The sequence below is a fragment of the Myotis yumanensis genome, unplaced genomic scaffold (assembly GCF_028538775.1).
Source record: "Myotis yumanensis isolate MYYU_CA2020_CCGP unplaced genomic scaffold, mMyoYum1.0.hap1 SCAF_10, whole genome shotgun sequence".
NCBI lineage: Eukaryota > Metazoa > Chordata > Mammalia > Chiroptera > Vespertilionidae > Myotis > Myotis yumanensis.
The window spans coordinates 72,128,988-72,250,883 of NW_027223761.1; the positions used below are offsets into that span (position 1 = coordinate 72,128,988).

At 40.8% G+C, this 121,896-nt stretch overlaps 2 protein-coding genes and 1 pseudogene across 4 annotated transcripts; 2 read left to right on the forward strand and 1 right to left on the reverse strand.

Moving 5' to 3' along the window:
- The first annotated feature begins 12,997 nt into the window (after positions 1 to 12,997).
- Positions 12,998 to 17,832, forward strand: SLN (sarcolipin). Its single transcript, XM_070426931.1, has 2 exons — positions 12,998 to 13,103; positions 17,202 to 17,832. Exon 2 carries the CDS (start codon positions 17,277 to 17,279, stop codon positions 17,370 to 17,372), a length of 96 nt encoding a protein of 31 aa, XP_070283032.1. The 5' UTR covers positions 12,998 to 13,103; positions 17,202 to 17,276; the 3' UTR covers positions 17,373 to 17,832.
- A 23,158-nt stretch (positions 17,833 to 40,990) lies between these two features.
- Positions 40,991 to 109,608, reverse strand: ELMOD1 (ELMO domain containing 1). Of its 3 annotated transcripts, XM_070425987.1 has the most exons (12): positions 109,349 to 109,608; positions 85,491 to 85,592; positions 76,138 to 76,273; positions 70,819 to 70,964; positions 70,659 to 70,687; positions 69,084 to 69,181; positions 65,048 to 65,177; positions 58,789 to 58,922; positions 56,379 to 56,447; positions 52,245 to 52,295; positions 51,054 to 51,187; positions 40,991 to 42,369 (listed from the first exon to the last, which is right to left on the reverse strand). In XM_070425987.1, the coding sequence occupies exons 4-12, from the start codon at positions 70,961 to 70,963 to the stop codon at positions 42,197 to 42,199; spliced, it is 963 nt and encodes a 320-aa protein (XP_070282088.1). In that variant the 5' UTR covers position 70,964; positions 76,138 to 76,273; positions 85,491 to 85,592; positions 109,349 to 109,608; the 3' UTR covers positions 40,991 to 42,196. The 3 variants fall into 3 exon arrangements, with proteins under 3 accessions (XP_070282088.1, XP_070282086.1, XP_070282087.1); XM_070425985.1 differs by lacking the exon at positions 76,138 to 76,273 and having other exon boundaries at positions 109,349 to 109,607; XM_070425986.1 differs by lacking the exons at positions 76,138 to 76,273; positions 109,349 to 109,608 and adding an exon at positions 86,185 to 86,329.
- Positions 95,370 to 105,688, forward strand: LOC139018509 (rRNA N(6)-adenosine-methyltransferase METTL5-like; annotated as a pseudogene).
- Positions 109,609 to 121,896: the final 12,288 nt, after the last annotated feature.

The following is a 121,896-nucleotide window of genomic DNA, read 5'->3' on the forward strand; positions in this document are numbered from 1 at the left end:
CCTAACCTAGCTCTTTAAAAGCTCTCATCCAATTCTCCTTATTTTAGCTACTCCACGCTGCATCCCCACTGCCAACAATCTGTACAGTATAAATCACATTAGCTCTTGGCTCTCCCTATTACCAGTTTAGGACAGCTTTCTTAGCTTTGCTAAATCAGTTGCACTCATTATTTTGTTTTACAGCTTCCAAATTTATTTGTTGCTTCCTCCTCTTAATTCTCCTCATCCTTATGGCTTTATGCCTTAAAAACTCTCTCTACTGTCATTTTAGTAGGGTTTGGAGAGGGAACAAAATTAGATGCGTATGTTCAATCTGGTATCTTAACCCAGAAAACTTTATATTGAGGGTAAAGCAATGCTATTCCTATTACTGAATCTTGAACATCAATTGAAGCCAGGATATTAGAAGCCAGATAGCATAAGGGTCTAGAACAGGGGTGGGCAACCTTTTTGTGAGTGGGTGCCAAAACCAGCAAAATCTCTGACTCAAAATTCTTCTGCGTGCCCAATCCTAATTTTTTGAGAACATGTTATGCCTACTTGAAATCTCTTAAGGTGTACGTATGTGAAGAACCTTGAAGAAATAATAAAATTCATGCGAGTGACAAAAACACAGTATATGATGATGAAAAATACATTTATTTTTAATGTATACATGTACACTGATAGTCCCACAGAAAACTTTATGACTCCGTTTGATATTATCAGTGGGACTTTTGCTGCTGCATCATTGATGACAGAGATTTTACATCAGGTTTATATTTCGTGACCTTCAGAGATATGCACAAGCTACTACTTTCATCCGTCAGGCTACTCCTATTACGAGACTTAACAAAATTCATCACTGAGAACAAAGGTTCACAAGCATATGTGGATGAAACCAAAACACTGGTCGGATCTTGGAAGGCAGGGAGAGTTAAGGCAGAGGCATAGAAATTGCTCTTCCCCTCTCTCGTCAATCCATGTCTATGGTCTTTAAGATAACTTGTTATGTAAAATTATTTATTTATCTAAGATGCACCTACACTGAATTTATCTGAAAAATAAAAAAGTCGATATTAAGAAAAAAATTGTAAATGGAAGATTATAAGAGAGGGTTTCGCGTGCCAGCAAAAGTTACTGGCGTGCCATGTTTGGCACGCGTGCCAGGGGTTGCCCACCCCTGGTCTAGAATTTAGACACTGTAATTAAACCTGGGAACAAACTCTACTAGTATGTCTGCCACTTGCTGGGTTTTTGACCTTTTGACATTTAACTAACCTCTCTCAGGCTCAGTCATTTTTATCTGTACAAAAGAGATAATAATATAGCTAACTTATGAGATTAAAGTACATCTACATATATGATATGCTTCTGACATTGTCTAAATTCTAAAACATAGTAAGTGCTCAATAAGTTGAGGTAATTTGAGTACCCATGAAAGTACAGTCAACAAAGAGAAACCACAGAAAACAACTTCATGCCCTTCTGACTGTATGTTATTGGGCACTTGTTATATCCACCAGGCACTGTGCTAGGCACTAGGTATGTAATGGAGAACAGAATATAGTAAGAACACATGAGGAATTGGAGTCTGATGGGGGAGAAAACAATAAATAAGCACAAGTCACTATGTAATTAAAATTTGTGGTTAAGTACTATCAAGGGAAAGAACAGAACATTATGAAAGAGAATAACAAAGAACAATTACTTTGAATTAGTCTGTTTGGAAAAGTTCTTAATGACTGAGAATATTGTTTATGCCAACTCCAGACTAATGTCAAAGTAGATCAATAAAATGCACATGCCTTGTCTCTATTCAAAATGAATTAAAATTAACCTGTAGCATATGGGTCAGGGGTATTAGAGATGTGATTTTGCTGTCAAGTCATTTAAGTTCTCTTGGCTTTAATTTCTTCATCTGTAATATAGAGACTGGACAAAACAATCTCTCAACTTCTGCAATTCTGTGCAAATGTAGGACTAGAAGAATATTATTAACAAGGTCAAGTATAAAGAGAAAAGACTTTTCCTTGTTCATTCCCCATTATATAGTTTTATTACTGAATTTCATTTTTTATTAGTAAGAAATAAATATTGTTCAGAAGTGATTACATCAAGACGTGAAAAATCTTTCCTCCTCTACTCATGTCGTCTCCATGGGGCTGACCACTGTTAGTTCAGGTCTTTTCCGATAGCTTGCCTTTGTCCACTTGTTCTGAATATATGAAATTATGCTCTCAGATATGAAAAACATAAATGTACGGAAGACTAAATGATAAGTGACAAAATGTTAATAGTGGTTGATGTTGCTATTTTCCATTAGTTTTTTCTCCTAATATTTCTCCTTTTTTACATACTTTGCATATATTACTTTCATAACCAGTAAAATTAATTTTATTAATTAAAATAATACTAGTTGTCATGATAAAAACACTTTATTGTATTCTGGAGGAGAGAAGAGAGTTATATATTGGAGTAAAAAGTGTGTGTGGAGATAGTTCTAACTAGTAATTATATATTGCTGCAACCAAATCGCTTGTGAAGATTTATTCTATATATAGTTTTCAAAATATGACAGCCAGACCATATTTCCATCTCTGATAAGCAAGTAATATATTCACAAAAGGAAGTATTGGCCCTTATCAGCAAGTTCTTCCTTTCTGTAATGAGTTCAGGGGCAGGTTGCATTGAGAAGAAAAATTTTCCTAATATCTTTTAAGCAATTTATACATTTAAAAAATCCTCCCTCAAAGATATATTTTTATTGATTTTTAGAGAGACAGAGAGAGAGAGAGAGAGAGAGAGAGAGAAATATTGATTGGTTGCCTCCCACACATACCCTGACCTGGGATCAAACCCACAACCTCTTGGTGTACAGGACGATGCTTTAACCAACTGAGCCACCTGGCCAGGGCTCTAATGTTTTCTAATAATTAGTAGAGTTGAAGACATATCAGCCTCAGGAAAGGGGTGGTAGATTTAATATACTTTCTTATCTCCCTTCTTGTCTAATATTTTTTTTCATTTAGTTTTATTGCTTTTTAGGAATTATAAAAAATGTATACTATATATCCATGCTACAGACCTTCTTATATATTTCTGTATTCTCATATGTATCTGTATTATTATTCTTACCTATGGCTATCTCTCTATATATACATGCACACATGCATATAGCTGTATTCCCACCGAATGATTCATTTTGGATTCCACCATAATCAAATTATATCAGGACTCTTCTAGTTATTTGAGAAATTCAGGTAGAGTTTCATTATGTAATATTGCTGATGAAGCTTTAGGGGACTGAGAATGTTCCATGAATGATGTAGATTGGATCAATGCCTGGATGCTATGGAATTACCATCAAGGTGCATGAATTCTTATTTACACCAAGCATAGCCTATGAATTGAATACATAACCTTTATTACTATTTTCCACATTTGTTGATGCTATAGAATTTAATATAATATGAAGTCATTGAAAGCTATTAAAACATTTTATCAGTATGCATTTTGTCAACAAAGGTAAGATTGCATCCTGGGTTGACCATTGAACTAGTTGTGTGGCTTACTTAATTTTACTCATTTGAAAAATGTAGATAATAATTCAAACTATATTTATTCCTCCAGGAATTTTGTGAGTCTCAAGGCTTTGAAGAAGCCACATACTTTGAAAATCAGATGTCATTATGATAAGTTATTATCTCAATTGTTCCTATACTATAAAGCATAATGAGAGATTTGGAAAAAAATAATTTACCTACCCTTCTTCCTCAGGGTGAGAGAATTGGATACAAGTTCTTTGATTTTTAAAAAAATCTCATTTATTCTTAATATATTTTATTAATTTTTTACAGAGAGGAAGGGAGAAGGATAGAGAGTTAGAAACATCGATGAGAGAGAAACATCGATCAGCTGCCTCCTGCACACCCCCTATTGGGGATGTGCCTGCAACCAAGGTACATGCCCTTGATCGGAATCGAACCCAGGACCCTTGATTCCACAGGCCAACGCTCTATCCACTGAGCCAAACCGGTTAGGGCTGATTTTTTTTTAAAGTTCATAAAAGTTTAGCTTTTGTTGTTTACCTCAGTAATAGTTTATTTAAAAAATAGAAGCAACATATCTGGGTCAGCAAGAGAATGAGTACATGCAAAAATCCCTATCTTCTGTTCTAAATGCATAGGGATGAGAGATAAAATATTAAATAATATATGCAATCACATTAAAAAACAACTGAAATAACCAGTATGAACAAATGCAGAAAGGGAAACTACAGAGAAAACCAGGACCTGAGGCACATGGTTCTCAGGAAGCTGGGATTGGAAACAGGACATGTCTTCCTGAGGGCAGAGGTTAAACATGCTCCAGCGATGATGAAGGTGGAGAACAAGGTTTTTCCTCAATATGGGGTGCGAGGGCTATTTTCTTTGCATTTAGATATCCTGTGTGCCCTGAGGTGAAAGATCGGGAAATAAATTCACTTATCCATCTGAAACCTACTTCTGTCCAGCGGGTAGCTGGAACAGGTTTCTGTGTGAACCAACTGGTGAGACAAGGGTGAGGAACTAAATGTCCTACGTGTAGGCCAGATATAGGAGATATCTGGACTGAAATGATCTTTCAGACAAGAAGAACACGAGCACACTCAGTGTCAGGAAAGACAGCCTATAGAATCTATAAATGAGAAAATTCATAACCATGGAAAGAGAGCTAACAGAAAAATTGGGAAGAGCTTGAGAGTTTAAAACTGTCAAACAAACAAGCAAACAAACAAAGCAAAACACAAAATCCTATTCCCAAAAGGCAAAATTATCATCCATAAAACAAGGTGAGGATTTTATGAAAGCAGAAGAATCAGACATGAAAAGGAACCAATTGGAAACTTTGGAAATAAAATATAGTCACAAAATTAAAAAATATAATGGTGAGGATGTGGAGAAAAAGGAACCCTTGTGCACCACTGGTGGGAATGCAGACTGGTGCAGCCACTATGGAAGACAGTATGGAGTTTCCTCAAAAAAGTAACAATGGAACTCCCATTTGACCCAATGATCCCACTTCTAAGAATATATCCCAAGAAGCTAGAAACACCAATCGGAAGGGATATGTGCACCCCTATGTTTGTAGCGGCACAATTCACCATAGCTAAGATTTGGAAATAGCCTAAGTGCCCACCAGAAGATGAGTGGATTAAAAAATGGTGGTACATCTACACAATGGAATACTATGCTGCTGTAAAAAGGAAGGAACTCCTATCATTTGCAACAGCATGGATGGACCTGGAGAACATTATGCTAAAGTGAAATAAGTCAGTCAGAGAAAGATAAATATCACACAATCTCACTCATTTGTGGAATATAATAAACAACATAAACTGATGAACAAAAACAGATCCAGAGACAGAGAAGCATCGATCAGATGCTCAAACCTCAGAGGGAAGGTGGGGGTGGGGGTGGGGGTTAGGGGGAGAAATCAATCAAAGGACTTGTATGCATGCATATAAGCCTAACCAATGGACACAGACACCAGGGGGGTGAGGGCATGAGTGGGGGGGGGGTGAGGGGGCAATCAGGAGATAAGGACACATATGTAATACCTTAATCAATAAAGAAAATTAAAAGAAAAGCTATATGAGGATTAAAAAAACTTACTACCCACAGACTTTTACAGAAAAAAATATTGAAAGATAAATCTCAGCAAGAAGAAAAGTGAACGCAGGAGGCAGCCTATTGATGTTTCTCACATCGATGTTTCTCTCTCTCCTCCCTTCCGCTCTCTCTAAAATCAATAAAAACATATATATTTTTTTAAAATCTATTTTACGCAAACTGTTTCAGAGAGAAAAAAAGAGTAAAACCTACCTACCAGGCTAGCATAATCTGGAGGCTAAATCTAAAAGGGTTGATTATGCACCAAACTTAGAGCAGCTGCTTTATCTGGGGAAGTGAGAAGGAGCACAGAATTGGGAATTGTGGTTCACCGAGACCTCAGCTTTATTTGTATTTTAATTCTCTTATTTTAAAAAGACATAAAACAATATTACAAAGATATTAAGAATTGTTAATCTGTGGAAGGAACATTTTAATTATGTTTTACATTAAAAGTTGTTTAATTTTCTAAAAAAACAACTACAACAAATTACATCGTTTGCTGTTCAACTTCAACAGTAGAGAAAAATCATCTTTTAAAAACATATTAATTTGCCGAAACCGGTTTGGCTCGGTGGATAGAGCGTCGGTCTGCGGACTGAAAGGTCCCAGGTTCGATTCCGGTCAAGGGCATGTACCTGGGTTGCGGGCACATCCCCAGTGGGAGATGTGCAGGAGGCAGCTGATCGATGTGTCTCTCTCATCGATGTTTCTAACTCTCTATCTCTCTCCCTTCCTCTCTGTAAAAAATCAATAAAATATATTTTAAAAAAAATAAAAAAAATAAAAACATATTAATTTATCGATCATAATACATTCAGACATATTTTTATTCAATAGTTTTTATAGGGTGTCCAATATGTTCTGTGCACTATATGACTAGGAACTGTGTCTACGGGGGTGAGAGATAAATCCTGTGCTTAAGGGGAAGGGGGGAAGATGGACAATCAGGTCAATGCAATCAAGTGAAATCAGTGGTGTATAGGGCTACATAGATCACAGCGGTCCATCCATCCCAGCCCTAAGGATCAGGGAATGTGATACTTGAATCAAGTATTATTGTTAATCATCAAACAAAGTGGGGAGGTGTTGAGGGCAGGTAGAAGGAAAGTTATAAGCAAAAGGAATGGCATGTGCGCACAAGGAGAGAACATCTGAGAAAGTGCACGTTGGGGATTGCTAGAGAGGAGGGCAGTGGGTTTGGAAGTGAGATCCTGATAGGGCCTCGCCTCTGCAGCTGAAGATTGAACTTGATTTGGGAGCTACCGCAAACCATTGAAATTAGGAATCATATGTAGAGTGCAGAGAAGCCAATCTCCACCTGGCTGCAGTGGAAAGATAATTGGTAGAAAGCATGCACGTTGCACTATCTGTCCAAGGACACTGATGGCGTAGGGCCTTTCCCGGAGCCTCCGCGGAATCTAGTGCTGTATTTCAAGACATGTCAGCACATATCTCATGTACCAACGGAGCAGGCCAGGTAGAAATCGATTTGCTCTGGGAACCAGCACACCTCCTGAGAGATAATTCATCCCAAGAGAAGGAAAGTTTGATACAGGATCAAATCTTAGAGGTGAAAAGGGAGAAGCATGTTTTCTATTATTTCTATGCATTCCCCAGCTAAACTTCCCTATGGACTCATGTCTGGGAAGACACTGGAGTGACAACAAAGACGTATTTCTTGGGTACCCCTCAACAGGGTGTGACACACAGAGGGGTGCACACTTCCTCCCCTCCAGTCCTCATTTTGCTCCAGAAGTAAGTGTAACTTTGGCACCTCCAATGGTCTAAGCCAGCGGTTCTCAACCTGTGTGTTGCAACCCCTTTGGCGATCGAATGACTCTTTCACAGTTGTCGCCTAAGACCATCCTGCATATCAGATATTTACATTACGATTCATAACAGTAGCAACATTACAGTTATGAAGTAGCAACGAAAAGAATTTTATCGTTGGGTCACAACATGAGGAACTGTATTTAAAGGGCCAGAAGGTTGAGAACCACCGGAAGCTGTGGTACCCAGCAGGCGTGGCTGCAGAGGGAGGGATGTCTTGTGCTTGTGTTGGTCCTCAGAGGGAATCGTTGACATGTATGTGCCTGGTGAGTCCTGTAACATACAGCAAACGAGGAATAGAATACAAGAAGAGGAAGACAATGTTAGCTTGTTGGACTTTTGTTAGCACAAAAGGTGTACCCGTAAAAATGACACAGTTGGTCTGAGGTTTGGGTGTTCTACACCGGCAAACGAGGGCAAGAACTGGCTCAATGCAAGCTAGAGAGAGTAGGCCTGACCCACCCCTTCCAAACTCGCTGCCCAAATCCACGGAATACTAGCTCCTGGCAACTCCCCATTCACTTACTGTAAAAGTGTAAAAGGTTAGGTTACTCCCAGGCTGTCGAACAAGTGTCCAGTTGCCCTCAGAGATAGTACATCTCTCATCGAAAAGGAAACCTAGCCTGTAGCTTGCCTCCAGCTAATCTTCCACATTGCTGCATCTGGGCACTTCCGTTCTCGCGTTACTTTCACAGGCAGCAGAGATAGATTTCATGATTCTCCACAGGCGCTGTGCTCTCTGCTTTGAGAGCCGGAGGCTAAAGCCAAATGAACTGGTTCACAGAGAACAGTGAGCAATTTTGTCTGGTTCTTACTATTCTTGCTGAAACGGCAATGGTGTTATTCTGATGGACAGATTCTCAGGAGAGATTCATTGAAAATACACTTGATAAGGAACGGAATGTTTCAAGTGGGTGTGTCTGGCTGGAATCTCTCTGAATGGTTTGGTAAGGGCACATCAAAAGATGGCTGAATTCTTTTTTTCCCATCAGAAAAGTAAAGCCAGTCTGAAATCTGGGAGTGTTTTGAGGGCAGATGGTATTAGCCTAGTAGTAAACATATTTTTGACTGAGTCTCTTCTCTCCCTCCCCCCACCCCCACCACAGCAGCTATGTTTAATGTGCTGAGAGAAAGCTGTTTGCTTGCAGAATTTTATTATAGAGCAGAAATATACTTGTTCCAGAGGAGAGAAAATAAACTGGCTCCAAGTCAAATGACGTTAACAGGTGTCGCCTCACAAAGCCAGGACTAAAATGGTGTGTTATAAACAGGGCTAATACAACACTCTCTGGCTCTTGCTGCATCTATTATGCAAGACCGTGCCCCTGTCATGTTCCTCCTGATTATTTCCAGAGACTTCAAAGGGCGGCCCACATGTGCTCACATACAAGGACACGGCTGGAGACCACATCTGCCGTGTCTGCCATTTTCTTGCTCTTTAGCTCAAGCTCTGCTGTGACGTAAGGCCTTCATAGCTTAATATAAACCTCAGTAAACCTCAATGGGTGTTGCTGCTTCTGCCAGGCTCTGTGACACTTCGACAGAGGCCATTGCATTGCTGGTTCCACAGATGCGCTGATGTCCGTGAGATGGCACAGGCAGAGGCAGATCCTGCCTCCCGGTCAGCATCGCATACTGTTGATTGAGGTTAATGGCTAAGAGAGTTATGGAATTTTTATCCATAGCTCCCTCTCCTCCTAGAACCCAGGCTCCAAGCTGTAGAGCAGTAGGAGGGTCGTGTGTGAGAACGGTGGCCACAAGAATGTGCTTCTTGGATCCGACTGCACAGTAGCTGAGGTGGACCCTGACATCACATTTGCACAGGGGACGTGCCTCCCATGGGCTTCTCTCAGTGGATGATTGAATGTGGGAGGAATAGGAAGGCGGACTTATCCCTAGAGGCACAGGTGACTCTGACTTGAGGTTTCCTAACAGACTTCTCGGATTTTCCTTAGAACGGAACTGCAGTCTGTTTCTACCCAACCTTCCTTTTCTCTCTCTCTCTCTTTCTCTTGCTATTTGATGACTCTCTACGTTTGCCCCCTCTTTCCATATTTTTCCTCACAGGCATTTCCCCTACGACAATTTCCTTTTGCACATTTAGACCCATCATGGCATCTGCTTCTCACAGGAACTAGACTGACACAGTGAATTAGTGTTTTCTGTAATGGAATGACTATGTATTCTCCCTGTTGCTGAACCACTTGTACCTTATTGGTCACTTCCCCTCAGAGTTTTCTCTCCCAGCTGGCTTCTATGCCCTTTCTAAAATTTATTTATTTAATTAATTTATTTAAATTAGTGGATTTGATGTTGACCTCAGCTTCCACCACTCCTGTGTGCCAGGCATACTCCGACATGTGAGGGTCTCAATAGGGGATGTGATGGGAAGGAGGCTCAGGCTGAGCCCCTTGCTATACATTGTAGAGCACCTATTATGATTCTTTGCCAGTTGGATGCACAGCTAAAGAAACAAAAGAAATACAAGAAACTGTCCCTGCCTTTGAAATTAAAATCCAGTCAGTGAGACAAAAATCACACATGTGCCGCAAGTAGGTAAGGCTGTAGATAACAACCATTGACTTTCAAAGACACGAAAACAATGCCAAGAAATAGGGTTTCCTCTTTCTCTGGGCTTGTCCTCTTGTGTTTGAAATGATAAAAGAGAATAGCGGGAAGCTGCCTGACCAGCTGGATGTGAAGTTGTGAAGGTGCGAAAGGCACCATGATCATCACGCTCATTACTGTGATGTGCTAAGCGCTCATCGCCTTTCCTGAAGGCCTTGCTGAGTTCCCCCATTGTGTCCCGCAGTTGTAGAATTCACGGACTGACATGAGGTCTTCACTTTTGCTCCCCAAAGTAAAAAGGTAGATGGAAACGGGGAATAAATTTAAAAATAGCTCCTAATCAGACACAAAAACTCAGCATTGATTCTCAAAGGGTATAATGTTTTTACATCTAAGAAAATGGATGGTGGTGATGGAGATGGGGAAGATAAATGCCAATTAGATCTTCAATACCACTGTTACTGTGAATGTTTTTTTTTTTTTTTTTTTTTTAACATTTTTGGCCCTTGGCTAAATTCTAGATTAATAGGAATAGAAATAATGTCAATGATGATTATGTTCTCCTAATGATGGGAAGAACAGAATCTTGAAAGAAAGTTGATATGAAATAAATGCTGTTAAGTCATGGGGTTGCTCACAGAAAGGAAAGAATCAGCACAGTAAAAGAAGGTTGTTTTGCTTTGGTGCTGTGATTTGAAATCTTGTTATTCTCAGTGTCTTAAATGAGAGATAATAATGTTGTTGTTTTTTAATGGACTGGTAGGTCCTTAGGGTTAAATTCTTCCTTAAGCCTCTGAACAGTTGTCAGGTGACTTTGGGTGCCTTGCATGCTTTTCTGAAGAGGGTTCCATCAAATGAATGACAAGCTAAATTCCTAGTGTAATTCCACTCTCTTGTGACATCTCTGGATAAACCACTAACATGCAGATGCTTGTGAAATCTCCATCTGGAATTTGTCAATATACTGGGCACAATAGTCCCTGGTATAACATTGGATAAACTTAAACTGGGCAACCAAGTAGACAAATTGAACTGACTCATAAATAAGCAAAGCGATTCTTCCTTCAAGTTACACTGAAGTTGACCAATTCAACTAAATTGACAGCTTGGTAAGCTGTTTTGTGATATGTTAATATTTCCCCATTGTAGTTAATATTCTCAATATTGTAGAGCTAATTCCTATTCTGACATGTATAAAATAAATGCTTGTCCCATAAGCCCATGGCATACCAACACATGGCATAGTATGAATAACCTGATTCTATACATGAATGAAAAAAGGGGGTTTTAAGGTATGAAATTCTTTTAGCAAATTATCTTGGGAATTTGAGATTATGTCTATGCAACCTCCAACATTAATAAAAATGTAACATAAAGGTTATTTTCCCCTTTGGGTGGTGAATTTAAAGGTAATTTAAATTTTCATTATACTATATATTTTCAAAGAATGTTTGCAATACATATATCTTTTTAATTGGACAAAAAATAATTTTGAGTGGTTAAAAAAGAGACAGGTGTGATTTGGCGACCAGGAAAACATCCCCAGCATTTGAAATAACCTGGCAAAGGTTTGGAGGCAAAAGATGGAAATCTGACTACATTCAAGGAGTTTGCCAGATGGCAACAGATAACTGCCCCTGTTCGATTTGGCTCTGATTGTTACATACTATTTGTCACTTCAGCAAGCTATCTGTTTACAAGGCATGTGGCCACAGAATGTTGTTTTAAGATTACTCATCATTGGGCTTATTATGTTGAAATGAAGAAATGGAATGGAAAGTCCTTCAGTAATGTCTCTGGGGAATGAGAGTTGTGTTTGTTTATGCCTTTTGGGAATGCATTGTTTTGATTGACCCTAATTGGGAATTCAGAGCGGACATTTGCTCTATTTTCTAGAAAGAAAGGATCTGCTGAACAAACACACTTTGGGGGGTCATGTTTTAAAGTGCTTTTTTTTTCTTTTTGCATTGTCTCTTTACTTTTCTTTTCTTTCTTTCTTTATTTATTTATTCATTCATTCATTCATTTAATTGTCTAAAGTTTTACATGTCTTTGATGTGCTTTTGAGTCGAGTTAAACACTTCAGAGACTCTGTTCACCTCCGGACATCTGGAATGTTGGTTACAAACTGATCTTAAAAGTCTAGTTTTAGTCGGTGTTTATATTTGAAAGTTACACAATTCTATTTATTTCCAATCTATATTCTATAACTTATGTGTTTTCACTAGTTTTGGCCAGCTCTCCTTCTACCTCCGATCTATCCAAGTGACTGAGTTTTGCTGTATGAATTTACTGCTGTATTAGCTTACTGACAGTGATATATAGATCATGGCTTCCACAGCTGTTTTAGATGAAACTATATTAATGTGTAAACTTGCAACATACAGCTTAGCTGGAAAGGTATGTGGAGCAGGTGACTGAGGAGATAACTTTCACTGCTTGGACTAAAGTCAGTGTTGAAGGAGCTAAAGATGCCTGTTGAATTTTAGTGTGTGTGTGTGTGTGTGTGTGTGTGTGTGTGTGTGTGTGTATGTGGTTTGGGGTGTGCATGTGCAAAGCAAGAACTCTTCAGACTTCAAATAGCTAAAGAAATGGGTAGTGAAATGAAGTCCCATTTCACACCCTCACATGCTGACTATGGGAGGAGCCAAATGCAGTGCTGGTTTGTTGACATTAGTCTATAATCGTGGTTTATGATGTTTTAAAAATGTGTTAAAGATATTCATGAAGATGTAAAAGATAAATTAAAAACCTGCATCAATGGTAACAAACGTCAACTGTAAAGAAAAGATTTTAAGTCCTGGGGGTGTTAATACAAATTGATATTAGTGGAACAGAGTCTTAGTGAACATATTTCCATGTCCCCCTAAACACAAATAGCCTCAAACCTTTGGAGGTTGTTCCTCTGAGATGTTTCATCAGTGACATCACAGTAATTGCCACCTCCCTGGGACTACTTTAGGCCCTGCCCAGAGTCCAGAAGTCCAGACAGCCCAGAAGACGAGCAGGTTGGAGCCTGAGTCAGAGAGAGGAGAGAGAGGGGAAGACAGGAGAAGCCTACCACAGCAGGTACGTTCTTGACCCTCTTCGGGAATAGCAGGATTCTTAGGCTTAGCATACGGTGTGTGTGTGTGTGTGTGTGTGTGTGTGTGTGTGTGTGTGTGTTACAAGTTGCAAATGAGAAAGGCAGAGGAATATTTACATTTCTTAATGAAATAGACAATGCTTATTGTACATGGTATTTCTTTAGCTATAAAGTGAATAGTATTGATTCTTGTTTTCCTTTTTTCACTACATGATATGCATTTTCAGTTTTTATTTCATCCATATAGCAATCACTTGGGATCATATGGTGTGATCTTGACTCCAGGGAAATTTTAAAATAAAGCCAAGCTCCGGCCAGGGAGGCTCAGTTGGTTGGAGCATTGGCCTGTACCCCGAGAGGTTGCAGGTTTGATTCCTGGTGAGGACACATACCTAGGCTGTGGGTTCAATCCCCAGTCAAGGCCAGTACAGGAGGCAACTGGTTGATGTTTCTCTCTCTCTCTCTCTCTCTCTCTCTCTCTCTCTCTCTCTCTCTCCCTTCCTCTCTCTCTAAAGTCAACTTTTTAAAAAATAAAATAAATAAAGCCAAAATAGTCTTTGCGGCTTAACAGCAGAAAAATGAAGGTTGCTGGTCTGAATTTCTGCCTGACCTTGGTATTAATGTATGTGAAAGTTAAATCAAGTCCACCCCTTACAATGAGCACGTGTTCATTGAGTTGATTCATTAGAAATTCTCACCTTAACTCTGTGTTTTGTTCATTTAAAATCTACTTTAAAAAACCCAAATATTTATTAAGACCACCATCAAAGTACAAGAAAGAGTAAGAGGTAATTCACAGGTATTCAAGAAGTATGATGGGTAGCCTTTCAATTCAGAGACTACTGAAAAAAAATGTGAAGAGTGCATAAAACTTCAGTTTGACAATAATTTTAAGGCAACACCTATACAACTACCACCCAGATTAAGAAACAGATCATTGTCAGTACCCCAAAAGTCTATTCCTGGTCACCTCCCCCTTGTTGCCCCACCGTGTGTAATCACAATCTTGATTGTTAAGATCATCTTGTCCATGTTTCTCTTATATTTTTATCATCTATATGTGCATTCCTAAACAATATGATGAAGTTCCCTGTTTTTGACTTGGGATAAATGGAATCATACTCTATGTTTCTTTTGTAAATTCTTCTTTTGCACAACAATTATATTTATGAGATCTACCCATTTTGTTGAGTATTGTTATAATTCATATATTTTCTTAACTCTGTAGCATTCAGGTATATGAATAGACCACCATTCATTGTCCATTCTACTGTTGATAAACATTTGAGTTGTTTCCAGGGTGGGGATATTGTGAAAATGTTGCTGTGAACATCCTTGTATAACCATGCTGGCTCATATGAGCTCGAGTTTTCTAGAGTAAAAGTGAAATCACTGGATAATAGGGAATGAGCATGTACAACTTCAATAAAAAAAGTCACATTGTTTTCTCAAAGTGGTTGAAAATTTACACTAACTTTGTTTAGCGAGGGCAGTTAATTGCAGTAGTAACTTATTCTTGTAATCACTTCTATGGAAATAATCACAGTTCTAGCAACTACTTCCAATCTGCCAGCTGTACCTCTGCCTCTAACTTACTATATGTTACTACACAACTCAACCTCTCTCAAAAAGCCAATTTCTTAGCTGTAACCTAAGAGAGAATAATGACAATAACACTTGCCTGAGTTCTGAGAAGGTCACAGAGTTGTTGTGAAGGTCACATACCAAAAGCTGTGGACAACTTTCAATAACATTTTCCCAGAATGTTCTTTTTTTTTTTTTTTTTAACACATGGAAAATATTTAATTGGCACAGTAATAAAAATTTCCTGGGTATACTATATTTTTTAATTTACTAAATTGTTTAAGGTAAAATAAAATAAATCACTAATGTCCATTTTGATATAGGAAAACTAGTTCTTTCATACACTAGTGGTATATAAACTAGAAAAAAATGTAAGAGGAAAATTTAGCAATAAATATTGGAATCCTTAAAAGTATACATATTTCTTATTTTATTTTTAAAATTTTATTTTTCAATTACAGTTTACATTCAATAGTATTTTGTATTAGTTTCAGGTGTACAGCACAGTGGTTAGACAATCATATACTTTTTTTTTTCTTCCCAGAATGTTCTTGTTGGGCCATGCTCCATGATCCTCTTTATTTAAGAGCTTAATCTAAGGCAGATTTGGTGGGACAGTTATTTTGCCCTCCATGAATTGTTTTAATCATTAGAAACAGACTCATATTTTTGCATATCTCTGTATTTCTTCAGAACTTACCCACATGAGTGGGCATTTGGGCCAGGATTTTATTTTATTAATAAATTCATAAGGAAAAGTCTGTCTTTATTCTCATGCCTTTGCCTCCAGGCTCCCTGCTTGGATTCATCACGTTCCTGTTCCCCTCTGCTCTTGTGTACGTTCTTACACATCCTCTCTGCTTTCTCATCCATTTATTATCTTCTGTTTACTTTCTAAAGTATTTGTATAAAGATTTTCATTGGCAATTTACTATGTCCTTCATGTGGAGGGCCAAAAGATGGGTAATAATTAAGAAGAAAATGAAACATAAATCTATCATCACTGGCCATATTTTAACTAAGATTCAACAACCTACTAGTTAGCACCATCTGATTTGAACTTGTGTTTTATACTAACAATGAAATGATATGAAAAATGATCATTCAGCTGGTTTATACCATTGATCATTTGATCCACAAATAATACAACAAATACAGTAATTACAATGAATAATTCAGTCAGATTAGATGGTCAGGCCAAAAACTTGCTAACAATCCTTTCTGCACCCCTGAACTTCCACCTTTAGCAAATAAAAGAACACTCTTTCCCTTTAAACATTTTCACTCTATGGGAAACTTTTGTCCCAAGTATCTTCAAGATTATCTTTCATCTCTAATTTTACTTGATGTGCACACACAAATTATCAATCATGCCACACCACTGAAGGTAACATTGCATATGTTCTCAAAGTATGATTTCCTAAGAGCACATATGTGCAAACCATAAAGACACAGTTCCTGCTCTTTGAAGTGTTTACAATCTAGGTACATCCTAGACCTCACTAAAAATAGCTGGCACAAGCCCTTGTTGAAACAGAAGTAGCCATGAGGTTAACACTTGGTCTTTGGATTGAGTGCCTGTTATGTGAGGGACTTTGGGTTGACTCTGGTAGGTTCTGTGCCCAAAGCAGTGCTTATAAAAGGCAAAGCAGATGTTGAAACTACCTCCTACTTTCAACAGGGTTAGATGAAGCCTGAAATCTGCAAAATTACGGTATCCTACTTCTATATGTAATTCAAAGCAAGAAAAATACTAAAACATAACCTTTTTTTTTTCAGTTTTGGTGGCTTTGCTGGCTGGTACTCTAAGTTAGCAAGGCAAGCACACACGTACACCTACACACACAAATACAGAAATTGGACAGAGAAAAATGTAATATTTTTATTTTATCGAAAATATCAAAATCAGAACTATATTGGTCTTTTTTGACATCAGGCAGCAAAGGCAGTCTGTCTGTATGAATCAGGAGTCTTAGAGAAACAGGACCAATAGGACGTTATTTATATGGCTCATGTGATTGTGGAGGCTGGCAAGTCCGAAATCTGCAGGGTAGGTGGGCAGGCTGGGGACGCAAGGCAGAGTTACAACCAGAGTGCGAAGATAGAGTCTGGAGGCTGGAAATCTGAAATCAAGGTGTTGAAGAGTTGATTACTTCTGTGGCCTCTCTGTTGGCTTGCAGATGGCCATCTTCTCCCTGTCTTCACCTGGTCTTCCCTCTATGCATGTCTGTGTCCTAATCTCCTCTTCTTATAAAGACATTGGTCATATGGGGTTAGGACTCATCTGAATGACTTAATTTTAAGTTAATTACTTTTTGAAAGACCTGATCTCCAAATACAGCTATACTCTGAGATATTGGGGGTTAGGGCTTGAACATGTGAACTTTGGGGAGACACAATGCAGGCTATAGCACCGTCCTCTTTCACAGTGCTTCTGTTTCCTTTGAGGAAGGAATGCTCATTGACATTCCCATGCTTTCTCTGTTACTTTCCGTTAGGGGGTGAGGACCAGCAGGAGGTCTTTGGTGCCTCTGAAGAAGTCTGCCTTCGGTTCTCACTGAGCCACTCTGAGGATGGATCTGTCCGCCCGGGAGCTGTGTCTCAACTTCACTGTGGTCCTGGTCACGGTTATCCTTATGTGGCTCCTTGTGAGGTCCTATCAGTCCTGAGACGGCATGCCACTCTCCAGGGATTGACTGCAACGCTCCAGAGCTGCCTGCTGTATGTCCTGAGATCCCACTGCTGTAATGGGATGCCTTTCCTGGCACCCTAAGGCACTTCTGACCTGCACACACCACCTCTGAGGCGCCTCCCGTGTTAGGATCAATTGTGTGTTCTCTAAAGATGCTGCTCTCGAGGGCTGCCAAGAGTTTGCCAGTCAACATTAGATGTATTCCCCAACGCTTACGGCAAATGTGTTAGCTAAGCCACAAGGTTAGAAGGAAACTGGATTCATGATGATGTAGAATTATAAAAAGCCCCTAACCTGTCTCACCACACATCCCTCCAACCCACACTGTCTGCAACCAAACTTTAAATCACCCCGCCAGAAGAAAGAAATGTCAGAGGAAGTCTTTGTCAGGCCCTGTCACAGCTATCGTGTGAATAAAGTTAAGTCAACCACAAAAATGACTTTCAGAATTTATTTTGGCTTCTATTTGTGATACTGCATTTGACCCTTGGCTGGGATTGAAGTGACAAATGTTATAGTATTTCTAGCATTTGAGCTAAGCCAAGATGCTCCAAGTGTGGAGGATTTGAAACCAAGTCAATTAAGGGTGTCACATTTCAAATAATTCCACTGGCTCGGTGCTCCTCAAACGTTCCTTCTAAACTAGTCCCAAGGGCAGGCGGAGAATAAATCCATTGCACTAGGAGGCTGGGGGCATCGCCTGAAGTGTCCACTAAAAGCACACAGTTTCTTTGAAGTCTTATTTGTTATCTTTACAATTCACAAGAAATGTATATTTCATCCTATAATATCTCCCTGTTTGCTTCAATATAAATATTTCAAATTATTTACCACTGAGTACAAATAGAATATGAGTCACTTTCCATGTTTAGTGATTCTAGTTTGGCTATTGTCATTAATAAACTACAGTTATAACAAGGAGAAAAACAAAAAAAATACAAATTTATGAAGATGCTTATAAGAGAGACATATGAAAGAGACATTTCTTTTAAAAAATATATTTTTATTGGTTTCAGAGAGGAATGGGGAGGGAGAGAGAGATAGAAATATCAATGATGAGAGAGAATAATTGACTGGCTGCCTCCTGCATGCCCCACACTGGGGATTGAGCCTGCAACCCAGGCATGTGTCCTGACTGGCAATTGACGCTCAACCACTAAGCCACGCTGGCTGGGAGAAATAGACATTTCTTCAACACACTTCTAGAACACCCCACATAGACAGACCGAGTTTGTTCTTTGTGCCAATTCTGAGGTAACCATGGAGAAAGGGAATGTTGTTAAACCTCATCTGTCATCACATCCCCGAAGAAGGTATTCCTTACGGAGTTGGCCTATAACTGTGGCATAGCCTACCTAGCATTGTGGTTCTCAACTCTGGCTGCAGTTTGTGCACTTGGGTGATTTTTCAAAATATTTATGCCGGGTCTCACTCAGACCAATTAAATAAAAACTAAGGGGGAAGAGTCCAAGGCATCTGCATTTTTAAAAAGTCCTCTAGATGATTGTATTGTGTAGCCAGAGTTGACAGTGGGTGGCTCGATTGGTTGAGCGTCATCCTGTATAGCATAAAGGCTACTGGTTCAATTCCTGGTCAGGGCATAAACCTGGGTTGCAGTTTCAATCTCCAATAGGGGCATGAGTGGGAGGTAGCCAGTCAATGTTTCTCTCTCTCTTTCCCCCTCGCTCTCAAATCAATCAATCAATCAATCAATATATATGTATATTGATATGTTTATATAAACATCTATTCTATATAATAAGAGAGGAATATGCTAATTAGCCGGGAGGCCTTCACGGGTAAGGTCTGGCAGGAGTGGGTGGGCGTGGCTGCGTGCTGCAGGAGGCCGGGCGTGTAAGGCTGCGTCAAATAAAATAAAATGCGTTCACATGCCCGAAGACGCCTGGGTTCAAGGCGGAAGGGCTCCAGTTTCGTTTTCTCACACCCAGCTAGGAGGACTCCCTGGGGCGGCTTTTTCCTCTGAGCCCTGCGCAGGACCGGTGCTCTGCTCCGCCCGGAGCCCCAAAGGGAGGCAAAGTGTTTTCTCTCTGGGACCCCGCTCTCCCTGGGAGTCTGGCGCTGAGGGCGCTCTCCCTGGGAACCCGGAAATCTGCCTCCCGGGGCGACTGTGCAGCAGTAGCCAGGCCTGGCAAGCTGCAGAGAGGGCGACCTACCTGGAGGCCACGCAGCTGCCATAGTTGAAGTCGCCGTGGATGGAGGAGCGGGGGTAGCGGGGATCAGGGTCGGCCATGTCAGCAATGGAACCCCAGCTCCCCACCGAATGACTAGAGCGCACGGACCTCAACGGTCCTCGGTCACTTCTTGAGCAGCAGTCAGCCCCGACCAGGTGTCAAACCCGAAACCTAAGTAGGTGCCCTGACAGAATGGAACCCAAACCTTTGCTGTGGCAGAGGAGCTCTGACCCACGGCAGGGGCCAGGGCACCCAGAGGGTTTTGTTGAGGGGCCCTGACAGGCAGCCCACAGCGCAATGGGTTAGATTAGAACCTCCTCCTGATACAGCAAGATTGCGGGTTGGATCCCTGGTCAGGGCACAGAAGCAACCAAGGAGAGCATAATAAGTGGAACAACACACTGGTGTTTCTCTCGCTCCCTTCCTCTCTCTAAAACAATCAATCAACAAAAATTATAATAAAAAATAAACCCTCTGACCCTAACCGGTTTGGCTCAGTGGGTAGTATGTCAGCCTGTGGACTGAGGGGTCCCAGCTTCCATTCCGGTAAAGGGCATGTACCTTGGTTGCGGGCACATCCCCAGTGGGGGGTGTGCAGGAGGCAGCTGATTGATGTTTCTCCCTCATTGATGTTTCTAACTCTCTATCCCTCTCCCTTTCTCTTTGTAAAAAAATCAATAAAATATATTTAAAAAATAAAAATAAACCCTCTGGCTTGCAGAGTTGCTAAAACAGTTAAGAAAGCAAAGTCCCATCCCTTCCCGTTCATTCAACAAATACTTCATATGCTCCTTCAATAATCACACTGGGGATGGGTGTTTGTTTGTTTTGGTGAGGACCTGAGGACATTTTCGCATTGATTTTTTTTTTTTTACAGAGTGGAAGGGAGGGAGAAAGACAGAAACTAATGTGAGAGACATCAATTGGTTGCCTCTTGCTGAATCCCCGACCAGGGCCCTGGATTAAACCTGCAACCCAGGTACGTGCCCTTGATCAGAATTTAACCTGGTACCCTTCAGTCTGCCTGCAGAAGTACTATCCACTGAACCAAACCAGCATTTTTTTTCTTTTTAAGTCCTCCTCTAAGGATATGTTCTTTTCATTGATTCTAGAAAGAGAGGAGAGAGGGAAAGAGAAAGAAAAACATCAATCAGTTGCTCAAGCGATCCAACAGGGATGGAACCCACAACCTGTGTTTGTGCCCTCACCTGGAATCGAACCCATGACCCTTTGGTGCATGGGAGGACACTCTAACTACTGATCCACACCAACCAGGGCCTGGAGGTACATTAAAAAATTTTTTTCAGATCTGCCCTGGCCAGGTGGCTCAATTGGTTGGCGTCTCAACCTGTACACCAAAGGATTTCCTGTTGGATTCTAGGTTAGGGCACATACTTAGGTTTAGGTTGGATCCCGCTGGGTCAGCAGGTGCAGAGGCAGCCTACTGGTATTTCTCTGTCACATGGATGTTTCTCTCTCTAAAAATCAACTTTAAAAATATCCTTAGGTGAGAATTAAATATATATATATATATATATATATATATAAAAATTTTCAGATCTAAAATTTTATTTGGTTCCTTTTAAAATTTTATTTCTCATTTACAGTTCACATTCAATATCCTATTCTATATAATAAAGCCCTAATATGCAAATTGACGGAACAGTGGAATGACTGGTCGCTATGAACTGACCACTAAGGGGCATATGCTCAACATAGGAACTGCTCCCTGGTGGTCAGTGCACTCCTACAGGGGGAGTGCCACTCAGCCAGAAGCCGGGCTCATGGCTGGTGAGTGCAGCAGAGGTGGCGGGAACCTCTGTGACAGCACTAAGGAGCAGTGAACCAAGTGGTAGGGAGCAGCAAGCAGGCAGGCCGTAAGGAGTGGAAGGTCCCAGACTGTGAGAGGGCACAGGCCGGGCTGAGGGACCCCCCCAACCCCCCCACCCTCCAGTGCATGAATTTCGTGCACCGGGCCTCTGGTATAAATATATAAATATGTATATATGTATGTGTGTGTATATATACACACACGGCCCTGGCTGGTGTGGCTCAGTTGGTTGGGTGTCATCCCATGTACCAAGAAGGTTGCTGATTCCCATTCAAGGCATATGCAGTTGTACATCCTTGGCACTGCCAAGAAGGCGAGAGAGGCTAACGCCACCGCTGCTGCGCTCACAGCTGTCAGCCCAGCTTGTGGCTGAGCAGAGCTCCCGCTGTGGGTGCAAACTGACCACCAGGGGGAAGCTCCTACCTTGAGTGTCTTCCCCCTGTTGGTCAGTGCGCATCATAGCAACCGGTCGTTCTCAGTTGTTTCGCCATTAGGGTCAATTTGCATATTACCCTTTTATTATATGGGATTTTCTTACACTGAGAAAACACACAAAGTTTTACCAGTTTCTGGAAATCCCAACACCATATTTGGTCACCAACTCCTTTCCCAAGGACTGCTGTATAGCTGGTCTTATAGGCGTAAGAAATTACCCAGATAATTCGGGCCCAAGCCATAGCTCCAGGAAAGCCCCAAAGTACTTGAACCTCCTCAGCTACTGTAACCACAATTTCCTTTTTGCTCCATTGACCCAGACAAGGGTGTGTGAAAATTGTCACAAAATGATAGTGCTTCCATTGTTCTCTTTTAATTAGGGACTGTCCATTAATCTAGAAGACATCTCAAGGGCATATCCCTCTCTTCACTTCTATTGTTTTCTTATTGCTTAGCTGTCCCTCTTGCTCCTCTGAGATGAGAGTTCCTTCTGCCATTCTCACCTGCCTCCATATCCATTTGGGCATAAGATCCATGCCATCCTTATATGGGATCTCAGAGCCTTCCTCACCAGGCAGGGTGTGTCTGTTACCTGAATTCAGAATCTTGTCCTGAATACATAAAATATCTAGAAAGTATCTATGGGCAAAATAAACTAAATTGGTTCTGCTCCCTTTTCCTCTGAAGAATTTACCTCTCATTCTTCTAGACATATTTTATTATTTTTCTGCTTTCACAATGTCTTTTAAAATAATTTTGGCACAGAGACCCTTCTTAGCTGATCCATGTCTACCTGCACATTTCTTCTGTTTACTTGTCTCACATGCCCCACACCAACTCCTCCTTTTCAATCATTTCCCACTATTTGTAATTTTCAAGTACACTGTGCTGTGTCCCTTGCCCGAACTTTCCTCTCTTTCTTTTCCTGGCTAATTCATTTATTAAGATTTCCATTAGGTGTTATTACCTCTTAGAAGTTATCCCCAGATAATTCATCTCTCTGAGACTCATGCCTAACATGTTCATAGCACTTGTCACTTAGTATGGTTTGTTTCTGTGTCTCTCCCAGGTCTATTTCTTGTCTACCGGGACTCTCTTCAATGCTAATTTTAGTTCCTAACTGGTCCATCATCATCATTGGAAAAGTTTCTATTAAACACATCAATAAATGCTTGGCTAGATTATGTTTGGAACAGACATGTAGACATTTCTATGATTAGGTACATGACCTGTGCTTATCACATAGTAATAAAGAGGGTCCAAGAGATCTGTAATTCACAAAGTTCTATTACATTAATAAGCAAACCAAACATCTTATAAACTTTAGTCAGTAGAAACAGCTTTCCCGAATACACTTTGCTTCTTTATAAAATATGCATGGTGCTGACTTCTTTTGCTCTATCTCTGTCACCATCCTGAACAGTTTGACAGTGTTTATGAATGACTCACCAAAGCCTAAGGTGTTGAGCATATTTTTGAGTTCATTTATAAACAGGGTGATACTGGAGAAATTTCCATTTTTCAAGCTGCATAATGTTAGGGTTAAACTTCATTTAAAAAAAGAATGTTTAAAGAAACGTTATTGCACATTTACTGTGTGTTAGGAAGTTATTTTTTTTAATCTTTTGAAGTATTTATTTTTATTCATATCTTAAAAGTGAGAAGACTAAGGCTCAGAAAAGACCAATGACCAACCCCAAAACACAAAGCTAATGAAAGGCAAATTTTGTTTTTTTTGATTGAGATTGCTTAGACTCTTTCCAATCACGGAGGCTGCTCTATGCTGTTAGCTAAGTGATTCTATGGCAGAAGACATGTTCTCTTACTCTGGGCAGGAAGTGCCAGAGATATGGTCTATGTCAGAGGCCTTCAGGCAAATCAATACTTTAATCTCTCTGCAGCTCAATCATATGCCATGTGCAACTAACACAATTCTGTTTCCCAGGAGTGTGAAACAAAGCCCTGGAATCATCTTTTCTGTTAGGCAACTGACAGTGATAAGAAGGAACAAGAATATTGATGGGTGATTATACTTTCCTAAGTGTCAGTATTGTCTGGCGGGGGGGCGGGGGGGGGGGGTGCAGGTGGGATTAAGTGGAAATGACAACTCCAGCTACGGCATTGGCTAGTTATACTCACTTGTAGGAATTTTGTCACATGGAGATATTTTAATCTTATGCTCATTAGATCATTTTAAAATACAGCATTGGAAAAAACACAGTCTTTGAATTCACAGACTGTATTTTGCATGCTTACTAAGATGTTACCTCAGATAAGTTAGTAAACATTTGTGAGCCACAATTTCCTTCACTATAAAAATAGAGAATGATACTTCCTTTGTAGGAAGTAAGTTAGATCGATATTATTTAGATATCCTGTTTAATTACAGAACAGTCCCTAGCAATTAGTAAATACTCATAAATTGTAGTTAATATTATTAAAACATAGATAAAGTGTTTGCAATGCTTGGAACATAATAGGCCCTAATAAAGTACTAACAAAGGATTGTTGGTAGGTAATGCTGTATCTGAAAACCCCCAAGATTCAGCTGCCTGCCACCATGAAAGCCAAACTCCTGAGACAAATGCTGGTGGAAAAGGAAAGAGGTTTATTCAAGTGCCAGCATCTCGAGAAAATGGGGGATTCTGTCCAGAGCCCATCTCAACATCTCAGTGCAGGCAGAGGTTTTTATTTTTAATTTTTAAAACTTTATTGTTGAAAGTATTACATGTCCCCCTCCCCCCTCCCCCCTCCCCCCCCACACATTGATCCCTTCTAGCCCTCCCCTGCTCCCTGCCACAGGCCTTTACTATCCTATTGTCTGTGTCCATGGACAAGTTCTTTGGTTGATCACGTCCCACCCACCCACCCTCCCCTGCCTTCCCTCTGAGATTCAACAGTCTGTTCTATGCTTCTATGTCTCTGGATCTGTTTTCTTCATTGGTTTATTTTGTTCATTAGATTCCATATATGAGTAAGATCATGTGATACTGTCTTTCTCTGACTGGTTTATTTCACTTAGCATAATACTTTCCAGGTCCCTTCCTGCTGTCTCAAAGGGTAAGAGATCCTTCTTTTTTACTGGTGCGTAATATTCCTGGGTATAAATGTACCACAGCTTTTTAAAATATATTTTTATTGATTTCAGAGAGGAGGGAAGATAAAGAGAGAGAGAGAGAAACATCAATGATGAGAGGAAATCATTGATTGACTGACTCCTGCATGTTGGACTGAACCCAAAACTCAGGCATGTGCCCTTGGCCAGAATCAAACCTGGAACCCTTTGGTCCGCAGGCCAATGCTCTATCCACTGAGCCAAACTGGCAATGGCTGTACCACAGCTTTTTTATCCACTCATCTGCTAATGGGCACTTGGGCTGTTTCCAGGTCTTAGCTATTGTAAACTGAGCTGCTATGAACATAGGGGTGCATACATTCATTCTGACTGGTGTTTTGGGTTTCTTAGGATATATTCCTAAAAGTGGGATCACTGGGTCAAATGATAGCTCCATATTTAATTTTTTGAGGAAACTCCATACTATTTTCCATAAATAGTTAGTTTGTATTGCTACCAGCGGTGTACTAGGATGTTGTTGTTTTTTTCCGCCACATTCTTGCCAGCACTTGTGATTTGTTGATGGTAGCCATTCTGACAGGTAGCCATTCATTGTCGTTTAATTTGCATCTCTCTGATGATCAGTGACTTTGAGCATTTTTTCATATGTCTCTTGGCCATCTGTATGTTCACTTTGGAGAAGAGTCTATTTAGGTCCTTTGCCTTTTTTTCTCTTTTAAAATTTATCTTTAGGGATGAAATTATTACAGATATCCCCTCCCCTTTTTCCCTTGACCCTCTCCACCCTGCACCCACTCCTCTCAGGCTTTCACCACACTATTGTCTGTGTCCACGGACTATGCATATATGCATACAAGTTCTCTGGTTAATCTCTCCCCACTCCTCACCCTTGCTTTCCCTCTGGGATTCAACATTCTGTTCTATGCGTCTATGTCTCTGGATCTATTTTGTTCACCAGTTTATTTTGGTCCTTAGATTCCACACATGAATGAGATCATGCGATACTTATCTTTCTCTGACTGGCTTACTTTGCTTAGCATAACACTCTCCAGGTCCCTCCATGCTGTCTCAAAGGGTAAGAGATCCTTCTTTTTTACACCTGCATAGTTTTCCATGGTGTAAATGTACCACAGCTTTTTTTTTTTTTTACCCACTCATCTGCTGATGGGCACTTGGGCTGTTTCCAAATCTTACCTACTGTAAATTGTGCTGCTATGAACATAGGGGTGCATACATTCTTTCTGATTGTTATTTCAGCTTTCTTGGGATATATTGCTAGAAGTGGGATCACTGGGTCAAATGTCAGTTAAATTTTTAATTTTTTGAGGAAATTCCATACTGTTTTCCATAGTGAATGCACCAGTCTGTGTACGAGAGTTCCCTTTTTTTCACATCCTTGCCACCACTTACCATTGGTTGATTTGTTGATGATTGCCATTCTGACAGGTCTGAGGTAATACCTCATTGTCATTTTAATTTGCATCTCTCAGATGATTAGTGACTTTGAGCATTTTTTAATATGTCTCTTGGCCATATGTATGTTCACTTTGAAGAAGTGTCTATTTAGGTCCTTTACCCATTTTTTAATTGTATGGTTTATCTTCCTTTTGTTAAGTTGTATGAGTTCCTTATATATTTGGGGATTAACCCCTTATCAGATGTATCATTGTCAAATATGTTCTCCCATGCAGTGGGCTCCCTTTTTATTTTGTTGATTGTCGGAAGCCGGTCCATCCTTGCTGCTTGACACAGTCGCTACAGGAAAGAAACATCTGCACGGCATATGTTTCAAGGGACCTGGCGTATATAGCATACTGTTCTTAATATGTTTGCTCACCTTAGCGCTATGTGTTTTAACCAAGGTCACCTCTCCAAGAAAGATTGTTTCCCCAGGTAGGGATTTTTCCCTGAAGTTAGGGAGGGGATAAAACCCCTTAACTAAGTGCCAGGTGGGTAGTCAATCACTTTAAATACAAACAATCACGCTTAAGCTACATAATCTTTACTCCCTGGAATGGAGATAAGAAACACCCTAACCTTTGCAATAGAAATTGATAGGATTAAAATAAACTGGTATAAATACAGATGTAACAAGACAATAAAAACCAGAACCTGGCTGGAGATCCTAACCAGAACTTCTCTGGAGATCTTGACCAGAACTTGGCTGGAGATCCTGGCTAGAGATCCTGGCTAGGCTGCTGATCAACTGAACGCTGTCTCTGTGTCATTCTTTCTTCGCCGACTCCGTCCACACCTTTGGGGACCCCTGGACCTGCAATAATAAATGGAAGCTGAATATATACCTCTTACAATGTAGAAAACTACATTGTTTTCTATAACATTCCCATATTTTATGAAGAGAGTATCAATGAGGGGTAAGTTGATCTCTCTTTTGTTATTCTTTTTAAAAAAATATTTATTGATATGAAGAGGGAGAAGGCAAAAGTTTGATTTGTGGTTCCACTTATTTATGCATTCATTGGTTGATTCTTTTATGTACCCTGACCAGAGATTGAACCCCAAACCTTGGCATATCAGGACAATGCTCTAACCAACTGAGCTACCTGGCCACCCAGCCAGCGCTATTTTATGTTATTCTTAACACTGTTTTTCTTTCAAAATCATTAGTTTTTCTATTTTTGTCTTGTTTAACAACTGATTCAGTTTTGAGAGATTGTAGTTTTCTAGGAATTTTTTCCACTTCTTCCAGATTGTCTAGCTTGTTGGTATGTAGTTACTCATCACCAGAAACCAATTCCACCATGTTAAGCAGGACTGAATCATCTGGAGTGGCAAAGGCATTTCCCCAAACCTGAAAAGGATGCATTGAATTGATTGTTGGCTGCCAGACAGCTCACGGCATCTTAATCTACATGTTATTGCCTCCTACTGGCTGAACACCTGAACAGCCGTAGGCTAATTCCCCCATTCTGACAATGGATTCTGTAGGAAACCTGACCCTTTGAAGTGTATATCTCTGCCTTGCCTCAGGACAAATTGTGTTAATAAAGAGCATGGGGTCCTGGGAGGAGGAGACCTTAGAACTTAGATCTTAGCTCCTTTAGCTAGGCTCCTCTGACCCCCTATTGCCTTTCAAAATTATGCTTCGTCTCTGGACTCTTATTTAATCTCGCACAGCCTTCTCCAGATTGCTGAACCCTTCTTAATGCTGGAACAAGAACCCCGGCACTCATAGTATTTTCTTATAATCCTTTGTATTTCTGTGATGTCAATGGTTACTTCACCACTTTCAATTCTGATTTATTTGGGTCCTCTCTCTTTGTTTCTTTTTTAATTTATTACTAGAGGCCCAGGTACGGTTCCTAGGCCTAGCCTGCAATCAGGGCCATCTTCCCTGGCTGCCAGCAGCCAGCCCTGCTCCCTGCTGCCACCCACCCCCAGTTCCCCATTCACCATAGTGTGATTGGAGCCTGCCAGCTGGGGGAAGGAACTGAGAGGTTGACCGTTCCGCCCGTTTGCCATCCCCGTCCCTGCCGTGGGTTGCCCTCTGTGTGTGGGGTGACTGGTGGGGTGAGGGCCTTGGCCTGGCACTACCTGCATCCCTCACCACCCACCCCCAGTTCCCCGTTCCCCATTGGGCAATCAGAGCCTGCCAGCTGAGGAAAGGGACCAAAAGGTGGTCAGTGCGTCTCATAATGACTGGTTGAGAAGTCGTTCTTTTCATTCCACTATTAGGGTCAATTTGCATATTACCCTTTTATTATACTAGTATAGAATAGAGGCCCAGTGCACGGGTGGGGGCTGGCCAGCCTGCCTTGATGGGGGCCCTGGATTGGGGTGGGGGTCCCTGCTGGGGGGTGGGGCCAGCTGGGGTGAGGGGTTCAGGCCAGCCATGCCCCCTGTTGGGATGGGGGTCCCTACTGGGGGGAGGGGCCGGCCAGGGCGAGAGGTTTGCAGGCTGGCCATGCCCCCTATTGGGGTGGGGGTCCCCACTGAGGGGCGAGGGGCCCCAGGGGGTTTGCAGGCTGGCCACATCCCCGATCAGGGTGAGGGGTCCCTGCTGGGGGGTGGGGCCAGCAGGGGCGAGGGGCTTTAGGGGGTTTGCAGACTGGCCATGCCCCTGATAGTGGTGGGGGTCCATGCTGGGGGGCAGGGCCAGCCAAGGTGAGGGGCTGCTGGGCGGTTTGCAGGCCAGCCCTGCCCCCGATCAGGGTGGGGGAGCCCCGCTGGGGGTTGGGGCCAGCAGGGGTGAGGGGCCCTGGGGGGTTTGCAGGCTGGCCCTGCCCCCAATCGGGATGGGGGTTCCCGCTTTGGGGCAGGGCCAGCTGGGGCAAGGGGCCATAGGCAGCTTGCAGGCCAGTCCCACCCTTGATTGGGGTGAAGGTCTCCACTGCGGGGTGGGGCCAGCCAGGGTGAGGGGTGGCAATCATTCTGGTCTCTGGTTGTTCTGGTCATTCTGCTGTTTCAGTTGCTGGGCTTTTATTATATAGGATTATTATTTTTATTGATTTCAAAGAAGAAGGGGAGGGAGAGAGAGAAACATCATTGATGAGAGAGAATCATTGACCAGCTGCGTCCTGCGCACCCCACACTGGGGATTGAGTCTGCAACCTAGGCATGTGCCCTGACTGGGAATCGAACCCAGGACCTCCTGGTTCATAAGTTTTCACTCTAGATCTATAGATTCTCTTCCAAACAAGTTTGCTTCTTTGTACCTACAGATTCAGACCTTATCTATAGCTACACTTAATAAAAGTTAATTTTCATAACCTGAAATTATATAGCATATTTGTTTGTATCCAAGAGTTCTATTTTGATACATTTTCAAAGGAAATGTTGGAAGTCATTCAAAGTTTAATAGCTTTAAAAACATTAAATATTTATAGATCTCTCCAAATTCTATTCCCGTTTGACTCTCACCTTTTTCCTAGCAGTCAAACTGCATCCCAAGATTGAAAATCAACATCAAGCTGAATGTAAATTAGGCCACAGATTTTAAGAATTCAGAGTTTTGTAACTTTCTCTCTGGTAGATGAGGTGAGAATGCATGTTCTCGGCAGCAGCCGTTCTGTCCAGGGTCTGCATGGCGTGATATCCGTCTGGCAGCATTGCTCACGGGCTCTAACCGACAAGATCTGACCCAGATCCAACTTTGAATCACTTCTCTTCCAGCTACTTGGACACTTTACTAGTATATTCCTCTTACATTGCCTCAGAAAGGCCATGGAAGGAAAAATAATATGTCTATTTTCAATATGCTGTGTCTACAATGGTGACATGCATAGTGATGCCCATCCCCCACACACTCACATCCTGCCAAGTCCCAAGTTAATTTGTCTTCACAATGGCAAACTTTTAACTCTTCAGTGGTTTCATGTGATTATCAGGTGATATTGCAAGCCTTTTTTTTTTTTTAAAGGAAACTTTATTTTTTTAGAAAGAGAGAAAGGCAAGGAGAGAGAAGAGAGAAGAGAGAAGAGAGAAGAGAGAGAGAGAGAGAGAGAGAGAGAGAGGGAGAGAGAGAGAGACTGATTTGTTGTCCCACTAATTTATGCATTTATTGGTTGATTGTTGTATGTGTTCTGACTGGAGATCAAACCTACAACTTTTGTGTATGGGATGATGCTCTAACCAGCTGAGCTACCTGGCCAGGACACACAGCCCTTTTTGTAAGTTACCACTCCCACCACCACCGTCAGAATGACTAGGATCACGTTCATATTGCAGACTAACAGAGTAAGCAGGAAGCTAAGCTTGTAAGATCTGGTTTTGTCACATGTGATAATACCACCAAACCTTGATTTTGAAAGTGAGAGCGCCATGTGCAATTTAAGAGGCTGCCAGCCTGAGCTGCATATGCATTGTACCATATGTCATTGACTTTAATGGTGGCTTTGGACCAGCTCGTTTTGAATGTCACTTTCGAAAGATCGTATCTTTGACATTTAATATTATTGATGATTTATCTCTGAGCCATAAGACATTCTCTTCCTGAAAAAGAAATGTATAGAGAAATCAATTTTTCTTAAAGATCTCTTTATTTGGTTCCATGTTCCCTTTTTTTCTGGTGTTTTTTAGTGTCCCAAATATGTTTATTCCAATACCATAATGATTAATATAAAATTTTAGTTGAGGCTGCATTTAATCTGCAAATTAATCCCCCAACATAAAAGGACATTCTTTCTATCTACAGTAAAAAGGTAAAGCAAGCCCAGTGCTTCAGACTTCGCTGTACAAACCTCATGCCCACTCACCTATGGAGATGAGAATAAAGGAGTAGCTGAGTTGGCTAGAGCATCATTCCCATAAGCCAAGGTTGTGGGTGTGATCCCCTGTCGGGGCACATACAAGAATCAACCAATGATTGCATGAATACATGGAGCAACATATTTTTAAAAATATGTTTTTATTGATTTAAGAGGAAGAGAAAGAGAAAGAGAGAGAGAGAGAGAGAGAGAGAGAGAGAAACATTGATGAGAGAGAGAAATCGATTGGCTGCTTCCTGCATGCCGCCCTCCAGGGATAGAGCCTGTAACCTGGACATGTGCCCTGATTAGGAATCTAACCGGGAAACCTCTTGGTGCTTGGGATGATGCTCAACCAACTGAGCCACACTGGCCAGGCTGGAACAACAAATTGATCTCTCTCTCTTTTCCTCTTTGCCTCCCTTTCTCTCTCTCAAATAGATAAATTAAAAAAAAAAAATGAAGGGGTATCTTTGATGGGGAAAAAATGATGTAGTAGTACCTAACTGCAGGACATATAGTTTGATAAGTACTATATTTTTTCCTTTTAGTCTTTATTATTGAAAGTGTCACATAGGTTCTCCTTTTCCCCCATTAACCTCTTCCTATAAGTATTATTTTTTATTTGCAAGTTAAAACTGACAAGTGTTCTTCTGAATATTAGGTATGATGACTTGAAAAGATACCAGAAGTTTTTTCTATCTCAGCACCAATCAAAAAAGAACTCAGCCCTGAAATATGAATTTTTATGTCATTATACCACTTTAATTACAATGCTTATAACCCCTTATTATAATGACTTATGTTTTCTGTGAAAAGACAAATTTATTCACATTTTGTTCGGCTGGAGTTTCCCTAAGGCTGTTAGAACCCTTTGGTAAAGTGAAATTACCAAAGATTGTAGCCATGTTAATAAAATAATTATTTTTCTTACTTCTTTAATCAACAAAAAATACATAGAATGGGTGGTTGAAGAAGGTAGTTACAAATACCAGCTATGACCACATGGCTAGTTACAGAAATGTGGACTGTAATTGCCATGAATATTCCTCTCTATTTTGTGTTTTTTTAAAAAATATATGTTATTGATTTCAGAGAGGAAGGGAGAGGAAGAGAGAGATAGAAAAATCGATGATGAGAAAGAAGCATTGATCAGCTGCCTCCTACACGTCCTACACTGGTGATTGAGCCTGCAACCCAGCAAGTGCCCTCACCTGGATTCGAACCATGACCTCCTGGTTCATAGGTCGATGCTCAACCACAGAGCCACACCAGCTGGGATCTTCTTTATTTTGTTATGAAAATGTTTGTGTATACACACACACAAACACACACACACAAGGCCTCTATAGCTCTATATAAGGGGTGGGGCAAAAGTAGGTTTATAGTCATGAGTACAGGAAACACAAAGTTTATTCTTGTATTATTATTTATTAATTATGGTATTATTTTCTATACAAACAACAGTAAACCTACTTTTGCTCCATCCTGTATATATGAGATAAATAAAGTTAATGTATTTTATGTTATATGATGAGGAAATAAGAGATAGAAGACAAAAATATACATATATATGCACAAATATATACACCTTTGAATATATAAAATCTTTGTTTTCATATATGTTTAAAATCACCTTTGTTTTCTTCCTTCTCTTATTCCCTCATCATGTAACATCAGATATATTGGCTTTATATTATAGTATTTTGTGCCATGTCCAGCATGGGCAGGTTCGGTGAGCCTGAGGAGGGGCGGTGAAGGATTAAATAAGACAGACAAGAGAATACAGCTGGGGCTTGGTGGAATGCTGCTTCTCTGATGGAGAGACAGCCCCACGGCCTGCAAGCCAAGTCTTTATTTTCTAGTCAGAGCACACAAAGCAAAACAAGGGAAGTGGTCAACATGTTTACAATGTTCTTGTGTGTTTCACCTTGTTTTGGCAGCACTTGCTGCACCTCCCACAGCCCATTAGCTACCTAGGAAGGAGCAAGGGAGGACTATAAGGTCAAGCTTAATTATACTAAGAGAGCTCTGCCCTCCAAGCTGGGACTTGTTTGTGGCCCTGCCGCAGGTCGGTCCAAGGCTTAACCCTATAGCCGCTCCCTACAGCATTTAAACATTCTTAATACATTGTTAGTATTTAAGTTACTGGATATCAAGAAGAGTAAACATCACTCAAGGACTTTACCTTCTCTTTTGGAAGGTAAAGAATAAATGATTGGTTCTGTTACTCTGGAGAAAAATGACTAATACAGACATTTCATAACTTAATATTGTATGACTTCAAATGATTGAGATGAAGGCTTCTGTAGCCATATCTGTGATTAAAGTTGGTGAAGTAATATAAGGGAAGAGGGGGGGAAGGGGTGTGGTGTACATGTTTAATGTGGTGAAAGCCTTTGAGTTATAGAAAATGTAGCATCCTTTCAAATGAAGACTTGACATTGGATGGCATGCAGTGATGACACTTAAACTTGACCACATGACTTACATTCAAGGTTCAATAGAGAGGCAGGGGAGATAGCCCCACAATAATTTTGGAGCTGACTTCAAACAGAGGATGTAATTGTATCTTCACTACCAGACCATGGTTTCTGGATGTTTTAGCTAGAGGGGACTTTAAAGGTACTTGATTCAGCAGTGAAATTTTAGAGAGAGAAGGCAGGCTCAGAAAAGTTAAGCCACTATTCATGGTGGAAATGCTGGGGTGAGAGGCCAGATCCCCTGATATTTAGACCAACATTTTTCAACTGGCAACTCTGAATAAGTGGATTCCTTTACTGGAATCTCTCTCCATAGCTCTCAGATGGGGAAAAAATGGCAAAATCTAATTCTTTGAGGCTATAGCCCAAAAAGTTTATCTGGTCCCACATGTATACATGACCATGTGTGATTGTGTGGCTCCTCATGTCCATGTTTTTCTTGCTATGGACTGGAAAATGTGTTGGCACTTCATTTTGGATAGATGTCCAGGCCCCTCTACTTGCGGTTCAGCCTTCTAACGGTGCAGTTATCTGAAAAGGGTGGGCTCGGGGTGCTGGAATCAGAAGAATCAGCATGCCTGAGAATCAGAACATCTCTGAATCTGCCTTATGGTTATTTAATGATAAGGATAATCACCTTCGCCTTCTTTATGGCTGAAAGTGGAAAGCAAATTTCAGCAAGCGTTGACATTTTAGCTGTGGGGAGGAATTAACAGCACCTATGACCTCTGAGATTTCCTACAATATCACTGGATGGTTTCCCTGAGACCTTTCTTTACAGCCCTCACATGCTAAAACCAGCTGCTTACAGAGATCTTTCCCTACTCTCAAGGAACATGATCTAAATATGAATCATCCTAGGCACCAGGATCTTGGCTAGAAAATCTTCCTAGTGACATGGTGTCTTATTCCCTGAGAGGTGCCAGAGGAATTCTTTCCACCGCATCTTCCTCAGAAGAGAGGCAACAGGGCGTAGTGGAAAAAGCTCTGGCTTTGGCAACAATTGCACTTAATCCTGACTCAGCCATTTGTTAACGGTTTGACCTATGACAAGCAAACTCTTGGAGTCACAGTTTTCTAATCTAAAATTGGGGATAATGTGACCTATCTCAGAAGGCAGTGGAAACAGTAGAAATAGTGCATATAAAGTACCCAAGCGCAGTAGGTTCTAGATAAATTATAATTTGCAATTATGATGTTTAGGTTGAGTCTAATCACCAGAATGGAGAACCATCTCTCTCTACAAGGTAAGCTTTTGAGAGTTTAATGTCCCACCAGGTCTCACACACTGATCGGTGCATGTGTGTGCTGAGGGCTGGGGGTTTGGATGAGAGACAGCAAGAATAATTGTCATGGATATTCCTCCTAATTTTGTTATAAACATATTTATTATCTAAGCAAGGTATAAAATTTGAGCCAAAATATTTTGTTTCTTCAGAAAACAAATAACATGGTGGTGGCATGTATAAAATGAATGGCCCCATGATAGCAATGGGGAAGGGATCAGCACCCCTCGGTTATGGAGGTGAACCTTTTGCCTGGAATGAGCCTTTGGGGGAACTTTCTAGCTTTATGTGGGCTCCCTTAGAACTTTCACCCAGATGTGTGAACAGGCTCCTACACAGCAGAGGGCGCTCCAGTTTAACACAAGAGCTAGGGGCCTGAACCCCCCTGAGATGATTGGATTTGTGCTCAGTTCTTACACATCTGGTGATATCGGTTCAACACACATTTGGTGAGTGTTTACTATGTGCTAGGCACATATTATGCATTAAGCACTTCAGACATAATGATGAATTTGGCTCAGTTTCTGCTCTCAAGAAACTTATATGCAGTCAAGTAGGGGAGTGAGAGTATATGCTAACAACTGCTAACATTTATTTCCAACTTACTATGTGTCATGCACAATGCTAAAGGTTTTTGCCTTGATAATCTCATCTTCATAAGATTTCTTCAAGTTACGTACTGTTATTATGGCTGGTGTGAGAAGTGCTGTAATTGAGGAATGACAATCAGATTGGGAGTTAGGATTTCAACGTATGAATTTTGAGGGGACACAAACATCCAGTCCATAACACTCCTGTTTCACCTCTGGGTGGATGACAACAGAACATACTAGAAATGGGTACAGGATCAAGTTCTACTGACAAAGTAAGTTGAGGGAAACAAGGGAATGTTTGAGAGTAAACCTTATCTGGTTTCAGTGGTGAGTGACTAGATTAATCCCCTCTGGATCACTGCTTCTCAAGCTTTCGTGCGCACATGAGTCATCTAGGTGAGTGTTAGAATGAAGACTCTCCTTCAGAAGGTCTGGGAAAGGGCTGAGATGGTTCATGTCTAACAATGTCGGTGTCCAAACACCAGGCTTCGAGAAGCAAGGCAGGCGTGGGCTCTGAGGTCCATGACAAAGGACACTGTCTGCTTCCTCATGTCACCCCCAGACTTGGCATGATGCCTGGCGCAAAAATAAGTTCTCCATAAATATTTGCTGAATTGACCTAATGGGGGACACTGGCTACAAGGACACATTTTGTAGCTGTGTTTCCTGTTAGAGTAAGAGCATAGCCAAACGCCAAATGGATAAAAAACAACCATATTCAAACATGTGTGCATCTAGTACTCTGGAGTTTGCTAAGTGCTTTACTTAATGATGGCTTATTTGAATTTTACTAATATGCTAATTCTCAGAAGAGAAGCTGTCTTTATTTTTCTGTTATGGATGGAGAAGATAAGGCATCGCCTAAGTGTGGAGAGCGGCTACAGAGTTTGGACAGGTTCAAGCCTCGGACTAATGAAACGGCACAGTCCTCTCATGGCCACGTGCAAGTCCCAGCTTGGAGGGCAGAGCCATCCCAGCACAATTATAGCCAACAGCAATAGTTGTAAGCTTGAACCTATGGTCCGAACATGTGGCTCCACGTGCCTGAGTGATGTAGGCTTGATAAAGTTCAGGTGCATGTAGTTGAGTAGGATTAAAACCCACGAGAATGTTGTAAACATCTTGACCAGGCCCTTACTTTGCCTCGTGGAATCTGGCTATAAAATAAAGACACAGCTTGTAGTTCGTGGCGCTGTCTCTCCATCAGAGAGGGCAGTGTCCCACCCAGCCTCAGCTTTTATTCTCTTGTCTGTTTGTTCTAATCCTTCACCACACCCCCCCCCTCCCCCCGCCCTCAGGCTCTCTCTTGGCCGTGCTGGCGAGGCACACCTAAGGAACGCTGGAAAACACATCTTCTGCTAGATTTTTCCATTGCTCAGAAAAAGTAATAACTTGACCAAAAGTGGATTATGTAAGTCTCAGTACCACATAGCTTGAGGCTGTTGATGTCCCTATTCCTCTGTAACTGCTCCACACTTGGCATAAAGCAGCGAATACGTCTAAAATGTGAGTGTACCAGTGTGAGAGGGGATTTATAAAGAAATAACTCACGAGCTTTCTCTGGGCTCCTGAGACCAACCAGCTGCGCCTGAAGGTTCGACTGTCCAGGCAGAAGGGGTTGCATCCAAGCTCAGCTTCCCTGAGGACCAGAGATTTCCTCCCGCACGGCAACACCCCTCAGACCCCAAGGTCTGCGGGGGCAGGGCCGTGGGTGCTCCCATGTGGCTCCCCTGTCAGCTCAGCACCCCCCTGCTAGGCTTCCTCTCGGGCTTGCCCCAAAAGAAGCCAGAACAACAGCGGGCTGGTCTCTCCACCTGAACTCAGACTTACCCTGTGTCTAGCAGCCTGCCCTCCTTTCTCCTGCTGATCCTGGCTTTAGAGATTTCCCTAATAAAGTCTTTCCCAAAACCCATGCCTTGTGATGCTGTGCAATTCGCCGGGCCCTTGGATGGCAGGTGGCAATGCTGAAGATATCCACCTAACACACCTGTAGGCCAGAGCAGGGGTGGTGTTTAACTGCGGCTTTCCTCGTTTAATTTCAGCTTTCTCTTCTTTTTGTCACACTTTGCTAGCTGCCACAAACCTTTCCGCTGTGGCCTCTTTACTAAAGCAGACCACGTAAGAGATAAAATGCAGGAGATACACTCACAGGAAGGTGCCGAGTCAGTATTTTTTTTGGAACCTTGTCCTGACCCTGCTCAGGACCACCTAGCTGGAGTCTCTGTGGAGCCTTCAGGGTTGTTAACGGACGACATCAGACCAGTTAGTGTCCTGTGAGTAGGAGCATTCTGGAGGCTGAGTCTCTCGGGGGGACAGGGGTCAGGAGAAAGAGCTTGCAATCCTGTCAGAATTGTTCTCTGCGTTTCAAGGAAGAAATGTGACCAACAATGTGGGAAGTCCTGAGGGACCGTGTGGTAGCGCTTGTGATCCGCAGGTACCAATTCACCCTGCAGAAACCCGAGCAGAAATGTTATTTGCACACATATTCTCACTCGGGGCTTGCGTGTGTGTGTGTGTGTGTGTGTTTATAACCCACCAGTTCCCTGGGTGGTAGAGAATAACTCCAATAAGGGAGGGCAGCAAACTGATTGAAAGTCTGGGCGTAGGCCCTGGGTTCAAGGTCTAGCTATGCCATTCATTTTTGGGGGGTACCTTTTGACCATCTTAACCCATCACCCCTCCCCCCAACTCTGGCAACTATCAATCTGTTCTCTGTATCTATGGATTAGGTTTTTTTTGTTTTTGTTTTAGATTCCATGTACTAGTGAGATATTAATATGGAATCTCAATGCTCCTAAGGTCCATTCATGTTGTTGCAAATAGCAGGATTTCTTTCTTTTTACAGATGAATAAAGATAATGTGTTATATATATATTATCTTTATTCATCCAATGATGGGCACTTAGGTTGCTTCCATGCCTTGGCTATTGTAAATAATATTGCAATAATGAACATGGGGGTGCAGATACCTTTTCGAGTTAGGGTTTTCATTTTCCTTTGTATAAATGCCCACAAGTGGAATTGTTGGATCATATAGCAGCTCTGTTTATTATTGTTTGAGGACCCTCCATACTGTTTTCCAAAGTGCCGGCACCAACTTACATTCCCACCAAGAGTGCACAAGGGTTCCCTTTTCTCCACACCCTCACCTGCACTTGCTTTCTCTTGTCTTCTTGGTAATAGCCATCCTAACAGGTGGAAGGTGATATCTCATTGTAGTTAGTGATTTTCTTTCTCTTAACAGCTTTAGTAAGGCGTTTAAATTCTCGAATCCTGTTAGCCTAGATTAGAATTACAAGCAAGCAAACAATCTCACTCTGTATATCATTGAGGAGAAGAAATGAAGGACTAGCACAACCCTGGCACATACATCAAAACTCACTGAATATCAGCTCTGGAAATGCAACCCACAGCAGAATCTCTTTCATCTCCTAGGACTTGATGTTAACTTGCTCTGCTTTTCAGCCATTCATTTCTAGATTAGAACAGTTACTTCTGCTAAGCTCTCTGGAGAGTTACAGGTATTGCTTTGATGAGCACATGGCTCAAAGTTTCCTGGAAGTGGCTATGGCATGATACTTTCCCCTTTGTTCCTTTTTTCTTCTTTCTACCTCCCATCCCCTGTCCTCACACTCCACCAACTCTGGTCCTCTCCTCTTTTCCACTTAGTTTGGATATGGCCCCATAGGTTTACGGAGATAATCTGCAGCCATGAAATTTGATTGCCAGGTTTTATTTCCCCATTGCTGACTTGCTATAAGCCCAGGCAATTCAGGTGACCTCCCAGCTCAGACCAAGCCCATCGTCTGATGGGTCTTTAAGATTTTGGGTAGTATTCTGGATATCACAATGTCTAAGTCCCCATGATGTTCTTCTGCTGCAGAGGTTAGGAAAAGTGAAGAAGTTGAGTTGCATTTGTGTAACTGAGTTGTGGATAGATAATGCCTACTAATGTCTATCTCTTGGTCTCTCTTAATTACCTACCATCTCAGCTTCTGCAAACTGTCCTAGTTTACCCTAGTGTCCTTAAGGAATTTTAATAGCATCCTCTTCCTCTCTCAGAAATGTCCTGGTTTGGAGGATACATTGTAAGGTCATCCTGTTATTTGGGATTGCCATAGGGAGGGGTGGGAAAGTAAGTTTACAGTTGTGAATACACAAAACACAGAGTTTATTCTTGTATTATTAATTATTGTATTATTTCTATTACAACTGTCAATCTACTTTTGCCCACCCTGTATTTAAGCTTTTTTTCAAATAAAAAAGATGGTTTGTTACCAGGCAAAAGATATTTTTTCCCCAGCACAATAACAAGAATTATGAGCAGGGAAGTCAGATTGAAGTTGTAATTTTAAAAAATGGTGCTTCAGTGAGGGGTTTTTCTGTAGTGTGAGCTGGAATATGGTTTTTTGTTTTTTATTTTTAAATATATTTTGATTTCAGAGCAAGGAAGGGAGAGATAGAAACATCAATGATGAGAGAGAATCATTGATTGGCTGCCTCCTGCACACCCCCTATTGGGGACCAAGCCCGCAATCTGGACATGTGCCCTTGACTGGAATCAAACCCAGGACCCTTCAGTCCGCAGGCTGACGCTCTATCCACTGAGCCAAACCAGCTAGGGCTGTAATGTGTTTCAAACCTGCTTTTTGTTTTCTCATCTCACGTCCTCTTACGGGGTACAGTGCATTTTCACCAAGAGGTGTGAATAAGAACCTAATAATCCCCTGGACGAGGCGGGACTGGCAGAGTCTTTTCACCCTAAACGTGTGCAGCCATGCTCAGATACAACAGGGAGAAATCATCCGAGGAGCCAGAAGGGAAAACTCCCAACCTTGTTCTCATCAACTATCTCGACCTGAACAGAAGAGACGTGAGCTGCTGTAAATGCCACACACCATCAAGGCCTGCCAATGACGCAGGACCTAATGCTCTCACCTACAGCAGCTGCAGCTGCAGCAGAAATCCAGGGCTCCCAAGACAGGCCACTTACCTGGTTCACAAGTCCTCACCCCCTGTAGAGGGAATATGCAGTCTTGTCATCACTCATGGTGCACATCACGCCTTAACCAACGCCCTCCCTTCCCCACTCTAAGCAAGGGCACAGGGCTGTAATGGACTCGATGCAAAATGTTGCCACCTGGTACACAGCTGAGAGGGAAGGGAGGGAAAAAGGCTAGAGGAACTAGAATGGACAAGAAAACAACAAGCAGCTTAACATTTCCTTTATCAGCAGACAAACGAGGCTCGATAGGAAGCAACAAAGAAAAAGGTGGACCTTATTCTTTTATTAAAGCACTACCAGGCCTCAAGATCGGTTACATAAAAGAAGTTTCTCAGACATGACATTCTAATTCATTCCTGGTTACTTGGAATGATGGCATGATTTATATTCAGCCTAGGCTGTCTGTCTTTGAAATTCTACCCACTCACATATTTGCATATTCAAAAGCTGTGTGAGCACAAAGATATTAAAATAGAATCCACGACACATTACAGTAGAATGACATGTCATTTATTCATATAACCGACAGGCAGTACTCAAAATTCATTTAAATAAGCAAGTGATTACACAAATGTCTAATAATACTAAAACTGGTAGAAGGTATAAAATACCATGGGTATGAAATGCCATGGTCAATACTATTCAACAGACTACAATCATAATTCCAAACAAAATCATGGCTTTTTATATGATTTTTAGCAGTTTTGGAATGATTTGATCACTTCCCCCTTCCAAGCAATTTACTTCTATTCATATAAGACAAGGTCATTATTTTCAAGAAGTACTGCAGAATCACATAGCTTAGGTTCCTCTCTTGCAACACATTTTCTTGCAAATTGTTTTTTTAATATTGCCTCTTGACAGAGAAACCAGTCAGCACGCAGTTGCCCAAGCACAGATGCTTGGATCAGAACCGTGCCGGGTGTAACTCTGAGTTCAGCAAGAGGCAGGCAGTGAGAAACCTTTTGCAGCTTTCGAAGTATGTATGCAGACTTCCTTTCTGAGGCTCTAAGCATCATAAACGTACATAGGCATCTGAGCCCGTGAAATTATGGGAGTAAAGTAATTGGATATCCAAATGACTGTGACAGACTTGGGGGCAAGTTACAATATAATTGTGCAGTACTTAAGACAAAAACAACAGCTATCTAAATTTGCTTCTTGTAAGCCTCGTTACGTTTTTTTTGGGAAGCGCAGCTATGTTTGCAGGAGTAGTTTGGCTTGTCATGTGTCTGTCTGTATTATTTTAAAGTCTTATACTTTATTGGAATGAGTCCCAAGCATGAACCTGGCTTGAAAAGCTAGCAGCAGTAGTCATGAAACATATCAATAAATTAAAAGGTTTCCACAGAACAAGATTCAGCTAACTCTCTTACATACAAAATACAGCTAGAGAAATGCGGTTCTTCAATGCTGAATTATGAGAGGGAGGAAAACAATCTAAAAAAATAGAAAACTCTCTCCATACGTGGGGCCAAGGTGGATGCAACACCGCTTAATGCACAAGATGAGCCGGTGCTCCAGAGACAGCGGTACCTGGGGATCTGGTAATTACGACCGAAAGATGAAAATACTGTACAAAAGGCATGCATACAATCACTGTGTGCGTTCAGGGTATGAGCTAGGACGAAGCAGAGATCTAACACGACAATGAGGCAGTGTTCCGGGGAATCCGTGAAAATCAGCGTAGGCGCCTATATGTTGATTAAACCTTCCGAAGCAGCAAAGTGTGGGCACAGCGCCATGTCGGGGTTCTGCAGCTGTTTTATGATCCTCTTGCGGAATTTCTCCCTCACGCGGTTGAATTCCATTATGTCCATGGGATCCTCTTCAATCCAAAACTTATGAAACTCGTGCATCAAATAGCCTGTTAGAGATAAGACAGTGATACGAACACAGGAGGGAAAAAAAAAATCCTTAATCACATTCAAAATCACCCTGAATGGCTCAAAGAGATGCCAGACCAAACAACAGCAACGTGGAGCTCCAAGAAGAGATGAGCATTTAAATAAAAGTATTTCACAGCAAATACTACTGCTAAAAATTATTCTTAAAAATCCAGTGCAGTAGGAGCTGTTAATCTGCAAGATTTTTGCAATTACTTCTGGAATGATCCTCACTCCTCTCAAGCAGAAATAAAAATTAATCCTGCCTTCTCTTGAATCTGAATCACATCTGGAACCTTCTGAAAGGCCGACAGTGACTGCTTTATCCTTCCCCTCCTGCTTAAATTAACATAATGGTCTAATTTTTCAAAATCACTCCACTCAAGCCATTTTTTCTCTTGATATCTGATTTGAATAAAGTTTTAAATTACCCTGACCAATCAAACAAATGCACCCTGACAATCTATTATGAGACAATAAAAATTGTAAATCAACTCTAAACAACACAGACCGGCCATTAAATTACATGAAATTGTTAATAAAACTTCCTTGCTCTGAAGCATAATTTCATATTCAAATACTTTTATGTCTCACAAACGTTATCTATGAATGACCTGGATTGGGAACATTTTTGGAACAAATGTTAGGTATTTGATATGAGAATCTATTCATTGTGTTCTGTTTCCCCACCGTGCCCTCGCCCTCCACCATATTCAGAATGGATATATGGACAGCTTTCTAAAAAGATAACAGTAGATATTTGCATGTGGTAAACCTATTGCAAGCACAAGTGTCTCTATGTATTAGGAAAAAAAGATCAGTTGAGAAAATAATCCTAGTTAAAAATCCCAGTAGCCAATCATTTCACAAGCTCTTCTTCGTGTTTTCATTAGAAGGCAGTAGAAACTAGGAGCAAGGATTCTGGAGCAGAAACCTAGTTTGAATCCCAGCTTCTTCACCTCCGTGGGAAAGGAGTGAGCATCAGAGATGACAGGGAGCGTGGGAAGAGAATTTTGGAACAAACATACTCAATTCTAGTTGTAAAAAAAACACACAATACCTTTTGTTTTTCTAGCAACTAGCTACTTAAGAGAAAACTTTTAACATAGCTTCATAAACAGAATTTTAAAATTTTTTATCTCACTATAAGACAAAATTAGAAGTAACCTTTGCTCTCACTCACCCTCCAATACACACTGCCAGATATTGGTCCACATCCACAAACTCACCTGATTATTCATTCACTAGAGGCCCGGTGCATGAAAATTTGTGCACTCGGGGGTGTCCCTCAGTCCGGCCTGTGCCCTCTTGCAGTCCAGGACCCCTCAGGGGATGTCCACCTGCCAGCTTAGGCCCACTCCCTGGAGGATTGGGCCTAAACTGGCAGGCGGATATCCCTCTGGTAGCCTAGGAGCCCCCCAGGGATGTCCAACTGTGGCTTAGGTCCACTTCCCACAGGGAGCAGGCCTAAGCCGTAGTCAGACATCCTTAGCACTGCCAAGGAGGCGGGAGAGGCTCCTGCCACCTCCGCTGCGCTCGCAGCCGTCAGCCCAACTTGTGACTGAGCTGAGCCAAGCTCCCCCTGTGGGAGCGCACTGACCACCTGGGGGCAGCTCCTGCATTGAGCATCTGCCCCCTTGTGGTCAGTGTGCACCATAGTGACTGGTCATTCCCAGTTATTCCACCATTAGGGTCAATTTGCATATTACCCTTTTATTATATAGGATTGCATTACTAGGTGTGCTTGTATGTCTTTAAGTAGATGGTCTCTCTACAACTATAGGAGGAAGGGTACTAAGGAGAAAGAGAATTTATATTGCTTTTTTGGGGGTGGGGGGTTGACTGCTCCATTTCTTTTGGAATTGGACTGTCTTTGGGTCATCCTCACACATTAACATGTTATGTTAATTTGTGTCAACACGAGTTAACATGAACATCTCTGATGGGGACACACACCAACCCTCATCCAAATAAGAAGCCCTAGATCAGAGGTATCAGTGACCTAGGAGCCATCCCAACCATCTCTGCTCCTTGATGCTTGGATTCCCAGAGGCATCATCCGGTCTTGAACTCTTCTGGTGGCAACACTGACATTAGCCTGTTCCACGGATAAAGAACTTGATTTGTTTCTCTCTCTCTCTCCACTCCCCTCCTCAATGAATAGAAGGAATTTATTTTCAGAAAAAAAGTTCAAATGAGAGTGGAGTGATTTGAAAGCTACCAGTTCCATCTAGGTATATTATCTCTCTCTGTGGGTCCCAAACAGAGACCTTGAGGATAGAACCATTTTTCCTTCTTTCTTTCTTTCTTTCTTTCTTTCTTTCTTTCTTTCTTTCTTTCTTTCTTTCTTTCTTTCTTTCTTATTGATTTTATTGGGGGACATTAGTTGATAAAATTATATAGGTTTCAGGTGTACAATTCTATAAAACATTATCTGTATATTTTATTGTGTGTTCACCACCCCAAGTCAAGTCTCCTTCCACCACCATTTATCCCCCCTATACCTGCTGCTACCTCCTCCCCTCCCCTTTCCCTCTGGTAATCACCATACTGTTGTCTGCATCTATAAATTTTTTTCTTAATCCCTTTACCTTTTCCACCCAGCTTCCGAACCCCCCACTTCTAAAAGCTGTCAGTCTGTTCTCTGTATCTATGAGTCTGTTTCTATTTTGTTTGTTAGTTTATTCGGTTACACATATGAGTGAAAATGTATGGTACTGGCTTATTTCACTTAGCCTAAAGCTCTCCAGGTCCATCCATGGTGTCACAAAGGATAACATTTCCTTCTTTTTTTTTTATGGCCAAGTAGTATTCCAAGAACCTGGTTCTTAAATGGTTCTTCCTTTCACCAAGCCAAACTATGTTGCCCTGTGTTTCTTGGAACAAATTCAATACTTCTCCATTTCAAGTATTTGAAGTGCCCTTTATGCCCCGAGCTTCTCTCTCTCCCAGGCTAAGCATCCCTATTTTTCCTCACCATTTCTCACATGCCATGACTTGGAGTCTACTCGTCATGCTGGTTGTTTCGGTGCACACCAACAGAAACTTGTTTCCTCTAATCTCAGTATCTTATTTAACCAAAACAACTCAATAATTCGTCCATCTCAGGGACTGGGAAAACTCCTAAAGTATCCCAAGAAGAGGGGGAGGGGTCCCTCTTAAAAATGAAGACCCTCCCAGATTCAACCAGACATCACAGTTCAGTAAGAGGAGTCTCATTCATGTCACTAAAGTTTGAGAACCACTGGTCTAAAAACACCCTCTTCTTAAGTTCCCTTGGCTTCTCGCTAAATATTAAAATTTTTATGGTTCTAAGTGAAATCTCTAATAATTTATAATTTCTCCATTCCTTGCTATATAAAGTACACACTGAATTTTCCTGACTTGGCCTCTGATCTCAAATAAAGACCCCTGAGCTATTTTGTATATAGAGTCAGATTTCCAGCATTATGCACTAAAATAATCCATGAGGAATTAAAGACATTTCATTGGTATCGCATGAGTTCTCTACTCCAATCGGCAATAATAAACGAACACTGTGAAAAATTAGCTTTAACGGAAGGATTCACTTTCCCACAACGCACATAAAAATGTTCCCTTTGTGCACAGTGTGCAGGTAAATTGGCAACTCACTCCAAAGGGGATCTAGGGTAGCACAGAGTGTTAGAAAAATGCAGATCCATTTGGTTTCCCCATTTTTCTACTTTACATGCAAAAACATACAGATGGAAAAACATTTTGAAAAGTTTAAAAGACTGGCTAGGATAAGAGTCAAGGTAAGGGTGTTTAATAATCTGCCACCATTCTCAGGATCCTTCCTCTTAAGGCTACAAAAGTCAAGCTATAAAGCTTATAGATTGGTTTCCCGGGACTCTCTCTACTGCATCAGGAAAATAATTAGAGACGTATAACATGATTTTAATCAGAATGCAGAGATGGTGGTGTGGCTTCCATTCTCTTATATAACACTCCATTCATTTATATAACATTACAGAGTGTTCATTAATCTGTTTTGTCCACTGGTCATTGGCCCTTCTTCCAATTAACAAATATGTAAAGATACAAGAACAAGGTAGAATTCTTATGCTCCCCATTCTTGGTCTTTTGGAGAGAGGGACCCAGGCAGACAATTTCAGCTGATGATTGATTATCCAAAGGAAGCTAGGAAAATAGTGTGGCAAGCAGAGAGAGAAAACAGGCCAGGCTATTGTTTATAGTCTCTCATTTAATTCTTCCAACAGTTTTGTGGGGTAGATCATGCTGATGTATCTTCATTTTATAGATGAGGATGCTGGGCTTAGGAAAAATACTTGGATGAGGTATAATTACACAATGATAGCTGGAGGCCGGAAGCCAGGACCTGAAGTCAGCTGGCTTTCCACTGCTGTGCCAGCTGTCTTTCCCAGGGTATTCTCTCCCTCTGGTTCTTATTCCTACTGAATACTTCCTTCTTTTGAAGGTCAAAGAAAATATAATTGTTTTTCCTCTTCTGGCCATTATGCTTTCCTTCTGCTCATTACACGAACCTTACTTCATCCGAGTGGAGCTTTGTGTTTAGTGGGGCTTTAGACTAAATGCAGTGTTCGTAGAATGTATGTTGGCAGTGCAGTGACCACTGAGTAATACTGTACAGGCAGACTGATAGAGCTGTTCTATTCTCACATTATTGCACCTAGATGAAACCCATTTTGAATACTAATTTGGCCTTCTAGTCCAAGCCTGCAGCATATCTGTTGGTGCTTGAACGTGTCTTGGTTTTGTTTCACTGCAAGTAGTTAACAGACAGCAAAGACATATGCAAGGATACAGGTAATTGCAAGAATATTACAGAGGAAATGGGCAGAACTGATCATGTCCAATGGAGGAACAATGAATTCAGAGCACTACTTTCTTCCTCTAGAAAGGCCTGAGTCCCTCTGCTTACACTCCAATCTACAGGGGCACTGCTGCTCTTTCTAAAGCCTGGTGATGGCCTTGGGAAAAGTAATCCTAATGCGTGCTTCCTCACCTGGGCTAGGGTTCCCTTGGAAACATATCAATCCAGGCCAAGGATTAATTGTTCTAGAGAAATTAGAATTCCTTTCTTCCACAAAGAACATCTTCCAACATTTTAGCCTCCCAACCAACCATCCATCCATCCATCCATCCATCCATCCATCCATTCATCCATCCAACACATTTTACTGAGTACCTACTCTGTAGCAGGCTCTGTGCTGAGGAAACAGTGAAGAAAACAAACATTTCTGTCCTTCAATGTCAATTGCTCTGATTCTAATTCTGATTCTCTCCTGTAAGAGTTTCCCCACTGGGTGGCTCTGATTTTCTCCTCAGTGCTGATGAATCTCAAACCTGCCCTTGGAACTCTTCAGAGCTCCAGAGCTTTACACTAGAATGCCCACTATGTAGCACCATGTGGATTTCCCAAAAGAACGCATCCCTGGCATGCCTAAAACCAACTCATTTGACTTCCTCTGAAAGCTGCTTCCCTAAAGAGCATGGTAAACATAGAAAAGGGTAAATACAAAGGGTGAAAAAACTTAGCAAGGGGCATTACTTACATACATTTTATGCTCTTTTAAATGGCTTAAAGGCTCTTTAATATATGTGCCTTCCATCCCTGCTCTTACCAATGTCATCCTTGGTCACACCCCTCTCAAACACTATTCTCTATTCCTTGAATCTAACATACTCTCTTGCCTTGTAGCCTTTGCCTGTGCCACTCCCTCTGGCTGGACTACTCAGCCACCATTGCTTTACCTTCTACCACTCCTCCTTCAGTCTCACAGAAAAGTGGCATTTGCTTTGGGAAGCTTTCCCTGACTCCCAAACCGACTGAGCTGTCAGCCAGCCTTTAATTTTTAAAAAAAGAGTATATTTACTTCTTCAGTCACAAAACTCTTCCAACCATGCTTTAATTATTTATTTGGATATTTGTATTCCTCTGTCAGAACCTGATAAAATCTCAATAATATTAGTTGGAAATGGTCAGAGCTGTTACAGGCATATAACCATCTAGTTGTCAAAATAGGAGCTGTAATCACATATTTGAAGACTTCCATTTTCCATTAAAATGTCACAGAGTGTAAGTATTTAAAAATTTGTTGTTTACTTTTATCTAAATTACACTGAACACAGTTTAACAAGTCTTGTTACAAAAAACAACCTGCAGCACTTCATGCCCTAATTCCTAAACATTTCAACTCTTTCAGCTGATTCTTTTGATTTTCAACCTCCATAGCTCTAAATAACATACTTGTTGCTTGATTTTTAAAAACTTCCCTATATATATGATGAAGTCTTAGCTCCTTTCCACCCATGCCAACCACACATTATCACATTTCTTACCTAGTATTAATAAGCTTCCTCTTTATTTGCTTAGTTTCAATTTACTTAATTTAACCCTAACTTATTTCCTAAATATGCCAGTGTTTTTTTTAATGTGTTCAAACTTGGTAGATATTCCATAAATTTCATATTCTTCAAAGATTCTCTCTCAGAGACTTCTGACCTGCTAAGATCTGGGTTTATTCTTCACAGACTATTGCATAGATATTGTGTTGGGCTTTCCCTTCCCCTTCAACCTAAAGATTCCCTTCACTTTTCTTCTATGCTAGACGTCATGCTTTCTGGACCGAATTCATTTTTACACTGTTATTTTGTGGAATTCATTAATTACACTGTTATTTTGTGAAAGCATATCTTTTTAGGAGCTTCCTTATAAAGTTACAAGAGGTACAATGTTTAAGACCTTGCATTAAAAATATGTCTTTATTGTACTCCCATATTTAATTGGTAAGTTAGACTGGACATAGAACTCTAACTTGGAAATCATATTCCCTTTAGGTTTTAAAAATAATTGGGCAGTTACATGCAAAAAAAATGAAACTAGACCACCAACTTACACCATACACAAAAATAAACTCAAAATGGATAAAGGACTTAAACGTAAGATGGGAACCATAAAAAATCTTAGAAGAATCCACAGGCAGCAAAATATCATACATTTGTCATAGCAATATCTTTACCAATACAGCTCCTAGGACAATGGAAACTAAGGAGAAAATAAACAAATGGGACTACATCAAAATAAAAAGCTTCTGTGCAGCAAAAGAAACCATCAACAAAACAACAAGAGAGCCCACTGCGTGAGAGAACATATTTGCCAATGTTATCTCTGATAAGGGTTTAATCTCAAAAATTTATGGGGAACTCATACAACTTAACAAAAGAAAGATAAATAATCCAATAAAAAAAATGGACAAAAGACCTAAATAGACCCATTTTGAAATAGGACCTACAGAAGGCCATGAGACATATGAAAACATGCTCAAAGTCACTAATCATCCAAGAGATGCAAATCAAAACAATGATATACCATCTCATGCCTGTCAGAATGGCTATCATTAACAAATCAACAAACGACAAGTGCTGGACAGGATGTGGAGAAAAAGGAACCCTCATGCACTGCTGGTGGGAATGCAGACTGGTGCAGCCACTGTGGAAAACAGTATGGAGTTTCCTCAAGAAAATTAAAAATGGAACTCCCATTTGACCCAGTAATTCCACTTCTAGGAGTATCCCAAGAAACCAGGAACACCAATCAGAAAGGATATATGCACCCCTATGTTCATAGCAGCACAATTCACCATAGCTAAGATTTGGAAACAGCCTCAGTGCCCATCAGCAGATGAGTGGATTAAAAAACAGTGGTACATCTACACAATGGAATACTACACTGCTGTGAAAAAGAAGGAACCATTTGCAACAACATGGATAGACCTAGAGAGCATTATGCTAAGGGAAATAAGCCAGTCAGAGAAAGATAAATATCACATGATCTCACTCATTTGTAGAATATAATGAACAATATAAACTGATGAACTAAAATAGATCCAGAGACACAGAAGCATCGAACAGACTGTCCAGTCTCTTCTGATCTAGTCTTGGTAGAATTCTGCTACACTCAATTCATCCAATCAGTCAGACCAGTTTCAAGGGACGAGAGGGACATCCCCACCGCTTTTACTTCTTAATGGGAGGAGTGTCAAAAATTTGAGGATGTGTTTAACCACCACACACAGACATTTGACAACCCTTGGCTGTCTGTGAATATTTTTGACTGAATAAAAAGCTAGTTGGACTAAAAGCTGATTGGAAGCACTGAGCACATAAGTAGGGCTTGGTGACTGTGAGCATAACTGTAGAGTGATATGGCTTGGCTATTTTCACTGGGGAGATCTAGATCAGAATGTAAATCCATGTAAACCAACACTTCCTCTTTCTAATGTCCACTGAGCACTGTGGAGCTATTTAATAATTTTACCTTCATAGCAGCTCTGTAAGGAAACGACTTATTTTTATAGATGAGATAACTAAGGCTTAGAGAGGTTAGTAAACATTGCTTTGGGAGTCCACTCAGATTGTTGTCAGAGTCTGAGCTCTTAAGTGCTATGTCATGCTGGACCAAAGGGAGAGAGAGAGACCTTCATGATGTCTTTAAGTCTAACCAAAACAGATACATTGGATATTATGCACAGGCTGTGAAAGAGGATAAAAAAAATCAAAAGTCCCCAAAGCAGCTAAATCACAAACATATCTCAGCTTCGACCCTTGTCTAGAGCATTATATAGAAACCTCCAATGATAATGAAGCAATGGACACTTACAGAATGTTTGTTGGAAGTGAGACAACGTTGGAGCTTCTGGTGCGACGTTATAGAAATGGGTCTTCAGAGCTCCGCTCACCAGTAGATTATATGCCAGGTCAGTTATATTGATGCCCACGATTGCAAAGGAGTACCTGTAAAGTGAAAACCACAAGGCAATGTGTGTCACATATGGGAATAAGATTTAAAAATATGATCATTTGATTATTAAATTATCAGAGTGGCAGGCTTCCCTTCCCTCTTCACCTTACCAAAACCCTGAATTTTGCAAATTATCAGAAAATCTCAATAATGCAGACTAAGAGAATGCTTTGTCTAGAAATTCCAATTCCAAATATACAAGAGAAAAAAATCAAAAATTGACAAAGCTTCATATGCAAGGATATTCATTATAGTTTTATTTACTAAATGGCAAAGACTTGGAAACTATGCAAATATTCTAAAAAGGTGATTGGTGAAGTAAATTATGGTAATCTCATATAATATATTCAGACAATAAAAGACTATCTAAGCAGAATATAGAACATTATGTATTGAACAAGCCCAGTTTTGTTATACACACACACGCACAAATGTGTACAGAAAGCAGGCTAGGATGAAATGCCACAAAATACTATTATGGGTATGTTAAAAGTAATAATATTGGGGTGATTTTTTGGTTTACTTTCCTACATTTTCTAAATTATCTATAATAAATCTATATTACTTTTAAAATTAGAAAAATATAAATATTTTAATGCTCAGGGTATATTTTCTAGTTCCCTACCTGTCTATAAAAATTAAATGAAACAGTTATTAAGTCCCATCTGGTAATATATATCCAGTACATTTAAAACAAGGTCGCTGTTCAAAACATTTTTAGATAAAATGGGCATTATAAAAAAAAAACTTCTAAAGTAAATTTTATCTAAATGCCTATACTTGATAGAAATCCTTAAAAGAAAACTACCAAATACAATTATGAATGATTTCTGAAATGGTTTTCATATAGTTTCTAAACCTTGCAGTTGGTGACAGGCAAAGTAGTCTTATATAATCATGCAAATACAAATATATCCAAAACCATAAACCATCCTTTTAAAAATTCAACTGGATTATATATTTCCATCAGGACAAGTAGATCTTCATCCTTGTCATCTCTGACAGAGCTTCTCAGACATTTCTGTTCTGGTTCAGAAATCCAACACTCACCCAATTGCTTTGTCCATCCTTTTCTGCTGCCATTCTGCTTTGCTGAATTTGCTGAATGAATGAATAAATAAATAAATAAGATTTAATCTCTAATTGGTACTTGTTCCCTTTATGTTCATGTTTAAACGGTTACACAGATGTCTGTAACTCGGTTATCAAACAGAAACCCATGAAAATGTTGTCAATTAAAAAGCCACAATACAATTGATATGGAGCTTAGAAATGGAATTGTTTAAAGCTCTGCTACTTATTCCCTGCTCACTTTAGTTCAGCTTTGGGAGATAGCCCTAAAGGCCAAACATTATGATACTCTTTTGTACTATTATTAATTAGGAAACATGACTTCCACGAACCCTCTCCTCTAACTAGGTGCCACCTCACTCTCATGATTCCTCATGTTTGGTTTTATGTCTTGGCATTTATCCTACTCAGCCTTGTTTGTGATGTCTGGCACATAGCAGATACCGAATAAATATTTATTGATAAATAAGTAGATTTAGAGAAGAGGAGGAAGGAAGGAAGGGAGGGAGGAAGGAAGGAGAATGAAAAAGAAAGGAAGGAAGAAAGAGAAGGATGGAGGAATACTACATAGGTTTTAAAAATTCTGTCTGAACAAGTGCTATGGCATTTCCTCTGGTTATGCAAGGACAATTAAGCCATAGAAATTCCACTTTTAATCCATTTTATAATTTGAGCTTCTGAACAAGGCTGTTTGAAGAAAGGGTCCCATCATGGAAGCATTCTGAAAATACCGCCTTGCATTCTATTACTGTGTGAGCAATCCTCACCCACTCGGTATTGCTAACGTCTTGTAGGCAGGAACCACATCCACTCTTCATTGTGGTTAATGGGACCTCATTCAGTGTTTTACGCTAAAACGTGGTTAGCATTGGAACTAAATACAATTTTAAAACTAGAGTTATAAACATTTAGCTTCCAAGTAGGAGAGAGTTTTATATAGTACACGGCAAACACTACATTAAAAGACACACATGTAATACACACAGCACAACACCACAAGAACACAATGCAAAGTTTATATTTATCTATATGTACTTCCTACCTTGTAAATGACTACCTATAATCCAAAGTAACTATCTTTAATTCATGTGAAAATAAATGTCGCCTCTTTTTAAAGTGTGACTGCCCGCCAACAAAGCAACCAATCAGCCAAAGAGGCATCAGGACATTTTTACCTTAAAAGACTCATAATCAAATTAAAATGAGTTGTGTGTGAAATTTTTTAAAAATATATTTTTATTGAGTTCAGAGAGGAAGGGAGAGGGAGAGAGTGATAGATACATCAATAATGAGAGAGAAGCACTGACTGGCTGCCTCCTGCACGCCCCCTACTGGGGATTGAGCCCACAACCCAGGCATGTGCTTTGACCAGAATCGAACCTGGGACTTTTCAGTCTGCAGGGCAACGCTCTATCCACTGAGCCAAACCAGCTAGGGCGTGTGTGAAATTTAAGAAACTTTATATAAGTGAATTTATAAGCACCTATTTTCTCTTCAACAAATCTTTGTAAATACACAGTCTTTTCCATATTTATTAAATCTCTATCTGCACTGAAAATATGAGAAGCCCAAACAACCTCCACTCATTTGATTACCTGTAGGATATCCTGACCCCAAAAGAATGAATCCTTCTCTTCAGGAAACACACACACACACACACACACACACACACACACACACACACTAGCACACCCACACATCTTCCCCCCCAAACAAACAAACAAAACCTAACAGTCAAAATTCTCCTTTAAACTTGGATCTACTTTTATTCCTCAAGTTACTTCAGGATTTGATGGATGGATGTCCCCACAAGCAGTGGTGTCTAATGCTTGCTGACGGACAGACAGGAGAGAGTTTTTCTGAGTATCTATAGGCTTCTCCCTGTTGAACACCTGAAATATTTAGGGCCTGACAGAACCCATGTTGCTATCACATTGGCCAATATACAGGGTGTCTCAAAAAATGTATGCATACTTTAACAGTTGATAGCTCAATTCTGAAAATAAAATGTATTTTAATAAACACTGCATTTATAATTATTCAAAGTATGTGTATACATTTTGGGGGGACACCCTATATACTTTTTTTTTCAAATATCAGTGAAGGACAGTAACATTTTCAAAACACTCTGGCTTGTATCCAGTAAAATTTACCACCAATTTGAAGTGATCCATATTTGAACAATTTTATTGTAGCTTGAGGGACAAAGCATTGTAGTTTTATGTACATGCCCTGTGTGCGCACACAGGCACATGCTAGTGTCTTCTTAATCACACAAACCCTCAAATACTTCCTCTCTGATGCTGACGTGGGAGGTAAAACTATAAAGCCTTTCTCTGAGAATGGCTGATAGACAAAATTAATCCCCCTGCAATGGTTAATCAAAAAGTATTTTAAGCTTATTGTCTCTTCCCAAGGACCCTGGAGGATTCATGACCTCTGGCCGATGCTCCTCTGGGAATGCCACCTGACATTGCACACAGACTTCAGTCAATTTTAATTAGAGGGAGTTCAGAGCCTCTGCATCTCAGAAATATGCAATTCATGCAGTGTCGTTAAAAATCAACATAGCTCGATTTTAGCCATGTAATATATCAAGAAGGAGAGGAGTGACTTTAGTGGTTTCCCAAAGTAAAGATAAAAGAAAATAATAATTTAATCTTATGAAAGATCACAAATATAAATTTGAGAAGTATTGTATAATTAAAGGAGCCTTAGATAACAGAAGCTAGGATAAGTATAATAGTACTTTGGGGAGGGGAACCCCAAAGCCAACCTGCTTCTGAATTTTGAGAATGATGTGATAAAACCTAGGATTTAGTTAGAAAACATGGACACTAACAAGGAGCTTGCCATGCTGGGGAGAAAAGGCGATACAAAACCACAACTGCAAAATAGCAGAACTCCTTATAATAAGAATGACTAAAGCATATATAACTACTATATGTAATAATGAAATGAGAAATGCATTAATAGAAGAGAAAATTTGCTCTGTGCAACAGAATTCCCATATAAAACGTCCACCTCTGGGAGTGGATGGGGCCAGAGCATGTGTGGAGAGGTGGTCAGCCTTTAGGTGAAGTGTTCAAAATGTTGCTCCAAGCAGGTATAGCCGTGGTTGTAGAAAGGGTTTTTGACATTACCTATCAGGTTGGTTTAACCTGGCTTTTCTCGCCTTAAAACAGAGCCAGAATATGATACACTATATTAAATTAAAAGATAGAAAATGCTTGCTTTTTGAAAGATTTTCATGAACTTATATTTCTTTAAAAAATTTAGCCTATACTTATTCTAAAAGAAAAGAAAAGCAACAAAACACAAAGCAAAGAAAAAAAATACCTTATTTCCTCTTTAGTGATATCCCTTCATGTAATCAGGTAAAGAAAAAAATTAGAAAGGTAAACAAAAGTACAAATAATTTAGAACCTAGAATTGTATTTAAAAAAAAAGAAAAGCCTCAGCAATTCCAGACTTTTCAGTTAGTCGCTGACTTCATGACTTCCATCCTCCGCTCCAATCCCCCATCACACACCTTGTCTCTGAACTTTTCCTTTTGGACTCTACTTTCTCCTTCTATGCCTACCTCCTCCGTCTCCCTGGACACCAGTGATTATATGAGTCCCTTTAAATACATATCTCACTCTAATGGTTCCATTTTACATCCTCAATCCCGTAAGTACCTGAAGATTTTTTGTAGGTTATATCCATTTAATTCACAGAGAACAGCATGTTTCAGGGTAAGGATTTCCATTTAACAACAACAAAAACAATATGCACAGAAAACCCTGGGCAACCATATAGAGTAATATGTAAATGTGCAAATATACTTTAAAACACAAGTCATTCCATAGTGTTTGTAAGGCAGAACTTTATGGTAATGAAGGCCTCTACCTGGTGCCAGCTAATTTAATAATCGTTAATGTAGAGCTAATGCAAATCAGTACCTGAAGTTTTAACTGTCTATTCAGAATCTGTCAGAAGAGTTTGTTTGAAAGAACTTCAAGCCTCACTTTCGGTGGTGTGACTCCTGAGAAGCTCATCAACAGACCCATGTAGGAGATGAAGTTAATTCTACCTCATCCATAAAGCCTAGTCCACCTTTTCAAAAATTACCTGCATTTTGGATGAAGAGAGTCAGAGAGGACCTGCTGAGCTGCTGTGGCATCCCTTTCCGCAAAATACCTGCAGTTGGAGGGAAGAAAACCGTAACTCCATACTTGCTGAAGACATGCGCTTTAACCCAATTGGAGGCCATTTGAATTCAGAGATGGACACTAGCGTAAGATTGACAGCTGTTTCAGCTCCTCCAGATAACAGCTTTCCTGATTAGAATTTTCCCAATACAATGACAGTATGATAGGGTAGTTGTAATACTCATATAGACTTGGGAATGATTACAGTAGGTTTGCAAATATAATTATGAACTTTGCCATTCCCTAGAGAGCCCAAGATATCCTCATTAAGAGGGTTATAGGTGAGGGGGGCAGAAAGAGACCCCTCATAAGGCAGAAAAGTCTGGAAGAAGGGACATGATGAGAGACTTCAACAGACAAAGGGCACGGAAAGGAGGAGACTAGAGAATACAGAATGTATTTCAAATGCATTTTTCTTGGGGAATATTCATGGAGTATTTGAATTCTGAATAACTGGAAAATCTCTAGAGCTTAGAGATGTTAAAAATAAAACTTAATTCTGGGGAAAAGGAGAAAATGAAGTTTCCTAGAAAATGAAACTATAGCATGCTATTTAATTTGATATGAATACATTTCCTGCATAATTCTAAAGAATAAAACAAGCTCTTGAATTTTGTTTCAGAAAATTTCATGTAGGGGAGGCAGCCAATCGATGTTTCTCTCTCACATTGGTGTTCTCTCTCTCTCTCCCTTTCTCTCAAATCAATAAAAACACATCTTCAATGAGGATTTAAAAAACTATATCACTATTCTCACTTTTAGGGTGTGTCAAAGGATACAAGAACTACCATAAAAGGACTCCCTTTGGCTTGAAAAAGAATGACCACAGATGACTCAATTTAAGCTTGAAAAAAAATAATGAGCAAAATTATTTGAATCACAGTAAACATATAAAAACCAGGATTAAAAATAATATTTAAAATGTAAAGAGATACTCCCCAAAACATTTTTGATCACTAACATGGGAACTAGGGTACCAAGGCCTTGTGCTACTTATTTAGTGAGCATCTGTCCTGCCCATATTTTAGAGAAACCAAATAACCATAGTGGATAAAGGAAACTGAATCTCTACAGAATTCCAGCCAACAACTGTGGGAAGAATGACAGAATTAGAAAATCATTTTTTGCACAATTAATTAATTGGTTCAGTGAAGACTACTGAAGGAGGAAATGGTTAGATGCAGCTGTCAAACTGTGATGCCTCTGACCCATCTCAGCCTGGGAACCGACTGGGGACACTGCAGGCCTCCCACCGTGACATCAACCTGAACCTCTTGAAGCCTTTCTGAGTACCTGCGACTTTCAGAACATACAGGAGATGGGTATAAATGCAAACAGGCAAATCTAGACCGTGGGACATTTTACAGGACAATCGGCTGGGGAACTTGCACAAGTTAACAGCACAGCAGAGGGGTCAAAGGGAGAGAGAGGGCAGTGGGAGAGAAACTGCTCCAACTGAAAAAGACCGGAGACTCATAATAACCAAGTACAATGTAGAGATCTTGTATACAATTGGTTAGAACAAACCAGCTATAAAAAGAGATTTTTGAGAGAACTGGGAAATTTGAATATGGACTAAATATAGAGGACACTAAGGAATTATTATTAATTTTGATAAATGTGATAATGGCATTTGGGTCAATGGAAGGTAATTCTCATGTTTTTTTAAAAAACTTAACAGTGAAATGAAAAACAGTGTAAGATTTTCATTAACATGCTTCTACCTCCAAAACAAATATGACAAGTATTTAAAAACCTTGATAATTACTGAATCTGGGCGATTAGTATAAGGGGAGTTCTTTATAATCTTCTCTCTGTTGTTACATATACTTAACATTTTTCATAATAAAAAATTTAAATAAATACATTTGAGATTTGCTTAAAAGAATCCATCTAGTTTGCCAGATCAAAGTAAGATGGTAGCTTTTCTTTAAAAAATAAAATTTTTAAAAAATACATTTTTATTGATTTCAGAGAGAAAGGGAGAGGGAGAGATTGAAACATCAATGATGGGAGAGTCATTGATTGGCTGCTTCCTGCATGCCCCCTATTGGAGAATCGAACCTGCAACCTGGGCATGTGCCCTTGACCAGAATCGAATCTGGGGCCCTTCAGTCTGCAGGCTGACGCTCTACCCACTGAGCCAAACCAGCTAGGGTAAGAGGGTAGCTTTTTAACTTTCATGAGCCTGAGTTATCTCTCAGAGGACTGGAATGTTTTCTTGGAATCTTCTTGGAAGTAGCTTTTGGAACTAATAACTCAATTTTATCATTTCGGCCTGAGGAGACCAGAGCCTCGCTCTAACACTTACCCATTCTTCATTTACTTACTGCAAATTGTACAGTCCCAGAAGTCCCATTCCTCGAAAATCTGTTTTAGGATCATCACCTTGGAAGCCAATTTCACACCATTGCTTAGAAATCCGAGATGCTAATGGAGTATCGGGCTTCAAGAATTTCCATAACTGGAGACAAAAAAGAAAATTAGCCTTTTGACATATGCACATAAATATTCTTCCCGACTGGCTCAGATTTTTAAAACTACATCATTAGGAGGAGCTTTGCAAAAGTCAAATACATGCAAATATATAACAATTAAAGATTTGATCATCTTTCAGTTACCCATGACAGCAGTTCTCAAAGTATTGTCTGAATACTCCTGGAGGGTCCCCATGACCTTTTCAGAGAGTTTGGGAGGTAAAAACTATTTCATAAAAAAATCAAATAGGTTATTTGCCTTTTCTCTCTCATTTCATGAGTACACGGTGGAATTTTCCAGAGGCTGCATGACCTGTAATGATGTCATCCCTCTGAAAGCAGTGGAATGTGTGCTTTTATATTTTAGTGTTTTGAGTATTTCTGCTTTAATTTCTAAGCAGATATTATCTCTCACACAAGCTATTTGGAGTCCTCCAAAAATATACAAGAGAATAAAGGGGAGGAGAGAATTTTGAGGGCATGCATTCCCTCAGAAAATGCTTAACCTACTTTATCACCAAACTTTTAGCAACATTATTAACAAAAAGAAAAATGGATAGCCAGAACTGGTTTGGCTCAGTGGATAGAGCGTCGGCCTGCGGACTGAAGGGTCCCAGGTTCGATTCCGGTCGAGGGCATCTACCTGGGTTGCGGGCACATCCCCAGTGGGAGGTGTGCAGGAGGCAGCTGATCGATGTTTCTCTCTCATCGATGTTTCTAACTCTCTATCTCTCTCCCTTCCTCTCTGTAAAAAAATCAATAAAATATACTTTAAAAAAAAAAGAAAAATGGATGGACTTGAGTTTTATTTCTTACAGCTCACCTATAATGATGTGAGAGTAAATACACATAGCTAAATAAAGGAAGACCAATAATGTTCATGAATAACCCTCAAAACATATTATTATGTTTAAGAGTTACCTAAAAATGTTTCAACAATAATCAATTTTGTATTAATGGACAAATGTAGATTCTAAACACTATGTTTGTCATTGTTTAAGAAACCAGTTCTATTTTTCTAAGCTTTCTGTAGAAAGATACCTTTAACACATATCATTAGAGAGAGGCATGCAAACAAATTTACTTGTAAAAATATTAATAATATTTTAAAAATATATTTTATTGATTTTTTACAGAGAGGAAGGGAGAGGGATAGAGAGTTAGAAACATCGATGAGAGAGAAACATCGATCAGCTGCCTCTGGCACACTCCCCACTGGGGATGTGCCCGCAACCAAGGTACATGCCCTTGACCGGAATCGAACCCAGGACCCTTGAGACCGCAGGCCGATGCTCTGTCCACTGAGCCAAACCGGATAGGGCTTAATAATATTTTATATTTTCACTATAGAGACAGATACTAATGTTAAATTTCCTTATTACTATTTCAATATGATTCAACTTCTAAATTGTTTATTCTATGTTGTATAGATTTTAAAGTTTTAGCACAACAGAAATACACAAACTCCTTGCTTTATAGTCAACTGTCACATATCTTTTTTTAAAAACTATTTTTATTGATTTCAGAGAGAGGGAGAGAGAAATAGAAACATCAATGATGAGAGAGAATCATTGATTGGTTGCCTGCTGCAGGCCCCACACTGGGGATCGAGCCCACAACACGGGTATGTGCCCTTGTCCAGAATCGAACCTGGGACCTTCAGTCCATAGGCTGACGCTGTATCCACTGAGCCAAACCGGCTAGGGCCTGTCACATATCTGACACAGTATAAAACAATGCTCAATCACAGGAAATACCAACAAAAGAGTTGTAATCCATCAAAGTTATTTTAGGCACTAATCAATAATTATGTGTAATTCAAATGATACAATATTTTATCTTAGTGGCACTACAGGTAATTTTACTCTAAAGAGTGAAAGAAAATTTTCAGAGGAAAGAAAGTAAATATGTCATCCTTGAAAGCAAAATATGAAACATGGGTATAAGAAATCTCTTTTTATTTTATCCATATAAGAACTTGCCAGTGCTCTGCATTCATCAAAACAGAAAATGTTTCTGCGTTCATCACAATACCGAAAAATGAGAGAGAAGTTCTCTTTTAAAAATGCCTTTAGGAACCATTACTGCCACAATGAAAAATAAATACAAACAAAAGGAAGCAGACTGTAAAGCTCATCACATTCATGTGGACAATTATTTGATGTGATCTCAGGGCCCTACACTGTTTAAATGTACCTGGTTTCATCAAGTGAGTGAAATAAAAGAACAAAAGCAAGCATTTTTAAGTCATAAACTTCATTCATTGGCGGAATACTTAGTTTGGAGGAGTAAACGTTTAAATAATAAAATGCTTTAAAAAGAAATTCCATTTTAATAATTTCATGTATCAAGATAGATAAGACGAATGGCTAAAAAAGTGTCCTAAATTAAGTTCTTAATCCTTTCTGCTTTAATCAGGCTCACTTTTTTGGTAAATGCAAGTTGGTTATGCTAAAATACTTACATGAGTGCCACCATGTGTATATTTCCTGTAAGAATGCTTGAATTACTGCATTCTCCTCTGATAGATAGGCTCGTCCCTGAAAAAACTGAGGGTCAGAGGCAGGGTGCCCCTGAGGGAATGAGGTTATTTCTTTCACGTTGGAAGCCGACTGGAAATCTGAACTGAGGTGGTGTGGTCGGGGCCTCAGGTCGGGACCTGGGACTGTGCTCCTGGGAGTGGAGTTATTACAAAGCCACTTGCCAAGTGAAGGAGAACAGAGCTAAAAAGGGTGATTCCAGTGGCAGGTGACTGCATGCTGCATCAGACTATTATCCATCAAGGCCCATGTTCCGTTTAATTCTGTTCTCTGCACGGAGCCTTTACTGCAAGTGTATTTGACCACGTCTGCCTCGTTTCAGGTCTGCTGCAGGGCAAGGCCATTCATTCAAAAGCAGCTTTCCACCGTGAGACTCCCTCTTCCCATTAGGACAGCATCTTTTAATTCAGGGTTATATTTTTTCTATTAAGTCATGAATCCCCCTAAAACTTTGCCTTTATTATTAATTTGGTTTAAAATGTTTAATAAAAATGTCCATGTGATTAATTCACATGGACAGTACCACATGAATACTAGTATAAAGTGATATTATTCAGTTTCATTCCAGCCTATGTTTAAATGACCATAAAATCCAGGTTTTTCTTTTTATTCTTTAGGTAGGAACAGTGATAACGGTCTCCTATGCTTAAAAATCAAAGCACTTACACAAAATAGCAATATATTAAAACTCCTAAACCAGGAGTCAGCAAAGTTTGTCTATAAAGGGCCAGAGAGTAAATTCTTTAGGCTTTGGAGGCCACACGGTCACTGCTACAACTACTTAATTTTGCCACTGTAGTACAAAAGTGGCCACGGACAATACGTAAGTGAATGAATGGATGTGTTCCAACTGAACTTTATTTACAAAAATGGGTGGCTGGCCAAATTTGCTAACCCTTGCTCCAAACAATTTTATAAAGTAGGTAAGAAGGGTATTATTACCCATTTTAAAAGATGAAGAACACTAAGCTCAGTCAGTTAAACACAAACCATGGGCCAGTCTCTGGAAATACAAATGGGAACAAGACATGGTGTCCCCCTTGAGTGGTAGTGCCGTAGTGTAGAGCCCTTTCTAACTGTGTGAGCTGGGCAGTCACCTAACTGCCCAGCCTCAGTTTCCTCACGTGAAAAATGGGGATAATACCTATATCTCACCAAAAGGTTACTGTGACATTTACCTACATGGCTGGCACAAACTAAACACTCAGTGAATGTTTTATTATTACTGATTTTGTTACTATCATACTTGCAATTTGAATAAACTGAAGAGGGAAATAGAGACCCCATTCCTAAGTTTGCTTGGGGAGGATAGAAAAGATGTCTAAATTCAATAAATAAGGTCTTAAAAAAATAAGCAACTTCTGCTGTAGAAATAATGGGTAACAGAGGGAACAGCATGAGCACATACGTGGGCACAGGGGATGGCACAACCATCTGGGTCAGGGTGAGTGGCAGAGCATGGTGGAAATGCGCTGTCTATGACGGATACAGGAGCGACAGCTTGGAGAAATAAATCAGAAAGGGTCCCAAATGCATGCTAAGGTGCATGGGCTTTCTACAGTTAGACCCAGGAAACCTGAAGTTTTTAACCTAGAGAATGACATGACTAGGTAATCCCTCCAACAGTATTTAAGGAGACAGAAGAGAGGAAGTGTTACTGGCCCAATTGGAGATAATGGCTAGAATAAGGCCATGGGCATGGAAAACACTGGAGAGGTATTTGCGGGGAGCTCTACAGTAAGATGCGGTGATTTCTGTAAATGCACAGTATTTCTCTAATTAGATTGCAAGCCACTTAAGAGCAGAAAGGATGCCTCTCCTCAAATTGCCTAACACAGTGGTCGGCAAACTCATTAGTCAACAGAGCCAAATATCAACAGTACAACGATTGAAATTTCTTTTGAGAGCCAAATTTTTTAAACTTAAACTATATAGGTAGGTACATTGTTATTAACTTAATTAGGGTACTCCTAAGGCTTAGGAAGAGCCACACTCAAGGGGCCAAAAAGCCGCATGTGGCTCGAGAGCCGCAGTTTGCCGACCAGGGGCCTAACACAATAGTGGACGGTCCTGCCTGTGTAATTCCCTGTGTGAACCAGAACCTGGGCTAAAATGATTGTAGTTTGCTCACCTCTAAAGTAAAGGGAACAACCATCACTTTCCTTACATCTTATAATGGTGGCAATAAAAAGTGGTAACACATACATACTGAAATCCGGACCACAGATAAGCCATATCACAAAAGTTCTTGACGTGTATCTAATGAACTACAATTATTCATGCATTCACCCATACTGATTACTATGTGCCAGCACACAGACAACAGATCAGCTAAGATGGTACATAGCAAGTACTCAAATTCCATTGGTTCAGTGGGCATCTCAGCCACGCAAATGAATTGTTCAGGTGGTTGTGGCCGGTGTATTAATTATATCACCCCCTTTCTCTTACCTTCACCTCTTATTTCCCACCTTGAAATCATTTTATTGAACTCAACTTCCTTTATCAGAAATGGAAAAAATAAGGCAATAAAAGGAGATGAAGCTCAGCCAGTGGCTTAGCTAAAATTAAACAGAAGCAAAAGGAAAGGAGAAAAACTATTGCTAAGAATGTGGCTTCTTTAATGCTTAATGATTCACCTCAGATCTGGCACTAATTAGTAGAGACCAATGACTCATCTGTTTAAGTACTTACTCCTTTCACACAAAACCACAACAAGATACACTTTTAAAATTACATCTTTTATTGACATTTTAAAATAAAATAAAGTCAGGGCAGCTAAACAAATATTTCTTTCCAATTTTGTTACTGCCCTTTTGAATTTTAGGCACTGCTCTGGACCTAGGGGCTCAAAAATGAATAAGACCTGGGTACTGAACTGGTTGGTAAAGCTGCTCTTCTTGCTGTTTCGGGTGTTGGAGGTAAATATTTCATTGGAAAATTCATGTGAGAATTTAGGTGTAAAGCCAATTTTCTCCTGTAATCTGAGGAAGCATCAAAGGTGTTTTCTGTGGGCTTTCACATTGAGCTCAAGTTTAGATTGTTTAACTGTGTTGGAAGCCAACAGGAGAAATAGCAATCATCAAAGAGTGTCCTGGGATTTCCATTTATGACTTTTAGTAGACATCAAAGAAGATGAGGTTGGTTTCTGCTTCAGCAATAGCCCTCGTGGGAAATTACCCAAGGCCTTCATGATGATTATTTATTCATGTAACGTGGAGACTATTAGAAGAGGAGGTGAAGGTTTATATCTGGTGTGTTAAAATTGCTGGGAGGCTAATATGCAATTATAAATATTACTTCTGGCTGTCAGAGCAAAACCCTAAGACTCTCACATGATCTGATGGTGTACTATGGAACATAACAAGATGCTACTCCAAAGCACTGGATTTTAAGTTAAGAAATCAAGATAAAAAATTTTAAATCAACCTTTGGAACTACTCATCTGAAATGTTTTCTAAATTCACTCCTGAATATAGATGCTTTTTAGGATAAAGTGCCTATCACACAGCAGACGCTTGGCACACATTAGCTGGCCGAAGTGAGGGCCGGCAGTGTGTTCGAGGACTGACCTTCAGAAGCATTTCCTCGTGTTGGGGGTTATCAGAATCATAGGGCTCTCTGCGCAGCTTTTCCACATCTGCAATAAGGTTTCTGTACCCGACGATCTGCAGGAGGCAAGCCTGGAGGGAGATTCCCAGCCTGTGGTGTTCAAAAAGGAAGAAACACACATGAAGAAAAGCATAACATACGTTGGCATTTGTTCACTTGATGTAATCACAGCAGGACTTGTCCTATTTCTCTAATATCTAGGGAATTGCCCAAATAGCATCTGTCTAACAGAAGCACAGTTTCTTACTGCATCTGCATGGACAGTTGTAGAACTTGGCTAAAACTTACCTTGCATTCTGGCCTTTTCTTAAGCTATGTTGCAACAATGTGGCTTAAGAAACAAGGGATTTTTTGTTCTTAATCCTCACCCAAGAATATTTTTCCATTGATTTTTAGAGAGAGTGGAAGGGAGGTGGAGAGACAGAGAGAGAAACATCAATGTGAGAGAGACACATCGATTGGTTGTCTCCTGCACTTGCTTCTACTGCGGATTGAGCCTACAACCGAGGTAGGTGCCCTTGACCAGAATCAAATCCACAACCCTTCAGTCTGCCTGACACTCTGTCCACTGAGCCAAACCGACTAGGGAGTTCTTGATGCAGGTGATTTGTAAGTGAGATGCAGAAAATATAGGTGATAACGGGTTCCTAGGGATCATTTAATCCCCACTAGGTGAGTATATCAGAACACTTCAAAAGGGTGTGTGTGTGTGTGTGTGTGTGTGTCTGTGTACAGACTCAGAGGGAGAAATAGCCCTCAGCGGCTTAGGAGTAAAAAAAAAAAAATTCAAAATACCTCTGCTTGGGAGAATTCTTAACAGATAGGCAATGCCAAGAGTAAGAACTCACTATTTTACAAGATTTGCCATTTCATCCTGACTTCTCTAGTTGCTGAAACACTTTTCTTTAGGCTGAAACAAAATCTGTTTTCCTTGTTACCAAGTGGTTCAAACTCTGTTCTCTGAGCAAATGTATTTCCACCTCCCCGCCCCCCCCGCCCCGTGCCTATTTTTTTGAGATAGTGATTCTTTCTTCTAGTCACACCTGCAGTGTTTAAAAAAATTCCCTGTTCCTTTAATTCCTTCTCATGTGACATGGTTTTCAGGTGTTACTATCTTGCTCAGTCTTGTCTGAATGTACACTGTTCAACAGCCCATGACAACATAACACTGGAACAGAAAACAGTCTGGCAAGTGTGATACACAATCATTACTTCCTGTGATCTGAATGCTGCTTTTCTCTTCTACAACCTAGGACAGTGGTCGGCAAACTCATTAGTCAACAGAGCCAAGTATCAACAGTACAATGATTGAAATTTCTTTTGAGAGCCAAATTTTTTAAACTTAAACTATATAGGTAGGTACACTGTTATGAACTTAATTAGGGTACTCCTAAGGCTTAGGAAGAGCCACACTCAAGGGGCCAAAGAGCTGCATGTGGTTCTCGAGCCGCAGTTTGCCGACCACTGACCTAGGAGGTAAAATAGGGTCTCTTTAAGCAGTCACAAAACACTGCAAGCTTATTAAACAGTTGGCTAACTAATCACAAAGATTCTTTTTTTCATATAAACTACTGTCACATAAATCATTCTCCTACATTCATTTGATGGCATTTTAAATCTAAAAGTGGTATTTCACGTTGACTTCTTCCTGTTAAATTCTTTACAGTCATTTAGCTTTGGGGTTAAAATAATTGAACGTTGGCAACTTCTTATGATTTAACCCAAGAGTTACTCTTTGGTATACTCCTACTCCTAATTCACTCACTAAATTTGAACATTTTTGTTCGCGTGGTGGTCATTATAATCATGATGACAGTGTTATCATTACCTTTTTTGGGGGGGGGGGGGAATAAGATGTATAGAAAGTTAAGACTAAAGTTGGGGGCAATAGATAATTATGTTTTAAAATTATATACTTACTCCAAATGTAGAGGACAATGTAAGATAACCCAGAATGCTAAACTTAAATAAAACTGAATATTCAATTAAATGACCCTTGTTACCATAGGACCAAAAAACCAAATCAGATATCTTAATATAGGAAAAGTGAACAGTGGCACTGGGCACCCAGGAAACCAACACAGGACTGAAAGAGTTAATTGTGAGGGAAAGAAGAGAGTGGGAGAAATTAAAGAAGAGGCCACCAGAGAAGCCAATTCAATTTTTACAGTAGTGATTCTTATCAGCAGCTTAAGCAGCACTTGAAAAAATGTAATTAAAACAAATAATTAAAAGAAAGTGAGGTTGCCCTGGCCTGTGTGCCTAAATGGTTAGAGTATGGGCCTGTGTGCTGAAAGGTCATGGGTTCGATTCCTGCAGGTACCTGAGTTGGAGGTTTGATCCTTGGCGCCAGTCATGCACTATGCAGGAGGCAACCAATCTACGTGTCTCTCTCACATCAATATTTCTCTCTTTCTCTCTCTTCCTCCCTCCCTCCCCTCCACTCTTTCTAAAAATCAATGGAAAAAGTGAGGATTAACAAAAACAAAACAAAACAAAAACCAAAGGGAGGTTAATAGTAGTAATGACTTGATAAATTATAAAATATTTCCCCTAGCCCTCTCTATTTCCTTTTTTTTTTCCAGAAAATTATTTAAATTTTAAAAATCACATTTTGTCAATGTCTATCTATGGGGAAAAAAAGTAGCAAAATCCATATTGAGGTGTAAAAACACAATCTCCTACCTATAAGGTTTTTTTTTTTTTCTAAAGGAAATCAAAAGAACAGACAGCAAGGAAATGCTTCTGAGTGAAACATGTATCTTTCATAGAAGAGACAGAAAAAGTTTTGCTATTAAATCTAATCCGACCTCTAAATGTGATTATAGGTCTAATATATCCCTCATGCCTAATGGTAGTCTTACATTTTTTTGTTCAACTTAATTTAAAATAAATTGTCTTATTATCACCTTCCCAGAGATATAAAATATATGTCAAAAGGTTTCAAAAAGACATTTACTGCATAATTAAACCACCTTTAATGGCTGAATAAGAAAAAGGCAGCTAATTAGCTGGTGTCTGCAGAAGAATGGTACGGAGCCCACGTGGAAATGGGAGTTTTGAAATGAGCCCCAATTAGCTGGTACTTAGAATCCCTCCAAGAGACAGACATATGCAAAGTGCACTCTGAAATTCCCTTGACTGCAGCTCCCTGTCGCTGGCAATGAAAAGCCTTTCTCAGGGACAACATCTGAAGTTCTCATGCATATCTAAAAGACAGCTTGATTGTTACCTGCCTAAACTGTCTCTAAATATATCTGCACGCAGAATTTATTCTACCCAATATCCTTAGCTCATTTTTTTTCCACTGAAAAATTTCTGTTCCCAGTGGAATATGTGAAGCTAATTTTAAATGTCATGTACATTGCCGAATGCATTTTAATACTTCCAAGATGAGATGAATAAATTACAAAGTTCGAACGTCTTCTTACAAAAACTATCTCTTCCTCCCACACATGTCTCCCCCTCTTGGTTTTAAACTGTAAGGTCAGAAGTCTTCTACAGGAATCACTGGGCTAAAATCAAGGTATTCATGCCTGTCCTTTTGACAAGCAGATAGGGACTGTCTCTGGATTTTCAGCCTGTCATGAACTGACGGAGCAGAATTGGCTCAGGCACATTTACAATTTAAACTCGGACTGCACCGTAAAACACGGGCATTGCATGGAGTGACTTGATGAATGGGCCCCCTTTATTTCAGCTGATACCAGAGGCATCCATCATATTTCTTACATTCATTGCATATCAACGCATAAGCATAAATCACAACAAAGTACAAGGTTGCTGCTATTTACAAATATGGAAATGGCACCCTTTTCTTTATTTTTCATCTGAAATTCAAAACATTAGAAATGATTGGGGGTTGGGGAGGTGAAGAGATAGATAAGTACTAGTAAGTAGATAGAGAGAGAGAGCAAGGATGCATGCTATAGAAATAATAAATATGAAGCCATGACTTGTGTTCTATATTTACAAAATAATAAGCATAATTCTTACTGTGGATTTATATCAGGGTTAATTTTTTTCAGTTCCATGATGTCTTCAATAGTTTTTTCAATAGCATCAAGGTGAACACTCACTGAAGTCTGCAACAGCTAGAAAACATGTTTCAATCATTTCCCTTGTCATGAACACCCAGTGGCTTAAGCAGGGTTTATTTAGGGGCTTCAAGTATTTGTTTAAAGCTTCTCCATGAAGATACTAACCTAAACTAAACTTAAAGAAAAAACTGATTTAGCACTTGAATTCTAGTGAATTTGACATTTTCACAATGGGGGTAGTATACTTTTCCTGATTAAGGTAATAACATAGAACAGAAATGGTAAGTTGTGTATTTTTTTTTTACCATTTTCAACTGTTTTAAATTACTTATTAAAATATTATATTTTCATTTTCTCTCTCAACATACCTGGTTTCTATTGTAACTGGGCACTATGTCTACAATTGAGAGAAGTACAAAGGGGATATAGTCTTAAATACCAAAATCTATATATATAAAAGCCTAAGCAACCGAACGACCGAACAACCAGTCATATGATGTGCACTGACCACCAGGGGGCAGACGCTCAATGCAGGAGCTGTCCCCTGGTGGTCAGTGCGCTCCCACAGCAACCTCCCACAACTGGCCAACCTCCCGCCGCCTCTTCCCCTCGCCAGCCAAACTCCTGCGGCCCGGATTGGCCCCAACAGCCGGCCAGGCCGAGGGACCCCACCCATGTATGAATTCATGCACCAGGCTTCTAGTCCTATCTAATAAAGATGGAATCTGCAAATTGACCATCACACCATCACAAAGGTGGTGAGGCCCATAGCTACAAGATGGCAGCACCCAGTCCCCTCAGCCCCAATGGAGTCCCACAGTCCTTTCAGCCCAGCCAGGGGTGGGAGCAGGTGCATGGTGCAGCTGGACCCGCCCTCAGCCCCCCAGCCGCCCAGGGCCGCCCGAGGCTCAGGTAACCAGGGCCACCCAAGGCTTGCGCTGCCAGCAGTGGCAGCAGCAGAGGTGTGATTGGGCAGGGAGGGGTCGCCTTCCCCTGATGACCTGGTGCCTCCCACCTCTGAGGGCTCGAGCAGGCCAGGCTGAGAGACCCCCCCTTCCAGTGCATGAATTTTCATGCACCAGGCCTCTAGTTAAATAATAATATTCAAGAATCTTGAGAAAAAAACAACCAATTTTCTTTCTTATGTGGATACTTAACTATGTGCTATAAACACTGAAATAGTGACTTTGATTTTCTTGGAAAATCTTGAGCAGAGTTAAATGATTTGGATATTAACACCAGAGAGTTAATGCTGCTCCCATTTTCAAGTTATTTTTATTTTATGATTTTGGAAGAGGTATAAAAAAAGATGAATTTGACAGTAAAGTAAAAAGTGCACCTTACATCTGCCTAAAAATTCACATACAGTGGCTACTTTCATGTTAAAAGTAAAGGCAATTCTCTCTTCTCAGTTTTCATTAGTTTTTATAGTTAATGGTATATTTTGTTTCTTCGGATTTTTACTTTTTGATGATGGATTTGAGCTTCCAAGTGAAAAGTTGCTGAAAAATATAGAAACAATTTTACTTACCTTACTTTTTGAGCCTCTCAATGATGTTTCTATAAAAGAGATAATTTTAAAAGTGATTAAAAATTATCCTTTACAAGCGGTTTAAAATTACTGTTCTGAGCTATACCATCCTCAGTCACACCAAGCCTACATTCTGCTTACTTCTCTGTCTCACGCTTACCGATCTTCATGGTTCTAGAAGCTCCAGGCTTGGTATTGTAACAGATCCGTTGCAGTTCACATCTTCCGGTCAGCTTCCTCATGACAAATTTCAGGCAGCGCCACAGAAACGTGCAGTAAAAATACAGGCACACCTGGATCAACATTCTGTCAAAGACAAAAGATAGCACCTTCCGCTAGGACTCTGGAAGAGAATAGGAAGCGGCCACCACCAGCGAGAAAAGAAGCCCAGAGGAAAATCAGCCATTAGACGTCTGGGTTTACACATTTACTTCATTTATCTAATCCCACATTATGTTATTTGAGGTAGCTACAAACCCGTCATTGGGAGGGAAGCCCAGTCTGTGAGGACACACTTACTATGACTGCAAGCAACTCCAGAAAGCCCTGTTCTAGCAAATTTGATATTCCAACTACCTGAGCACAAGGCACTTAAAGACATTTTTAAATAAATCAGCACATTTTAAAATAACCAGGACCCAGAGATGGTCTCTCCCGTAGACAATGGCAAAGAACACATCCTGGCAACTCCCCTCGCCTGCGTCTGTAGACAGCCGCTCAGCTTGCCTGGATCATCTCCAGCCCATCCTCACTGCCCCTTTTGGCCACTACTTTATTTCTTCCCTGTTTACATTCTTGTCTCCTTCCTTCTGCTTTCCTTTAGGTACTGCTGTCCCCTTGAGGACCTGGTTGCGTGGCTACCTGTCCTCTCTAATGACCAATCCCAACACTTTCTGAACTTGCCAGAAGATGCCTCATCAGTTCACTGAACAAGCTTTTGGTTCTCCAACACCCTCTGATTTAAACCTTCCCCAAACTCCACCTTATGACAAGTCTGTTCTTGATCCCTGCTAAATAAAGTTTCCTTAATTGCACACTCTATCTCCAATAATACCTCAACAGACTATGAAGTAACTTACAATGTCTCTGGCAGGTGAATTTGTGTTTTATGCTGACTTTTATTTTTAATATTTTAGGTGCCTACTACGTCACGGTACTGTTCAAAGTCTCAAAATGACTCAAGCTATAGAAATAAAGAGGACTCACAGCCAGAAAGTTATATGCAATCATCTTCTCTTAATATTATGTGCTCCTAGTAGGCAGGAATATTTCTATTACTTCCTATTAGTGGCATGTCTAAAAGATGGCTCTTCTGCAATATTCACTAATTCCCTCCAGTTCTAACATAAGGTGATCCAGGATCATTCAGATAAATTAGAGTAGTTAACCAATAGCCTCAATGATGTGATTCATCCCTGAATATGAACCAACACTTTGAGCAAGTTTCCCTTTGTTCAAACTGCTCTGGCCTCGATATCTTGAATAGCCTGTGTTAAAAATAAAAATTTCCAAAGGCTAAGTTGAACAAAAGCATAGGATCAATCTATAATAATAAAAGCATAATATGCTAATTAGACTGGACGGCCGAACTGCAGAATGACCTTCTGGACGAAGCCAGGGCTGCGAGGGCCGAGCCCCTTGCATGAATTTCGTGCATAGGGCCTCTAGTATCATATAAATGTAAAAGAGATGGAGGAAACAGTAGAAGAAAGCAAACTGCTGCACTAAAGTAACAAAATGGAATCCTTTGTAGACAATAAAAGTATGTTCTAGAATGTCTAATAACACGAGAAAATGGTCATAATATGCTTATCAAATAAAAAGAAGTTAGAAAGGCATTGGTATGGGATGATCTATATTTTATTTAAAAAGTAAACAAAAATGTTTAAGGGTGATGTATAAATAAGAAGAAAAAGAACGGCGGGATACAGAACAAAATTGTTAACAGTGGTATTTTTGGATAAGAAAATTGTGAGTAATTTTTATTTTCTTTTTTGGTTAAGTATATTTTCATTTTTTGCTATAAGAAGTATATATTATCTTAATTTTTATAAAGTTGCAAAAACAATTAAAGTGTATAAAATTATCACCAAAGCCATTATAAAAGTGCATATAAAATTTATATGGGGAGTCAGATTCTGCTAAAAGACAAAAAATGAATTTACTGTGTTGTGAAGTCTGAAATGCAACTGTTTTAGTTAAATACTAGAGGCCCGGTGCACAAATTCATGCACCAGTGGGGTCCCTCGGCCTGGCCTGTATGATCAGGCCAAAACTGGCTCTCCAACATCCCCCAAGGTGTCCTGGATTGCGAGAGGATGCAGGCTAGGCCGAGGGACCCCACAGGTGCACGATCAGGGCTGGGGAGGGAAGCGGGAGGTTGGCCAGCTGGGGAGGGACTGTGGAAGGGCTCCAGGGCATGTCTGGCCCATCTCACTCAGTTCTGATCAGCGGAACCCCAGCAGCGAGCTAACCTACCAGTTGGAGTGTCTGCCTCCTGGTGGTCAATGCACGTCATAGCAACTGGTCAACCAGTCAACTGTTGCCCCCTGGTGGTCAGTGCACAACATAGTGAGCAGTTGAGCGGCCTTAGCATATCATTAGCATATTATGCTTTGATTGAACGGATGACCAGACACTTAGCATATTATGCTTTTATTATATAGGATGTTCTAAGATCTATTAGGATTTAGGTTATTGGCTTCCAAAAATAATCCTAAAAATAAATTTAGTGGAACATTTTAATTAGAAATTTAATAAACCTCCATTTACTCTCTTGGAAAAGTTTTCCATTTTTCCAACTATTGGATAGCTATGCCCAAGAAAAAGATTAAGCACTATCTCTGTGAACTGGTCACCAGCCAAATGGCAATGATATTAATTGCTGATTGGCATCATTCTATTATTAAGTCAAGGATAAAAAGCTTCCCGTGATATCTATCCTTAGGGTGTTGTGTGCAGTTTCCAGCGCAGTTTGCCTAGAATGTGGGCCAGCTCCTCAAATGAAGCCTTTTAAGTCCGTGTCAGGACTCCATGATAATCAGGTTCTTGGGGAGCTAAGTCTTCCTAGAGAAGAGAGTTCTGATTACTATTTAAGGTGAACCCCTGTACTCACTCTACTTAGGATACAGCCACCAGAGCCTATGACAGCTCACAGTGAACTGCAGAAAGCTTTCCCCCTACAACTTCTCCAGCAGATCTATATAAAGATGTGGCTTGAGACCTCGAAGTGTCATCGCAGGTGGCAGAAAGTGTCCAGATATGGAGTGACTTATAACCCCCTGGCCTCTTTGAATATGAGAAGAATATGCCTGGGGAACTGTTTTGCATGAAGATAGCCTTACATAAAAGAAGAGAAAAGATATAGTACTCTATTTGCTTTTACCTTTTTTTTTTTCAACTCTCCTGAGGATGCTGAAGCTGTCAAAGTCAGGAGAACCCAGTGGAAAACTTCAGGGAGGGGTTAGAGATGCTGCATCACTTGTTAGGACTCACCACTATGTGAGGTGTATCATGTAAACAACACCACAGATCATGAAGGAGAAATGCCCATTTCAATTATGAAATGACTTATCGACACTGCTTCCTTACCCTTTCATAATTCCTGGGCCAGTCGTTCTAATAATGCTATTTATTATCAAGGATATAATTTTTATTGTTTCTTTGGTTTTTTTTTTCTAATGGGCCAACATACCCACAAATATTTCATTAAAAGGCCAGCTTGCTATGCCAGGCACTATATTTTCCTGGTATGCTAAAAACTATATATTTTTTCAAGCTAGACTATCAATCAAACAATGTTTTGACAAATATAATTTATTTTGTATTTAGATCATAAACCTAAAGCCTGGCCAGAGACGGAAACGCCAGGGCTACCTCTTTCTTTGGAAGACTTATTTTGGTAACAGCTTGCTTCCTCATGAAAGGACCAGAGGAGCAAAACCTCCTTAAGAGCATCTCAGATTGGCTGTTCTTCACCATCAAGTGCTGCCAGGAGCTCACTTCTTTTTGAAAAATATAGTTTTATTGATTTCAGAGAGGGAGAGAGAGAGATTGAAACATCAGTGATGAGAATCATTGATCGGCTGCTTCCTGCACGCCCCCTGCTGGGGATCGAGCCCACAACCCAGGCATATGCCTTGACCAGGAACAGAACCATGACCTCCTGGTCAACAAGGAGCTCACTTTTTAAATTCTTGGATCTATTTAAGTCCCTACATTGTAAAGTTTATGGAAAGACTGCTGAAGGTCCAGAGGAGAACAGTAAACATAATTAAATATTTTGTGAGAATGTTAAATTGGTTTGGCATGTCTACCCTCAAAAGGAAGAAATGAAAGAAATGGATCTTTAAATGCTCTTAAGCTAATCAGTGGTTGGTTTAGGAAAAAAGGGGAGGAAGGAAGGAAGGAAGGAAGGAAGGAAGGAAGGAAGGAAGGAAGGAAGGAAAGAAGGAAGGGAGGAAGGGTGGGTCTGATTCTCATCTGAGTTTAAGGACGGATTCATAGTACCTTTCCTCCTCTTAATTTCCTCATCTCCTTATTTTGGCATGCCTTGAGTGGAAACATCTCAAGTGTATCTATGAGGCAGATCCCATGTGCTTTCTTTAATCCTATCCTTCTGTTCTTACTCTTAGAATAAGAATTACAATGGGGGGGGGGGGGAAGGGGGACATATGTAATACTTTCAACAATAAATATTTTTAAAAAAAGAATTACAGACACACCCTCTCTACCATTTGAAACCCTTGCTCAGGGATTTGTAGCTCTGCTTGTTTTTAACTCCTGTCCTGAATCATCAAACTAACCAACTTAGTTTTGATTAGGGGAATATTTTGCTCTTTTTCTTCATAGCACTAGACTTAGTTTTCTCAGTTCTGATGGAGGATTCGCAACTCACTACTGAAAAGATGTGCTATTTTATTGGAATAACAGCCAAATTTTCAAGACCATGAGGAAAAATACTGATCACCATCTCCTATTTTTAAGAACTACATGCACAGCATGTTTTGCTATTTGTTTCTATTTTTTATCACAACTTTTTCAATGATGTTCCAAAAGGAGTTACTGCAGGAAGACCTGATATTCTAATAAGGAAAATGACAATAAGTTAAATGACTTGCTTAAGCTCTGGGAGAATCTGATTTAATAATGAGACTTATTTAAACATTTTCTGTTTCCAGTATTTTATCCTACTGTCGTTTATTAGCATGCTGCAGAGTGGGGTTTATGGCTGAGTTCACAGCAGTATGCTTCTTAAAGACAATTATGATCACGTTTATTACTGAACATTCATTCTCTAGCTTGAACTAGAATAGCCACCCAATGTAAATTATTCAAAATGGATCATATCTCTGCTATCGAGTGAAAGCAAGTCCCTGTCTTATTAGAAGAACCCACTCAGCAGGAGTGGGGCCTCTGAAATAGGAGATGCACCTAGCACCAAGTGGCCTCCTGCCTGTGGGGTGAGGGGCGTGGATACCTGTAATGCAACACTACTCCAACATCTTAAATGTGTGACTCTGGCGTCTTCTTTTGGAATAATAAGAGAAAACTGGTTTATTTTGAACAGTTTCAATGAGTTTGTTAATGAAAGTTAATTCTTGCTTGAAGAAATCCTGTAATAAATAAGAAGTACACTATTGGTGAGGAAGGAAACGAACAAAATAATCACAATTCTTTGTTCAAACCAGTCTCCTGAATGAAACACTTTTCATCTAAATGGGCATAAAGAACAACAGCAAATTGCTCAACATTTCTAGCATTTCATGAACTTTAAAAAATATTTACTATTTTATTTATTTACTTTTAAATTTTTATTTTTTCCAACAACTTTTAAAAATGACATTAAAATTTTTTCAGTTGCTTTTGATGAAAGCCTAGTTTTGTTTTTTAGTCAAATATATCAATATTTTACTTTAGAAAATTTTTCAGTTGCTCTATTGAAGTGTCTGATCAGGGGCACTGGCCATCAATTGGAAATTAACTTGCCAATTGGCCTAGTAAGTGGGATTCTCTGTATAATGAGCTTCCTACTAGAAAGAGAGGCTGCAGAGGACTTGACACATGAACTGGAACTGTGAAACCACACAAAGAAACCATTTGTGTGCCTCTAGAAAAATGAGTGTATTTTCTTTAATGAGCAGCTGAGAGGCAGTGCCCAGTGCCCAGTGCCCAGTGCCCAGTGCCTAGGCAGTGTGGGGCTCTGTGGTCTTTCCCATCATTCTTTACCTGAAGAGATCACATTGTCTTTGAAAAGTGGTGGGTGTAAACCCATCATGGGTTGATACTATTCCAAATTCCATTGCTATAGCAAAGGTACTATTTTTACATTCCAAGCAAATTTTATCTGAGGAATTAGGGAGCACTGGCTGGCTGTGGGACAACAAAATCTAATTATTGGCTTATTGTTTTTCTTTCAAAGAAAAGGAGGCACAGGTTTTTCTTAATTTATTAATGACATCACAATTCAATTAAAAATTTGATGCTTAAATACATACATTTTACAAGATTTATTTTTTAAAAATCAGATATTTTGGGGTACTTGGATAATATTTTTATTGACTTATTTTAAAAGGAAGCAGCAAACACATTACACTGACATTTAAAAAGTATTTAATTGTAATCTAAAGTATAAACTTTGGTTGTAAATAAAAATATTTTTAAAAGAACCAAAATATTAAATAAATCTATAAATACCAATGTTCATATTATGGGGGTGCCAGAAGGAGGAGAGAGAGAGAGCAAGATATTCAAAACCTATTTGAAGAAATAATGACAGAAAATTTCCCCTCTCTGCTGAAAGAAATAGACTTGTAAGTCCAGGAACCTCATAGAGTCCCAAACAAAAAGAATCCAAAGAGGACCACACCAAGACACATCATAGTTTAAATGGCAAGGGTTAAATACAAAGAGAGAATCTTAAAAGCAGCAAGAGAAAAGCCGTTTTCTGCAAGGGAGCACTCATACAACTGTCAGTTGATTTCTCAACAGAAACTTTGCAGGCCAAGGGAGTGGCAAGAAATACTCAAAGTGATGAATAGCAAGGACCTACAACCAAGATTAGTTTACCCAGCAAAGCCATCATTTAGAATTGAAGGTCAGATAAAGAGCTTCACAGACAAGAAAAAGCTAAAAGTGTCCATCACTACCAAACCAGTATTACATGAAATGCTGAAGGTATTCTTTAAAAAGAAGGAGAGGGAGAGAGAGAGATGAGGGAGAGGAAGAGGAAGAGAAAGAGAGAGGGGGAGGGGGAAAGTGAGGGGGAATGGGGGAAGGGGAAGAGGAAAAAAATATGAATAATAAAATAGCAATAAATACATATCTAGCAACAATTAAATCTAAAAATCAAAATAAACAAACAAGAAATATAATCAACAAAATAAACTGATGAATAAAATAGAACCAGAGGCATGGAAACATGGAACAGACTGATGAATATCAGAGGGAAGGGGGGAGGGGAGAGCAGGAAGAGATTAACCGAAGATCTTATATGCATATATGCATTCCTATGGACACAGACAAAAGGGTGGTGAAGGCCTGAGGCAAGGCCAGAACCTGGTAGAGAGGGCAATGGGGAAATAGAGGGGGACAGCTGTAATACTCTCAACAATAAAGATTTAAATAAATAAATAAAATAAGGAAAAGTCATTATCCATCATAAGCCCCCAAATCTTCTATAGAGGATGACCAGTAGGCCTTTTCGTATTATAGATACACTACATAATTATATATAATTATGAATAAAAAATTAATTTCTGTTGAGTTAAAGACCTAGAGTAGTTGAAAGAGAGATTTTTTAACTGTACTGTAGAAAAATTAAAAGTGATCATTGAAAGGTACTTTACTTATTCCTTCACTAAAGTGAACAAATAAAAAATGAGAAGACTGGTGTATAGTACAGTAGGAAAATGTGTGGGTCTTATGTAAGGGAAAAAACAAAAATGGGTCAAGAACGTAATTTCACTGCAACCACATGCCATCCCTGTCCACAAGGAACTTATAATCTAGTAAGGAAAATGACAATAAAAACAAAAAGTAAAAAAAATTAGTGTGATAATTCTATAAAAGAAATTGCTAGAGAGACAGAGAGAAAGTACCTTCCTCTGAGATGGGACAGTAAAGCCAACTCTTGATTGTCCTGACAAGGAGGCAAGCACAACAGGGAAATCAGCATGCCTAACTTACTTCAGAGCAAAAGTGAAAAATACAAAATTTAAATGAATGAAACACAAACCCAACATTTACTGAGTGTCCAGGGCTTTCATTTATCTTATGCTCTATAGGAGGAGCTGAATGAACAGTGAGGTGTCAGAGGGTTGCCCCTGAAAAGCTGAGGGAAAACCAAGGGGCAGAAGAGCTGGGTACCAATGATCAAGCCTGAAATGAATCTCTGATGGCAGCTTGATGGTAATGGGCAGGCCCAGGTGGTGTCACAGAATGTTGCCTAGAAAACTATGCATTCAGGTTAACCTATTTCAACAAAGGTATGGAAAGTATTTTTTTTAATGCAGGGAACAAAGTAAGTTAAAATACTTGTATATACACTAATAAAAGAAAAAGATGCAAATTGATTGTACCTTCAGGACACCCACCAGCCAATCAGGAGTGAGTATGCAAATTAACCCACCAAAGATGGTGGGTTAATTCGCATACACAGGTGCCAAGCAGTCGGGGCGGGGCAGGATGCAGGCGTTCTGCACTGCCCCAGCTGTTCCGGGCCTGTGGGCAGCGTGGGAAGGCGGTAAGGCAGCTTCGGGCCGGAGTGAAGGCGGTGCCAGCAGCCAGGGGAAGGAAGGCAAATTCTTGCACGAATCTTCGTGCATCAGGCCTCTAGTGTGTAAATATATGTGTATTTATATGTATACTTTGTGTGTGTGTGCACTAGAGGCCCAGTGTACAGAACAGATTTGTGCACCGGTGGGGGTCCCTCAACCTGGCCTGCACCCTCTCACAATCTGGGACCAATTGGGGGATGTTGGACTGCCAGTTTCAGCCTGGTCCCCACAGGCCAGGCTGAGAGATCCCACCAGTGCAAGAATCTGTGCACCGGGTCTCTAGTAAGCATATAAGATCTTTGGTTAATCTCTTCCCAACCTTCCCCTCCCCTCTTCCCTCTGAGATTCATCAATCTGTTCCATGTTTCCATGCCTGTGCATTGAGCATCTGCCCCCTGGTGGTCAGTGTGCGTCATAGCTACCGATCGAATGATCAAACAGTTGCTTAGGCTTTTATATATAGAGATATGTGCATATACATGTATATTTATGTAAGTATTTATATACTTGATATGTACATGTGTATCTTAACACATTTCATACCGCTCAAGGGTTTTCTCATGTTTCGCGCGCCATCTGTTAAGGACCGCTCACGAGTGTTCTGGTTTTTCATGCCCATGGAAAAAGGAGCGAATCTAGATACTTATGTAAATTTTGTTTGGTTCTTCTTCATAGAGGAAAATGTTTTACGCAGTACCATACGTTAAAAAAGTACTAGGAACTTTAATTGTTTAATTGTTTTTGTAAATAAAAATGTTATAATTATTGAAAAACAGCACCTAAAGTGCATTATGATGATTTAAATAATGTGCAGTTTGCCCAAAAACGTGCGGTCCCTGGCGTATGTCTTAGAGATTTCTATGCGGTACACAATGTGTTAAAAAAGGAAAAAACTATGGCTAAACACACCAGACTACAGTGACAGTGGTATTTGGATGTGCAGGCTGTAAACCCCTTTTCAGGATTTAGCTTCTACATCTGATAAGCTCAGGCAATGCCTCAAGCGATGGTAATGAAATTCTGGGACAACTACATGGCCCTGCACCTTTGGCCCCTCCAGAGCATTGGAAATTGGTGGGTGCTGAATGCAAATACTGCCTAGCTAAAAAGGGACGTGTCTGGAAGTCTGATTTTAAGTCTGGTGTACATTTGCTACAATGGGCTGTTTGACTTTGGACAAGCCCCTCTGCCCCTCTGGGCCTCTGCCTTCCCATCTGTAAGGTGAAGGGAATGGCCTAGTTTTCTAGCTCTAAGACTGTGGTCGGCAAACTGCGGCTCGAGAGCCACATGTGACTCTTTGGCCCCTTGAGTGTGGCTCTTCCTAAGCTTTAGGAGTACCCTAATTAAGTTCATAACAATGTACCTACCTATATAGTTTAAGTTTAAAAAATTTGGCTCTCAAAAGAAATTTCAATAGTTGTACTGTTGATATTTGGCTCTGTTGACTAATGAGTTTGCCGACCACTGCTCTAAGAGAAGGCTAGATATGTGTCACAAGGGAAGGAGATTTTTCATCTGATTCTCCCTTCTCTTTGAGGCCTACTTTAGGTTTGAGTGAAAATGTTACCATGGTTCTGGACTGCTTTACCCCATGCTTGCAAAGGTGCCCGAGAACTGTCCCTAACTTTACCTTGGCAGCTTGTCTTCTGCCCACCCTACATAGGGTCGACAGCCAACACATCTGGACCACCTGCTGCTTGTGGCAGCTGGTCACAATTTCTGGGCTTTGTTCACAGCATCTTCTCCACCTCTCCTACCTTCTATCCTCATTTAAAAGCTAGAGGCCCAGTGCATGAAAATTTGTGCACTGGGGGGGGGGGTCCCTCAGCCCAGCCTATGCCCTCTTGCAGTCTGGGACCCCTTGGGGGATGTCCACCTGCCAGCATAGGCCCACTTGCCAGGAGGTCAGGCCTAAGCCACAGTTGGACATCCTTAGCACTGCCGAGGAGGTGGGAAAGGCTCCCGTCAGCTCTGCTGCGTTCGCAGCAGTCAGCCTGGCTTGTGGCTGAGCGGAGCTCCCCCTATGGGAGCACACTGACCACCAAGGGGCAGTTCCTGCATTGAGCGTCTGCCCCCTGGTGGTCAGTGCGCATCATAGCAACCAGTTGTTCCCAGTTGTGTCGCTGTTAGGGTCAATTTTCATATTACCCTTTTATTATATACGATAGGAGCATCCTCGTCCTCTTTTACCCTCAATCTCATCCCAGTGAAGCCATCCCTCAGCATTCCTGTCACAAAATGCCTGTAGCATGTCACTGACCACATTCCTTTTTTTATCTTAGTTTTGCCCACGTGTGCCTCAGCTCCTCACCAGATGGTATGTTACTTTGGAGTGGAGACCACCTCATATTCACTTTTGTATCACCCACAATGGCTCACAGTAGACACACACCAAAGGAGAACACAAGCAGAAACTATGAGAAACAGCTTGGAAGTCACAGGCCTGCATTCAAATATCCATATGCCCTGGCTGGCATGGCTCAGTTGATTGGAGCATCATCTTGTACATCCTGTACAACCCAAGGTGGTGGGTTTGATTCCCAGTCAGGACACCTACCCAAATATCAGTGTGCCCTTGTGTGAGTAACTTAACTTTGTCAAGCCTTCATGCTCTGTGCTGTAAAATGGGATATTAATTCTGTTTAATCTCAATTGTTATTAATGTAAAATGTGGCATGTTACTACAATTGTTAGCAGTAGATGTTTACTAAATGAGTTAGTGGACCAATATATTAATCAGGTGTGAATGACCTATATATAAAACCCAATTTATGGCTATTTTTGCTCATTGGAAGCCTTTATTTACCTAATTATAGTGTTAAATACTTTTTTCCTCTCAATTGCTTCACAGCCAGAACTTGGGTGCAATTCTGCTGTGCTGCTCAAAGTGTCTCCCGTGGAGGTTTGAGTTTGGCAGACGTTTCCCTCTCCTCTCTCCTGTCTCAGGAAGAAAAATATGCAATGAAGTCCATGGCCAAGACACTGAGATCCTGAGGCCGGGAACGTTGGAAGCAATTATTTACATGGGGTGCCTTAAAAGATTCCCTGTATTAGAAAATGTCAAAATTAATAATGCCTGATAACTTAAAAAATATCATCTCAACAAGTAAATCCTAGCAAGGCAACAGACCTTCAGTCCAAGTCTTAGGCCTTCTTTATGATACACATCAACTGAATTAACGTTAATGAAATATACTATATAAACTACACCCAAAGCCTCAGTTTTATTTAGGGCTCAGAAAGTACCCTCTCTTTCTCTGATAAAACACAGGCACACTTTCTTCTCCATTTAATCACTGGTTTTCTTTTAATGCAGGCCTTGGAAAGAGTCGTTAATTGGTGACAATGATGTACTTATATCATATCCCATATCTACTCTCAATTTAAAACATATCCTTCCGTTGAGTGTACTAATCTATAGCATTTATTTCTAACTTCTCATGTAATTTCTTATATTTCAAATATTTCCTCACTCCTTTACACTCTGAGTAGTTACTCCATTAATATAGTTGATGGTAACAGTGAGCTGGAGAGAGCAGAGTGTGGGTCCCATGCATCTTAAATGTGGATTAAAATCCATTCTTTCCCTCAACCTGGATTCTTTATGGTTAACCTCATTTCTTCTGAGACTGTACATGGAGCATTTCATTCTACAGCAACACAGAAGCTGACAAATCGATCACTCTGGGGGCTTTTAAATAATGCCGAATTTTTCTCAATGAAAATCAACTCCTTATTCTACATATTTGTTGAGCTCAGGAACTAACACCTATTTTATTCAGGCAATGTGTACATAACCTTCTCTTTGGTTCAAATAAAAAGATTTCCAAATTGTCCAACATCTGTGGGCACAGACTACAGGGAATAAAAGGCAGTTAAAATGATCTGATAGAGTTGTAATGCAGGATTATTACTCTGCCCTCTTAGCCTTCCAAATTCCATAAACATTAACATATAATGAATACATACTCATTGTAACTTAATAAAAGCATTCAAAACAAAAACGAAAGCCAAAAGCAAAAATCAACTAAGGAGCCCTAACCGGTTTGGCTCAATGGATAGAGCGTCAGCCTGCGGACTGAAGGGTCCCAGGTTCGATTCCAGTCAAGGGCATGTACCTTGGTTGCAGGCACATCCCCAGTAGGGAGTGTGCAGGAGGCAGCTGATTGATGTTTCTCTCTCATTGATGTTTCTAACTCTCTATCCCTCTCCCTTCCTCTCTGTAAAAAAAATCAATTACACACACACACACACACACACATATATTTTTAAAAACAAGTAAGGACAGGCAATGATTGAATTTGCTTTTATTATCAAAACCAAAGGTCAATGATAATCCTCAAATATCTTTCTTGGTGTGTAATCTATTATCCAAGACTCAGTTTCACATAAATAATCAATGTCAAGTAATATTTATAAAATATATATATGCCAACTTAAAAGAGAAAATTTTGCATCAGAACACACAACTGACAGGGATGTGCTGGTTCCATTATCCTCGGAGCTCGTCTGTGTGAAATTACAGTGGTAGAGTTTACCCATACCGGTTCTAAATCATCACATACAACTTAGTTTTAAAATGTGATCATCTGCACCAAACACAATGTTACACCTATTCAATGGAACAAAAAACCTAACAGACACTAATGCTCCTATTTCTTCTAAAATGGCTGGTTTGGAGGTTACTCATTTTTTTTTAAAACCAGCAAGAGAGTGAAGAAATCCAGCTGCACCAATCTTTGCACAAACCTGACCACTTCTGCTTCCACTTTCACAAAAGTAGCTCCTGATGTCTCAGCTTCATCTCACACTACAGCTTTCTGTTAACATGATTCCACTACTCAGAGATATTCAGGAGGGATTCATAAGTACCAATTTTTCAAAATATGGAAACAGATGGGTTTATTACCATGGCAACCCAAAACATGTAGCAGATCAAATACTTTGCTGGCAAATCTCCTAGTGATTTTTCAAATACTATCCTTTTACTCGGCCGAGATAAACAGGGTGGGCAGTATGCCTATAAATGCTAATGCCTGTGAGCAGTTTAATAGTGACCTCCAGGGAGGTCTTCACAGTTGTAAGATCCAGTAAACATCAGTAGCTGCAGCAGAACATAGTGACTCCCACACAAATCGACCTCCGTGCTCCAGAAACAATGGTGCGAACAACACCAGTGGGGAAAGGAAAATCATAAATGGCAGCCACTGAAAGAATTAAAGTTCCTAAAAGAAGCAAGCCCGCTAATTGTTCAGAGAAAAGAAGCCAGAGCAAGGGTACAGCGGTAAGGCACCATCTCGAGGGAAAGTGTGTTTTATTTTCTAATTTTCAGAGCTAGACTGACATTACTTTTGTCATGTTTTAATATGATGTAAAATTTCTTCAAGAATTCCATTAATTTATTGTAAATAACAGTCAATACTCTTGAAAATAATTACCTGTCAAGCCTAATGGCTTTCAAAACAAAACAAGATCACCCCAAAACATACCAACATACACAGTGCTCTATACAGCAGTCTTCAGGGAATCAACAATTCCTGCAGATTTCAGGGACATTACTGAGACAGGAAGAGCAAAAGCTTGGGATATATATTTTTACCAAAAAGGAATATCTGAAAATACCTGTATGAATTGGCCAGCCAACCAAAATCTAAATGAAGGGATATTTAAAATTACTTATTTCAGGAAAATGATTGTACACAAATTATATTGATTCTTTGACTACCAATCCCCAGACCTCAACTTGAAGGCCAGGAGCATACCACTCTTTACAGATACAAGCATCAAGGTTGTCCAAAGTTCTCCCTGCCCCGCGAGTTTGCACCCATGCTCTCTTGTAATTGCTTGTAATCTACCACTTGTAAACGTTCTCTTTTAGCATCAATGTGCACATAGAGTTGGCAGAGGAATTTTGTGACCAAATTATTCTTAGCTGAAGTACAATGCGAGACATGGTTACCGTTTCACAAACAGTGAACAAAAATATTATCCTAATTGGAGAGGAAGTTTCTCATTTTAGAGGGTTCATCTGATCCGGGAAACCAGAAATGCTTACCTCAGGAAGTGCTTCATCGTGCCTGTTTTGCTTATCCAGACGTTATCCAAACTGTCCTCAAGTAACTGCTTTCCAGTTGGCCTTTGTCAAAATAAGTGCAAGCTGTGGGGAGAAAAATAGATGTATTTACTGTTAAGGGTGCTGGAAACCCCAACCCCAGAGTTCTGCTTACCTGAGTAAGCAGACAATATTATATGGCACCCGGAACATTGTCAACCCAACTGCCCACGAAGCAACTCAATTCTATGGATGGAGATTAAAGCTAAAGTCTTTCATTTTATCATTAACAATTAGCCTTTCATTTTAAGTCACTTGCTGGAGAAATTATTAGTTTCATCAGCAATCTTTGCAAGAGTAAGCTTTTTCTCTATTTTGGGCATTTCTACATTTGGAAGAAGAGTATTTATTTTTTAAAAATGAAGAACTATAAAATTATCCTGATTCCCAGATATCTTATGGTCTGAAATCTGGCAGCCTCAACCTTTCAGAAGTACAACTAAAAAATAACTAGAAGCAGCTGGCAATGTCTTTAAAATATATTTGTTAAAGAGTCAATTACTCCAAACAAGTGAACAATATGCTCCATATCCCCCCCCCATTTTTTTTTTTTTTTGCACTCTGACTAGAACAGTGAGGTTTTATATTTGTCTATCACTTTTCAGCTTACAATTTGCTTTCATAAAGTCTATAATACCAGGTTATTGGTCTTCTTCCTTCTTATAAGGAGGACAGCAGAAGCCGCCTACAACGTGGGGATGAAACAGCCTGGAGAAGGGAGAGGCTGGAGACAATAGTGGAGAGATGTTGCCGAGGAGGAGGAGTGATAAATGGAACACCAGCTGCAATGGCAACACAAGGAACTGAGTGTATGGACAAATGGAAGAGACACAACTACCAACTAGAACAGCTCAGAAATGTGGGCAACTCAACCCCAAAGCCAGTCTTTTCTTTACCACATTTTTTTTTTCCATGTGAATACTCCATGCATGCTTGGGGAAAAAAAGTGTACACGTCAATTAAAGATTGTGGTTGCTTCTGGAGGGGCAGGGAAAGGTTTAGGATTGGGGAAGGAAAAACTGACCTTCAGCTTGATAAGCATTTTATTTCTTAAAAGATATCTCGAGCAAAATAAAGGGCAAAAACAACTCGTGTCCCTTTTATGTGGTGGGAATATATATGATTCTTTGTACTTCTGTGGCTTTTAAAAATGAATTCAAATTTTAACTAAAAAGCATTAGTGTCTACCCAAAACCCAGATTATAGTTTCTAAAATATTCTCAAAGATAAGGAACCAGGGCTGCTTGGAGGAGTGGCTGAGTCTAGGGATAGGGCGGGGAACACACAGGTGAGCCTGACATGTCTTGTTGTGCCAGAAAGTAAGAGTGTGCTCAACCCTGACTGGTTTGGCTCAATGGATAGAGCGTCAGCCTGCGGACTGAAGGGTCCCAGGTTCGGTCCCAGTCAAGGGCATGTACCTTGGTTGCAGGCACATCCCCAGTAGGAGTTGTGCAGGAGGCAGGTGATCGATGTTTCTGTCTCATCAATGTTTCTAACTCTCTATCCCTTTCTCTTCCTCTCTGTAAAAAATCAATAAAATATATTTTTGTTAAATGTGCTCAAAGGGCAGACAGTGAAGGTGATGTCCAATAAACACAGGACCCAACCGAAAGGACTCCTGATGGCCAACACTGGGACAATATGTGTAATGTAATTAATATAGTATTGGATTATACCATAAAGTATGAAATAAGTATCTATGATTCCATACTGATATAAATAAATGAATGAATAAATAAATAAATGCAGAATACTATATCAACCTCCTGTACAAAAGACTCCTAAATAATTTATGTAGATACTCTGCCGTCAAGGAGCTGGAGTAGAATTCTTTTTTAAAAAAAATATATTTTATTGATTTTTTTTACAGAGAGGAAGGGAGAGGGATAGAGAGTTAGAAACATTGATGAGAGAGAAACATCGATCAGCTGCCTCCTGCACACCTCCTACTGGGGATATGCCCACAACCAAGGTACATGCCCTTGACCGGAATCCAACCTGGGACCTTTCAGTCCGCAGGCCGACGATCTATCCACTGAGCCAAACTGGTTAGGGCTGGAGTAGAATTCTTAATCCCTTCAATGGAGTCTGGACATAGTGACTTCCTGAGTATAGTCTGGAAGGGGGGAATGAGCAATTTTTCAGTAGAGAAACCTGACAAATACTATCTCAATTAGGTGATCAAGGTTAACATCACAGTGCTAAGTCATGGTGACAGAGTACATTCTTGATATGCTGGGATGAAAATGGCACTTTACCTCCATGGTCTTTCTCCTCCAAACCTCTACCCCTGTCTCATCCTGATGAAAACATCAGACCAACTCCTTTTGATGGATATTGCACAAAATACCTAACCAGTGCTCCTTGACATCTCCAGATCATCAAAAACCAGAAAAGTCTCAGAAACTATCACAGCCAAGAGGTGGCTAAGGAGATATGACAATTAATTATAATGCGGGATCCTGGAACAGAAAAAGAATGTTAGATAAAAACTAAGCAAATCCGAATAAGCAAGGATTTTAGTTAATTAGGTATCAATATTGGCCCATTAGTTGTGACAAATGTTCATATTAACATAAGAAACTGGATGCCAATAAAGGAACACTCTGTATTATCTCTGTAACTTTTCTGTAAATCTAAACTATTCTAAAATGAAAAATATATTCCAATATGTTGATGCCTAATATGCTCTAGACACAAAGTTAGGCATTAGGAATACAGGTTGAACACGAGAGGCATGGGTTCCATTCTCCAGACCCTAAAGTCTTGAGGGAGGATTGTAGAGATAATACAGAGAAACAAATAGCTACTTAAACACAGTTTTACAAGTGGAAATGGGTGCTGTGATAGTGGTGCTTATCTTATGATGTAGGGGTCAGAGGGTTCCCTCATACATATAAAGTCCTAGGAGCAAGAGAATACACAATGTGTAGAGGGAAAAATGTTCAACAAGACCTAGTGACCTGGTGCTTGCTAAGAGGGACAGGTAAAAACAAGGATGGTCAGATCTGGAAAACCAAGAAATGGTCAAATCGTCTAAGACAGCAGTTCTCAACCTGTGGGTTGCAACCCCTTTGGGGGTCGAATGACCCTTTCACAGGGGTCGCCTAAGACCATCGGAAAACACATATATAATTACATATTGTTTTTGTGATTAATCACTATGCTTTAATTATGTTCAATTTGTAACAATGAAATTGGGGTTACCACAACATGAGGAACTGTATTAAAGGGTCGCGGCATTAGGACGGTTGAGAACCACTGGTCTAAGACTTTGTAAGCAATATCAAAGAAGTCTGAACAATAAGGAACCATTAAAAGTCTTCAAACTGAGATGTGAGATGATCCAACTTCTAGTTTAAAAAATGCTCTGTGCTTGTAGTATGGAGAATAAATTGGATTGTGGTGAAATTGTTGGAGGGGACACCATTTAGAAGGTTATTACAATAGTCCAGGCAGAAATAATAATGGCAGGAGAAGGTAATTGACAGAGACAGGACTGGGATGGGTTTGAGAGATATTTAGAAATTAAAACTTTTGTTAATTGATTGGGGAATAGGTTGGTGAAGGAAAAGGAGGAGTCAAACATTATGCCCATGTTTATGGCTGGCATAGATGGGTGAGACAGTAGATTCTTTCATTAAGACACAGAATTCTGGAGGAGATTTTGGGGTCTGGGTGTGTTTGGAGGTCTTTGAGAGGAATTTTGAGCTTGCTGGGTCAAGTGGTAGTATGGATATACATAGATCTGAAGGCCAGGAAAGAAATTCCCATTGGAGACAAAGATTTGGGCTTAATTGGCATATAGATGGTAATTAAAACCATAGCCCAGAAGGAAATACTAAAGAAGTGGCATTTTCAACATTTGTTGTACATAACACTAGTTCTTTGTCATTGGGATAATATTAAATTAAAATCGTCATATTAGAAAGCAAAAAAGAATGGGGGAGTTGGTGTGCAACATGTGATACTGTGAGCCACTCACTATTGATAATGCATTTCAGAAAGTTTTTTTCAATATTTAAAGGAATTTTTAAATGGTTTCATTTTAGTTAAATAGAAAACCAGTTTACCTAAAAAAAAAAATCTCACTTCATAATGATGTGGGACAAATAAAGTAATATAATACTTCAGCTTCCTGCCCTCTACATAGAGGTTCCTGAGTCTATCCATTAAAAAACACCTTCTTGATTGCTTTTGTGCCCAGCATTATCCTGGGTAACGCACATAGTTTAATACTGCAGGGGAGCATTACAATTTAAGGAAAAATTTGGCAAATATGGCAGAAAGTACGCACGGTGGTTAAGAGCACAAGCTTTGGAGACAGAGAGTTCATATCTGGGATCTACCCCTAGCCTAGTGGTTTTAGACAAGCTGCTTAACCTTTCTAGGGTTCTGTTTTCTCCCTGTTCAATGGGGAGCAGTTATTATAACCACTTCGTAGGATTGTTCTAAGAATCACAGTATGTAATATGCAGTCAATGAGTGGTACTCATTATTAGTATTATTTTGTCATTCTTATTAAATACTCCTCTAAAGTAAAAGATTATTTGGTTAAAAGTGAAGAATCAGTTTGGAGACTATTAAAATAAGTTCTGACAAGTTGTGACTTAAACTGGAACAATGATAGTGGTGATGGAGAGAAGAGAACAGAGGTGGAAAGTAGAATCACTTGGACTTACTGATTGGGTGGAAAAAGTGAAGGGAAAGAAAATAACAATTAATTTCAATTATCTGTCTCCCAAACAGGAAACAAAGACAACAATTAGTGCTAATTATCTGTTCCCCAAAGAGCACACACCAAAAATGGCTTTGGGTGGTAGAAGAAAGACTTTGCAAATATTATTTAATACTATCATTGCTCATTGGGTACTAAGTAACTTCTCTAAATGTTTTCTATAGAAAAATAAAACAAATTACTGCTCACTTTATTTTTAAAATTTACGCATACCTGTTAATGTCCTATTTAGTGCAGACTAGATAACTGGTGTGAAAGACAGGAACCTGCTACAAATCAGAGTTGGTGTACAACGTGTGATACTATGAGCCATTCACTATTGATAAGAAATGCCCTATGAGTTGTTTTTTAATGAGTGGTGCTGAGGTAATCTCTCTGAGTTAGGCCTCCTTTGTAGGCAAAGCAGCTTTTCTCAAGTGGCTGTGCAGGGCCCAAAGTCGGGAAAACTTGAGTTTGCTTCTTGTCTGCACAACGCTCTAACAACACAGTAGCCCTGATAGACTGCCCAAGTTTCCCCCACAGCCTGTCGAGGCTAACTGGATCAGATGCCTTGTTTATATGTCTCACTTATTGAAAAATGCAGATACTTATTTTGGGTTAAATTCAGATTTATTGAGTTTTTTTTAAAAAATATATTTTATTGATTTTTTACATAGAGGAAGGGAGAGGGATAGAGAGTTAGAAACATCAATCAGCTGCCTCCTGCACACTCCCTACTGGGGATGTGCCCACAACCAAGGTACATGCCCTTGACCGGAATCGAACCTGGGACCCTTCAGACCGCAGGCCGACGCTCTATCCACTGAGCCAAACCGGTTAGGGCTATTGAGGTATTTTTACATAAAGTTTAGCTTTTTTTTTGCTTTTTTTGTCAGGCAGTAACCTCTGTGGCCCCTGCTTCACAGCATGCAAGGAGGACATGAACACGGTGTGCTGTCCCTTCCCTGTAACTGCTTCTCTAGAGGGGTCTGTAACCGTGCGGACATCAGAATTACCGGCTCTATTTTAAATCTCAGCTGCTGCTCTAAAATGACCTGTGTCATGCTTCCCCTCTGCACACATGCTCCTTGGGGCACCAGGGAAGCCCAGGGCTTGATACAATGCCTGGCAAATTGAGTGCTCAGTTCAGATTTGCTGAAATGAACTTGGCATAGTTTCTGAGAAATGCACCTTTTAACAACACTAATAAAACCAACTAAAAATCACCCTACTGAAAGAAAATAACCCCCATGTGGCTCTCCTTTTTAAGCAAAATAAAGAATGTGATCATAACCCTGGGTTTCCTGACTCTTTCAGCCCATCTGCACTAATTTATCTCCATGTGTATGGGACGCTGCCCTGACCTATTCCCAAGGTAAGGATCCAATGGCTGTGCTTGATGGATCAAACACCTCTCGAGATCAATGGACATTCAGTGCTGTGCGTGGGGCTGTGTGCCCCTTGGACTTTTTTCCCAGCTGGGAGGAAAGGGGCGGGGAGGTGTGGTCTGCTACTTCTGAAAACTCTTTCTGCCTGGAGCCAATGAACTTGCACTGCCTCCTTTGAGCAGGAGGCCCCTACAGCTCTTTTGTCAAGTACCACATGATGACCCTATGTCTTAGAAGCTGACCCATCTATTGAGCATCCCCTGGAATGAATTAGAGACTTAACTAGAGGGGATAGAACTCCTTTCTTTAACATCTTAATCCCTACACAAGATGAGAAAAGCTATTTTCCATGTAGCCCTTCAAATTCTAACTACATCCCCTGTAATAAGCAAAATGCTTGTGCAATCATAATGTTAATATAAGTAAAGGACAATCCATGAAGTAAATTCTATTCTACTGTTAAAATGTGCCTAATTTGGGATTATCCCAGTTTTTCTTAAAAGTGTCTTCTAGCCCTAGCTGGTTCGGCTCAATGGATAGAGTGTCGGCCTGTGGACTGAAGGGTCCCAGGTTTGATTCCCGTCAAGGGCACAAGCCTTGGTTGCAGGCTGGGGTTGCAGGCTCGATCCCCAGTGGTGAGTGTGCAAGAGGCAGCCAATCCATGATTCTCTCTCACATCATTGATGTTCTATCTCTCTCTCTCTCCCTCCCCTTCCTCTCTGAAATCAATAAAAATATTTTATATAAAAAATGTCTTCCAGATAAATTTTTAAATAAAATTTAATTTAAAAAAATTTAGCCTCAGCTTAAGGTCTTGTGAATAATAGCTAATATTTACATAGTGCTTATTTTGTGCCAGGCAATATTCTATGGCCTTTATTTAAAACTCATTTAACAGGCATCCCATGAAGTGAATAAAAATTATCTCCGTTTTATAGCTGAGAAAACTGAGCAAGCTTCCAAGGTCACACAGCTAGTACCTGGCAGAGCTGGGACCCAAACCCTCAAAGCCTGACTTCCGAGGCAGTGCTATTATTTCTCTCCGGTGCTGCCTCTGGAAACCACAGAGGTAAAATTCTGAGTTGACTTAAGCATGAAGAGAATAAATAGTATATTCAATTCAAACTAAATTATAGATCTGGGAATAATGGAGGCCTGGATATACACCTGCCCCTCAAAATTTAGGAGTGTTCTGGGAGCTAGCTGGAGGACTCTTGTCTATCAAGGATTACTATGCCACTGAAAATTAACCCCTTTCCTTTCCCAAAGCAAATGTACCAGAAATCTGAAATTTTCTAAACAAGAAAATGTTATGGGAAGAATTTATATAACAGAGCCCAAAAGTGTGGGTTTTAAATATTCTTATTGAAGTCACATTTCAAAGGAGATAAGGATCCTTGGCAATATCATTCTGAAGTAATTAATATTAAAATATGACATGTAAATCTAGTGCTCCCTTGGGTTTAGAAAACCTAATGACACTCAAGCTCCTGGTCCACTCTATTTGTGTGGTGATTTCATTCTCCCCACATTACTCCGAGGCATTGGTCAGTGTGATAGGGCCTTCAAATCAGCAGTTTCCCTCTTTTTTTTGTTGTTGTTGTTGTTTTTTTCATTTATCTCCATATTTCAGCTTTCATAATACATTACACCTTTCCTTTGTAGATAAAAATATTTGCTGCCGAAACCGGTTTGGCTCGGTGGATAGAGCGTCGGCCTGCAGACTGGGGGGTCCCGGGTTCGATTCCGGTCAAGGGCATGTACCTTGGTTGTGGGCATATCCCCAGTGGGAGATGTGCAGGAGGCAGCTGATCGATGTTTCTCTCTCATTGATGTTTCTAACTCTCTATCTCTCTCCCTTCCTCTCTGTAAAAAATCAATAAAATATATTTAAAAAAAATATTTGCTTACTTTTTTAAGGAAACATATCTAATGGTTGGTAGAATATTTCAAATCTACCTAGAAGACATATACTAACTTGAATGAGTTTTCTTGAATTAATTGAAAAGCAAAATAAACTACACTTTCTCTTAGATTTCCCTAAATGCTTCTTTTTTCCCTTTTCTTTTGAAGAGAGATATCATTTACTTTAGCATCAAAATTACAGTCACATCTTAGCAAACACAAGTATAGGAATAAAAAGTGAATGTTGTAGTAATCAATCCCAAAATGAATTGTTCTCATTCTTATGGCACAGTCAACACCAGGAAATTCTCCTTGTGACTTTTTCTTATCTACCGGTAAGATACAAATAGCATTCATCTTGGGAAAATAGGTCTGGATATAAGTTATCTCTTCCACTTGCCTGACATTATTTGTACTTTGGACCAATACTGTTCTTGGTGCATTCACATAAACAAATGAATATGTCAGACACATAGGAAGAAAGGTGGATCATATAGCCTGCTAGTTATGAGCAGAGATCCTAATTGCTTCTTGTTGCTATTGTTTTCTTTTCATACTATAACACCACAAGGAGGGGAAAAAAAGCAATCAAATGGGTCAACCTCAAAATACTACTTAGTGTAATTAATGATAATCAGAAGATGAAAACACTTTCCACTCTCCTTCTCCTGAATCTAGATTAAGAAGTAAAAGTTTGGGAAACATTTTTTTTAGCAGTAATGAAAAATAAAAGGTTTCATTTAGCAGTTCCGGGAGAGGAAAACACACACAGCTATACTCTGCAGATGATAAATTCATGATCAGCAATATCAAAATTATTTGCCATTGATTTCATTTCCTCAGGTTGGGCTATTCTCATTTCAGATGAAAGAAGAAAGAAAACAATGATATGCGGAGCCATAGATCCATAAATAATAATTTTTATAGTTTTCTCCTAAAAATCAGATTGATCCAAAGCTGCTTTGGGTACCAGAAGAAATTGGTTCAATTCCATTTATTCTGTGTCTTTCGGTGCATAAAATTTGTGCGGGGCGGGGGGTGGGGGGTGGGGGGAATGTGTCTCTCAGCCCAGCCTGCACCCTCTCCAATCTGGGACCCCTTAGGGGATGTCCGACTGCTGGTTTAGGCCCGATCCCAGTGGAGAGGGACTACTGGCTCCTAACCACTCGCCTGCCTGCCTGCCTGATTTCCCCTAACCCAGGGGTGGGCAAACTTTTTGACTCAAGGGCCACAATGGGTTCTTAAACTGGACCGGAGGGCCGGAACAAAAGCATGGATGGAGTGTTTGTGTGAACTAATATAAATTCAAAGTAAACATCATTACATAAAAGGGTACGGTCTTTTTTTTTTTTTTTTTTTTTAGTTTTATTCATTTCAAACGGGCCCGATCCAGCCCGCGGGCCGTAGTTTGCCCACGGCTGCCCTAACCACTTCTGCCTGCCAGCCTGATCGCCCACAACTGCCCTCCCCTGCTGGCCATCTTGTGACGACATCATGGAGGCCATCTTGTGACAACATCGCACGGTGCCACCTAGGCTTTTAGTATATAGAATGTCACTTTAAGTACTTTCTAAAGGCAACTGAGAAAATTTCCTGATGACAATAAGCTCCAAATAAATTATCTCAACCTATGTGGAAATTTCAGTTTTCCTTCTGAATGGTCTCTCAGTGTGCACTGTGCCCTGCTGGAGTCTAATGAAATCGTGATGGTGACATCCCTCAGTCAGGCAGGTAGAAATCAGGGACTGTTGAAGAAACAGATACATGCTTCTCTTTTTTTCAGCTGTGGCTATATTAGGTGGAGAAGGTAAAATGGAGGAGAAAGGCAACTATTCTGGTAAATACCAAAACTCACAGATAACTGAAGCCAAGGTGATTTAAGATGAGATTAATTCAGCTTACAGCTCCAATTAATTCTCTATTATGCTCTGCATGTATGCATGCCTGCAGATGGTTTTCAAGAAATTAGAGAAAGTTCTCTAAAACAAGCCTGACCTCTCATCAGGATGCACTTCTCTGGGGGAACACCAGGCAAGGGCACAGGCGGCTTGTGGATTAGGAGTAGCTAGTAACCACCTGCCAGGGACTGAGCGCTGTCTGTGTTGGCCCACAAATTAACACCAGGGGGTCAGCCTTCTCAAATCAGCTGGGCCAAGTATCAGATTCAAAATATCAGTAAATCTGAATGAGCAAATTCAGATAACGGTTAACTATGCATTTGCTTCATATTTTGTCAGGTCCTAGGGACCACAGTGTCAGTGCAAGGGAAACCTAGACAGATTAAGGACTCAGTCTTCAAAGGACATAATACAACCCAACTCACCACATGACATGACAAGTGAACAGGAATGAATGGGAGGGGAGAGAAGAAAAGGAATGAAAAATTTTTAAGGCTTTTTATGAACATTTGAAGCATGTATAAAATGTAATGTTTGACTTTATACAGCAGCGATTTCAACCAGTGTGCCGCAAGAATTTTTAAAACATGCAATACTTAGTCAGGGGCACTGACCTCTTTCATCTTAGATTGTCAAATAAAAAATGACAACAACACAACAATAGCCACCCAGTGTGAATGAATAAAAATTACACCTATTTTTTTTTTGGTGTGCTGCAGAATTTTTAGTAATAGTTTAGGCATGCCTTAAGATGAAACAGGTTGAAAATTGCTGTCATACGAGTGTGCACATGAGGGGAGAGAACAAACAATATGTAAATTTACCATTCCAGAGAAATGAAAAATCTTTCAAAATTATGCATTCACATTTCACACATGCTATCCAGCATGTCATAGTAGAAGTATAATGCTCATGTATAACAATCTCCCTGAGGCCACATTCTAGAACCTTCCTTTCTTCCTTCTCTGGTGATTAGTTTGAACAATGCTCTGTTGATAGTCACTATAATGACAACTAAGGAGATCCACACCCCCCCTTCTTCAGGAATAAAACATTCATCCAGGGTTTATTTTTGTGATTTATAGCAATGGAGGTCCATGTCAGCCACAGAATTCTGCCTGCAAATCTATTTATAATGTGCTTTAAAGGTCCATGGTTTACTGCCTTCACTGTGTTTGCTTGCATATATGTACTGTTTTCATGGAAGGAGCAAAGGTGGGGAGAACAAGACTGTTGAAATTTGTCTTTACAAAAGAATAAGGAAATTTCAAAACCTAAATATTAATACATTTTCCACAAAAATCCTCAATCTAGATTTTGTACATTCTCAATGATGAAATTTAGTTTAAAAGAATGGTAAACTTACATTTGCATAAACATTAAATGGATATGGTTTTACCAATCTCAACTGACACTTTCTGCAAAATTTTCACTTTCATGGAATCAGAACACAGTGAGGTCATCTACCTAAACACATTTGCCAGGAATGTCCAAGAAAATTGGTGCATTTCCAGGGGTCTGGATGCAAACAGGGGACCCTGTTCCCAAGGTAACTGCTGCCCCTGACCTTACAGATGAGATTACAGCATTCACTTATGAGAAGGAGACCTTTTGGGTTGGGCTTCCGCAACAACTCATGCTAAACAAATATTTTTAACCTGAGTGAATATTATTTTATTCTTTCCAATGGTATTTCATCAGTGCCATCAATGCTAAAATGCACCATTTATGTCATGTGCCCTTAAAGTAGAATGCTGCTAATTAAACTATGATGCATCCTGTTTCAGGGATGTAGAAAAAGGATCTTAGAATTAGTGAAATATAGTAAGAATAAAGCCTACTTATTTCCAAATTCTAGGCTATGCTATTTCTGCAGAAGAATCCAGTGGTTGGTGACAAAGAGAACTGAAGGCCCGTAGCAAATCACACACAAAACATACACAATTCACACACTTGCACATTCTCACACAGCACAGGGCTCAGGAAAACTTCCTTATACTACAAAGACAGCTCTAACCATAAACATCTCAGGCGTGGTAAGTGCTCCTTATCTACACCAAGAGTGCATATGAAAATGCTTGGTTGAAGGCAGAACATGGTCTAGTCCAAGCTGCATTTTCCTGTTATTTGATGTGATGTGCTTCCGGAAAGGCCCATTTTTGGCTCCCATGATCTCATGTTCTCCTGGTTTTCCATCTATCTCCCCCTCTTCCTCTGCCTACCTTTTAAGTGTAGTTGTGCCCCAACGTTCCATTGTCGATCCTTTTCTTTCTCTACACCTCTCCTACTAGTAAGTGAGTTTCTCTTTTGGGTCACTCTAGCTCGACTTTTTCTAACAAGTGACTTGTCCACGGTTAGACATCCAGTTGGTAGGAAAAGACCTCAGCTAGTCAATAAACATGTATTGTGCACTTATTATATTCAGTACTTTCTAGGCACTGGAGACACACAACGAGTAAGACATAGTCTGCTCTCAAGGAGTGGGGAACCTTGCACATCTAATACATGGAATCTAGCGCCATTCTGAAGTCAGAGTAGACGATCTGAGCAGTGTCAAATGAAAACACATTTCAGCCATGTCACACTGAACCATACTGTAAGGCAAGAGTTCCTAACTAACATGTCACAGATTTATGGACTCTTCACAGATATGTCACAACATTTTGATTACCGATTGTATGAAACTCTTTCTCTTTTTTTACAACTGGGGATACATATTATTTATAGTAGTACTAGAGGCCCGGTGCACAAAAATTTGTGCACTCGGGGCGGGGGGGGTGGGAGGGTGGTCCCCCAGCCCGGCCTGTGCCCTCTCGAAGTCTGGGACCCCTCTGGAGATAACGACCTGCTGGCTTAGGCCTGCTCCCGGGTGGCAGAGGGCAGGCCCAATCCCTAAGTGCAGCCCCTGGTCAGGCTCAGAGCAGGGCCGATTGGGGAGTTGTGGTGCCGCCCCATCATGCACAGAGCAGGGTGGATCGGGAGGTTGCAATGCCACCCTCAGTCACGCTCAGGGTAGGGCCGATTGGGGGGTTGGGGCACCGCCCCCTGTCACACTCAAGGCAGGGTCGATGGGGAGGTTGCGGCGCCCATCAGGGGGTTGGGGTGCTGCCCCCTGTCACGCACAGAGCAGGGCCCATCAGGGGTGTTGGGGCTCCGTACCCTGTCACGCACAGAGCAGGGCTGATCAGGGGGTTGAGGAGCTCCCTGCTGTCATTCACAGAGTAGGGCCGATAGGGGAGTTGGGGCACCGCCCCCTGTCACACACAGAGCAGGGCGGATCAGGGGGTTGGGGCGCTGCACCCTGTCACACTCAGGGCAGGGCCAATGGGGAGGTTATGGCTCTACCCTGTCACACACAGAGCAAGGCCAGTGGAGGGGGGTTGGGGCGCCATCCTCTATCACCCACAGAGCAGGGCCGATCAGGGGGTTGGGGCGCCGCCACTGTCACACTCGAGGCAGGGCCGATGGAGAGGTTATGGCTCTACCTTGTCACACACAGAGCAGGGCCTGGGGGGGGGGGGGGTTGGGGCACCGCACCCTGTCACACACAGAGCTGCAGGGCAATCAGGGGATTGGGGAGCTCCCCCCTATCAGGAACAGAGCAGGGCAGATAGGGAGGTTGTGGCCCCGCCCCCTGTCACACACAGAGCAGGGCCGATCAGGGGGTTGGTGTGCTGCACCCTGTCACACACAGAGCTGCAGGGCAATCAGGGGATTGGGGAGCTCCCCCCTATCAGGAACAGAGCAGGGCAAATAGGGAGGTTGTGGCCCCGCCCCCTGTCACACACAGAGCCACATGGCGATCAGGGGTTTTGGGCGCTGCCCCTTGTCACGCTGATCCTGGTGCCGGGAGGCATATTACCCTTTTACTATATAGAATAGAGGCCTGGTGCACGGGTGGGGGCCGGCTGGTTTGCCCTGAAGGGTGTCCTGGATCAGGGTGGGGGTCCCCACTGGGGTGCCTGGCCAGTCTGGGTGAGGGGCTGAGGGCTGTTTTCCGGAAGCGAGTGACTGAAGCTTCCAACCGCTCCTTGTTTTCTTTTCTTTTTTTTTATTCTGGGCCAGCTGTAGCTCTGAGGCCTCGCCGCTGAAAACATCGATACAATGTTGCTAAAGCCCGGCTGACTGAAAGCCGGTTTCTGGGCTTTTTTTTAGCTTCTTATTTGCAACATAGTACATAGTTGCTTAGAGTTGCAACTGAGAGGCCGGAAAGTGAGGCGGGGAATGTTGGAGTCCGTAGTCACTGAAGCAAGCCTCATGCTCGCTTCCAGCTGCCTGGCTGCCTGCCGCCATCTTGGCTGACAGTTAATTTGCATATACTCACTGATTAGCCAATGAAAAGGGTAGCGGTCGTACGCCAATTACCATGTTTCTCTTTTATTAGTGTAGATGTGTCAGGTGAAGTAGTTTGCTCAAAAGATCATACAATTAGGTTACACAAAAAACCCTCCTAGAACTAAAGAACACAAGTCTCCAGATCTAAAGGGCCCACAGATAACCAGCTCCTTGAATAACTAAAGATCCTCATCAAAGCATGTCATGATGAAATTTTACAACAAAAGTTCCAGAGCTGGAAAGGAAACAAACAGGTTACATTCAGAAGGCTAAGAATCAGAAGCATCCAATGTGTCCATAGGAACATGGAAGCAAGAATAAAAACTCTGAGGAAAAAAAATCTTTCCAACTTAGATTTCTTTATCCAGCCAAAATATTAAGTACTAGAGGCCCAGTGCATGACATTCATGCACTTGGGGGGGGGGGGGGTCCCCTCAGCCCAGCCTGTGCCCTTTAACAGTCTAGAAGTCTAGATGTCCCACTGCCATGGAGGTGGGAGAGGCTCCCGCCACCACTGCTGCGCTCGCCAGCCATCAGCCTGGCTTGTGGCTGAGTGGTGCTCCCCCTGTGGGAGCACACTGACTACAAGGGAGCAGCTCCTGCATTGAGCATCTGCCCCCTGGTGGTCAGTGTGTGTCATAGTGACCAGTTGTTCCACTGTTTGGTCGATTTGCATATTACCCTTTTATTATATAGGATAAGGGAGAATGAAGAAAATTTCAACATACAAAACCTCCCATATACCTTCCAAGCATACCTTTCCAGGTGTTTCTGAAGGAAGCATTTCACCAAAATGATGGGTAGAAAGTAAGAAAGACATTTGGCCCAGGAATCAGAAGATTCCATGTTGGAGAAAGGTGAAAGGGATTCTCAGAATGATGGTGAACGAGGCTTAAAAAAATGTCTCCATAAAAAACAACAACAAATAATCTGATAGATTATTTGTTATATATGAATGTATGGAGAAGATATTTAAAGTTCTACTTATTTGGGGATAGTTTGCAATATAGATGATAGAAAAATAAGCAAATAAACACAGGTCAATTACTAATTATTGGGAAGGAAAAAACTGTACAAAAATAAAGTAGAAATCTGTTAATAAAATTTATATTGTTAGATTAAACATCAAATATTTATTTAACCAAATATAGTAATATTGGGAGAATTAAGAAAAGAGGAGTATATGTGTATAAGAGAGAGAGAATAAGTATGAAAGTTAAATTTTCACTTCCATAGTAGCAAAATCAATGGATCTGATACTTAAAAGTACTGAGAAAAAGCAGTATAAGCAGAATATTTAGAAGGCAGGTAGGACACACCAGAAGAAGCAGGTAAAAGAATTAAAGTGCATGTTTCTTAGAAACAAATCTGGAATGGAGATGGATAAGAGCAAGTGGACTATTTTTCATTATAATATTTTTAAATGATATGCTGTCTTAAACGATGTGTAAGTATAACTTTGCTAAAAACAAAAACTTAAATTTCAAAAAGATGACACAGACAGGGTGGTACTTCCAGCCGCCTGAGGTCCAGTGCCCTTAAACACTGCGAACCCACATTTAAAAAATAAAAAGGAAAAGAAAGAGACACTAAGGCGCAAAGAACCAGAGAATCATGCCTGCAACAAGTGAATGGATTCAAAGAGCCCACACTACTTTGAGAACAGCGAGGAACCAGGCCATGCATTGCAGGTTGTGTGGGAATTTGACGTAGATGAAGATGCACTGGAAATATCATTAATAGGAAAGTGGAACAGTTTGAGTTAACAAATGTTGACATGGATCAATGTGATGTGTGCTCATTATATAACAATGTCCAAATCATTTGATAGAGTAATTATGAATCCTCCCTAATCCAAAGGGATAGATATGGCTTTTCTAAAGATTGCTTTGGAAATAGCAAGAACAGCAGTGTATTCTTTATGCAAATCCTCAACTAGAGAACATATTCTAAAGAAAGCTGTAGAATGGAACATCAAGAGCTGCAATATGACTTACCATCATCATATAAATTTCTTTTAAAAAAAAATCAATGGCCTGGCTGGTTTTACTCGGTGGTTGGGCATTGACCCATAAACCAGGAGGTCAGGGTTCTATTCCTGGTCAGGGCACATGCCCGGGTTGCAGGCTCAATCCCCAGTGGGGGTATGTGGAAGAGGTAGCCAATCATTGATTCTCTCTCATCATGGATGTTTCTATCTCTCTCTCCCTCTCCCTTCCTCTCTGAGATCAATTAAATATATATATATCTCCCACAAATTTTTCATTTACTTAGGTCTTTGGAGGTTTTTAAAAAGAAAAGCAATTTATGTCCACTTTGGTGTCCACTGATTTTTTTAAAAAATATATTTTTATTGATTTCAGAGAGAGGAAAGGAGAGGGAGAGAGAGAGAGAGAGAGAGAGAGAGAAACATCCATGATGAGAGAGAATCAATGATCGGCTATCTATTACACACACACCCACTGGGGATCAAGCCTGCAACCCCCGGCACATGCCCTTGACTGGAATCATCCCAGAACCCTTCAGTCCACAGGCCGATGCTCTATCCACTGAGCCAAACTGGCTAGGGCCAGATGCATTTATTTTAATTAATGACAGAGTAATTTTTCTAGGGAGTATTAAGTAGAAAAAAGGATATTTATTATAAATAAAAGAAAGAATGTGAAATAGTTATTTGTTACATAAATGTTACTAAGGTGAATTGCACATTGGCAGATTGGTGTATACTAGTAAGTGCCTGGGAGCTCAATTGAAACTGCATAATCAGATTTAGAAGGCTTTTCTTCTTAAAGTCCTCACCAGAGGACATTTTCCCATTGATTTTTAGAGAGAATGGAAGGGAGGAGGAGGAAAAGGAAGAGAGGGAGAGGAGATGGAGAGAGGAAGAGAGAGAGAAAGATGAGAGAGATACATTGATTGGTTGCCTCCTGGGGCCGGCAATTGAACCTGCAACCCAGGTACGTGCCTTTGATCAGGAATCGAACCCGCCACCCTTCAGTGCGCGGGACAATGCTCTAACCACTGACTAACACTGGCTAGAACCAGGAGGTATTTTTAAGCTCATGTGCACCAAATTCCTGCCCAATAACAGTATTCCTTCTTATTAATTCTCGATAGGTGGTCCAAAACGCACCACCGTCGGTGCAGTGCGTTATGTGGTTTGTTTCTGAGCTTTTTGATATGGACTCTACTCATCTATGAATCCAACCTAAGCTAATACTGATTTCTTCTGTACAGTTGGTTAGTACTCAAGCAAACTAAAATCATTATTTACAGCCTAAACTGTTGTTACGCTAGGCTGCCACTCCCTGTAATTGGGCAACTGATTTTAGACTCTAAACGAAGTCAACATCTACTCTTTCTTAAATATAATCTTAGTTTTGGCCCTTGCTTTGGGCTAAGGAATATCAAGTTTAATCCTGATTGTCATCCAAATTCACTACTGCTTTGAGCTTTGCATTATCAATAAACCTGATATATGTATGATCCGTGCTGTTAATAAAATTGTAGACATGTTAGGGTGGAGGGGAGAGCTATGAAGCAGGCCAACATAAACCACCTTCTCTGTTGGCTCCCACAACTTTGAACATCCTGTAGGTACAGCTGACCAATCCAGGTATTACAGCATGTGTCAGACCTCCTTTTTGCAACTTACTCGGGAGCCAGCTTGATAGATGTGTCCCCAGGATTGTGCAGATGTAAAAATTTGATGAGTCTGACTCTATTTTAAATACCCTAGGGCATTACACTTTAATGGAGAAATTTTTGTTACAATACAGAACTCTTCAGTAAAGTAAATACCATAACCCAATTCTTCTATTTTGTAAGTCTTGACTTTCATATACTGGTTTCACATATTGGGCTACAAACACAATATACATGAGACATAATATGAAAATAAAAATTCTATGCTAGGTATTTTAATATAGGCTTTTAAAATTATGACTAATGATGTCAAAATATGTATTTTAATTAAAGCAGCTTTGATTAAACTTGATATCCCTTTAATCATACATTTTCTTAAATTCATTTAAATAAAATGTATGATTAAACTTTTTGATTAAAAACATTTGCTTTGTTCTAACCAGTCTGGCTCAGTGGATAGAGCATCGGCCTGCGGACTGAAGGGTCCCAGGTTCAATTCTGGTTAAGGGCATGTACCTTGGTTGCGGGCACATACCCAGGAGGGGGTGTGCAGGAGGCAGCTGATGGATATTTCTCTCTCATTGATGTTTCAAACTCTCTATCCCTCTCCCTTCTTCTCTGTAAAAAATCAATAAAATATATTTAAAAAACAAAAACATTTGCTTTAAGTTTCTTTCTAATTTAAATGGATTCTAAGACCAAAGAAAATCTGAAATATTCTATTGGAATATAGAATCTTCAGGAAATCTGAGTTCCAAATTCTGTAGGGTAGAACATTCTTATTCTACTGCTAAAGGGGGAAGGGAGAAATGTACTTGCACATAAATACATTCCAGAGATTGTTTCACACTTAAAATGTTCATCATGCCACCCTGACTGGTTTGGCTCAGTGGATAGAGCGTTGGCCTACAGACCGAAGGGTCCCCAGTTCTGTTCAGTCAAGGGCATGTACCTTGGTTGCGGGCACATCCCCAGTTGGGGGTGTGCAGGAGGCAGCTGATCAATGTTTCTCTCTCATCGATGTTTCTAACTCTCTATCCCTCTCCCTTTCTCTCTGTAAAAAAAATCAATAAAGTATATTAAAAATATTTATCATGCCAATTTGGAGATATAAAAATTAGGGAACAGAGTTTATGATGTCATTGAAGATATTTGCTAAACCAAAAAACAGCTGTGTGAGAAATAAATTATTGGTCTCGCCATGAATGATGACTTCAAAGCATATGGCAGCTTTTAACCATGTACTTGTACAAGGGAAAGAGGAAGGAGCGTTACAGCAGCTGAAATAAGCTCTTATACCAACATTCTAATTATCCAAGTCCTAATCCCAATGATTAAAATGGAAACAATATTTATAAGCTATGTAAAGACCTTTGAATCTGCAGGTATTAGCTTGCTTAAGACTGATTTTTAAAAGAGTTACTGAGCTCTCCTTAAGCATTTCCAACAATCAGCTGGCTTTGTACTAAAAAGGCAAAAAAAAAAAAAAAAAGCAAAGATAGCAACTTGTGAATTATTTCTATGGCATCTGAAACATCACGGAGAGTACACAGACAACATATAAATTGGCTAATTACATTGAGAATGAAGTTATTTACCCCTCAGAACAGTAGTACCAATTAATGATTATTTTATAGACATAGAGGATTGGAGTTGGCACAATATTCTTTTCTCAAATGTGCATATGTTTCATTTTTATAACACAGAAACTGAGGTTTAATAAAACTTGCTCATGGCTAGCATAAGTGAGCTAAAGAGTTAAGAGCTCCTGGGATGGGAGAACATACTGTGTTTAGATTCTTTAAATTCAGAGTATTTACTGAGGACTTAGAATGTGAATTGAGCACACAATTTCAGTTAAAGCTCTCTTTGGGTGATAGTCCATAAGCTGTTGCTAAAGATCACTGCAGTAAGCCTTTCTTTAATAAGTCATATCCAGGTGAAATCTCACTGGAAATAAAACCTACAGTGCAATTGTCTTGAACTTTTAGTAACTTCAGCATGTTAATACATTTTTTTCTCTCATATACTACCAGAATGAGATATACTACCAGAATGATATATACTAGCAGAATTATAAGGCAGAGCATGTTTGGCAGACACTATAAAGACAGTATAACTACCTGAAATAGAACTGTTTTCTTCTCTGTTTTGAAGGATAATAATTGGATAAGAGAGACCCTAATTAACTACTTCATTATACATTTTAGCAGAGTAATTTTCATGGTTTTAAGCACCTGTTGTAAAATATGAAGCAGAAATTTAACTGTACATATAGACACCCAACTGTATGAGGTTCTTCTGAAGATGATCCCTAAGATAACGAGGTTTGTGGACAGAAGCGCAGTCTAGAATGGCATTCTGTTTTCATCTGCTGGAGATCGGCACACTGGAATATTCTAGAAATGAGGAACTGTTCTCTACACGGACTGCACTGGTTTGATCTTCAACGCCCCTGGAAACTTCCTCTGCTGACCAGCAGTGAAAGGATCTGCTGGGTCTTCAAAGACACAAATGTAAGTGGTGTGCAATTTGGGGGAATTAATCGCATTTGGAGCATTCAGAGTAAGTACTCTGTGGCTCTACAAGCATCTGGTCATTTTCACACGGTGCTATTTCTGTAAAATCCACATTCTTTCCATCTTCAGAAGCTGCTTCCTTAAGGATAGCTGGGCCAAATCAGAAGGTGATTGCAATTTAACATCTTTTTCTACCTGAAGAAATAGGTTTGCTAGAACCAAAACATCTGCTTATCTTATTTCAGAAATTTGTGCCAGAAGTGTTTGTACATTGATCAGCACCTCAAACATTACACTTAACCATCTACTTTTATATAAAAATAGTAAGACTTTTAAATACTGTGTTCCAGTATTGTTTGACCTTTTACCTGAGGAAACCAGGATGGCAGCAGAATCGTAAAGGAAAACTTTGGGTATTAGTCCAAGGGAAGAACAGCTACTTTTTAAAATGCAATGAGATGCATTCACTCAAGTACCATTTACCAATCCTTGCACTTGTCCCTTTTCAGCTCCCTCTTTCATTCCCCCCACCAACTATTTAAAGCCTTTCTTTAGAATCCCCTTCTCACTTCCCTCATTCTCTGTCCTCTGACTGAGGCCATCTGGTAAAATCCTTTAATTTCCAGTTCCACTCCATGAAGTATAAATCCCTGGGTTTTCCCCTCCTTTCCTCCCAGGATAAGACCTCACTTTCTTCTTCAAGGCCAGACCTGTCAAAGGCTGCCCAGCAGAATTCAGTGTCCCTCCAAGCTCCTGAGGACCCCACAGACACTTGGCATAGCAAGTCTCACATCTTATAATGGAAACCCTCTCCCTTTCCTACTCATCTTTGTATCTTTGGCACCTCCCACTAAGCCTAGCAAGCAAAGATATTCAAGAAATACGTTACACCGAAACTACTTACTTTTAAGCATGAGCTATTTTCAATAGCTTGAACCAGAATTGAGCTTGTCCCAGATTACAAACCAGCATATGGTTTCTGCTCCACTTTATTTTTTAACCCTTAAGTGACGCCCAAAAAGAGGAATAAGACATTTCTGGTGACTAGAGTTGCCAGGTAAAATACTAGCTATCCATTCAAAATTGAATTTTAGATAAACATCAAGTAATTTTTTTATTTTTTAGCTTTTTAGTATAAGCAAGCCCCGAATAGTGCATGGAACATACTTATACTAAAAACAATTATTTATTGTTTATCGGAAATAAAATTTAACTGGCAACCTGTATTTTTTTTGCTAAATTTCACAACTCTGCCTGTGACTCTAAAAATTCTCCGAGGGCTCAAGGAATACTTCTTTAGAGCTCCTGGTAGTATACATCCAAACTCTGCACAAATGGCCAGATTTTATGTCTGTGAATGCAGCTGAGTATCTCTCTGAGCATCCCAGTCACATCTTTTAGGAAAAGCTGTTTATTATGTAAAATTTTCACTTATTTTGCTATTTCATAGAATCCCCTTCAATACCATCTATCAATAATTTTAGCAGAAAGAATACTGTAATGTTATTCAATATCTCTTGGAAAGCTGATATTTATAGAGCGATTACCCTGCCTCAGTTAAGTCCTGGCTACATGTACTAATAATAAACCGCTTTTGAAATTTTCATAGTTTTAATTAAACCAGCAAAACACAATGAGGGAACTAAACAAGTCTTTCCTTCTGGAATTTCCTTTCTTCATTAAAAGAGCACAGGGAGGCATACAGTCCTTGCTAACAGGTTGGGGAGAAGCAGCCTGGCAGGCAGAGGTGGAGCCTGTGATGTAACCGCCATCGGTCTTTGTTGGCAAAGCCTTTCTGAACGTGAAGCATCTGCAGATCCAAGCGCTTCAGCGTTACTGGGTCTGGGCGGGCAAGGGGAACAGTTGCCTCTTTTAGAATCGTGTACATTTTGGAGGCTTGAAATCTTGGTCAACAGAGGAATTCCTCACAGGCTGTTCACAGACGTACCTGTCTCATTCATGGAGGGAAAAAGCCGGTTTCTTCCCATTTCAGAGTAAAAACTGCTGTGCCTGCCGCCGGTTGACTGATTAATGCTGATGGTGCAATAGAAGTTATAACCCCAAGTGGAAGCAAACATGCCCTACAGCTTGCTCCAGTCCTGAAAGTTCCCTATATTAACACATTCTCTCAGTGATCTTGACAGTGATTACAGAAAGGACATTCATTTCTCATTTCCACGAAAGAATTAAGAGGAAATAGATACCTCCCAATGCAGAGGGAGACAAGAGTGTGCCTTCCTCAAATTTCAACTAGACTAGTCTCAGAGATGACTTCTAGGGAGACAATGACTAAGTCCGCTCTAACTACCTGGTGTCCTAAGATGAGAACGAATCAAGACGCTCGTCCCAACACAAGCACACCTGCTTTCCACCATATTGGCAGCCCCAGGGAGAACGGCTGTCAAGCTCCCGCACACACGCACACACTGCAGAGATGCAGAACAATGCCTGGATGCCTGCCCAAAACTGGTCTCTCCAAACGACAGACTCAATTGATGCTTCCAATCCAAAGCTCGCTGGCGGGTAGGAGCGTCTTTGCCTAGTTGGTGCGGGAAAGGAATGGAATTGGCAAAGCTCAAAGCACGGGGCTTCCACCTGTCTGTGTAGAGCAGAAAGGCTGACAAACATATTCATTAAACTTGATCTGAAGCTAGGGAGCCTGCGAGGTCTTTCCTGAAATATTCATAAGGCGTGTTACCGGACTCGCCACTTGGGGTTGAACAGAAACACTGTGAGTCGTAGCAGCCCGCACCCACACTTGGGGGAAAAGGCACTCAGCAGCACACCCACCGCCACACTCCACTATTCCCCTTTGAACAGCTCTCACGGAGTCGCTCCCCATCACCCTGTTCCATCCCCCCCGCCCAGGAGAGAGAGGGGCTCGAATTAGGGAGGAGTTTCCAGCAGTTGGAGGAGGAACCGCGGTCGGCCCGGCACCCAGCTCCTCCGGCCCCGCAGCGCGGGCGACCCCAGCCCCGCCTCACGTCAAGGGCCGCGGGGCAGGGGGCCCGATACCCGGCCAGGCCGCCCTTCGTCCTCGCTCCCCATTTTGGCCTGCGCCGGGCATGCCTCCTCCCGAGCCCTGGGCGTTCAGTTGCTAGGTGACCCGCTCCGGGCACCGCGACGCAAACCTCCTGGCGTGCAAACCTGCCGCTCCGCGGATGGGGCATCACCGTCCTAAGAGACACGAAGCCCCAGCTCGGAGAGAGCGTGCACTTTCATTCAAATCCCCTCTCTGTCCACAACCCTACATTTCTGCTGCGCCCCAGACGCAGCGCAGCTCGCGCGGTGCCTCGCGTCCTCGCCGCCACCTCTCTCCCCCTCCCCACCCGCAAGGGCATTCGCCCCCGGCCCCTCGGCCCCTCCGGGGTCGGCCCCAGGCTCCGCGGCTCACCTGGCCGCGGCGGCAGCAGAGCGCTCAGCAGGTCGTAGCGCGCGGCAGTCGGCTCTCCATCGCCGCCTCCCCGGGCTCGGGCCGCGCGCTGCGCAGAGGCGGTGGACGCCGTCCGTCCCCGGCGCGGAGCTGGACAAGGGTGGCCGCGGCTGCCGCACAGGCTGCGGGTGCGGGAGGGCGGGGACGGGGCAGGAATCTGGGTCGCGCGGAGCGGAGCAAGCCGGGATGCGCCCGGGGCTGCTGGCGGCGAGGCGGCGACCACGGGCAGCCGCGGGAGGGCGCGCAGAGGTTTCCGTGGGAGCGCGCCGCGGGCGGCGACTGAGCATGCCCAGTCCCCGAGCCGGGCGGGAGGGCGCGGCGCAGACGAAGGGGTCGCGAGGCCCCGCGCCCGAGTCCGGGGAAGGGAGGGAGAGGGAGGGTTAAATCTGCGGCCCGGGCTGCCGTGGGCAGGGAAGCGGGTGGGGGAGGTGGGGGGTTGGTCGCCGAGGCCCAGTTTATTTGCTCCTGGGTCGACCCCGGAGGCGAGGCGAGGGGAACTGGAGATGGTGAACCTCAGACGTGTCAATGGGATTCCAGAAGAGTCCTGAAATGAGAGGGCAAGGTGTATTCCTCGCTCTCTCCCCAGAGACTTGTAGGAAAGCCAAAGTTTGTTTTTCCGCTTAGTCCCAACCTCTGCAGACTCCCCGAGTGATGCCCCCAACCCAGATGCCCACCCGCCACCGGCTTCCCTGTGCCCGGGACCTCCCCCGCAGGGTGCCCAGGAGCCCCCGCCTTGCTGGAGTCCTGGACCGGTCGGGTCAAGTTCTCAAAGAGCCAGCACTTTAATTAGGTGTAATTGAGAGATCGTGTCAGTCTTCCCGGGTCACATATCTGCATTTCAACTAGGGCTTCAGAAACAATACCTTGACCCCGGGGTTAATTATAACGCATGAATTATAGACAGCGTGGCGTGGGCTATTTTGGAAACATTGTTTTACAGTGCGGTAGGCCTGGGCCAAAACTCATTTACTAACACACACACACACACACACACACACACACACACGGTGACGTCTGCCTTTCTCTGCTATTTTTTTTTTTTTTTAATTGATGAAGAACGTTTTCTCTATATCTACTAAAGGAGCTTCTTATGTTAGGGCAGCATAGGGTCAGGGAAAGAGGATGAGCTCAGAGGTCAGCCTTGATTTCAGGGTCATTTACCACCCCGTAGGCTACCTCGCTATTCTGCACCTGTTTCCTCTCCATCTGTCTTTCTGGGAGGTTGTAAGGATTGAGGCAATCTCTGCAAAGCACCTGTTACATAGCACATGTTCACGAAATAAGAGTCCCTGCAGGTGCCACCTCCACGATTCTGTTTTTATGAAAGATTGGGGTAATGATAACCCATCCTTAAATGGTGAAAATTTACCGCGTTCCCTTCTCACATTAAACAACCTTAAATCCTTGGTCTAATTTTTTATTCTTGTTAAAAGCATTGGCCACTATGACCTTTTCTTTCAACTGAACAGTTTCTTCATACTTCTTTTCTCTTGGAAAAAGCTAGGCTAAGGCTGTATATCGGTCCTCTTTGGAGGAAAAAGCTTTTCAGGAGGGGATTCTCTCTGGGCTGTTTTATCCATATGACAAAAGAATTTCACTTCATAGTCTTTTAAAAGCAATTTAACGTGTTGTACTCCCCTGTGGTCCTTGTTTCACAACTATTACATAAAGGAATATATGCTTGTGTGGACTAATACTGTCCACAGGGGTGGGGAACCTTTTTTCTGCTAAGGGCCATTTGGATATTTATAACATCATTCATGGCCATACAAAATTATAAACTTAAAAATCAGCCTGCTATGTTTGGTCAAACATTTAATTCACCCCTAAGGTCTTGGCAAACCAGAGAAAATGATTTCTCAGGCCTTATATGGCCTGTGGGCTGGATATTCCCCACCCCTGTTTTAAAGTATCAATGCTCAAAAAATAAGCTTTTTACCATCTGCCAAACATGTCATGCTCTTCATAATACAATGCCTTTATTTATGGTGTTAGACTCTTTCTGGAATACTCTTCTTTTTCTATTCTACCTCACAAAGTCCTACCCACTCTCCAAACTAAAATGCCACCTTCTTTCTGAAGGCCTTCCCAACCCCAAACTGAGTTAATGCTCTGCTGCCATAGCACGAGTGCACATGGCTGTCAGTACTTATTACAATCTACTTATTGTAATCAATATAAAACAATTTACTGAGCAACTGCTGTGTGCAGGTACTGTTCTAGGTGTTGGGAAAACAACAAGGAACAAGACAGACAAGGTCATTACCCTGATGGAACTTAGAATCTAGTTGGAAGAAGATAGACAATAAACACCTACACGATAAATAATCACCAAGGACACAAGCCAGGTATTCACCAAATTAATCTGGATGGTCATGATTTATCCTTTCAAACACATTAATAAAATATTAATATTGGTCCTAGGCCAACCAAACTGTGACTTGGGTCCCTTCCAGTTTGTTGCTGAACCAATGATTTGTAATCCTTTTACCTGACTCCCTCAGTTAACTGCTCTAGATAGGTAGCTGCAATCCATATAATGAATGGAAGCTGATGGGGGAGTTTAATCCCCACACCAAATTACAACCTTTCTCTAACCTCAAGGAATAGCATTTCTCCATTGGCCAGATCTGGACTCCCAGATCTCCTGCATTCCAAATACCTCTTCCAGAATCATGTACCACTCCCAAACCCTTACCCACTTACCACCTCTGGCCACTATTTATGTCAATAGTTATTCTCTGTTGTATATCATTTGATTGTTTGGAGTTACCTACTGTCTGAATAACTTAAGCTTTTCTCGCTGTTTCTCTTATTGCCCAAGTGTGAGACAGACTTGGCACCACTTAAAACCTACTTTTCCAAAGCATATTTGTATACATGTGTTCCATAGCAATTAGTAACAACCTTGCCATGGTTTAATGTTTAATTCCAGAGCAGAGTCTCATTCATCCTTGTATGACATAACTTAGCAGACAACCATTAAGCAATAGATTATCAATAAAAGATTGCGAAATGAGTGAATGAATGTATACAGGTTTTCAACACTTCTTGCTTTCTCAGACCATAGTTATTTCCTAATGGATCTTTCTAATAACTCTAGGATTTTGCTCAGTTTTGTCCCTTCCCACTCTACTAATTTCCCTTCAGCCACAAATCCACAGATTTCTACACATCAGGGTCCGCAGAGCATTGTGGAAGAGAATCTTAGCCATCATTCATTACAAATTTGTGTGTGTCGGCTGAAGCCATAATGTATCATCTACAAGCCAGTGTCACTATTGCTTCCCCCAATCCACAGCAACTATCTTCATTTTTACCCTTCTTTTCCACTTCTCCCACCCACCATGCTCTTAACAAGGTACATCTGGCTTTCACCACTGCACCGGAGAAGAGGGACCATCAAGTATTGCCACCCAAGGAATTAGTTCAATATATCCTCCACAGACTTTCTGTCCGCTTCTTTATTAATTTCAGTAGAATAGATAATTGTCTTTATTCTTGAATGCTAGTCTATACCAATAGACTATTCTTGTCTCTCTTTAGTCCCTCTCTTCTGGCTATCACCAACTTTTCTTTCATTTATCTCAACCACCTTCCATTTTCTAATAAACATATTCAGAGTTTGTTAGGAAAGCTGACTTGCCCCTTATGCTGTTTTAAGATGTCTAAAAATAAACTACCTAGTGTAAGGTTCTCAGGGGTCTCCTTAAAGAAAACTCATTGGCCCACTCCAGTCACCAGGCATCTCCTTTGTGCTTCATCATGGCTATAGTTACATCTGCCAATCTTATGTCTACGCACAGATGTGTGACCGCATGCTGTACTAACCTGAAGTGCCCTTCCGTCATCAAACATCTTTTATCTTTTAGAGTACGAGGTACTGTCCAAGAAAGCTACTCTGATATGCACCTTCAACGCCAGCAAACAAATAAGCATTTCTCATCAGTTAATAAACACGGAAACAATACAGCTAATAGTCAATCTAGTAGGATGACACATAGAAAGGTTTCCAGAATTTCAGGTAATAGACTTGTGGGAGACTAGTGTATTTTTGGGTTAATCCAGGAAGTCGCTTACAGGCTTCCAAACTGGCAGGGACCCAGTTTGAAACTAATAGTTTGGAAGCAATTAGTTTTTGAATGAGGGAAATAAAGTGTTTGGCGACATTTGCGAGAGCAATGTTACATAATGTTAAAGCACCAACAGGGAAGTTAAGGGATCTGGGCTTGCCCTCTTTCAGTTGTATCTCTAAAGTAGATGATAATAGGAACATTTACCTTTAGGCTTGCTGGCAGGATTAAATGAATAATGATTTGTAAAATTCTTGGCATAGTGCCGGCCTATAATGCTCAATAAATGTTGGTCATGAATCCAGCTGCATATTTCTGGATAAGAAGCCTATTTAACAGAAGACCATGAGATTAACAGATGGGGTAGTTAAGAACCGGAGAGCCCCTGATGGAGCATTTAGAAGTACTGAGCAGAGAATCCACGGTGGAGGAAGTTGTCCCTCTAAATCCTGCCCCAATTACAGCAGAGGAGCTGCGGAGGAAGGACAGGCCTAAGAGATGCTATACTCTCTCATCTACCTGGATTCCTCATTGCCCATTACAAGTGACACAGGGTTTAGATCTTTTCCAGACACATGGGTATGCTGCCTTGCTCAAGACATCTCTCCCTGAACCTCATCCTTAGGAATTTATTTGAATAAAAACTTCCCCACCCAGAGGTTTCTTTCTTTAGCAAGGTTAAATTGAGCAATGAGCACGTAGGAATTTTCTGCCTAGGTCATTCTGTGGGTGGGGTAGAAGTCATGGCCCACTTATTTATTTTTAATCTGGTCTGAGGTGTTGTGGCTTGAAGAATTGGTAGTAGGACATGTAAAGTCCTACTACACGAATTGGTTTTATAATGAAACTAGGCCTAAAGAGTACTAGGCCTTGTCTCATTTTGCTTAATTGTTGTGTGAAGCTTAAAAATTAATATACAAGGCCACCCTGTTTCCAACAGAATGAATTTTGTGGCTTATGGAGTTCTGTGTACAAAACAAGTGGTGGTTGATCCAATATGCCTATTAATATCTATGTTGATACAATTATGACTGGATTACACAAGAGTTAATCATCATGCTAGAGAACCAAACCAAACCAAACCAAACCAAGCAAACTAAGACTCAGACATGCAGCTGTGGTAGTAATCTAAAATGTGAACTAGAGAGGCCTTTGCAGTAACTTAGACTGGTCCAAAATGCAATTCATTTAATAATCATTTATTGAGCAACTAGTATAGATACTGCACTATGCTAGATGCTGGGGATACAAAGATAGGTGAAACAGTGTCCATAATCTTGAGGAACTCATCTCTAGGTGGAGGTGCAAACATACAGTCACAAACATTGTGGGCTTTTTCTCCAGGTGTGTTTCCAACATAGAAGTAAATCTGTATTTAGCCTCTCTTCCTCCCATGTCAATCACCCAGTCTGATTTCTCTGTGCCTGGTTTTGAAGATCATTCCCCATGACTATGAAGGCCAAAATCATCTGTGAGTTCTGGTGCTCAGGGTCCCACTCCTGTCAGCTAAGCCTGAGGTATCATAGTAATCTCCAAAACAAGTGTGATTCTGCTACAATCCCCGAGCAAGAAAATGGTGTCAGACAACAAGGTAAGAGTGCAAATATTTTGTGACTGACACTGTGTATGATTCTCCTACTTGGAAATTTTAATGGGCCCATCCTGCAATGGCCTTTCCTGATGAGCAGTCTCAAGTGTGGGGGCAGTGACATTTAATGGGTGGCAGCTACTATACCAGAAGACACATTGTTAAGGAGCAAATTTTACATTTTTGAAGGCTGTTTTGAAAAACAGTCAAGTTTAGTAGATGAGAGAAAATCTAGGCTTTTATGAATCTATAAAAATCAGGCTGTGAACCAAACTAAGAGGCTATATAATATCTTCCTGGAAACTTATGTTACTTAGATTGAAGTGAAGTGCTTTGGTGAAACTTTGGAAGGACAAATTACCTGTTTTGAACGTTTGAGGACAACTCAAGATACCTATAAAAAGACATATCTGCCATAGACAATAAAAAAAAAATGCATCTATTGAAAATGAAGTCACCAGATATGACTTCAAATACATAAACTAAATGGGAATGCCACTTGCTTTGTGAATGGTGCCGGGGTTAGACATGGCTCCATGTCAAGTTCCCTCAACCCACCCAACTTTTTTGACCTCAGTAATTGGATATGGGAAGCTCAGGTGTATTCAGTGTTTAAATTGTGGGTGATCCTGAGGTTGAAACCACCCTCAACATGGTTTTAGGTAGAATGTCCTGCCATTGCTGACTGGCAGCATCGAAGACTGTGGAGAACTAGAACTCCTGGCTCTGGTGGCCAGGCTTGAAGAAGTCAATGTCCGGGAGTTCAGGCCACACTCAACAACATTCGTCTCCCCGTCATTTCAGGCCTTGACTTGGAGGATGCAGTGAGAGGGCGGTGGCCAGCAAGGCAAAGAAGTCTTTTCTTTTTTTCTAATCCACTGGGGATAGAAATCTCCATGCCTAGAAAAAGGGATAGATGGATGGGTGGATAGATGGAGGGGAGGAAAGGATGTTGAATGAGTAACATGGGTAAGGCATTCACCTGTCCAGAATTTTCTGAGACTATCCACATTTCAAATATTTACTCTCATTGTCAAATTGTATTTCAGATAATGTGTTAGGTTCCCCACAGAAAATATATTAACTGGCAGCATCAAAGACTGCTGAGAACATATATGGAGACCTTTCTCCTACTAATTTAATATGAAAACTAAAAAAAGATTAAGATTATTGTAACATTGTCTTTATTCAGCGCTTACTGAGGGGGCTGTGGTGTTATGAAGGAAAATAATGTGGAGCCTGACCTCAAAAAGCTCACAGTCTATTAGCAGAAAAGGTCACAGGAACAAATAAATTTAATGCAAGAGAATAAGTGATGCACTAGAGAGATGCACAGATTTCTGAGGGGATCCCACTAGAGAGAGTGTCTGGGATCTATTTTTCTTTAGTATGCCCAGAAGCCTCCTACACACAATGAAAATATTCCACCGACAGGTAGGTCTCCTCTTGGCACAGTGACTTGCCAGTAGAGTGCCCGGTCACTCACCCAGTACAGGTATGCAGGTCATGTCAAAGTCTGTTGCTTTACATTTCATGCACCACGTGTTTAAGTGTATTACATCGTTACATTATAAGAACAGCCTGCAGTGATGTGCCTTTGAAAGTCTGCATAACAGCCAGGCTTGAAGTACCGATTCTTTCTTTTGTTACTGTAGAAAGGGCACGTCTTCTATGAAGCATCTTGGAAACTCAAAAACATTATTTCTATATCACAATCCATTAACTTCCTTCACTACAACAGGACACATTTCTAGGGGAGATTCCACATATTTAGGTCCTAAAAATTAATTGTGGCTCAAGGATAATAATAAGAACAACTGAAGATCGTAAAAAAAATTATAAAAAATAACATACCTCCACATTGCTCTCACTGTGTATCAGGCACTGTCGTAAGCACTTTACACATTAATTCAATGGAAAGGACCTGGGGACTCGCACAAGTCTCTAATTTCGATTTCTTTGGACTTGGGCATAAAGGAGATGAGAAATTGTGTTTGAAGGTGTGAGAGGACAAAGTCCTCTTTCAAAGGCCCTTTTTATTTGCTAGATCACGTCAGCCAGTTTTTCCTTAGAGCAGTGGTTCTCAACTTTCCTAATGCCGAGACCCTTTAATACAGTTCCTCTTGTTGTGGTGACCCCCAACCATAAAATTATTTTTGTTGCTACTTCATTACTGTAATTTTGCTACTGTTATGAATCGTAATGTAAATATCTGATATGCAGGATGTATTTTCATTGTTACAAATTGAACATAATTAAAGCATAGTGATTAATCACAGAAACAATATGTAATTATATATGTGTTTTTCGATGGTCTCAGGCGACCCCTGTGAAAGGGTCGTTCGACCCCCAGGTTGAGAATCGCTGCCTTAGAGTGAGTATAGAAGGAGCTGTTATGGATGGCAGAATTATCAACAAATATTAAAGGTAGAGGAGCAGCTGATAACACCTGGGAGAACTTTTGAGGCTCAGAAGCCACAAGAAGGTGAAATAGTGTCCTTTTATTTATAACATCTACACTTTTATGAAACTAAAAAGTTAAATAGAACAGGATTCAATTATATTTTTCCTGTTCTGGTCTCGTCTCTAGATTTAAGGTCTGGGTGGCTGGGATGCCTCATCTATTGACGTAGACAAGTACCCTAAAATAAGAAAGTAGGGGGAAAGCATTCAAGAGGAAAAGAAAAATTCCAACAGCAACGCCATCATGCTTTCAACATCCCAATGTAGAGTCAGCTTCAGGTGAAGAACGTGAGTCGCAAAATTATCCACAAACGTTCTTTTTGTTTTTGTTTCTCTCATTAAAATGGCAGAAAAACTCACTAGTTGCTGGTAGCTCAATTCTAGTGGAATTTAATTTATAATGTTGTGATTATGTTATGAGCATGAACTAAAGACTTTTTCTTCTGCAAGTGAAGAATATGGAAAGATGCCCTGTCGGTTCGGCTCAGTGGTTAGCGTGTCGGCCCGTGAACTGAAGGGTCCGATGCCTGGTTAAGAGCATGTACCTTGATTGCAGGTTCCCCAGCCCTGGTAGGAGCGTGGGAAGTAGCCAATCTATGTGTCTCTCTCACGTCAATGTTTTGTTTGTTTTTTCTCTCTCCTCCTCCCTTCCACTCTCTCTAGAAATCAATGGAAAAAAATATCCTCAGGTGAGGTTAAAAAAAAAGAAAAGAATATGCTAAGAAATTTCTGGTCCTCTTTCAAAACCCCTTTTTTTATTTTCTAGTTATATGAAGACTGCCATCAAAATTTTGCATGGTCTTTACATTCTAATTGAACCTGATTTCAGGGAATAGGAAGAATACCTGGAACAGTAGTTTTGCATAAGAATCACTTGGGTAACCATTTTCCAAGTAAACATGCCAGAACATCACCGAGGACTAGTGACTCAGAATCCTCAGGGGTTTTGAAATTCTCCCAGGGGATTCTGATAAACACAGCTGATTAAGAACCACACAGGAATAAGCCAAGTTCTAAAGAACGTCAACAGTAGCTCATTTGTTTCATATTTTATTATACGCTCGCAATAAAATAATAAAATTTGTATGTTGCTTTTGTCTGAACCTTCTAAACAGGCCTATTGTGAATAGACTATGTTGTGGTTATTTCCCATCTTTGCCTAAGTGAACCTAGTGCTTTACTAGCACAACAGCATGAGTACTTACTAACCGCTCCTCAGAGAGAGTGCTTGCCACTCACACGTATCCGTCTGTGGTCGGCTTGGTAGGACCACATGGGACTGGGCCAATTCATTTACAAAGGAACATGATGTAGCAGCTAGTGATGGGGCAACGCTCTTAAGACAAAACATTTTAAAGAATAGCAGCCAACATTTACAGAGCCTTACTCTGCGCCAGGCCTGATGCCGAACACTTTACTTGCATTACCTCATTTCTTCCTCCTAACAGCCCTGATGGTGGATTCTGTTATCATTTCCACTTTAAAGATGAGAGACCTGAGAGGGAGAGGCCAAGGTCACCAAGCTAGAAATGACAGTCACAAAGCTCTCATGATTTCAGGCAGTCGGGCTGCAGGGCCCACATTTGAGCTACTATAGAGCACTGTGCCTCAAAGTCATAGTAATTGACTGCTATTTGGTGAGAAGGAATAGAGTGCACGTTTTATTGTTTTTTGTTTGTTTGTTTGTTTTTTTTACTAGATTGTTAGTCAAAAGCAGCCCCATGCATGGTGGCAACTGTGATGTATTTTAGAGGAGAAGAGGAGTGGGTATCACCATACACTGAGACCAGACACACCTCCCTCCTCTTTCATCCTCTTGCTCTCCCTCTCTCCTTTTATCTTTTCTTTTCCCTTTCTTCTTCTCCATCACTTCTCCTTCTCCATTGCTTAGGTCCGTGGTCGGCAAACTGCGGCTCGAGAGCCACATGCGGCTCTTTGGCCCCTTGAGTGTGGCTCTTCCTAAGCCTTAGGAGTACCCTAATTGAGTTCATAACAATGTACCTACTTATATAGTTTAAGTTTAAAAAATTTGCCTCACAAAAGAAATTTCAATCGTTGTACTGTTGATATTTGGCTCTGTTGACTAATGAGTTTGTCAACCACTGGCTTAGGTCATTGGTCTAAAGACATTATCCACAGAAATTTCTTAGTGTTCTTGGGAAAGAAACCTCAAGTATAATAGGCCCGGAGGAGGGGTGGGGTGGGGAGCCAAACATTATACCAGGTGAAGAAGGAATGGTAAGAAGTATGAAGTGAGAATGCTATTGGGGGAAAAGCCAAAAACCACCTAGGGTTGTATCCAAGCTGAGGGGAGGAGGGATGTCCCAGGTGGCTCTCCCAACAAGCAGGTTCATAGAAAACTGGAGGAAAGGGAGAAGACGACACATTTGAAATGATTGAGCTGAGAAGTTCCAAAGAGGTATGCAGTTAGACACAAACAACACAGCTATCTTTATTTCCTCTTTGCCAAAGTGTGAGATGCCACCAGAGGCTGGTGAGGGCAAGGGTCACCCAGTTTTTAAACTAGGAGGAACTACTACTTGTCCCACGTAAATGTCAATGGAATTACAAAATCAACGTCTAACCACTGTTTTATGCCTGGAGCAAATATAATATTGATTGTCAACTGTAACTGAAAAGTAAAAAAAGTTAAAAAATATATATTATGTGTGAAAAGCAGTAAAAATGGAATTTCAAAATCATGTCATGTGGGAATGAAAGGGAGTTTTGGAATAATTGAATCAGGTAATTTATTTATTTTTTAAAATAAGTTTTTATTTATTTTAGAGAGAGAGAGGAAGAGAGAGGGAGGAAGGGAGGAAGGAAGAGATGAAAGAGAGAGAGAGAGAGAAACATTGCTCTCAAAAAAGCGGTCATGGACCAGTGTCCCTCTCCTCTCCCTACTCCCACAGTGTGTCGCAACTATTTGAGGAATCTCTAAGAAACCCCAAGGCTCAAAGAAACACAATTTAAGAATCAACATTTTGGTCCCACTGCCTTATTTTACAGAGAAGCGATTGAGGTGCAGAGAGGTGACAAGAAGGAAACACCCCTTGCCTCTATCCCGTGTTGTGTCTTCTTTGTAGGGCCATGCCTTTAACCAGGGAACAGAATAAATCAACAAATATATATGTATTGGCACGATTTATGTGCAGTACTTGATCCTGGTTGCTATAGTACACATACAAAAGTATGGGCTTCAAAGAGTTTATGGCCTAATTAGGAAAAGCTGAATTAATAACGTAAAAGTTGACTGGTTGAAAGAGACTAGGAGGTGGGACCTAACTGGCTACCGTGGGAGTGGTATACATCAGGCCCCACGGGTCTGTTCCTGTGTTGTTGTTGTTTTTTTTTCCAACAGTGGGAACCTTTTGAGCTCATCTGGAGTCCCTTGACTTCTCATCTGTAGGATCAAACCCGTGCCAGCTGCCCCCCAGAAAGAATTTAAAGCCCCCACAGGCCTCCTTTCTGCCTCTCAGGCTCAGGGTTAGTCTATGACAGTGGTTCTCAACCTTCTGGCCCTTTAAATACAGTTCCTCATGTTGTGACCCAACCATAACATTATTTTCGTTGCTACTTCATAACTGTAATGTTGCTACTGTTATGAATCGTAATGTAAACATCTGATATACAGGATGGTCTTAGGCGACCCCTGTGAAAGGGTCGTTCGACTGCCAAAGGGGTCTCGACCCACAGGTTGAGAACCGCTGGTCTATGAGCTCTTCGGAAGTGCTTTCTGCCCACTGCTTCTGAGCCCATTGTAGGAACTTGCCTTCCCTGAGAAGTGAGACGACCGTGCTTTGCTTCTGCGAGTTCTTCTCCTGCCCTTAAACTCTGGTGCCTGAGGCCTTTTACCTCCTGGTGGACTTTCCTGAAGGTGCTTGCTAGAATTCTAAGAATTGCCTGCTGTTGGACCTCTCTTACTCTTTGTCAACGTGTTTGGTGATGACTTTGTTACCTTATGTTGCTTGCACATCAAGTCCAAGTCTGTTCTGCTTCCTGAGTGTACTGTTTCCTGGCAACAGTGGTGGGTTGGTTTTAGTTTTGCACCTTCCCTTTGGGTTCACACAGACTGAAGAGGTCATGACTCTTTCTGGTGACTTCTGGTCTTGGCTGCCATCAGACAGACTGAACATATTCTGTCCTTACCTGAGTGCATAGGTCTCTTTCAGGCCTTTCTGTCCACTAAGGAGTTGGGTTGGAGAGTTATTGTGGGTTTTTTTTTCTTTCTTCTCCATATGTTTTTATTGAATTCAGAGAGGAAGGCAGAGGGAAAGAGAGATAGAAACATCATTGATGAGAGAGAATCATTGATTGGCTGCCTCCTGCACTCCCCCTACCAGGGATCAAGCCTGCAACCTGGGCATATGCCCTGACTGGGAATC

Coding starts and splice junctions, on each gene's coding strand:
- ELMOD1 (XM_070425985.1), bottom strand. Junction 65,178..69,083: donor AACCCTGATATAAATCCACA/GTAAGAATTATG, acceptor TGAACACCACAG/GCTGGGAATCTCCCTCCAGG. Junction 58,923..65,047: donor ACGAGGAAATGCTTCTGAAG/GTCAGTCCTCGA, acceptor TTTTGTCTCCAG/TTATGGAAATTCTTGAAGCC.
- SLN (XM_070426931.1), top strand. CDS start 17,277: ATGGATCTGTCCGCCCGGGAGCTGTGTCTCAACTTCACTGTGGTCCTG.